Below are 107,026 nucleotides of genomic sequence, written 5' to 3'. Positions count from 1 at the left end.
AGTGGGTACTTTGTCGAGGATATGTTAAGTGATCCAATCGATCAGTGAAATGATCGACACGTTCATTTATATTGCAGGACACACCATCATTAAATCGTACAACATGTAGAGTATGCCCTGATGGAGTGATGTGCAGAATGTTTGACACGTGTTGTCCATGGATGAGTCCTTGGGAGTATTCATGTTGTCCTCTACCAAATGCTGTTTGTTGCCCTGACCTTGAAAATTGTTGTCCGGCAGGATACATTTGTTCTCTTGCTTATGGAGGGTGTATATCTGAGCACAAATTTCATTAATGTCATTGACTAAATACGATGTTTCGGCACTTATTATCGGGTGATAATTTGACTGAATACAAAGCCAATCCCTCTTTACCTTGACAATCAGTCGGGTAAATTTATAAGGCGTTGAAAATATTAAAATCTGGAAATAAAGAAGGAATACATAAAAAACATTGGCATTCTATGCATGCAAGAGTTATTTTTTTGGGGTGGGTGGATTACTTGAAACATTGCAAGTGATGTCTATATATTCTTTTACAAAAGTAAAAAAAGAGTATTAACGCAGAAAAGAACGAAAATGTCGAATTAACTCACACACAGGTATTTTGTGGTAGATTGTGTGTGTTGTTCGGGTTACTGTAAACAAAAATAAACTGTATTGGTGGCACGGATTCCTGTTAGTACAAAATACAGACTGCAGACTGCAGACCGGATACAAAATGTAGACTAGGTACAAAATGTAGACTGCAGAGTGGGTACAAAATGCAGACTGAGAATCTAAAGAGTTTTTTCGTCTGGTATGTGATAACATGTCATCTTACAACTTACCGAGCGTCACGCGATCAGCTTTCACGATTATTTTCACTAATTTGGAATATTTTTTAGTCCGTTTCTTGATCAAAATCGATCTTAATATAATTTCAAGCCTTCATATAGCCTTCTCACTTTGCGTGCGAGTTGGTTGGTGTGATGTCTGTACAGATTTTACCAACGTAATAAAAGTAGATGTATATGTAAATAAGATGTCACTATTGAATATTTAACACGCACAATATTCGACATCTTTGCACGTGGTCCGTATTATCATCTTTTTAAGCGGTATGTGTTTATTTTGTTGAGACCAAAACTGTTCCTTCGACTTTATATATTTTCGACGTTAGTAAATCACATCATATTAATTTACCTCCGTAAATCATTCATTCCAGACTGAAAAAAATCAAATAAACATGCCAACGATGGTATCTGAATTCGTCCATGGCCAAACACAAACGACTCCACAAGATCACTTTCTCCAGGCATCGAAAACATACACAAAATCGTCCATAGTTAATTTTAATCAGACATTCATCCAGAGATAGCACCGAGCAAACCAATCCAGAAAAATATAATCGACACACTCAACAAATCACGAATCTTGCAACACAGCTTGCCGTTAAAGAACTGCTCAAATCAATATGTTTGGTGCAATTCATCAACACCCCAAGCAATATTTGCTTCAAAATTTTTCCACTCACTCTCGTCGTGAAGGAAAATTAACCATGATCGTGCTACAGTGCACAGAACTCCATTTTCTCTCAAACAACTATCCACCATTTTCACAGCATGAGTAACACCTTTACTATAGGTAATCTGTTATCTTTCATCTGTGCAGTAGGATCGCATTTCTCATAAAGCGCGGTAAAATATACGTTAAAAACACAGAAAAGCCAATATTTCTCATTCTGAAAGATGATTCCATTTTACGAACTGCTCTCTTCCGAATCCCCCATTACTTCGTTGAAATTTGAACACCTCTCAAACCAAAGAACAAAAACGACGCTCTGATTGGTGTGAGATACATACCCTAATTGGGTGATCTGATTGGTGCGAGATACATTCCCGAAACGATCTAATCGGTGCGAACAACATACCACTCTCTATACGCTGACATAGATGTCATTAAAAAATAATAATAATAATAACTCAAAAACTATCGGAGTACTTCGATGTAAATGACGTTGTGGTCATGAGATTCTTAAAGAAAACACAATAAAACCGCAAACGATAGCACAAAATATCTTATTTATTTTGTTCAAAATCTAGGTTCTCTTAAAAGCTCTCAGTAGCGCAAATGTATATTTGACAACCCCAAAGCAAGCTGTCTGAAAAGCGTACAGTCACATGATTCCATAGCATTAGAAAAAATTCAATTAAAGGCCTGAATATTCGGCCTCGGTTTGAAACGGGCTCACATCTTGGCGAGCCTTAGGCTGCCTCGTGCCAGTTGCTAGCGATTTAAATTTTCACTGCGATGCTGGATCTGCAGAAATGAAACAAATGATTTTTAAGATTGACTCTTTTCTTTACGACTAACGGTTAAAATTTTTCAATTTTTACGCCTTACGGATAAATTTTCGGCCGCTTTACAGCTTACTGTTAACTTTATTGAGACCTTCTCAACTGTGCGATTACCTCAGGTTGAGTGCAGAATCTCTCACAATCCGTAGTTTGGTAAAGATTTTTCCTTAAATGCCTGTAATCAACCAGACTGGTTCAGCGGCAAATAAGTGAGTGGTTATAGAAAGATTCCTGGTCGTAGTGTCATTGCAGTTTCGGTGGAATGTTCCTTTACTAAGGCGCAGCGCGAAAATAGAATAAACTTTTGGACACAGCTTTATTTAAACAATCACAGAATAAACCGAAGTATTTCTTCTTACTGCGTATTTTACCTTCAGTCTTTTGATTGGTCAGCGGTAGCCAGCCGCGACTCCACCTTTGCGATAATCTGCTAGTGCTAGTAGCTCTCCGTCATCCTTTCGTACAACAAGTTGAACCACGCCCATGATCTGTAATGGCGTTCCTGAAAGAGAAACAGAACTAACGCTTCACTTAAATCGTAACTTTGAGCTGAACGTTCCCACTAACGGAACTGTCCGACCAACTAGTTCCATTGAATTGAAAGTGGACTTAGATTACTAAAAGTTGGGAAAAACGGTGGCATAATGGTTAGGAGGATAGACTCCGGATCCAGAGTACAGACTTTACCGCAAAATTCTTAATGAAACCATAATCACCTGTGAATAAGGTTGTATCATTTGTGATTCGCTTGTGTCCATACCGCTTTAATCCTTTGATGTACTTTTCTGGAAAATTTGGTTCAACTAAGACAATGCTTGGGAATAATTGACTGTGAAGACGTGGCTTGGATACAGCATCTTTTAAACTGTCGCCAAACCAGAAGTAGTTCATAAGTACCTAAGGAGATAAAGGATATGCGCATACAAGAAGGCGCTAAAAAGGTTTCTTTGCATGCCCCGCGATTGTTCGGGCGAGGTATGTTTCCGTATTTTCCCTCTTTAATTGTCTCCTCGAGGCACATTTTTCGCAGGCGCACGAAGATGAAGAAATGGTGCGGAAATTTTTTGTGCTCCTGTCCCTGGTCGGTCTGAGGTAAAAGTCTTAAGCTTGGCTGTTTTACTATGTCTTAACAAGATAGCAGCACCTCGCATCTTTTCTCAAATCGGGCCATACTTTGAGGTTGGCTTTTACTATAGAATAAAGGATAAGCTCAATTGCGAGGCCATTTTATTCATGCGCACGACTTCTCTGTTAGCTCACATATTAAGGAAAGGTGACTCCCCCCTTGAGTATTGTGACCTCGCCTCTAAGTGAACATCCTAGAGGAAAATACATTCTGGACGAGCATCAACAATTACTGACCTGTGATAACGCAGTTGCGATGTATTTTCCTCCAGCGGCTCCGATAACCATCCTAACATTCCCTTTCCCATCTAGAATGATGGACGGAGAAGCAAGAGACATCGGTCTTTTACGAGGTCTCAGAGAGTCCGCTTTCAAATTGAATTCGTTAACATACAAGTTTATAGCATCCCACAACTGATCATTGTAAATGATTCCGAGTTCCAAGCTGCGCAGTTTTGCTCCGAAACTGTAGAAGAACCAAATAGTGTTTCCTAAATTAGATGTTCATAGAGTTACTCAAAAAAAGTATGCTTTAGTGTTATAATGATAATGGCGAGGACGATAATAATAATGGTGGCAAGGAGAGCAAAAGAGGTGGTGATAATTATGATAATAAATCCATGATAATTATGATAATAAATCAATGATGATTATGATAAAGATGCTAAAAAAGGTGGTCACCATTACTATAATAATATAATTATTCGTACTGATGATTACGGTGTTGCTTATTACTCTCCGTTTTTCTAAAAGGAATCTAGTTATCTAATGGTAGGATTCAGTGTTCTCGGCACATTAATTTTTGTGGCTCACTTTAAAAGGCTACTCAAGACGCCATTGTGAAACTGAAAAGGTTATCCGACTGTTTCTATAATCAATTATATTCTGCTCACTATTTATTAATTGATGTCGTTATGGAAACAGCATTTCCTTCTTCATCCAGTACAGACAAGTGAGTTGTACCATCTGTCACGTCAATATGATAGTTAATAGGTCCATAATAATCATATGAGTGGGTCGTGTCATCTATTTTTTGCCGTAGTTTTTCTCCTTCTTCAGGATCCAGCATTTGGCGAACGATCTGTCAAAGAAGATGAGTACAGGATCGTAATATCGAAGACATTCCAGTTCTGGGAAGATAGTAAGCGAGTGAACTCTAAAACATCGTCCAATCACACAAGTTAATAAAAAAAAAACATAATTGCCGCTAGATTTAAGACTTGCTTAAGGGTTACCTCGTCTACTTTATCGTCGAATGCAGGATCTGTGAGATACGTTTCCCTTGCGGCTACAAAATTGAATGCTTCAATCATTCGGTGATATGTCCGGACGGGGTGTTTTTTCATGTCTTCTGGTCCAAAATTGTAACCTTTTTAAACGAGAAAATATTAAACTAGCCGCATTACTGTCGAAAATCTTCGAGAGAGCTTTTCAGCTTGGTATAACGATCAATTCTTACATATTGCATACTCTTTACATATTCTGTGGTATTGAAAATGAGAACTTGACTGACAATCTAAAGCTTCTAAAGTTGGTGATCATTATTTTCTTCGTCGTCATGACCTTTACATTTGATTCAAGGGTGACACTGTAAGGAGAAACTAGGAGCTAGTCAATTATAGGAGCTAGGGGGTTAAGAACCCCTTTTTAAGGCAGACGGAAAGAATTTAATTTCTACTCTTTGCTTTGCACCGTTTCGGGAAACAATTTGAAAATTGAGCATTTGTTTCCTTTTTAGTTCTATTCAAGGCTGAGAAGAGAGAAAGAGTAATCACATCCTTTCAAATCCGTCATTTGTGTTTGTTGTAAAAGTACGCAGTCACAGCAGTTTTATATGTTCCTATATGCAAAGGTGATCTACATAGTCTTTCAGACCATATTTTTCTATGATAGAAAAAGGAGATCTTAGCTGAATCTTATTTCGTAGCAGAGTCGAAATGGTCTGAGTTGACTCACCCTTCAAAATGTTCAGGATGTCAATTAAGGCTACTCCCCCTGCAGGAGGTGGGACGGTCAGAATTTTGTATCCCTTCACTCCGGGAAGGTCTGTCTCCAATGCTTTGAGTTCAGATGCTTCATAATTTTTAAAATCTTTTAAGGATATCTTGGAGCCAACAGATCTGAGATCTTTAACAATCTGTGAGTTTTAACAAATAGTTTGCTTTAGCTAAATGGTTAAAGATACCGGGAAGTTTCACGATGGGAAAGTAAGAAATGTTTCAATTCATTTTATCTACTGTGTTCTGTCGTCGCTGTTTTATCTTTTCTTTATCAATCAGCTGTTTTTTAGTAACCTAATTTTCATTTCATAACACTTATTACCTTATCGTTATTTTTTTCATTGATGTTATCGTTATCATTTTTCGTTATTTTGATATCGCTATCGTTCCTTAGCTTAGTCAAACCGTTGCCTCCTACATGCCGTGCTGTATACAACCATTACTACCATTGATACATATGACCATCTTCGTGATTGCGCTGTCACTATCAGTTTCGTAGTCCATAATTCAGTCGTTATAGCTGTAACATCCTTTCGCATACTTTTTGTTGTTTATTCTTATCATGAAACACGCTCTGGGTGAGAGAATGCGTCGTGCAACTATACCAAACATAGACTTACTGAACAGATGCATTCTCAAATAAGATAAACTCGTCGCAAAGCTTAAATTGTGAAAACAAAGGCTTATTTTTTGCAGTCTTCATAATCGAGAAGACCTAAATCTTGACGTTATTTTACCTGTTTCGCCATTTTTCCTCGATAGAAAACATCAGCACCGCCTTCAGCTATCTTCTTTAAAGTTTTTCCATATTTTGTTCGCTTTATAACGTCGCCTTCCTTAACAAATTGACCGTTTGGCTTGAACAACTCACTGCAAGGAAAATGGAATGATGTAAAGTTGACAGGAAATTATATCAACAAGGGCTGTACATAGGTACATTGCTCCATCAATATACAAAAAACGTCCCCATACATTATTGATAAGTATTTCAGCAACAGATTACTTAGAATAAACAAGTTAATCTTGATCATCCGGATCAGAGCAGTTCTGAGAATGCCTTTTGATGGTAGTAGTGACTAAGGTTTCGGCAACCTGAGAGGAAGTTGTTATCAGGGTCAATTCAAGTCAACTTGACTACAATGATGACTTCGCTAAGGTTGAAGAAACGGCAGTGACTTATACCGACAATAGTCTTTTTACTTCATTTAAGCTACTCAGCTTACTCACTGTCTATGACGAAATAGATAGCGACTAGCGCAGCCAATCCGATTGCAGAATTCATGAAAGAAGCCTTCTTAGATTAAGACATAATAATCAGCTTTAGGGTGTAAACGTGATTTAAAATAACAAAAAAACCTCTTTCTCTAGTTCAGAAGGAAGTGCAAGCAACTAGAAGTCGTATTTTAGTATTCAGGGATTAATAACCTATATGAAGAACCTTTTAAGTTTGGAGGGAAAGAGAATGGTACACTCTAAACTCTATTAGATGGTAACAATACGCAAAACAAAATAGAAGCAATTGATTTTATTTGGAATGTTTACTGTATAGCTCGGATTCAAGAGAGGCCACATAATCCTTCAAAAAACGTTTCTAGCATTTTTAGTAAGACAGTAAAGTTCGAACTCAGAAATAAAACGTAATTTTATGATGTTTATGAATCGTACGACCGAGTAAATATTAGACATGAAAGTTAAAATCCTTAAGTATCGTGGTTCTTATTGATTCATCACTGTCCCATACTATTTACCTATACTTACTAGAAATTTTCTTTTCGCTTTCCACAATTAAAAGACAGTGGCTCTTTTACAAACCGAGTCATATAAGATGATAGTACCCACCTTAATCCTGGATCACTTGACACGTTTGCTGCGTTCTTTTCAACAGCAGCTAAAATGGCAGGAGTCGCGGGAAAACCATTGGTAGCAATCTCAATTGCAGGTCGAAACAGATCTTTCCAGGGAAGTCGGCCATACTTTTTCCACGCCATCTCAAACCCTCGCAATTCTCCAGGTATACCGATGAATTCTCCTTCCCCAGGGTTTCTCGTTTTGATCTCTTTTAGGAAATTTAAATCACAACTGTGTCATAGTGTTATCGTGAGACATTACGAAATAAAATAAAACAAAGAAAGAAAAAAAAGGAGAAGACTCGCGTAACACCGGATCTTCCCCCCCCCCCTCCCCTTAGCATTTCAAATCTCCCAGAGGGATTCCTCATTGTGCGAGAGTTTTCAGCTCACCCCTCCCTTGTGGGGAGGACCATGCATAAGTTACTTCCATATATGGACTTGACCACGTGCGAGAATTGTGAGAGCGAGAAACGGTTTGTGAGAGAGAAGAAATCAATCGTTTACGACGGGATTAAAACGGATAAAAACACAAAACATCGTTTCGTTAAGAGTGTTTGTAAGAAAACATGTCACTTGTAACCCATTTATACTACTGGGTGGAGAGAGGCACAAAGACAGGAACGCAAGTCGCTTAGGAGCATAAAACTTGACAAACTTGACTAATCTTCGAGTTGGACCTCTCTATCCGGAGACTCTCGCAAAGGGAAAAAGCTCGCAATGTTGAAATGAATATCGAGGAAAAAATTCATGAAAGACACATGCCATGAATATCAATATGACATCATTGCGTTTTCGAATTGGTCTCACCTCTTTCTTTCCATTCAAACATTAAATGTTGCAGGTCTCTCATGGAATCGGCTTTTTCAAGGGCTGCAACCGTTTCTCTAAAATTGATCGACCTTGTCTTTCCTGAAATTTATTAGACAAGTAACTTAGTGTTCAGGTTATATTATGCTGCGGGGAAATCAAGTAAAAGGCCTGAATCTGTCATATTGGCCTAGTGTCAAACTGAGTTCTTTCAAAATCTTAGCCTTGAAATATATAGTCTTCCAGGAGAAAATTTAGCATGCTATGGCGTTTTTCTTTTTTAGCATGTTGTCAACAGAAAGAGACCCCTCGTGAAATTTTCACATGAGGAGTAATTCACAATTAAGGATCTGTTATTTCTAAATCCTCCTGGACCACTCACATTCTGAATGCTTCAGGAAAAACTACGGAGAAATTACCCTTGGAATAAGGGATAATGGCTCCATCTTTCGCTCTGACGAAGGGTCAAATTTCGAAACGTAAGCTCTAGAAAGTCTTTACGGCGCCCAACTTGTTACCCGGGGTATATTGTATGTAGCTTGGGAAGAGGGATGGGAGAGAGGCCTCACTCTCTCATTGAAAAATGTGAAGTATACCTGACATCAGCATTGACCACAGTAATGTTGCTTTAGCCAGCAGCAGCCACGAGTGCTTGCAATGAATATATTTACCCTTCATCATAAACCTTTGCCCGTTTTTTGCGCAAAAAAAAAATAACTCATACCTCAAAATCTTTCGACATTAGACAAGTCTATACCGTAATGCTCTCTTAGTTGTTTTTTAAAAACAAGTATCATGCAATTTGTATCAGCAACAAATACAATCTAACGAGCATCATCATTTCATTTCATTGCCTTTTGGATTGAAATTTTTAAACTTGTAGATGCTTATCAAACTGATTCTTCTATTTTTTTTTTCGATTTTCCAAAAGTGAAAAAGGTATAGTTTGAAAAAAAAAAGAACTTAGTAAAGTAAATAGTTTGAACCCAGGAGTATCAATAGTTCGTATAGTGTGATCGTCCAGGTGAGTGTAGTTCTGAAAAGAACTGTTGTTGGTGACTGACGTTTCGACAACCTGTGCGGAAGTCATCTTCAGAGTCAAGTAGAGAGTAGTTGTCAGTCGATGATGTTATAAAGTCTGGTCTGTTAAACGTGATTGGTCTGTTTAGCCGAGATATGATCGGCTGGAAGACTCGTGTAGAGTTTGTTAACAGTCATTGGTCGGTTTCGATCCGTCTGTTGTTAGTCGGTCTGTTTGTCGGTTTGTTCACGTCGTTAATGAGTCGTTTGTAAGGTGCCGGTAGTTGTTGACATCTGTTGAGAGGCGTCTGTTCTAAGTTGGTAAACCAGCTTTCCAAAGTCAGTCGTTGAAAATAGTTTGTACTGTAGGTTTAGCATTTAGCAGAGTCCCAGTCGATTCTGTGATTAGTTTGTCGGTGATGTTCAGAAATGTGATTGTTTACATCGCCATTTCTAGTTGCTCGTTTGTGTTCAGTTAGTCGCGTGTTAAGGTTTCTACCAGTCTCACCAATGTAGGAGGCCTGGCAGTCGGAGCATTCGATCTTATAAATCGCTCCCTGTCTGTTGTTGGGTTGGTCTTTCTCTTTAACGTTGGTCAGTAAATGTCGTGAAGTAATAATAGGCTTGTGAGCTACGCGAATGTTGTAGGGTTGTAGGATCCGCGCGATAGCCTCAGAAGTGCCTTTGATGTAGGGTATAGTAGCTGTAGTCGTGACAGATGTGGAGTCCCTGTTAGTTTCTGTAGTGTCGGTCGCCTTGTGAGCGTTTCGTATCATGAAGTCAGTGTTGTAGTTGTTTTTGTCAAAAACACGGTCAAGGTACTTGTTTTCGTCAGATAAACTGTCTGGTGTGTTGCAAACAAGTTGCGCTCGCAGTCAAAAGTGAAAAGCAATAACGCGTAATGGCGGCTGTGTCTTTGATATAATGATATGGATAGTATTATAATTGATGACAATGAAGTTAAATCTACCAAGTGTTTAAAACTTCTTGGGGTATATATAGACAATAGGCTTCAATTTGATGAACACATTGCTAACATTTGTAAGAGGAGTAGCCAGCGTGTTGGAGTCCTGATGAGGCTCAGGAATATGATACCAACAGACACCAAGCTGAAGTTGTTTAAGGCAGCCATTCTTCCGTATTTAACATACAGCCATCTTGTCTGGCATTTTTGTAGGGCGAGTGATACTAGAAAATTGGAACGTATTCAAGAAAGGGCACTTAGGGCAGTTTACTGTGATAAGGGGAGTAGTTATGATAAATTATTAGACATGGCTAACCTAAGTACACTGCAGAACAGAAGACTACAGGACATAGCCATTCTTATGTATAAGGTAAAGAACAATTTATCTCCTAATTACATATGTAGCCTTTTTCAAATTCCACAACTTAGGTACACACTGCGTAATAATGATTTTGGTATACCTAGATTTAATACTGTCACTTTTGGAAAACATTCGCTTAGATATATGGGACCCAAAATATGGGCAATTGTACCAAGAAATGTAAGAGAACTGACATCCATATCATCTTTTAAATGTAACATACGTAGAATAGACCTTGTTTCTAAATTGACTGATAGTAAATGTGAAAACTGCCTTTTATGTAAGACTTAGGTTAGATTTTAAATTGTACATATATATTGTTTTATTTTTAAATTTCTCAAATTTTTAGGTAGTATTTAGTGTCCCCAGTTAGTGGTTGTATAACTGCTATTTTAGATTTGACACATAAATAAAGGTTGTATGTATGTATGTATGTATGTGTATTAAGTATCACAACATAAGGGTAGCACAAGATTTCCGATCATCGAAGCGTGACATACTTTGTTGTGACCACTGTAATGTCATTGCAAGGTGTAACACTTGTTTAATTCGCGTGATATGTATAAATACAAATGCTACACAGCTGATGGTGCATTTAAATGAGTTGGAGACTCACCACTTTTCTTGTCATAAACGATCATGAATCCTCCACCTCCAATACCCGCTGAATGGGCGTTCACCACACCCACACACAGCGCAGTTGCAATGGCGGCGTCCACGGCATTTCCATTTTGAACTCGTAAAATGTCTGCACCGTATTCTGAGCACTTCTTGTAATCTGCTGACACAGCAGCAGTTTTGAACTCCAGGGGTTCGGAAGGTGGAGCAAGAGGTGGACTAAAAGAGAGATGTTTTTTATTATTTTTTCGTAAGTTGAGCCGAACCTGAATAATGTGTTCAAGCGAATCGCTTACTTTGATCTTATGCCTGGGTTCCGTTCAATTTTCGCGAAATTGGGGCGATCGTAGACAGAACACCTTTCAAATCATTCCGGGCTCAGTTGTTCGAAGGTTGATTAGTGCTAACCCAAGGTTAAATTTTAATCTAGATTTTCTTTATTCCTTTATTCAAATGCCTCGTCGGGATAGTTTTCCGTGTTCTTTATAGAGCATCAAATAATCACATTATAGACAAAAAGAATTCGATTGAATTTTCTTTAAAAACTGTTAGATCTGAAATTTGATTTCACACTAACCCTGGGTTATCTTAACCTAGCTTTGAACAACCCGGCCCCGATCGTCTTTGCACTGTTCGGGATAGTCGGGTAGAAAGAAAGGTGAAAGAACCAGATTTAGATCGGCTTAGTTTAGGGATAACAATTTTTTTTCTTGAGTTAACGTTTGTGATTTGTTAATTTAAAGAATGAAGGCATAGAACAGACATGAAATCCAAATTAATTTAGCCTCTTTGATTTCCAATCAAAATGGAATATAAGCAATTAAGTATCACTAGCAAAGCGTGGCACAAGATTTCCGACCATTGAAGTGTGAAATATTTTGTTGTGACCACAGTAATGTCATTGCAGAGTGTTTCTAGTTCGCACATAAGTTTCTCGGCTAACCGGAATCTTCAATCCACGATTTTCACTGGTCTGAAACAATCCGTTTCAGAAAAATTGTGCTCCTGGCTCGAGGACGTACTTGAGACCACGGGCATAGTTTTTCTATACGGACTTCCCACTGAGTAAATAATTAGTTATTTTCATTTTGAGTCACAAACAAAATCATGTGCAATCAAATTCCATGTAGCAACTTCATCAAACGAATATTATACCGTTGAAATTCAAATTCTAATCAACAGCAGTATTCACGAGTGAATTTGCTTGAATAAAGGATCAAAAGAAGAAAACATCACAACAGGTTTAGCCAGAAGAAAGATATTTGAGAGTCATTGATTGCATGCGAGGTAGACCACCCCTGAGGCTAAATATTTCTATCATAAAAAATACATAAAAGACCAGTCATTGTCCATCGCCTGAGGGGCTGGGGATTAGTGGATTTTGGGGAGATGAAATGGTTTTCAAACGATACGAAGAGGCGATCAGTCGTCGCCAACAGAGTATGAACAGGGTGGAAGGAAATACAGAAAATTGTCTCCCAATCAACTGCCAATGAGAGGCGATCATAAAAATAGTATGAAGCCTTATTAGGGGAATCACGATGACCGGTTCTTTGTCTACATGGTACAGTTGCATCCTGTGCGACGTCGAGATAATTAACTATCGAGGCAAAGCTGGCCGTTCCAAGTTTCGTGGACATGATCCACATCCTGTTTTTGTTGTTGGTCATGCAGGAAAGAGCATTTTGAAATGCTTTTATCCTCTTTAAGTACTTGAAGTACTGTCTGATTTCTTTTCAAACAGATTTTTGAAAGGCCTTCTGAGAGCAAAACGTCGAGCAAACAAGTCGATAATGAACTTGTCAACGTTTTTCGGTTTGACAAAACTCAAACATTTGACTAAAGAAATGACTTGTTTACAGAAAATAACAACGCCAAAACAAATCAAACGATGGGGATTTTAAAGGTCTCTGCAATTTCTAAAAACCAAGAAAAACGAACGCTGAATGCGGGAGAAGTTAAATCCTAGCAAAATCCGCCGGTACCGAGATATCCTGTCGATTTTCCCGCCCTCATCGAGATCAACTGTTTTCTGAATAAGCTTTGTAAACATATCATTTATCAAAATTAAACCAAAGCACGAGAATGTGTTTGTATTTTGGTCTTCTCTTACCTTCTTCTTTTCAACGGGGCTTTTTGTTGTGGGACAATCAAATGATTTATAGCTTCATGAATCTGTTTACCAATTCCGGTTACATACACAACTCCTCCCAAGGCACACAATACTGTCACAACAGCGAGAAGCCGTCGGCACACAAAATGCGATTTTCCGCCGGAAATTGTTGAGTCGGCCATGATCGTGAAAATCTAAGACTAGCCAGTGAATGAGAAACTTTACTTTTTCCACTCAAGGGAAGTGGGAATTAATATTTAAAGCATTCTTACAAGCGTTCTGTAAGCTGAGATTTCACACTAGCTCTGACTTTCCCACCTGCTACTAAACGCCCGTTTCTTTTCTTGTGCTTAAAAAGCGTAAACAAACTTACAAGTTAAAAAAATCAACTCTTTCATTCGTCCCAAAAGAAATTGACACAACTGATCAAGCAAAACGCCAGGTAGCATGGAGAGTAAACTCACGACTCGCTGTTATTTCTGCGCATGCTCGCTGGAGGCCTTATCTGTATAATCTCGGGGAACCTGAGGCAACTCTCCCCACACAAGAAAAATTGGAGCTAGTTTGGCGGACGTTTTCCCGCCTAACAGAGTAACACTGTCTGTCTACGCGAGAAAAACTCGTCCACTCAAGTCTCGCTACAAAGACGATATCGCGATTCTCGTGTAAACAGCCGGTTGAGTTTTTCAAATAAATGATTAAAGAGTTAGACAAGGGTAGCCGGGGAAGGTGGGGGCTTTTCTCGAACAACCTAAAGTAAATAGGTTCTTGCAATCAAAAGAAAAAAATTGACTCTTTTTCTAAAGGCCAGAGTAAGTGCGATCCTATAGCAATCGCAGCACTTAACGAGTTCCACAAGTCGCGCTAGGCCGTCAACATATTAAAATTTATCTCCGTTTTTCTAGACGTATATGAAGTTAAGAGCATCAAAGAAGCCTACAATCAGCGTCAAAATTAGTTGACACATCACGTTTGAAATGTTCTGTTTATGTGTAGAACAACACCTGTCTTAACCGCAGTTAACCCTTGAACTCCCAAGATCTCATTAATAATTCTCCTTACTGTCTACCAAATGATTTTCATTGTGTTAGCTTGGAGAATTTGGTATCGGATCAATTAGTAATCCCATGATTGCCATTTTTCTTTTTTCTCATCGCTTGTCTGCATGATATTGTATAGACATAATATGGAGAAATTCTGCCTTGCTCACTCATGAGAGCGGCTAAAGGATTAAAATCATTGGCAAGACCCCCTCCCCCAATTAATATTGCCTGTATGTAGCTAAAAGTTTATGGAATCACGATACAAAATTTTTTGAGGGAGAAGATACAAGAGTCTGGACGGCGAATGGAGGAAGTTTCTCTGTGAAGAGCATCTAGGATAATAGAATTCCCAAGAATTGCTGTGATGGAAAGAAGAGTGCTAACTGCTGACAAGGAAATTAATTCCTGTTGAAGACCACACACCAAATAGGGAGGTATAGTGGTTATAGAAATTATTTCATCGGTGATCTACTTGTACGGAAATTTGTCGTCGACACCACTCTGAGTTCGTTTCCTTTTTCTTGTAGGCTATTTGAGATTGCAAAAGGTGAATATTCCTTCTTAACAGCACACACCGCACTCCCTTGATAACATCCATAGAAAGACTTTTCTCACTTGGGTTTACTTATTAAAAAATATGTCAGGAAATTGTCTGTTATGTCAAGAGAGGGAATTTTTCCCCTCAAACTTGTCATGTTTCTCAGGGATGAAATAATAATTATAAAGCAAAAAATAGAGACATCTGTTATCTCTTTTTTAAAAGGGCGACAAACAATCACTATTTTCCTGGATCAAATTTCATTGATAGCGCTAATCAACTATCCGAATCACCTGTGTGATGTTGAGACTGACATGAATATCAGCCATAACCAACTGAAACAAAGGAGCCCAAGCTGGCGCTATGACTTGGCGGTGCAGGAAATGTTGAATTCCTGACAGTCCCTGAAGGTATCAAACTATTGAAATTTAAATTTTAGTCACAGATGCGAACTTATTTTAGAATATTCTAATAGATTTATAATATATAAAGTTTTGCAGTCTTCTTCACTCCGTTTTGCATGCTTAAAAAAAAAATTTAACAAAACTGTGACAGGGTTTTGCGCTTTCAAAAAAATATTTTTCTCTTATTTTGTTCCTTACCTGCTTTCTTTCTTTCGTCGGAAAATTCATAGAGATTGCCTTTAGCAACGACAAGCAAAAGTTAAGCTATTAGACTCCATGATCTAGTTTCCTTTCTAAGTCTGGTTAATGAGTTGAGGAAAATGTTTTTCAATTAGTAAGCTGCTCTATATACGGCACGTCATTGAATTCTAAGCTTGTTATTGCGATTAACTGGCGCGGTTAACAATTCGTCTTTTATCACGACGGTTACATCCTGATAATGAAGTGAAAAAAACAATTTATCTATCGCGTTCGGAAATCAATTGATAGATGCTTAGGAATTATCAAAACTCGCCGAACATTTATTTCATTCTAACTTCATCAAGAACATTTGCTCAAAAATTCATCTTAGGCGTTCGCTCCATAACCACGAAATGTCTTTTAAGTTTTTTCTCAGAGGTCATGGTTGTGTGCAGTCAGGAGCCTATCTCTTCCTGTTGTGTGTTATAGAAATTAAAACAATAGACAATATGTAGGTAAAAAAGCAATTCTAGCCTGTTGCTTTTCATTCTGGCTTTGTGGATTGACCACGTTTTTATTTTAACACTCCTGACGACAGGTCTGCGCGCTGCATTTCTGGTATTCTACTGGTATGTACAACAGGCTTCGCTCCAGCCATGCTTTTCCACCATTGGACGGTGGGGGTTTTCGCAGGTTCTCATGCGTTTCTGGGTTCCTCCAACGGAGAAGTAATTTAGGATTCAAAACACGAAAAAAAAATTCTGTTCTTCAGGAATGAGCATTTAACCCAGTTTTTCCGGGATGGTCATCTTGAGGCAAGTCATTACTGGGACAGCTGAAATAAATTCGTTACCTGTCTCTCATCTCTATTGCGCATGACTGAAAATAAAAGCAGTTTGGTCTTTTTTTAACTAGATTTTGAGAACGGGTCGGTAGAGTTCCAAGGGCCCTTCGTTTCATTGACAAACATAGGAAAAAAGGCGTAAACAGGTCATAAAAAGGCGAAGTGAAAACAAATTGCTTATTAAGCTTTTATTTTTCAATCTTATGATCACTTTTTCAGTCTCAAGATTAAGCAGAAGTGGCCCCCTTCCTATGACCAAAAACTAATTTTGCAGAAGATGATGCAAGGTTAGGGGCAAAAATAAAAAGAGCTTTGCTAGATTTTGAGGACGGGTCGATAGAGTTCCAAGGGCCCTTCGTTTCATAAACAAACATAGGAAAAAAGGCACAAACAGGTCATAAAAAGGCGAAGTCAAAACAGATTGCTAATTAAGCTTTATTTTTCAATCTTATGATCACCTTTTCAGTCTCAAGATTAAACAGAATTGGCACCCCTCCTACAACCAAAATCTAATTTTGCAAAAGATGATGCAAACAAAAAAAAGAAAAAGGATCTTAGCACATCAGTCCAAAAATCAACAAAATCCTGGATTATTGTTGTTTTATCTTTTCACAAGCAACATTCGTCTTCACAATCTTCACCACCATTTTCCAAACACTCGTCAATACAATTTTCATCTCTGTCCCCATATCCGCAGGGATCATTGGAGACGTCATCGAAGGATGGCCTGTCAATGTTTTCTTCAAGACAAAAACAAATAGTTTTGATGAGATTTTTGGACATTTTTGATCATTTCCCCCCAAGATGTGACTCAACGATGTGAGGTTACATACAACTTACAATTAGGATATCGAATGCGGTGTTCATTCCAATTTGTGACGATGAAGCAGCAGACAGTTCATTCTAGTTTCATTGTTCTCAAAATGAGTTTTCATCGGTTTTCAGATAGGTAGCCATAAATCTCATCTCATCGTAACGCTTCGTTTAATGTATAATTGATATTGAATGTGTTTTTCAAGAAGACTGAGTGCAGACCGAAGTTTGAATGCTAAAATACCAAACTTGATATTGATCTGTATTTTTCATATCCACTGTTAAGTCACAACTTATTTTCAAATCTAGTTCCGGACATTTTGACTATTTCTTTCTTTACATAAGGTATTTGGGAGTTAATCATAGGATTTAAAGTATGTTTTCAAGCTCTGTTCTTTCAGCGTTCTAAACCTTCATAGGAATTCGAAATGTGAAGATTTTTTCAAATGAACATTGTCAAGAGTGCCGAAAGTTAGCAGTGGAAGCATTTGTTAGCATTTATTTCATGTAAACAAACCTCTTATGGAGAATAAGCAGGGCCCACTACTTGCGTAAAACCGTGGTTTAAATAATCAGCACAAAATGTTTCTCGTTGATACGCAATTGTAAGTTCATTCTTGTAGACAAAGAAATATTCTAAGTTTCAAAAAAAGCCCAAGACATTTCAAACGCTGAGACTCATTCCCAAAATATTGCTTAAATCCATCTTGATTTTTAAACTTTCTTTATACTTTCCATTTCACTCATTAGTTCACTGTTTACACCATTGCTTTATCGCCAAGTATCTTTTGCATTTACTCACCTTTCCCGGTAGAACGTGATGTCACCGATACAATCATAACAGCCAAAATGAACAGGAACACAGTCTTCATAGTTGATGTGTCACTGTGAAAAAAAAATCCAATATAGCGGCACCTCCCAATTCAAAGCAGTGTAAAGGGCAACTCCTTTCCCAGCCCCCCCCCCCTCCCCACCTTCCTTCCTTATCGAAAAACTCAGCAAAGGGACATACTGTAGCCTTCATAAGCAGAAAGTTTAATCAAGATGAATATCTACCTTACCCCGATTGAGACCAGTCGCAAAACTTTTTTCAGAACAGCAAGACAACTGCAATGAAAGATGTCTTGACCTACCTCAATCGCGCGTCCTTTACCAAGGTTTAAGTACCAAAGTTGAACTTTTCAGCTCAAGAATCACCAAGATCTGTTAAAAAGGGATTTCAAAGCAAATATTAAGTTATAACATTGAGGTGAACGTCAACTCATAACTATTGCATCAACAGACATGATACACACGCACACATGGGTTACAAACAAGCTTAGCAACTTACCTCAAGTAAAGCTGTTTTCACAAGCTCTAAAGACCAATTCGTTGCAGTAAAGCTAGTTTTCTTTCTCATCTGGGCGTGAGAAACGCTGACGTACGAGTAAACTGATTGGATTACAAAGGCTTCCGGAACCTTGTGATTGGTTCAAGCTAATATACTGTGTTTTAATTGGCCCATCATACAACGAAATTACAATAGTTAAATTCAAAAAAAGAAAGTCACGGTCTGAAACAATATGAGTTTTTGAAATTATTAGCTTTCGTTTAAACAAACCACAACGTTTCAAGTGAGCTAATGGTCGAGAATTAAAGCTCTGAGTAGAAGTGGTTCTGGCAAACTACAAGCTGAAATATGTACAGGCAACGTAATAAAAAAATCTAAAATGAACAAAATTGTCATGTAAAAATTGTCGATTGTTGTCCTGGTAACAAATTACAGTTATTGTCTACTTCATTAGTCTCAAGAGGATCAGAGATCTCTAATTTTCTATTTAACTTTGAACCATAACATTCTTGATTACAATTGGGCGAGTATCAAAGCAGGCATGTCTTTCATGTGTGTTGCTGCATCCAGTTCCTTTTAAGTGTTTTTTCTCTTTGGGGTGTCTAAGTTTTCACCAAAGCCTTGGAAACTGGAAAAGCCTCACAACAGGCTTCTAGATTAGATAGACTAAACTAATTGAGCTTTTGTGTGTTCTGGCAAAACAAAATATTTTTTGTCATGAATATTTGTTCAGTAGAGGAGAAACTGTTTGTAACTAGCAATTCATACGAATGGCCGAAAAATAATGGAAAATGAGGATAATCCCTAGCTATTGTTAAAAAATAATTATCGAATACAGACGAAGCTAATTGACTTTTTGTGTGCTCACAGAACAAAACAGTGTTTATTGTGAATATCTGTTTAGCAGAGGAACGATTGTTTGTAAATAGCAATTTATATGAATGGCCAAAAGCAATGGCTAATAAAGAAAATCCCTTATTATTGTTTAAAAATGTCTTATACAGAAATCAGATCATTATAGAAAGGCACAATTAATCTTTTGTTACAAAACTCAGAGATTCTGAAATTCTAAAACGACCCAGGATAAATCCTGTAAATTGGCGGTTATGCTGGCCGGTCTTATGAACAGATCAGGCGCTTACGGAACTTTACTACCTTAAAATTTTTAATTCGGATGCAAAAGAAGAAACATACATTTTTCATGACAGAATTTGTCGGCGCAATTCTAATTTTGTCCGCTATTGCGGAAAAGCCCTTATTCATTGTGTGTGTGTGTGCTCACAAAACAAAATCATCTTATTGTGAACTGTTTGCTGAGTGGAAAAAACAATTGTTAATAAACAGCAGTTTATATGAATGGACGAAAACAAGTGGGCAAACAACTGATAGACATTTCAATATCATAATTCGATGAAAGAAAATGTAGAATTTAAACATTTTCAAAGTATAGCTAGTCTGGCTGATCCAGCCTTAGTCTCATCAAATGTCGGCACTATAAGAACCGGCGATGGTAAATTTTATTCTATACGCTCACATAAACATCGTTTGAAAGGAAAAATAACCTCGCTAAAATGAATAAGTATTATGGAAATTTTCTACTAAAAAAACAAATTTTAGTCCGTGACTGGCCTTGTGACCGGATCGTATGACAATATGGCGTTAATGCCAAGCTCTTTTTTTAGAGAGAAAACCGAATCAAAATTGTTTTATCTTCAAGAAACAAATATATCCAACAGTTCTACTTCTCTACTCCCTAAAAGTTTACCCCATACTTTAATAGTAACAGGAAAATTTGTGTCTATACCATGAATTTATTTTTTTTTTAATATTGCCTGCATGTAGCTAAAAGTTTATGGAATCACGATGCAAAATTTTTTTGGGGAGAAGATACAAGAGTCTGGACGGCGGATGAGGGAAGTTTCTCTGTGAAAATCATGGATAATAGAATTCCCAAGAATTGCTGAGATGGAAAGGAGAGTTGGGTTGGGTTGGGTTCCTCCAACGGAGAAGTAATTTAGGATAGCCGTTCAAAAAAGAAAACAAAATTTGGCTTCGCTTTTAAAATGTTCTTCAGGAATGAGCATTTAACCTAGTTTTTCCGGGGTGGTCATCTTGAGGCAAGTCATTACTTGGACAGCTGAAATAAAGTCGTTACCTGTCTCTCATCTCTATTGCGCATGACTGAAAATAAAAGCAGTTCGGTCTTTTTTTTAGCTAGATTTTGAGAACGGGTCGGTAGAGTTCCAAGGGCCTTTCGTTTCATTGACAAACATAGGAAAAAAGGCGTAAACAGGTCATAAAAAGGCGAAGTGAAAACAAATTGCTTATTAAGCTTTTATTTTTTCAATCTTATGATCACTTTTTCAGTCTCAAGATTAAGCAGAATTGGCCCCCTTCCTATGACCAAAAACTAATTTTGCAGAAGATGATGCAAGGTTAGGGGCAAAAATAAAAAGAGCTTTGCTAGATTTTGAGGACGGATCGATAGAGTTCCAAGGGCCCTTCGTTTCATAAACAAACATAGGAAAAAAGGCACAAACAGGTCATAAAAAGGCGAAGTCAAAACAGATTGCTAATTAAGCTTTATTTTTCAATCTTATGATCACCTTTTCAGTCTCAAGATTAAACAGAATTGGCACCCCTCCTACAACCAAAATCTAATTTTGCAAAAGATGATGCAAACAAAAAAAAGAAAAAGGATCTTAGCACATCAGTCCAAAAATCAACAAAATCCTGGATTATTGTTGTTTTATCTTTTCACAAGCAACATTCGTCTTCACAATCTTCACCACCATTTTCCAAACACTCGTCAATACAATTTTCATCTCTGTCCCCATATCCGCAGGGATCATTGGAGACGTCATCGAAGGATGGCCTGTCAATGTTTTCTTCAAGACAAAAACAAATAGTTTTGATGAGATTTTTGGACATTTTTGGTCATTTCCCCCCAAGATGTGACTCAACGATGTGAGGTTACATACAACTTACAATTAGGATATCGAATGCGGTGTCCATTCCAATTTGTGACGATGAAGCAGCAGACAGTTCATTCTAGTTTCATTGTTCTCAAAATGAGTTTTCATCGGTTTTCAGATAGGTAGCCATAAATCTCATCTCATCGTAACGCTTCGTTTAATGTATAATTGATATTGAATGTGTTTTTCAAGAAGACTGAGTGCAGACCGAAGTTTGAATGTTAAAATACCAAACTTGATTTTGATCTGTATTTTTCATATCCACTGTTAAGTCACAACTTATTTTCAAATCTAGTTCCGGACATTTTGACTATTTCTTTCTTTACATAAGGTATTTGGGAGTTAATCATAGGATTTTAAGTATGTTTTCAAGCTCTGTTCTTTCAGCGTTCTAAACCTTCATAGGAATTCGAAATTGCTCATTTAGCTGGATGTTCTATGTGAAGATTTTTTTCAAATGAACATTGTCAAGAGTGTCGAAAGTTAGCAGTGGAAGCATTTGTTAGCATTTATTTCATGTAAACAAACCTCTTATGGAGAATGAGCAGGGCCCACTACTTGCGTAAAACCGTGGTTTGGGTTAGATCTCGTTTAAATAATCAGCACGAAATGTTTGTCGTTGATACGCAATTGTAAGTTCATTCTTGTAAGTTTCAAAAAAAGCCCAAGACATTTCAAACGCTGAGACTCATTCCCAAAATATTGCTTAAATCCATCTTGATTTTCAAACTTTCTCTTTACTTTCCATTTCACTCATTAGTTCACTGTCTACACCATTGCTTTATCGCCAAGTATCTTTTGCATTTACTCACCTTTCCCGGTAGAACGTGATGTCACCGATACAATCATAACAGCCAAAATGAACAGGAACACAGTCTTCATAGTTGATGTGTCACTGTGAAAATCGAAAAAAAACCAATGTAGCGACATCTCCCAATTCAAGGCAGTGTAAAGAGCAACTCCCTCCCCATTCCTTCCCCCCCCCCCTCCCCACCTTCCTTACTTATCGAAAAACTCAGCAAAGGGACATACTGTAGCCTTCATAAGCAGAAAGTTTAATCAAGATGAATATCTACCTTACCCCGATTGAGACCAGTCGCAAAACTTTTTTCAGAACAGCAAGACAACTGCAATGAAAGATGTCTTGACCTACCTCAATCGCGCGTCCTTTACCAAGGTTTAAGTACCAAAGTTGAACTTTTCAGCTCAAGAATCACCAAGATCTGTTAAAAAGGGATTTTAAAGCAAATATTAAGTTATAACATTGAAGTGAACGTCAACTCATAACTATTGCATCAACAAACAAGCTTAGCAACTCACCTCAAGTAAAGCTGTTTTCACAAGCTCTAAAGACCAATTCGTTGCAGTAAAGCTAGTTTTCTTTCTTATCTGTGTGTGAGGAACGCTGACGTACGAGTAAACTGATTGGATTACAAAGACTTCCGGAACCTTGTGATTGGTTCAAGCTAATATACTACGTTTTAATTGGCCCATTATACAACGAAATTACAATAGTTAAACTCAAAGAAAGAAAGTCACCGTCTGAAACAATATGAGTTTTTGAAATTATTAGCTTTCTTTTAAACATACCACAACGTTTCAAGTGAGCTGATGGTCGAGAGTTAAAGCTCTGAGTAGAAGTGGTTCTGGCAAACTGCAAACTGAAATATGTACAGGCAACGTAATAAAAAAATCTAAAATGAACAAAATTGTCATGTAAAAATTATCTATTGTTGCCCTGGTAACAAATTACAGTTATTCTCTACTTCGTTAGTCTTAAGAGGATCAAAGATCTCTAATTTTCTATACAACTTTTAACCATAACATTCTTGATTACAATTGGGCGAGTGTATGAGCAGGCATGTCTTTCATGCATGTTGCTGCATCCAGTTCCTTTTAAGTGTTTTTTCACTCTTGGGTGTCCAAGTTTTTACCAAAGCCTTGGAAACTGAAAAAGCCTTGCAACAGGACTTCTAGATTAGATAGACTAAACTAATTGAGCTTTTGTGTGTTCTGACAAAACAAAATATTTTTTGTTATGAATATTTGTTCAGTAGAGGAGAAATTGTTTGTAACTAGCAACTCATATGAATGGCTGAAAAATAATGGAAAATGAAGCTAATCCCCAGCTGTTGTTTAAAAAAATGTATCGCATACAGATTAAACTAATTGACCTTTTGTGTGCTCATAGAACAAAATAGTTTTAATTGTGAATATTTGTTCAGTAGGGAACAATTGTTTGTGGCGAGCAATCTATACAAATGCAAATAAAGATAATCCCTAGCTGCTGTATACAAAAAATTATCGTATACAGGTTAAGGTAATTGATTTTTTGTGTGTGCTCACGGAACAAAATAGTTTTTGGGAATATTTGTTCAGTAGGGAACATTTTTTTGTACCTAGCAATTCCTACGAATAGCTGAAAAACAATGGAAAATAAAGATAATCCCTAACTGTTGTATAAAAAAAAATTTATCGTATACAGATTAAGCTAATTGACTTTTTGTGTGCTTACAGAACAAAATAGTTTTTATTGTGAATTTATGTTCAGTAGAGGAAAAAGTTTTTGTAAATAGCAATTTATATGAATGGCCTAAAAAAAAAATATATAAAATATCTTATACAGAAATCAGATTACTATAGAAAGGCACAAATTATCTTTTGTTGCAAAACTCGGGAATTCTAAAATTTTAAAACGACTTAGGATAAATCCTGTCAGTTGGAGGTGGAATCCTTTAACAATCATGCCGGCCGATCATATGAACAGATCAGGCGCTGACGCAACTTGGCGAATTTGAAAATTTTAATGCGGATGCAAAAGACGAAACAAACATTTGTCATGACGAATTTGTCCTTTGATTTTGTCGGAACAATTCTAGTTTTGTCCGCTAGTGCGGAAAGGCCCTTATTCATTGTGTGTGTGCGCTCACAAAACAAAATCATTTATTGTGGACGGCTTGCTAAGTAGAAAAACAATTGTTTCTAAAAGCAATTGGTATGAATGGACGAAAACAAGTGGGCAAATTAAACAACTGATAGACATTTTAATATCGTAATTCGATGGAAGAAAATGCAAAAATTTAAACATTTTCAAGCTATAACTAATTTGGCTGATCCAGCCTTAGTCTCATCAAATGTCGGTCCTATAAGAACCGGTGATGGTAAATTTTACTCTATACGCTCAAACAAACATCGTTTGAAAAGAGAAATAACATTGCTAAAATGAATGAGCATTATGGAAATTTTCTAATAAAAAACAAATTCAAGTCTATGACTGGCCTTGTGACTGGATCGTATGACAATATGGCGTTAATGTCAAGCTCTCTTTTTTAGAAAGAAAAACGAATCAAAATTGTCTTATTTTCAAGAAACAAATACATCCAACAGCCCTAATTCGCTACTCCCTGAAAGTGTACCCCATACTTTAATATTCACAGAAAAGTTTGTGTCTGTACCATGAATGCATACATTTTTTTTTTTCGTTTCGCTTATATACTGTTGTATTCAGGATAAGTGCCGTAGAATATTGAAATGTGATTACTATGTTTCTATTGGCTGTAATTTCATGATATGGGAATAAAGAATATCAGAAACATCTTGTGCAAAGTTTACATCGAATCTCTGATAGTAACCCCGATTTTTTAAGTTAGCTCTCTGAGGGAGTCAAAGAAACCAAAAGGGTGGCTTGGAGAGGCCAACAAGCGGATCAGTTATTACCAGACAAAGATACAAGAACTTGGACGGCAGATGAATGGAAGATACTTTGCATAAAGCAACAAGGATGAGAGAATTGTCAAGAAATGCTAAGGTCCAAACTGTCCGCGTAGTGAACGTTAGAGTAAAATGATTTCCAAAACACGCTATTGGACCTGTTCTATGGCATCTGATAAGTAGGCTGGTAACCAGGAAAAATGGAAAACATGGTTTTCTAGAGTATTATCACGCGACTTGAAATGGGTAAACATAACATAAAAGCGAAAGAGGTCTATTAATGAAATAACGCCATTTTAAAAAAACAGGAACAATGATTGACTATACCGGAATTATTTACAGAGGGAAGTCATTTCTGCTCCCTCTGTTCTGAGACAGAGACTTGAACTTAAATGTATTTGGCTTAATCTTTGATTCAAAATACAATAAGGAAACGCTCTTTAGTCACTCTTTGATTGTGAAGTTTATACAGTTAACTTAGAAAAACTCTCATTTATTAGGGCGGATAATTCCGACCAACTTGTTTTAACTGTGCGTCTAAAATTATAGAATATTCAGCTCTGATAGAGCTTTTTTAAGAAGAGTGAAACAAGTAAAGAGAAAGTTGAAGTTAAGGAGAGTAATTCGCCTGAAAGTCATAGAAGGATATTCTTTGAATTGACTTTGATACATACCAGAGACATTCTAGATATACAGCGACCATCTTCATTAAATATTTCAAATATTGACGACATTTGTAATTTGATGTTCCTTTTCTACCGTTGACAATGAGTTTTGGAAAATAGAACGACCTTCAGGAGAAATCCTTGACGGCAGGTGGTGCAGATTTTGTGTCATACACCCGCTTAACATCGTTATCAAGACAAAATACCATATTCACACATTCCAGAGCATTATGGACAATTTTTATCAAAAAAGGCAAATTCGATTCCATAACTTTATTATCATTAATATCATCACTATCTTTACTATTATTTTTATTATCATCATCATCATTTTTATTATTTCATCCTTACTTACATACTGACAGCATATCAACAAGACAGCAAGTTTTCACTAGTGCTGGGATCTCGCAACAAAGACGTTATCCTGTAGCAGACTCTCAGTAGACGAGCGAAAAAAAATGGCCAGACAGGCTGAAGTTGTCAGGGAAACAGCTCCGCGATCCCTTAACGGTCACTCAGCCATGATCTGAAGCGTGGCTACTAAGCTTTTTACTCGGCAACAAAGATGGCGTCGTTCCCATCAACTCAAGTAGTATTTTAGGATCCTGGTAAAAACCATATAAACAAGCCAGTGATAAAATTTACTCATCAGAAGATGAAGGCAGAATTTTCAAAAATACTTGTTAATTTCGCCTGAATGAAGATTGTTTGAAAGGATCGATGTGTGCAGATCTCTCAACTTCCATGGAATGGCGACTGGAGGCATTCGAAAGCAGACCGTCATTATGGAAATTTATCGAGGAATACGTTCCTGAAAGTGAGCGAATCGAGATCAAAGAAGCTTTGGGAGAAGATCTAGTGGATGAGACCTTGGATTTACACAATGAGGTCGGTTATATTTACATGTACATGTATGTATTTTGACGTTTATGTCAGATAACATCATGCATCATCAATCAGCTACTGACTTCAGTCAATAAAGTCGATAAAAATCAATAGATACGTATTGATGATCATTGTTTGATCTAAAAATTCAATATAAATCGATAATCATCCTTAAACTCGTCTTTATTTCGTTGTGTGTTATTGCTTTATATTGATCGATAATCATTATGGTGCTGTTGTGTGATAGTTAAATCCCCTTACAGTTGATGGACTACAGTGATGATGATTAAGTGTAAGCATGCTTAAAAGATGAATGTCAGTATTTCGAGTCTTCAAAGGATAACAGTCAACCAATTAAAAATGTTATCGCGAAGTGCTTTTTTTCCAGTTGTGATTGCAGGATGGAAAATTAAAAGAGGAGAGAATGCAGGAAAAAACTTTCTATTGAAGACAGGGGCCACTTATTTTTGCCACTGGTTGTTTCTCTATCAACTAAACTTTTGAGTTAAAAATTACATTGACACAAGGTCTTTTCTCTACTTTTTCTTTGGTCTGTTTTGGTAATATTACATCCTGGCTTGAAAAAGGCTTATCCTTACTGATTTACTGTTGTAAGATATCTGTAATTTGGTGCATGCAAATAAGGAAAATTTCCTTGTTTTCTTGAAACCTTTCTACATCACAGGCATCCCAAGCTCATGTCTCGATAATAGCAAGAGGTTAATTCATGAAAGGGTCATGTATTGTGTGGCACAGTGTTAGGTTGCTTGAGGTACCATTGAGAATTTGAAGGCCTCATAAGGAATAGTATGGGGAAAGAAATATGGTTGATTTATAAGGCTAAATATTCCAAAATTCAAACATTTTACCTGTAAGATTGATAAAAGTTACTCACTCCTTGTGTGTCTGTTGTGTTTTCTGGCATTCTCTGCTGTTTTAAGCTTGCTTTGCCATCACTGTTATTCCTGTTATAAGACAGGGTCAGGGCTGCACACTATGATATTAACTGTTGTCCTTGTGGAGATGGATTGCACCCAAATAATCCTTCCAAACAGCAATTTTTTCACATAAAGTTTACACTCTAAGACCATATTGAACCCTGGAAAAATGCTGAAAACAAGCATTTTCTACCAGAATTTCCAAGTTAGCCCATCAAATTCTCAATAGTTTCTTGCATAACTTAACACTGGGTAACACAACATGTGATGCTTTCATGAATTAATCTTTTGCTCTTCTCAAGACGTGAGCTTGGGAAGCCCACATCTACATCCCAATATTCTTGCAAACAATGACACATTTCACTGTTGATGTCTCTGCAAGGAAATGAGTACTTTGCTAGAGCATAAATGTGTCAATGTTTTGTAGATTTTTGATGGGAAAGAACCCTTTGGGCAAAAAGTTTTGTAGAACAGCTACATGTAGCTACACCATCAAGTTGAATTGTGCAATTTCTCATTATAACTGTCACATTTCCTCAAATCTTTGCTTCTTTAGGTACTAGAAATCACAGGAAAATGTTGCTTAAGGGAATTCCATCACTCTCTTTTGGGTTTCTTTTGTACACAATATCACCTTCTATTTTGTGATATTTTCAAGGGATAGCCATTGTACACAGGTGTCTCACAGTAGCCTTGGTGTAGCTGCACCATCTCCTCCCCAAGGCAAAATGGAAGTGAGGGAGGGGAGGGTACAGTTACACCTAGGTTAGTCTTGCAGCAACAACTCCCAGCTCCTGCACACATATAGCTACCTTCTCACAGAAGAAAAAAGTAATTAACTTACATTAATAACTACCAGTTAAATTATGAAAGAATGGTCTGTTAATATTTTAATATAGGCCTCCACCCTTCTTGAAATCTGGCAAGATTACAGGGAAGAAACAGAGAAAGAAAAGAGAGGTTCCTTTTCTTTTTTGTATTTTAGTTATTATTATTTAATTACCATGTTTTGGTTACAAACAACTGTTGTAAAAATTTTTTTGTCACATGTTATATACAAAATCAAGATAGTTATAGATATTCATTGATTCTAGGTTTAAATATTTGGCAGTTTCATAAAAATGATGATCAATAGCAAAGCACTTTCAGAACATCCTTGAAAGGTGCTAGGGGAAAGGTTCCTCTTGAATTGATTCTTATTTTTTTCAATTTAGAAGCCCAATATGCACACCTTTATCTACAATGTAATGTAACTTTATTTAAGTAACCATCAGTGTAGGGCTCTGACTAGTTATTCTATGTTTATAATATTAAGGGCATTCTTGAAGTGTACTTTTGATTACACCATAATGGTTGCCCAAACTTGTAGTAATTATCATGTTCCATTCATGTTTTAAATCTGCATTTGATAGTTCATGGTATTAGAGGCTTTTTTCCACACTGCTCAATAATGAACAATCATTTACTAGAAGCAGACCAAGAGCAACTATAATTGTTAGCAAATGTTTCCACCCATTTGTTGATGAAATGGATTATTGACATAATTATTACGTGATATCTTTTTTCAACTCTGTGATGGCTGAGTATTGAGCATGTACAAATATGTTTCAGTTAATGAGTTTGTTCCACATGATGACTGTATTCATTTGTTAAAAAAGAGATCGTCAAGATTCTCTGATTTGTATCACTGTTAAGCAACTACAGTGATTTGGCTTTCATAATTTTGAAGGGTCTTTCCGGTACAATGTCTTAAAAATGACAAATGGCAATCAACTTTTTGGAATTGGCTACCATTTAAAAATATCTAGGAGCCAATTGGCTATTTAAAAAAAAAAAAAAAATTTTATGTCCTGTATTCAAGATAGGTATGAACAAAACATTGTACTGAAATAAACTTGTTTATGGTACTTTGTTGCCAATACAACAGTCAAAATATCACTCTAATAATCCAGTACTGTATTTCAGTTTCCAGTTTGATGGGGTATTCTTAGACTAGTAACTTTAAAAGGGACACATTGTAGACCAAGCCCTTTCCCAAACATTATCTTGTCTCCCAATTAAATTGCTCTGGTCTTGCTCTTTTGATGAGTACTGCTTTCATTTTGACAGAGAAAGCCCTGCAAAGACATTTACATAGACTTCCTGAGCCTCCAATGATAAGAGAAAATCTCAAGAAAGAGATTAAAATGTTTGTGGAAATGTTGCAGCAGAAAGCAAACGAGGAAGGAAGGTACAGTGTAAACTGCAAAGTTTCATTTATTAATGACATGTTGGTTGTCACTTGCTAGAACAAAGATGTGCACGGATTGTGGCATGTATTTCCTAAAACTTTGTAAGCTATCCTGCATTATAAACGGGTTTGAAGATTTATGTGGTCTGAAATTTGTCATAAGCTAGTTGTCAACACCTTCTAGTTTTAAAATTTTTTAAAGTTTGTAAAGACATTGTAATCTTGCCAAGATTTTTTGATACTTCCTTGTTAATCATATTTATTAGAACATGACTTGTTTTCACAATGAAATTTAAAGTTAGTAGCTGACTAATGAGTAAGGGTGATAGTTATTGTGTAAAGTTGAATTTTTTTTTGTACCAACTTAAAGCTGCTAAAAATAACTACAATATTTTACAGCTGCCTAACATTGGAAAATGTTAAAAAATCCTTGAAGGGTATAAATACAGCTTGTTCATTTAGAAATTGAAACAAAAAATTAAAAAGCCAGAACAGAAATTTGACCTTCTTGCAGCAACTACAGCAACAGAAGGACCCATTTTGTTTGACATGATTTAAATCTTATGATTTTACATAACTCATTTTATTTGTCAATTTAACTCCCATGAGTGACCAAGATAGAATTTCTCCTCACAATATCAATATAATGTCAAGCAGACAAGTGATGAGAATAAAGAAAAATATAAATTAAGGGAAAATGAGTTGATCCAACACCAAATTCTCCAAACAAACATCATGAGAACTGTATGGCAGATAGTAAGGAGAATTACTAATGAGATCTTGGGAGTTAAAGGGTTAACTTAACAATTTGCTCTTTGTAGGAATACATCAAACATTTTGAGTGAGAAGGAGTCTGATATAATCGAATATGTGTTTGACAATACAGGTAAGTTCAACATGATGTTTAGCTTAAAACCAGATATTTTGCTTGAAAAAAAGTATTTCACTTGGTCTATGTAGTATAATACATGTACCTTAATTTATCACTTTCCTAATTTCAACCACACTTTTTTTAAATTTAGGCACATGCATGACTGTAATTTAATAATTTTCTGTGCATAATTTGCAATTAATATCTAAAGAAATTGTATTTTTCATCCAATTATTAGCCATTCATTATTTTTTCTCACTTCCATCATGATTGGAACAAAGGGCAATTGAATTGCACGATTATGTTCATAAAGTGGGTACATTTCTTAAGGAAATGGTGCTGCGTCAGCCACTGTAAAGAGTTTCAAAGCTGACATTTTGCGTGTTAGCCCTTTGTCAGAGCAAATGACATTACATCACCTACCCAGTTGACAAAACCAAAGTCGTCTTACAATTATGTTAGACTGATGTGGGTTCTTTGTTCTTATTAACAGCTGCTCGACCCTCCAGCTCATCAAGTCGACCATCCACTGCTCATTCATCCAGAGATGGACGACAAACCCCGATGAGGGCAACACCCAGTAGTGATGGTAGCAGGTGAAGATGTAAATTGCTGTAATGGGCTGTTTGCTTCTGTTCATGAGCTTACACTCTAAATGCAGCACACAACCATTAAAATGATTTAAAATAATGTAAATAGATCAATAAGAGTTCATGTGCCACAATGCCCAAAAAAGTGATAATTTATTTAATGATTTTTTTTCTTTGGTTTAGATGTACTTCCTCTCTTAGCGATCATCTTGAGTCCATGAATGACAAGCTGAATGCACTGGAAATTGATAGAATTACCCATCATTTAAGGTACTCACTGTCTTACTGCCAGATAGCAGTGAGTCCATTTCTTATGCATTATGTCAAATTTTCAGATATCATCTTGATTGGTACAGGAAAGCACTCATACTTGTATATTATTATTGCCACATGTGGATATAACTTTAACACATGCTATTGTTGGCTACAATTGTAGTTCTGAGTCTGTTTTCCCTCTCCGAAGGTTTTTTTCTCATGTTACTATGAAACTTAAAATGCAAAGTACAGAAAAGTGTGGGAGAAAATTTCTCATAACCACGAGGCAATGAGATGCAAAAATAGACCCATATGTGATTTATCTATAATACCTTTCTCACACATGCAACCAGTTATTAACACACTGGCCCGGTGACCTTGTAATTTTGCCCTTTGTTCTTAATCACTTTGATTACTTTGGCAGCATAATTTCCAAGCTATTTACTTTAAATGGGAAAAAGCAGTCTCTGGTTTCAGATACAACTACTTTAATTTTTTGCCTTGTTTTAATCCACCAGTATTTCTTGTGTACATTTTCAAATTGTAGGCAGTTATTAGAAGAAGAGAAAGAAGGTCTCCTTGGAGACATAGCATTTTTGCAGGTACAACTGATGTGCCCTATTGTGTAGTGATACTTAACCCTGTAACTCCCATGAGTGGTCAAGACAGAATTTCTCCTTACAATGTCAATACAATATCATGCAGACAAGTAATGAGAATAAAGAAAAATATCAATTATAGGATTAATAATTGATCCAGTACCAAATTCTTCAAACTGCCAAAATGAGAATTGTTTGGCAGACAGTAAGGAGAATTACTAATTAGATCTTGGGAGTGAAAGGGTTAAGAGAGCAGCTGGTGCTGACAGTGAAGCCAGTGCTCACTTTCTCCTGTGTTCTGAGTTTATGAATTCCATATTTTAGTTTAAGTTGGATGATTTTTACCCTGGCTTCTTGCTTACCAGTTTAATTCCTTCTGCAAAGGCCGTTAAATACTCCAAATTTCAATTAGTCAGGAATTGTGGGGATATACACTACTAACTTGCATTAATTTTTTTACATTTATAACATGCATTTTTCATTTATTGGGTGGTGAAAAGTTTTGGAAATCAAAAAAAGAGGAGAGAAAAAAGTGAAGAGGTCTATATAAATGGCAAAATAAATTTTTTCATGTTTAAAAGCAAACACTGTATATTGCTATTCTGTGTAGGTTTTAATGTTCCTAACTATATTAATTTAAAAAAAAATGCAAATTTCCTAAAATTGCACAGTTTTTCTTCTGTTTCTCTAGTTTCCTATTTTTGCATTGGGTGAATATTGGCTCTTAATTCTCTACAACTGTACAATAGAACCTTTACAGTTTACCCACCCCCCTTCCCGCCCAGGAGGAGACGACCTATTCCGACACGTTTTTCTGTTCTAATGAGCCGTGTGGCTGTTTGAGGAAAATTTTCCAAGAAAGCTGGCTTTCATACTCTTTACGGTGGCCAATTTACTATACCAACTCAGTTGATAATATTAAGTTATCTGTCTATACTCTCCCACCGACGCAGCACCACAGTTTCTCTAGAAACGAACCCTCTCCTTTCATAGAGTTTGTCGCCGTACTCTGCTTTTAAATTAACCTAGTTGGACCTTTCTGTGTGGTTTTTTTAAGGATTGCCTGATGGAGGAATCAGACTATAGAGGCCAGGTTACATCGCCGAATGAACCAGAGCCGTCGTTGAGAGGTAGAAGAAGCTGAAAAGCACTTTGAATAAATAATCACACAGATAGAGTGTCGTACAACCAAAACCCAAAATAAGTTACTATAGGCCAATCAAAACACCAAGGAAAACATCACAAGTAGCCAATGGGAACTCAAAGTAAAACCAAGCAATCGGCATTAAGCGCGGGAAAACGCGGTTGAATGGGTGACACGTGATTTCTTAAACAACCACTGAACGCAGTAATGCAAAACCAATGTCAAACTACAGCAGTCATAAAACCCTCACTTTTAACCACCGATATAGCTGGGTTAGGCGTTCTGTCCCATACGACTTGACTAATTTATTGCGTTTAAATCATGCCCAAATACAGGGTTGTATGTACTTTCACAAGTGTTATTAATTTTGTTTTAGATTTGCGTGATTTGGGAACGAAACTTGAGAAGGAACTTCTCAACAACGTTTCAGCAGTTGCAAGGTAAGTAGTACAAAATCTGATTTTTCCTTCTTCGTTTAAACACTTTATTAAAAGTGATGTGTTTCCGTATAATATAAGAGTGAGAAGAAAACCTCTATACAACCACCTTCAAAACCAACTCAGGTGGTTAAATAACTTTTTCCATCATCCTCCAGGCGTCGTTCGTCCAGCGACAGTGCACATTCTTCACAGCGGGATAACTTTTGTCTAGTACAAAATAATGTATTTCGCCTTTTCCCGATGAACAACTTTACCGTGCTGGTAAAGCACTGTAGAAGAACTTTTCTAAGAATAAATGTAATACAAATAAATGCCCCTGTAATAGTACACCATAGTGGCATCAATTAGAAGTATATTCAAGAAAGTTCCAAAGCGTTAAATCAGAATGCTACAGTATCCACATTTCATGGCAGAAATATCCAAAACTCCCTCTTAATGTCTCTCTCCGTAACAACGCTGTAACTGCGTATCTGAGAACCCCCGCTAGCTAAATTCCCTAAACGGACGACTAGAGACTAACACCCCTGAAGGGAATGTTCCAGGCCTGTGGCCACGGTCATATTTTATCCTCACACTTGTTTTATATCGTAGACAACCGCAACGAAGATTGTCTGACTCCAAGAGACAATCTTTATTAGAAGAAAAACCACAAAGAAGACGCGAATCGACTGAGGCAGAGCCTCATCCCATACCCAGACCTCCCCCTTCTTCACATGACCGACGTTACCATGGCACGGTACCCAACCGCGTACTTACAAGCAAAAGCTCTGAGATCAGCGGTGTTCCTCGCGGACAGTTTTCTCCTTCTCCACCAACATCGGCGAATCAAAAGAGACTGACGCCCTCTCCACCTACTTCGGCGAAAACTGTTCGGCCAGGTTCGGCTGCGCGGTTTCGGAAAATGGTCGTTGATTGTCGCGACAGTGGAAGATAAGATGTTGTTCAGGAACTGTGCGAATCGAGGTTTATGGCAGATTTGGCAATTTTTTTGCCTTTTTTCTGATCACGAATTATCGTCGACGAGTCGTGTGCTTTTTGTTCCAAATCCATTTGGACTTAACTTGCGTGTTAAGTTTGGAAAATTTATATTCCACGAGTGTTTGTCTAGGAAGGTGCCTCCTTCGGGTCGCGTCTTGACTGCTTCCAGACCAATGTCAAGCGTTTCTTTATAAGGAATTGAAAAGACACCCACTTAATGTTGTGCATAAAGTGGGTGCGTATTATTATGTATTAAATGTCGCACCTACAAGAAAATTAAGTGTCGCACCTACAAAAAAACCACAAAACAACAACAAACAAACAACTGAAAAAGGCACTTTCTCATGATTGGTTTGTTTTTATTTTCCATCAAAAATTAAAGAATCCGTTAGGGGTTCCCTGAAGTTCCCTGATCGCATGCAGATCAAGGTGAATAATTTCTTTTGGAAAAAAATTAGAAACTAAAAAGAAAGAATGTTATTTATTTTGCTTTTAACTTGGTAAGAAATGTACATACATTAAAAAGAGAAAGAAAAAGAAAAACTACTGGCCTTTGAATTTTTTCTTTTTTTAACTAGTGGCTAAGCGAAACACAAAAACGAGTTTTTGTGGGAACTCCGATATGCAAATGTGTCCCTCTTCTCGCACTAACTCACTCAGGTGTAGACATTGTCGTAATTATGGGGGGGTAGGTTTCCCACGAAACTGTAGTGCTGCCACATACTGACGTAAGGCCATGTGTTTTTTTCTTTTCTTTAGTTATGCACTAGTTTTGCACTATTTAGTTAGTTAATAAGTTAGTTTTGCACTATTTAGTTAGTTAATAAGTTAGTTTTGCACTATTTAGTTAGTTAATAAGTTAGTTTTGCACTATTTAGTTAGTTAATAAGTTAGTTTTGCACTATTTAGTTAGTTAATAAGTTAGTTTTGCACTATTTAGTTAGTTAATAAGCTAGTTTTGCACTATTTAGTTAGTTTATAAGTTAGTTTTGCACTATTTTGTTAGTTAATAAGCTAGTTTTGCACTATTTAGTTAGTTTACTCAGCCAGCGCCAGCAAAAAAAATTTCTTAAGTCTCGATGATTCTGCGAGGTTTTCATTTCCTAGCTGAGAATACGTCTCACTTATGCAAGAAATTTCCTTTTTTTTCACACGGTCGTTAAAAACATGAATAAAACCCCTTGGTGTGACCTCATTGTGAACAAAAGTAACTTAATTATTTCCTAGCGCAAGGTAACTGTGATATTTCAGTAAAGCAGCCTATAGGTTATAATAGCCTGGCGACTTTCTCAACTATATATAACAGCTAATTAGTGCTTTGCTCCCACCCTTCGTTCTAACGGAAGAAGTATATTTGCTGTTCTCACAATAGAAAAAAAAAACAGATTGAAATTGAAATTCTACTTATTTCTACGATTTTCTTGGAATTTAAGTTTTGGTTATAAAAACATTATGTACTATCATTTAGGATGGAAAATTAGTTGGAAATATTCTCTGCGTCTGTCCTATAACCTCCTGACCCCGCGTTTTCGGCTTTTGTCGTGTATCAAAAACGGACGCCCCGTAAACAAAACTTTGTCTACGCTGGTAAAATTGCGAGAAAGAAACAGGCCTTACTTTAAACATAACAAATCGCTCTGATGAAAGGCTAACTCTCGAAACGTCCGCCTTTAGGACTCTTTACGGTGGCCAATTTACGTTTTCAACTCAGTTGTTAACACTAAATTACCTGTTCTACTTTCCCACCGATGCAGCACCACAGCTTCTTTAGAAACTTACCCCCTTTATTCAAATGGAAGGCATAATTTCTAAGTATGGATGGGAAACGACTCAACTGACAAACCCGGCTGGAAAATTGGCTACCGTCACACATGCGAAAACGTCAAGGCGAGCCTTTTTATTTATTTCTAACGGTGGTAGATTTACCAGATTAAATCGTGTTGATCTGGATAGTCATTTTCTCTTTATTAAAAAAAGAAGTTGAGCAGAAACAAAGTCTTTGTTTATTGATCCAAAACAATTAGCGCTACAGGTATGGCCCTCGAAATGTAATAACGGGCGATAAATTAGGGCGTTTCTTGTAACATTCATTTACGGCATGTTTCAGTTATTTAACACTTCCATGGGGAGTTAGCCTTTTGCACACTATTGTGCTTATATGCTGTTCAATATTTGATGTAATCAGACACCGAAAAAGTCTCAGCTAGAAACGAAACGCGTCAGAATAAATAAACGAGAAATTGCGACAGCTAGTAGTCTTCCTTTGTGCAGCTCATTTCTCTCTGTTAAAAAATATTCATATTTAATTCATAAGATGCTAGGAGACGTGTTTTATTTTCACGTAAAACCTAGACAGCTTACAGTTTGCGTGATTTAGAACTCTCCTGGAGAAATAAAGTCTTTGTTTACTGAATCACAATAATAACAACGATATACACCTAACCAAGCCAAAGGTGACCCATTTCCTTAATTGTTTCAATTAATGTTATCTACTGGCCTGTAAAGTTACAACAAATTCAAAGTGGTGTCAGATTAGGTTGGTGAGAGGCTACATGCCAGCTTTTATTCGGTGTGGGATGCCTTTAATTTTTTACCAAACATTAGACTGAGACAATGCGACGATGAAATTCAGATGACGGGGAAAATGTATTTATCCAATGATTCAACATCACGTGAAACACACTGAAGTAAACGAACTACTCGAGCTTACTCGTAAAAGCATTACATCTTTTGCAGTGCCGACGTACTCTCAATAAATTTCGTCAGAGAATCAACACCTTATCTTGAAGCATTGTCTTCCATTACGTAAAGATGATTTATCCAAGCCAATTTGTTTTCATAACCTCCGAAAAGTAGACATAAGGACAAAGTGGCAAGATTATCAACATTATCTTTTGACAAGAAGGTATTAAGGAACATGAGTAAAGCACGAGCCACAGGCAAATGATTCTTGCAATATTCGGGTGGAAAAAGTTTTCGTGCGCCTCGCTTCAGGGGCTAGTTTCGCTTGGTGTGTACCAACAATTTTCTAGAATTTTAAATGTTGACAAATTCGATTTTATTTTCATGCACAGTATAGTGGCAATAAGCGAGAAACAGGAGTGTCAACAAGGTGTCACTTATGAAAAAAGTTTTGTTTTCTAGGAACAAATCGATAGCTATATAGAATGAGTAAAGATCAAATTCATTCAAGAGCAAAATTGTTTTCATTCTGAAGTCCGAGAAAATATAGTCACGTTGAAATTTCCATTAAGAATAACTAAGTAAATAAACAGACAAACAATTATTTGGAACATTTCCCCCGAAATATTACTTGATTTCAATTACTTACACTTACAAATGTTTTTTTTTTTAATATTTATTTTTTTCCTCGATTTCAACAGATTAGAGTCTTATGAATAATTACGAGTAAGATGAGAGGATGGAGAAGGGCATAATATAGCAAGCTAATTAGATGCCCTTTACCCTAAATTACATTTTTTCATACAGTAAAAAGAAGCGATACAATCAGATATAAGATACAAATATAAGATACAAATATAAGAGAGGGAATAGGAATCACACCTTAAACAACAAATATTTAAATAAAACATGGTCAGAGGAAGACATTAATTAGTACTAGGACAGGTAATGTGAGAAAAGTGCTCTTTTAAAAAGTTTTTTAATGGGCTTCTCCCGTAGAGATATAGGAATATCATTCCAATTGTAGCACCCTATAACTGTTGGAAAGAATTTCCTTATATTTATTCTGAAGGGGATAGGATTCAGGTGATGCAAAGATGTACTTCTAGTGGCATAATCATGGATCTCAGATACAAAAGAAAGGGCAAAATTAGAAGATTTTTTGTCTGCAATATGATCGTAGAATAGTTGAGACGTACTCAATTTAATTATGTCAGGAAGTCTAATTAGGCCAAGGCCTACATAATGGGGAGTAACATGGTCACGAATTGGTACATTGTTGATGGTTCTTGTGGCTTTGTTTTGTAGCTTTACCAACTGAGACAATGGAGCTTCGTAATTATTACCCCTCAATATGCAGCCGTATGCACAAGTGCATAGTATACACTTACGAGAGATTGAACTGTTACATGTCGTTTTAGTTTTGTGATTATGTTTAGACTTTTGCTAATTTTACTGCTAATATAATCAATATGATCATGCCATGGCCGAAAGGAATCGATAACTAATCCTAATTATTTAACAGTGTGAGACTGTTCAAGGTATTGATCGGCTAATTTAAGGGGGGGGGGGGGTATAAATTGTAATTATTTCTCTGTCGTGGTTGGAAAACCAGGTATTTTGTCTCACTTAAATTCAGGGTTATCTTATTTGAGCATAGCCATTCATAGACTGGTGGTAGTTCGGAATTTATTCTCTGGATCAATACATCTAAATCACTACTAACTGCTGTTAAAGATGTGTCATCTGCAAAAAGTCTTACAGTAAAGTAATTAGTAGCTCTGACCATATCGTTTATATAAACTATAAAGAGGAATGGCCCTAATATTGACCCTTGTAGTACTCCTGAATTCAGTGAGAAGAAATTAGACTCGACACCATTAACGAACACCTTTTGTTTCCGTTTGCTTAAGTAAGACTTGAACTACAGGTTTTCAGTGGCACGAATACCATATAGGTCAAGTTTGGAAAGTAAAATGGAATGGTTAACTGTCAAAGACTTTGCTTAAGTCTAGAAACATAGATACAGCATAGCTACCTTCGTCAATAGCTTTAGTTATATCATCTACTAAGTCAACCAAGCAGTCAGTTGTAGTTTTTCCGGCTCTAACGCCTAACTGGTTCGATGCAAGAATATTTTCCGTGTTGAAATATCAATTGATTAAGAATGCATCTTTCAAAAATTTTACTCAAGGCTGAAAGGACTGATATGGGGCGATAGTTGTTACATAAGGAGCGAGAGCCCTGTTAAAAACTGGGATAACTTTGGCAACTTTTAAACTTTCTGGAAATATGCCTTGCTTAAGTGATAAATTAATGACATAAATCAATGGACTATCACTATAGGTGAGGCAGAAGATAATGGCAAAGGATGAACTTTATCAAGATTAAACGATTTCTTAATATCAATATTCTCTAATAATAAGAAGACCTCCACTCCATTCACTCTAATAAACCGAAACGATTCTTTTTTCCTGTGCATGTAAGAAGAGGAACGGTGATTTGATTTGGGCAGTTTGGCTGCAAGGTTGGCCGGAACACCGCAGAAGTACTTGTTGATCGCATTTGATATTGAGAATGGCTGTTCAAAGTTTTCGTCGTTTACTTGCAATTTTTCAGTGTTGGAAGATGGCCTCTTTTTGTTTATAATCACATTAATGTTATCTCACATTTTCTTTTTAGAGTCTTTAAGTATACTACCATATACTTATATTACCGTGCGCGATATATTTTATTGATGGCCACTATTTTGTTACGATAAAGTTTGTGTTTATCACGATAATAGGAGTTACGGGTTGTCAGACATTTTTTATACAGCTGACTACGAATTTTAATTGATTTTCTTAAACATCCAGTCACCCAGGGTTTATTTGACTTGTTTTTAATTTTGATTATTTTCAAAGGTGCATACCCATTGTTAATTCTGTTAAAAATGTGAAGGAATCTCGACAAACTTCATTTGCATCGCTACTATTATATAAGGGCAGCCAATTCGCGTTTCTTAACGTATTTTGAAAAGAAATCTTGTCAAATTTTTTAAAATCTCTAACTTTAATTGTGTCAGGAATGGGGCTACACTTTGGATTGTACACAAGGTTAAAGACAGGCAAGTTATCAGCAATTTCTACCGCAATACTTTTACTTGTACTTGAAGTCACAAAATTCGAATGGATATGATCTAAGCAACTAATTTTTGTCTTACAAATTTCTTACATAACATAATACTTCATAGGCTTCTTTCACTTCGAGTAACAAAACTATCATCACATGAAACCGACAATGCACTATCCATTAACAAATTCGTTTTAATTCTGTGTTGCTTGAAAATGTGCTAATCATTTCAAGCAACAGTTTTGTTAATTTTAATCCTTCAGTTAATTTATTTTCCAGTGAGAGAAAGGGATTGAAAATGATTGACTGCTACTTTCCTAATACGTTTAAATTGTTTTCAGAATAGAGGTATCCTTTATGATATCCCTACAGACGATAACAGATCCTATGACTGTGAACAAATGTAGGAATTACTACAATGACATTGTAGTGTCATTGTATGTAACCCAATAAACTAACTCTTCTATTCGTTCAAATACCACAAAAAGACGAGTTATTTTCCTTTTTTCCCCGTTGAATTAATCGTTCTCAGACTAAAATATCAGAGGATGCAAATGGCATATTATTAAAAACATTCTTTGCAAATTTTGTGTAAGCCCATGGGAGCGTAAAATATTACAACGCTAAAATTTCACGTCATCCTTAGTCCCACTCTATTTACGAGCAACGGCAGTCGAACGTCGTCGCTCAACATTTACGGGTAAAATTGAAGTTTTACCCCCTGACATAATATATTTAACAGTCAAGCATTTCATTGTTGGATTTTATGAGACCCCAAAGAAGCTAATAAGTGCATGTGCTATTGGGGAAAAAATTCAGCTTTGTGGCCAGCTTCCAAGCCGGTTAAAAAAGACTGAAGTACTGCTAAGCATACCTATTTATTTCTAATATTGAGTTACTACTGAATATCTGTGGGAAAAAATTTTTTCTTACATAAGGAAAAACATCACTAAGCTAAGTTCACTCAAAGTTAGTCGATTTCCACTGAGCCTTCGGCCTGTGCTTGGTGCACAGAAAAGAAAACCATGGTACATATCATACATCAAAGTTAATGGGATCGAACGTTTTCCAATGTTTCTTCCAACGCCTTAAGTGCGATTTCTTCCATTTGTCCTAACCATTTCGATAGTAAGTAGTATGTTGCACCGAACGACAAGGAACTGCCTATAGCTGTGCCAATAAACGGAATGTAGCGTGAGAATTCCTTGACGACACTCTCTGTAGCGTAGGCTGTAAGAAGCCCGCCAATTTGCATGGTACTACCAAGCACTGTACTCAATGCCTTTATTTGAGTTTGGGTGTTGGAAACTAGCAAGGAAAATCTGTTTGAACCTTCTTGTGAGAGACCAAGCTGGCTTATGTAAAAGTTTATTTCACTTTGTATCATCGCGATATCGGCCGAAATGGATACCCCGGGAATTGGAACAGTTGCAGCGAAAGCAGATGCGGTAGCAACAAACTTGATGCGCTCTTTAAGAACTTTAACCTTCTCCTTCAGGGTATTTTTTGACAAAATTAAGGCATTATCAATGGTCAGAATGAGACTCTCACGTTGTCGTTGCGGTAATATGGCTAAAATTGCTTGGGTCAGCTCATCAAATTGATACTTGGTAGGAAAGTGGTTGCTTATCAAGAAAATTTCTTTCTCATCGTTGAGCAGGCCTCCTTCAATCAAATTTTGCGAAATGTTCTTTCGTATCTTATTCAGGGTGGCATCTTTATCAAATAAATGTTTTCTGCTTCTCTTCGCATTTTCAACATCTTGATCAATTCTTGCCCGAATGAAGAAAAACTTCTTACCAGTTGATCGAATCCTCTCTGCAAGTTTCAAGTCGTCAGCGGTGAGTCGATCTTTGGCAAAGATCAGATAGGTATCGTACTCATCCAATGGCACATTTTTGCAGTATTCCTCCAGATCTCCTTTGTAGAATGGATTCGTTATCCCTGGTAAGTCCCAAAACTTAATTTTGGGGTTGCTGGGATGATCGTAGCATTTCGGCTCTTTAGTGCACTCAGTGACATCGACTTCTGCTGCATCAGTATCAAAGTCTTCCAGTCTATCAAATAACGAAGGAATTAAAATTAAAATGTTGTTAAATGTTTCCTTGGTTTCCAGGGCCTACAGAGCTTGATCAGGCTCCGCAGTTTGTGTTTTATTCCTGATCAAGTCTTGGTCTACAAGAAGGCTTTTTTCTCACTTAGTTTAATATCATAATAATCAAAACATCGATAAAAACGACATATTTATTTCGACAGCGAAGTTATCATCAAATGTTATGTACGTATTGACTGAATGGGAGGGACAGAAGGTCAAAATCCTCGGTTATTCAAAAGGTTCTTCATTATGAACATTAAAATAAAATGACTGAGTCGCAATAAAATGAACAGCTATGGCAGCGGTAGGATAGGTCGAGGCACTCTGATTGTTGCATTAAAGTGCTTACGGGACCTGTTAAAATATGTAATATACAACAAGATCCTTAAATTTGACAAAAGTGACTTATTCTTTAATGTTATGTGCTCAGCGCGTCCTCAGTCGTAGTGCATTGATGTACTTACCCTCGTATGCGGTTAATAAAGGTAGATTTTCCAGCTCCTGAAACACCACATACTGCAAATTGTATTACGACGTTCTTCCAAGCGTCAAGTTTGCTCGTAACGTATTCGGCAACTCTGGAAACTCCATTTTGCTCCACGTAATCCCGAAGCTCTTCAGCGCGGAGCATCCCCCAGCTTTTAAAATCATCCATGTTTAAAACAAAGCGATATTATTTTTTGTTCACAGATCTCAACAGGAGGAACAAGTCGATGTGCCACTGATAACGTCTTTGGTTGCTGTCCAAAGGTTCAAAGTCTGTGAGGGAGATCAATTTCATTTCATTGGAATTCCACACGATCGAGTTTCGTTTGGCTCGAAGACAACAAAAACACTTTGTAAATATTTGTAACATGACTCATTTCCCCAGCGCCTGAAAAGATTTGGTAACAGTTAAATACATTCAAAGATTAACATTCGTATATAAAAGGCGCTTTATGCATCCATTCATAACAAAGCCAGTGAAGCAGGCGTAATTTCGGCGACGAGTGCCCACATTTATGTTATTGAAAGTTTTAGCTGCCATCTTCGATTTTTATAGCAGCGAAAAGCTGGGGAGAGAGAGAGAGACATTTTTACCAAGAGGAGTCAAAAAGAAGGAGAGGGGAGGGGGTGGGGCGATGAATATCACAGCTTCAGTTAACAGAAAGACAGCGACTAAAAGAAACGAGACCGAGGTCAAACTTGATGTTGTCGTTTCATTATCAGGCAACAACTCAGACCCCTTAGATACTAAAGATTGCGCAAGAGAATCAAACCCTTATCTTGAAGCATTGTTTTGCATTACGTAAAGGTGATTTACCAAAGCCAATTTGTTTCAATAACCCTAAGAAATGTTGGCCTACGGACAAAGTGGCAAGACTATTAACATTATCTTTTGACGAGAAGGTAATATATGTTTAATGTGACGGGTAAGACAAAGTCAATACTCTTTTTGATCTGAACAGTTTTAGAGAAATAAACCCCCCCCTCCTCCAAGTATTATGTAGAGTTATTTAAGCATGCGAGATGTTTAAAGAACAAGAGTAAAGCACGAGCCTCAGGCAAACGGATCTTGCACTTTTCGGGTGGAACAACTTTTCGTGCTCCTCGCTCTAAGGGCTAGCTAAGCTTGGGGCGCTTACATCAATTTTCTTTACCTTTTTTCTTCTCTGAATTTTTGATTCGTGCGGTGGATTTCGCCGGAAAGAAGGGTCGTGGTCTATTCTCCATTACCACTCTTTGCGAATTTTAAATGCTGAAAAAGTCGTTTTCATTTTTAACTCGTGAATTGCGCATGCGCAACACGAGTTATAGCGGGCATGGTCTGCAAACTTTATGAAAATGAGGCATGCACGCCACCTACTTCTAAACTACTGTCCATGTTTTTTAAAGCTCCTTGCATTCGTAAGACCTTAAAACAGTCTTACTTTGTGGACAGAAATTTTTGAAAGCTTAGCTATTCACAGATTTTCTGTGTAAAATTGCACGCAGTCGGTCCACTGAAATTTTTGTTAAGTGCGTCTAATGACTGCAATATTAACAGTGCGTGTAATGAAAACAAAACGTTTACCGTACTGAACTGCACCGCGATACAGTTTAGTCTGTAATTCTTGCTTCTGGCCGTTAAACGTTCCCGATGGAACCGACTAGTTTTCTTAAACAGCAATTCCTTTTTTTTTTCGTTCTAGTTTCAACAAGCGGCGCCAGCGACTGGCAGGTGTGCGAGGATTCACACTGAAATGACAGAACAATTTTTTCATAAAATTGTAAATTACAATCCCTGAACTTGAAAACAGTCCGAAGATTCATTACAAATATCACTTACTCCCAAGCGTTCGGAGTTTACAGGTGTTCAAAAGTTTTTTCTGTTATGGCGTGAGATTGGGGACAAAAACGATCATTATATTTCGTGTGTGTATTTTTTCTGTGTGAAGCGACAGAGGGTTCCGGAAACTGACGAAATCACAGGTAAACACGAAAATTAAATAACACCTAAACAAATAATTTTGCTTCCGATTTTCAGTTAATTTTTAAAGAACAATTTCCTTCTAAGTTTCAAGACAATTTGAAGATTTCAAATAAAAAATTACGTACACAAACGCGAAAGTTGTACTCCACAATAATTGATAAATAGGCCTGAAATTAAATTCGATCTTGCTTTTGATTATACGTTGCATAGCACGTGACCAAAATCTACCCAAGCGGAAATCCAAAATGACGGTGGCAGTCTGGGCTTAGTGATATCACTCAAAACTTGTTTCCGTTTGTCTCATTTGATAAAGAGAGAGTCATTAATTTTTTCATTAATGCAGTATTGCCTTAATTTCCAATATTTACAATTATAGACGGTAAATTTCACTTTTCACTCACATTTACTACCAGCTTTTTTTTTTGAACCAGAAACAAAAATGATATATGTTTAAAACACATGACATCATCCACCCTTGTCAAATGTAATAGCATTGTAATGCCTTCTTATCCCAACGTTACTTTGTTTCTTTGCTACATTAGCGAACACTGAACTACTGCTCGTACTCTAAATATGACAATCAACCACAAAATTCCCTAAACCAGATAACATCAAACATAATCCAAAAATAATTTGTCAAAATCACGAGTTTGCTCACAGAGCACTTTGATCATAACAGTACAGTGGAAAAAGGTGAAAAAGGAATATCAATAAGGTGTCAGTTAAAAAAAAATGTTTCGTTTTCTAGGAACAAATTGATAGCCATACAGAATGAGTAAAAAATCAAATTCATTCAAGAGCAAATTTGTTTCATTCAGAAGTCCAAAAAAAAATAATCACGTTGAAATTTTCATCAAGAATAACTAAGTAAGTGAACAGACAAACAAATATTTGGAACATTTCACCCAAAATATTACTTGATTTCAATTTCTTACAGCCACAAATTTTTTACATAACATAATACTTCATAGGCTTCCACCATTGCTGGTAGTAAAACTAACATCACACGAGACCGACAATGCACTATCCATGAACAACTTCCTTCTACTTCTGCGTTGCTTGAAAATTCTCAATGTACACACCTACGTTGTCTTGTCATCAGGTTTTAACCGTCTCATTCTTTACATTTATAATTTTTTTCTCCTAATTTTGATGTGCATTAACTTTTTAATTATTCGTGTGATGTGCTAATCATTTCAAGCAACTTTTGGTTTAATTTTAATCCTTCGGTCAATTTATTTCCCAGTGAGAGAAAAGGAGTGAAAATGATTGACACTATTTACTACTTTTATTTTGTATAGGGAATAGAAGTATCCTCTATGATATTCCTACAGACGATAACAGATCCTATGACTGTAAGTCAGTGTAAGAACTACTACAGTGACATAACCATGTCATTTAATATAACCGGTTAAAGGAGAACTGAAGCCAAAAATTGAGTTAATTTCTTTCGATAGCCAAAGTGACGGAATTCTCGATTTCAGGCGTTATTTGTGCTAAATGTGTCTTACCTTGGAGAAATATTTAATTAAAGTTTGTATTTTCGCGCTGTTTCGGCTTTCAAACCGTGGGCACCAATTTTAAATCAGCGGTCTTCCAAATGAGCCTGTGACGTATGTTATGGGGATCACTTTAGAACGTGTTATCGTTCGGCTAAACTTCAGTACAAATTGCTTCTTCGTCGACCCTTCGTCATGAGCGGAATAGAACCATTTCAGTTCGAATCAGTATATCAGCCTGGAGACGAACCACCTCAGGAAGAGAGTGTAGAACAGGAGGTGGAAGCCCACGAAGAAGACAATACTTCGAGGATGGGAAACACCGAATGGTGTTTGTGCGGCGCTTGTGCGCTTATGCCGGTGGAAAATGAATGTTACTGCTGCCAAGAACTAGAGGAGCTTAATCAAAAGTTCGACAATTCAGGTTTGTACTTATTATGTGATTATTCTCACGAGTATTTTGTTTGAAGCGGCCGCTTCTTTGCTAAGAGTGACAAAAGGTGGACAATTGCAAACTCGATCTTTTTTCTTCCTTGGGTATTGATAGGTGTTAGATGTATAACAGAACATCCGAAATTTGGCATTGTATGCTTGGACGCGGATGTTTTGAGCACGGCATTGGTTGCAATCCACAATGCGCGGCTCAATCCAATTCCCGACCCTATCGTCAACAGGTAAACTGCCTTTTACTTTCTTATTTTGTACGCGTAATTAAGTCAATCGCTTTTGTGACTTTATATCCTCTTGTTCTTTAGAACTTGGCGTTTGGCAGCCTACAGACAATTTACTTGGTGGGCACATGGGGTATTAGGAAAAACCGGCGGAGAATCGTGCCAGCATGCGTCGTCACGGCCATACGTAAAACATTTCCTGAAGAGAGTGGTAATTACGTGGGGTTTCGAGAAGCAGATCTGGAACTTTGAACTTTATCCGTAATGTCCTTTAATAATGATTAGTAACATATCCTTTGCGTGTATAACATCAGAGGCTCTTCTTTCCTTATGTTACGGTTTCTTTCTAAAATTTGCGTGAAATATACAATTATCGAGGATATGTACTAACACATTTCTGCATAGTGATTCAGTCAAAAGCCATGCAGAGCCAAACGAATGTCATCCCTACTGCAGTTATTAAATTATCCACATTGCCAGGGATAGCTGCGTGGCCTGAATGAAATAAACCTCAAACCTAACTTTGATTGCTTTTTTCTACGATGATTGCTTTTATTTTCATTTGATTGTGTTATTGACAAAGTTGTTGTATTTAATTATTCGAAAATCTCGAAGTATGATTAGCAATGACATCTGCTTTAGGAGGCCGGGTTTTCTGGCAATGTTTTCAGGAATGTGTGGTGCTGTGACTGTTGCACTCCTCTCTTGAGGTTTTAAGCATTTTCTCTCTACAATGGCATTAAGTATAGGCTTGAGATGATAATTGATTGTCTTCTCAGATATGGGCTTTGCCACCCATTCTTTTGTATTTTTTGGAAACACTACCTTGTATTGCAGCTCCCCTTGGTTGGCACCCCTGGATACAGTGGCTTGTTGTCTACCAGTGTTGGCATTATGGTCTAGGGCTGCCAACTGAGTTCAAGCAACCATGCCATTATAAGAGAAGTGTTGCCGTTTGGGTGCATATTTGGTCTGCACACTATGGTAGACCTCTAAATTGCCAGTATGACGACTTAGTGTTAGTTGCTGAATGTCCTTCAACAGATTTTTATCGAATACAACCTCCTTCAATGCGTTATGAGCAGAGGAGCCAGGCCTAAGCCACCTTTTAGTTCTTGCGATAGCTGGAGGGATTGGTTGGTGGGCACATTCCTCATACAGGTCAGCTGAATCCCAGGAGTGGATATTGGCAGTGTGATAGACAATATATATCCACTTCTCTCTAAACATCTCCTTGTCTCCCACACATGTTTCGGCACACCACCAAAGGTGGTTTGAGATGGATCTGATCCAGAGAGAGAGATCAGCACATTCTTTCTTCTTTGCTTTTTCAGTTAACTTTTTAGTTATACTCTTGGAAAGGTGCCACACATCAAATTGATGATCAACTTCAGGGAAATTTCTTTTCATGTCAGCCCTAATGCCCACATGACGGTCAGTTGCAACAACCATAATTTTCCCCCCTTTTACATAGATGTTTTCCATACAGCATTTAAAACCCTCTCTTTCCATAGCATTGCTATTATTTACTTCACTGACCTGAACAACCTTGAAGTCAACAATCTTATCAGTTTTCTGATCAATCATGGTATATGTCCCATATTTTGCATTATGGCCAGGACTGTCACAACGCCCATCCCTTGAAAGCCACAGATCTCGCCCCCCCCTAGCTCAGAAAAAGTGGAATTTTGTTCTTTAAGCCAGAACTCATTGATTACAGGTAATAAGTACTTGTTTTGAATATTATAAAATGTTTTCTCACTGAAAATTTTCAAATTTAAGATATCTGCCAAAGATGCTACTTTTGTAAAGGTAGAGCTACTGAGAAAAATAGATGATGACAGCAACAAATTTCCAGCTGCCATCCCCTCAAGCATTGGCTGGCTTTGCCAGGAGTACTTATGATTATTCATACATTCTAGGGTGACAAATAGTTGGCTTCCTTGTGTGGATTGGTTCCTCTTAATCACAACTGCACCACACTCAGGACAGTACTTAAACAATTTAAATAGCTCTTGTTTAAATACAATGTATTTGGTATCATCCTGTGGCTTTTCCCATTTTGTTTCCCCTTGGTGTTCGTTATCTGATCCTGACAAGTTCGAATCATCTGGTTACACAATGATTCAATGGGATTTTCTTGGAAAATATAACACCTGACCCTGCCCTCCTCTGGTTGAAAGCCTGCACTGGTTTCACATAGAAGTAAAGAAGGTTAAAAGAATTCATTATTTAAAGAATAATATCCACAACTTATATATAGTCTATTTGTACTAATTTTGTTCACCTGCTAGTTAACAAGGGCAGGTATAATGTCCTAGAATTAAAGAATAATCACTTTATTCTGAAACAATTTAATTTTGTTTACCTACTGGTCAAAAACTTTCAGGAGAGACGAAGTACAAAGATTACTCAGAAAAAAAAAAAAACATGAAACTAGAAGGAATTCCATGGCAGGATATTGTTTTGCTTAAGAAGAAGAAATACTTTTCTGTGAAAATTTAATGTTTCTCAATGGAACCTATTCGGGTGATATCCCTTAAGATATAAATTGTTATTGCCCTCAAACTGCATTCACCTTTCAATTTTTTTTTATCAATCATGCATAAATGATGAGCAGCTTCAAGTGTTTGCAACAACCCAAGCTTTGCAACAACCCAACCCAGTTACAAGAGAGTAATTCGCGATTCACTTACTTCTTTTCTGACTTTCTCTTCTGAACGTTTCTCCGATGAAAGTCGAGGTCTTTTTGATGGTCTCCGATGCGAAAAAACCGTGGGTATTGCACCTGGTTTTAGCGTAGATCTGGGTTTCAAACCAAGAATTTCTGCTTTCAAGTCTCGTTCGTAGCAGTCAGGTGTAAAATGTTCTGAGCACAGCCTGGAGTTTTTCGAAACGACCAGATCCACTCGTGAGATCTTTGCCAGCCACCGTGATCGTAGAGCTTCGTCCCTCGGAAAGCAATGGTAGGATATACCAGTTGTGTACCTCGAGTCGTTGTTACAATCGAACGCCGTGCAGTATACCATTTTTTAGCTCGAAAGTAATCGAAGTAAATATAGCAACGAGGGCTACTCAACCGCTAAGAACAGATAGAAGAATAACCTCAAACAACTCGGGCTTCCGTATTTGTACATCCTTTCTTGCGTAAGCCAAGAATTTAACCCATTATAGAGAACTTATAAACCAAAGTTCAACACGAATTTCAAAATTTTATTTCCTTTTGGACTTCTTGTGACATTGTTAACAGCGTGCGTTATCGTACATGCCATTGCAAAATCCAGACTACAAACGCGTTGCAAACTAATGTTAAAAAAGGTAAATAACAAAATATGGGAAACAGAATGGAAGATGAAATATCTTAAGTTACCAGTATGTAAGAAAAATTAAAGTGGAGACCCTATTCCGAAAACATCGAGGTCAATCCAAGTATAAAAGATGCGCCGCACATGATCTGGACACGTAACTACGTTTCAGAAACACAGGGTTACGAAAGCCAAAATATTTTTCTCTTATACAATCCCTGGATAGAAGACCAATTTTCTAATATGAGAGGCGCTTGAATCATTTTTTTGCTTCACCTTGCACAATCTTTACTCCTGGAAAACCACAAATTCTTTCCCGCGAGCAAGCCGCAGTCCTGAATTCAACTTGCCTGTTTCTTGCCGTGTTTACTTTCATCCCCATAACCTACGTCACACGCTACAAAAAGAACCGCTGACATTCGTGTTCTGAGCCGACGTACCACAGTCAAATATCGAGCCAATTATCACTAAAAACCCTTCGTTTTCTGGATGAAAACTGTCGTTCGAGGGAAAAAAAATGACGGAAATTTGTTCCATCATACATAAATGTACGATACACGGCGAAAAAAATTACATGAATTTGGACTTCAGTTCTCCTTTAAACTAACTCCTCTGTTCGTTCAAATACCACAATAAAACAAGCCATTTCTCTTTTTTTCCCGTTGATTTAATCCTTCTTAGACTAAAATATTAGAGGATGCAAATGGAATAATATTCCGAAATATGATTTGCAAATTTTGTGTAAGCCCCTAGGAGCGTAAAATATTATAATGCTAAAATTTCACGCCATCCTTAGTTCCACTCTGGTTACGAGCAACGGCGTTCAACATGCACAGGTAAAATTGAAGTTTTACCCTCTGGCATTATTATATTTTGCAGTTTAGCATTTCATCGTTGGATTTTATGAGACCCTAAAGAAGCTAATGAGAGCATGCGCTATTGGGGAAAAATTCAGCTTTGTGGCCTGCTTCCTGGCCAGTAGAAAAAGACTGAAGTACCTCTGAGCATACCTATTTGATTCTAATACTGAGTTACTACTGAACAACTGTCAGAAAAGTGGTTTTTTTTACATAAGAAAAAACAAAACCAAAGTAAATTCACTTAAAGTTAGTCGATTTCCACTGAGCCTTCGGCTTGTGATTGGTGCACAGAAAAGAAAACCATGGTCCATATCATACATCAAAGTTAATGGGATTGAAGGTCATACAATGTTTCTTCCAACGCTTTAAGTGCGATTTCTTCCATTTGTCCTAACCATTTCGATAGAAAGTAGTATGTTGCACCGTACGACAAGGAACTGGCTATAGCTGTGCCAATAAACGGAATATAGCGAGAGAATTCCTCGACGACACTCTCAGTAGCGTAGGCTGCAAGAAGCCCGCCAATTTGCATGGTACTGCCCAGCGCTGTACTCAATGCCTTTATTTGAGTTTGGGTTTTTAAACCCAGCGATGAAAATCTATGTGACCCTTCTTCTGGGAGACCAAGCTGGCTTATGTAAAAGTCGATTTCTCTTTTTATCAACGCGATATCAGTCCCAATAGATACCCCGGGAATTGGAACAGTGGCAGCGAAAGCAGACGCGGTAGCAACATACTTGATGCGCTTTCTAAGAACTTCAACCTTCTCCTTTAGGGTATCCTTTGACAAAATTAAGGCATTATCAAAGGTCAGAATGAGACTCTCACGTTGTCGTTGCGGCAAAATAGCTAAAATTGCTCTGCTCAGCTCACCAAATTGATACTCGGCAGTATGGTAGTTGCTTATTAAAAAAAATTCTTTTTCATCTTTAAGCAGGCCTCTTTCAATCAAATTTTGCGAAATGTTCTTTCGTATCTTATTCAGTGTGGCATCTTTATCAAATAAATGCTTTCTGCTTCTCCTCGCATTTTCAACATCTTGATCAATTCTTGCCCGAATGAAGAAAAACTTCTTACCAGTTGATCGAATCCTCTCTGCAAGTTTCAAGTCGTCAGCGGTGAGTCGATCTTTGGCAAAGATCAGATAGGTATCGTACTCATCCAAAGGCACATTTTTGCAGTATTCCTCCAGATCACCATCGTAGATAGGATTTGATATCCCTGGTAAGTCCCAAAACTTAATATTGGGGTTGCTGGGATGATCGTAGCATTTCAGCTCTTCAGTGCACTCAGTAACATCGACTTCTGCTGCATCAGTATCAAAGTCTTCCACTCTATCATAAACAGCGAAGGAACTACAGTTGAAATACTGTTAGACATTTCCCTGGTTCCCAAGGCCTACAGCTTGGTCAGGCACCGCAGTTTGTGTTTTACTCCTGATCAAGTCCTGGCCTACAAGAAGGCTTTTTTCTCCTAGTTTTAATATCATAATAATAAAACATCGATAAAAACGACATATTCATTTCGACAGGAAATTTATCATCAAATGTTATGTACGTATTGACTGAGTGGGAGGGAGAGATGGTCAAAATCTTTAGTTATTCAGAAGGTTCTTCATTATGAACATTAAAATAAAATAACTGAATCGCAATAAAATGAACAGCTATGGCAGAAGCAGGATAGGTCGAGGCACTCTGATTGTTGCATAAAAGTACTTACGGGACCTGTACAAATATATACTATAGAACAAGCTCTTTTATATCTAATAAAAGTGACTTGTTTTTTACTGTTGTGCTCAGCACGTCCTCAGTCATAATGCATCGGTGTACTTACCCTCGTATGCGGTTAATAAAGGTAGATTTTCCAGCTCCTGAAACACCACATACTGCAAATTGTATTACGACGTTTTTCCAATCGTCGAGTCTGCTCGATACGTATTCGGCAACTCTGGAAACTCCATTTTGCTCCACGTAATCCTGAAGCTCTTTAGCGCTGATCGTCTCCCAGCCACAATGCTCAGCCATATTTAAAACAAAGCGATATTATTTTTTGTTCACAGATATCGACAGGAGGAACAAGTCGATGTGCTACTGATAACGTATTTGGTTGCTGTCCAAAGGTTCAAAGTCTGTGAGGGAGATCAAATTCATTTCATGTGAATTCCACAAGATCGAGTATCATTTGACTCAATGTCAACAAAAATGCTTTAAAATGTTTGTCACATGACTCATTTCCTCAGCGCCCGAAGATATTTGGTTACAATGAGATATATTCAAAGATTAACATTCATATGCGAAAGGCGCTTTATATGTCCATTCACACAGCAAAGCCTGTGAAGCAGGCGTATTTTGGCGGCGAGTGCTCACATTTATGTTAGTGAAAATTTTAGCTGCCATCTTCGATTTTTATAGCAGCGAAAAGCTGGAGAGAGAGAGAGAGATTTTTACCAAGAGAAGTCAAAAAGAAGGAGAGGGGAGGGGTGGGGCAATGAATATCACAGCTTTGAGAAACAGAAAGACAGCGACTAAAAGAAACGAGACCCAGGCCAACCTTGATATTGTGGTTTCATCATCAGGCAACAACTCAGACGCAAGGGGGTAGGGCGGTCAATGGAAAAGTTTTTCTTCGTCCCCTTCCACACCGTCAACTCTATCTCCAAATTAAACATGGCCGGTTGAATGAAAGATTTATATCCCAGCGAGATAGTGACTAACGAAAAAATGGGCCAAGTTGTTGGCTGTCGACCTTGATGATGTGGTTATGTCGTCAACAAACGCCTTAGATACTCCAGATTGTGCAAGAGAATTAACCCCTGATCTTCCAGCATTGTTTTGCATTACGCAAGGGTGATTTATAAAAGATAATTTGTTTAATTACCCTAAGAAATGTCGGCATAAGTGAAAAGTGGAAGGAGTATTGGCATTATCTTTTGACGAAAAGGTAATGTGTGCCGGGTGAGACCTAGTTAGTGACTGATTTTTCCACAGCAGAACTAATTTCAAGACCATATCGATTAGTGTGAAATTGACAGCGATAATATGTTGAACTGAGGTCTCAACCAAACTAGGAAAACAAATTGCAGTTTAAGGTTTCAATGGCACATACCCAGAGTGGTTTGTCTTCACTTTTTGTTTTGCAAGAAGCTAGAAACAGGAAATATACAAGTTCTCAGGTATACAAAACTCTTGTTTCTCGGAATAAATCGATACCCATAGTGATAACAATCATATTCATTCGATGGCAAATTTATTTCATTCAGAGATGCAAGAAAATTCGATAATGTTAAATTTCCACCAATAACGAGGTAAAAAAAGAGACAATTATTTTGCTCCAGGAATTTTATCAACAAATTTCTTACATAAAATAAAGATTCATTGGTCTTCTTTCACTTCAAGCATCAAAACGAACATAAAGTGAAACAATGTACTGCCTATGAAAACCGTTTCTCTTAATTCAGCTTTGTCAGAAAAATATCAATATGAATTCTTCTGTTCTCTTACAATCGTCTTTTAAACGCCTCATTCCCTGCATTCAACTTACTTTAATTTGTTGCTAATTCTAACGGACAGTAATTTTTCGGATATTTGTGAGACGTAGCAATCATTTATAGTCCTTTTGTTGACTTTTTATCCTCCAGTCAATTGCTTTCCCTGGTGAAGGAAAAAGATTGATAATGTTAGACTGTCGAGTCTGTAGACTTTCTTAATTCGTTTAATCTAATAACAACCGATCGATATCAAAGCGAGGAAACAATATCTTATGGTTGGAAAAATAACAAGGATCGAAATGCACAGCGTGCCAAAACACACCAACGACAACAAACTAAGCTGCTATAAATAGCGACACGTAAACTTTCGACCTCGGCGCTTGACGAAGGCCAGTAGTATAGCTGTCCAACGTTTTAATCAAAACACGATTGATTAGCCTCACTTTTACATTGTGAGACAAACGATTAAACGTTCCTTTATGTATAAAACCACGATGAACAACATTTTGCTTTACCGTTTCCGGATTAATAGTATCGAAATCGCTACTAATGTAATCTTACATTCCCGACGATGTTAGGTTGTAAGATTGGGAGCATATGATGCTCATTGAACAAGTTCAGTAACGATTTCTGTTGTGAGAAAAAATTGTAACCGTGTCATTAAAAACAACTTGATAAACATACAATTCTGTTATTTGAAATACAACATCAACACCCAAAATTACCTTTTTCCGCTCAGTCGTTATTATAATAACCCTCCTCAGACATTCCGCCAACACGTTGGTTTATCACCACATAATTTCACAATGCATCAACAGCCAATTCCGTCTGTACTTAGCTTTTTGCTCGGGCCCTGTTTTCAAGAATTTTCAATGAAATCAAATATTGTAAGTCAGGTTGATGAAAACAAGAGAAAGTAAAGGGACATTATTTTCTCTTGATGAAAGTTGATTGGGTTTGGTTTTCAATGGTGTTATTCTCAGCACCTCAATAGCAAGTTTTTCTATATCTTCCAGTGTTTGCAGAAAGTAATATGTTGCTCCGAAAGAAAAAGGTGCTTGCGACAGCTGCACCAATAAACGGGATGAGGTGTGTTCTTTTCTGACAGTGCCCAGTGGAGCATGGGCTGCACTGAAGCGCGCCGATTCGCGCTGCACAGCCAAAAATTGTGCTTAATGCCTTCACTTTGTTTTGGGTGTTGATACTCAGTAATGAAAAGTTATCTAACCTTTCTTCTGGAAGACGAAGTGGCTCTTCTTCTAAAAGTAAATTTCTCTTCGTAACAGCACGATATCAGCGGCGATGGTTCCCCCGGCAACTTAGACACATGTAGCAAGAGCTGATGCACTAACACTGAACAGAAATAACGCAAAGTTTATTTCAGCATTCAATCTCTGAGTGAAGGCCAGAGCTGAGTGAAGGCCAGAGCATGAACTTCTCGTTGACGCTTCGGCAAAACAGCTGTAATTGTTTGGGAGATTATTCCAAAGTCATACTTCGAATGGTAGTGGCTGCTTATCAAAAATATTTCCTTCTCATCACCGAGGAGGCTTCCTCCAATTAAGTTTTTGCACAGTTCTTTCGTATTTTCTCCAGAATGGCATCTTCATTAAATAAATGCTGTCTGCTTCTCCTCGCATTCTCAACATCTTGATCAATTCTTGCACGAATGAAGGAAAACTTCTTGCCATTTGATCGAATCATCTTTGCAAGTTTTAAGTCGTCAGCGGTGAATCGATCTTTGGCAAAGATTATTGAGGTAGGTATGGAACGTATCCAGCTACACATTTCAAGTTTGAAGTACTTCTCCAGATCACCCTTAAACACCGCTGCTCTGTTATCCCTGGTAAGTTCCAAAACTTGACTTTGGGGTTGCTGGGATGCACGTAACATTTCGGTTCTTAAGTGCTCTCTTCGTCATCGACCTCTGCGGTATCTTCACGAATGTTATCAAGTCTAGCACAAACATCGAAGGAACAAACGTTAAAATACATGTATTTGCAAATTACAAGTCTACAAAATTTTATATTTGGCCTTAGCAACTTCAGTTAGGAATAAAAACACCACTGTTTGGGTGCCCGTTGCTATTTATTAATTATGTTACATGCACTTGTATTTGACCTCATCTAAACTGAAAGCAGTGTTATCTTTTTAGGGAACTACAATAATAAAATATCGGACAGGCTGGTGTTATTGCGCAAAACTATTTTTTTTTACTATTATACTCAGTGCGCCCTTGGTCTGCGTGGGTTTAATGATGTATTTACCTTCGTATGCTGTTAAGAAAACTAGACTTTCCAGCTCCGGACACACCACATACGGCAAAGTGTATGTGTTGCGCTGTTTTCCCAGTGGTCAAGTCTGCTTGCTACGTATTCATAACTTTGGCAACTCCATTCTGCTACATGAAATGTGCATGCTCTTCAGCAGTGATCATCTCCCGCCCAGTGCTACTAGATCCAAATGTTTAAAACAGATCGATATTACTTCGTGATCACAAATGTCTACAGAAGAAACAAGGTGATGTGCTACTGATACCGCATTTGAGTGCAGTTCAAAGGTTCAAAGATTGTGAAAAAAAAATCAGATCCTTTTCACGTGAATTACACACGATCGAGTTTCGTCTGGGTCATTGACAACAAACACGCTTGAAAATCTTTGAAACAGAATAAATTATTCTTAGGTGGCGCCGATAAGGTTAGCTTACACCTTAGGAGTGTACCTTTACGGCCAAAATGGTATTAGGTTATTCTAAAACCTCTCTTTGGTCTCCAGTAATCTTTATTACTTTTTTAGTTTTTGGTTCTCAGCCATTTTACGCTTTTGAATTTTGGTCTCTGATTTTCAGTTCTTTTAATGCGGCGTGACCTTTTCAAAATGTGTTTACAAAGCAGGATCACTTTTGTTTTTCGCTTGGAGTTTCATGGTTCTTCCTAAATGTTACAACTTTCCGCTTTCTAGTAGGCCACATGCTTTTTCCTGGCGCCCGTAGGTCGATCGCGTTTGGAACTGTCGTTTAATGTCAGGCTCATTTGAAATAATTAGTCGCCAATGTCTATCAAAATTGAACAAGACTCATGGAGGTGGATAGTGGAAGCTGTGAAAGCATCTGTTAAACAATCATTAACCCTTTAAGTCCCATTAATGAACAAGACAGAATTTCTCCTCACACTATCAGTACAATATCAAGCAGACAAGTAATGAGAAAAAAGAAAAATAGCAATTAGGGGATGGATGTTTGATCCAATTCCAAACTCTCCAAACTAACATTACATAAAATTGTATGACAGACAGTAATAAGAATTTCTAATTAAATCTTGGGAGTTAAAGGGTTAATTGCAAAATTGAATAACAATCAATGGTTCGTGTTCTCCAACTGAGCAACAAATAAATTGTAAAAAATGTCAGTGGATACACATTTATCAATATATAAATGAGTGAATTAAATAATTATTCAAAATAAATTGATAGATATACCGGTATATATATATATATTGAAAGTGGGAATAAAAACAAAAATCACTCATCAATCCATCTAAGAACAGGTAAACAGCCAACCTGAAATAATGATTTGAGAGGTGATGAAGAGAAATGTAAGAGGTAATGAAGAAGAAAGGAAAAGCTAAAACAGCTACTCCTCTGGGTGCATGGCAAATGCATTACAGAGAGAAGTTAGTTGTCATTCACATTTGGGAGTTCAGTTTAGGAATATGCGTGGAAACAGCCATTTAACAACTGCATTGCTTGGTGGAGGCTGGGTGCCTGAGATATCCAAGAGCTTCCCCCATTGGCAGCCAGCTCCTAGATGGAGACTGCTCCCATATCTGGCAAATCCTGGCAACCCAGTCATGAAACCCCATGCAGAAAAGGGAAACAGGCACCTGTCACACTGAATAAAAAGTAGAAAGAGGGAGGGAAGGGGTGGGGAAAATTGCCTGTACAATGAGCTGCCACTCCAAACAATGATTAAAGTTCATGCTCAAAGCACAAGCAAGAACGCCTCAAATGCAGAGTACATGGAATTCCAACACACGTATATGCAAAAAACCCTTGACTACTATGGAATGCTGATGTTGTTAACTCTGCTTAATTGTATTTGATTGCATATAAGGTTCATAATAAGTGCAAATAGTATTTTGTAGGGTTGAAATTGGCATTAAAAACAAATTGAAACAGATTTGTCCTGAAAACTTTCATTTAATGGTACTGTATTATACAATCATTACAGTTAATCCCTTAAAGTAAGCTTTTAAAATTTAGCATAATTTGAGCACTTTTTCCACTTCAAAGGAAACCTATCACTTATTATATATAGCATACGTGCCCAGAAATTTCACTCCCATGACCTAATGAGAAAACTGGGAGGGCAATATGATTAATTTTTTGTCAGGGACTCCATCGCTTATTTTGTGGGTGTCACATAAACTTAAAGTCTTCCCTTTTCCTCCCTTTAAAGAACCAGGTTACACTAAATAATCTTCTAATTCTCTCATCAGAAGCCCACTTGCTTCTGTCAATTTTAACAAAAACTGTACATCCAATTCTAATTTGGAAGTTCCCTTTTGAGGGCCTGAAACATCTCAGCATATGGTTCTGATGTTATCACAAAAAGTTAAATTGTTCACAAACCTCAATCATTCTGTACAAAATGATAATTGCAATACTTTATACACTAAAAAAAAAAATGAGAAGTGTACAACTGGTGTCTCTTCAAAAGCCCCAGTCATCTTCACCAGAGAAAACAATAAAATAAATCAGAATTGTTACAAAGATGAAGACGTTTCCAGATGACACCAATGCCATAGCTCCCCATTTTATCTAGACATGGAAGAGAAACTCTAATAAGCAAAAAAACCAGAACTTTGAATTGAAAGGGTCCTGCAGAACCCTGATCAGTGTAACTTTGTTTAGTTTTTGGGAAAAATAAAGGTATTTCTAAAACCCTCAACTCTCTGCAAAAGGTAAATTAATTGGGTATTGGGACACTATAGTGGATCTAAAAAGAAATGGGGTGGGAGGGGAGGGGGGGCCAAGGCTAAACTTAGCAAGGGGGGTTGTGATGAACTAAAATCCCATCCAGGGGGAGTAGAAATACTCCATGTCTCTCCTGCTTTGGCAAGGGGAATAGGCTACCCAAAAGTAATAGCACATTATTTTGAAACTTCATAAGGGCTTAGACAACACAGTAAACCAAAGGTGAGTGAGCTTTAGGGATCTGACTGTTGGTAAAGCAGTCTGGAAGAATCAAACTTAAGGTTGTGAATTTCAGTATTTTCAATTACTTTGGCAATGACTTGAATCAAACCAAGAAAGACCATTGAAAATCAAATTAAATGAAGAAATCAGTTGCTGAATCTACTAACTGCAGACATTACCCAGCCTAAGAGCAATACAGCTGTTCAACTGTAATTAGAATACAGTATTATAAAATTCTACTCACAATTTCAGTATGTGCAAGAACTATTGGAAGACCTGAAGAGATATCAAAAGAAAATTTTCATAAGCCTTTTTACTTGAATAACTAAATGGAACTGAATACATGTAGATGTTTTTTATTTTCAAGTCTAAAGTATGTCCCACTTAGTGAGGTTTTTACAAATTACTTACAATTATAGCAACAAAATGAACTCACCAAACCCTGAGACAACAATTCCAGCAGTGAAAAACATTGCAATTTCTTTAACAACACTGAAATAATATAAAAAGACAGTTGATATGCAGTAGGAATTTTCTCAAACAACTACAACCATTCTCTGACTCTTTTCTGTGAGGGTCCCCTACAAGAGCCAAGAACAGATTGATAGGAGGACATGCCCAAATGAGCTGATCTATGCAAATAAGAGGTTGTCTTGGTACTTCAATGACTGTGAATGTGTGAAGATCATATATGTGAACTGCGGATAAAGAAGTGAATATGAAAGCAATCTTCACAGCAATGAACACTATTTACGCAGTAGTGAAAAATAAGGCCTGAAAAAATTCAGGCCTGTACAGGATTTGAACCCATACCATCTGCAATACCCATGCAGTGCTCTAAAAACTGAGCTGACAAGCCAACTGGAAGCTGGTCATGACGTAATGCTGGTTTGCACAAAACCTGTGAAACACTTCCTACAGTAAGTAGCATTGAACTTTATTACTACAAAGATTGCCTCATATTCATTTCTTAATCTGCAGTTCATATATGATTTTCACATATTTACAGTCATTGATTCATCATTTCACAGGTTTTCTTATGAATTAACATGATGACTAGCTCCTGATTGCTTGTTAGCTCTGTTGGTAGAGCACTGCACCTGTGTCACAAAGGTCATGGGTTCAAATCCCACAAAGGCCTGAATTTTTTCAGGCTTTATTTTCACTATTACTTAAGTAGTGTTCATTATTGTGAAGAAGGATTTCATATTCAAGTCTTGGTACTGTTGTGGGTCTAGTTACACGGTTTCTGCAGATAACCAGGTTTTTTGTTACTGATCACCCTTAATTCATTTCTATCCTCAAATGCACCCAACCCTCTTGAGCTTGACAGTGTTCTGCTTCTCAAGGCACAAGAAATTAACCCCTTCTTCTTGTAAAACACCTTTTCATCAATCTGATGGTTCAGTAGTTGGTTTATGCAAGTTTTCTGGGGCATTAGTTCCCAAAAGTACTTATGTAGTGTTGTTGTTTGTGTCTGTTCTTGTACTATTTTGACTTGCACTATTTTGACTGTGCAAGTTGCATGTGTTTTATTTGGTTACGCTTGTCTTGACCCATTGTTGTGAGTAGAAACTTAAGCCATCTTTCCTATCACAGAGCTTGAATGATATGACAAAATTTAACTGTGAAATATTGAAATAATTTCCAAACACAGTAAGAACCTGCTTTTAAAGACCTAAAATTTGAGAACCTGTCAGGCTAAAATTTCCCAGTTAAGCATCCTTCACATAAGAACCATTGTAGGGTACAATCTCAACACAGCTTGGTTCTCATTTTTTTTAGAAAATAGCATTTTTTTAAATACAAAACAGTAAATCATATGCGATACAAAAACTGTAACAAAAACTACCCAGAATACTGGCTGAGTTAAAAGACCATAACATTGTACTGATAATAGCTCCGTAGCCACACAACGTACCTAACTGTGTGAATAACTTAACCAAGCAAGGCACTATAGGGCTGGCATACAGCACTGTATTACACCCACATCCAAGAATACACTTGTTGTTTGTTTTTTGTTTTTTGTTTTTTTTTGTAAACAAGAATTAAGAACCTGATTAAGAACAGAAGTAGCCTAATTTCAAAGTAAACATTATTCATATCAAGAAATCATGGAGGCTAATTTGAAAAAATACTAACAAAGGTTCCTATCTGTGGGTTTCATATCGCAAGACAAACAAATTCAATCTGAGTATTGAATACTATCTCCAATTAACTGCAAAAAAGATGACAAATTTAATTGGCTGTAAAATGCAGTCATCCATTCTGCTGCTGAAATGATGTCTCCTTATTTATCTATTCATTTAAAATGTATCTATTTTTTGGTTCATAAGCAGTCGTGTTTCTTTCGCCATATGTTTATTTGCTCTCATAGTGTAGTTACTTACCTGGCAGCATTGGACGAAAAATCTTCACAAAATCTTTTGGCAATGACAGTTGGTATTGGGGCTAGGGCATAAAAAAACACTGCAAGGAGAACAGCAGTAATCTCATTATGAATAAAATAAAATTAACTGTCCCATCTTTAATTAAAAAGAAATTTCAGTTAGGGTGGTTAGGGTGCTGTAATTGTGATCTGGTAGTCCTGGGTTTAAGTCCTTGGTCTGCCTCCTGCCAGTTGGGATTTTCAAGCACTTCCTGTTAATTTGAATATTTGTTTCCCTATTTTAAAGTTCACATGGCAACCAGGTGAACAATCAGACATAGTTTGATGCTATTCTGGTTTAAAATTTAATGAATGTAACCAGGAAGTTACAATTCATAGACCCAATATTTTGACACTACTGTCTAGTACCTTCATCAAGGGTGATCTAAATGCTGTAACAAGAGGTCCTTTTATACACTCACTAATAAGCTGCCCTTTTCTCTGACGAGGTGTAAATAGGTGTCTGGAAGTAAGCCACCATCATCATGATTAAAAGGAGCATGGGTGAAGTTGATATGCCTGGCTTCCAAACAAAGGCATTGGTGGTAATGTCAATTAGTGGTGATAATTTTAGAATCATCCCACCCAATTGTATGTTTGGGTGGGCATGTGTGCTCCAACAAAGCTGAATTTTCTTTTTTGCAAAGAAGACCACTTTTTGATGCTCTTTCAAATGTGTACCAAACTGATGCTTGGTCTGTCCAATATACTTATGATCACAGTCATTGCGCGGAATAGAATAAATAGCATTGGTTCATTGTTCTTATGTGACAGGATCCTTAGGTTTGGCAAATCTTTAAATCAGAGTAGCATCAAACCATGTCTAATTATTTTCCTCTCTTTCATTTTTGCAAAATGCTATCAGTTGACTGCTCTTGGGTAATAGGGTAGAATTGATGTGCAGCTGTTCAGATACTAGTACTGTTCTGATATTGTGTGTCCCTTCACCCTAGTTTAACTACAGTGCTCTACTTTATAATTTCAAGAGTTTACTTACATACAAACAAAGGCCACCATACCCTGCAATGATGAAGGACAAACAAATAGTAGTTAACGATATCTAGCAATCCTTACAAGGAGAGGAAGACAATTTGTAAGGAGGATGCGTAATTCAAACACTTTGACCCAAGTCAATGAAAAGGGTTCGATTAAATAGCAAAACTGTATATTTTTAATTTACAAGTAATGTTCTAGAAACTTTCAACACCTCTTTACTCACCCGTATTCTTCCAAAGCACACCCAAGAACGACGAGTAGTACACCAATTGCCGCGGAAAAAGAAAGAGCGATGATCCTACCATGTAAGAGAAAAGATTTCGGTTCTGAATTTCACTGAGATTTTGAAATCAAAAGGAAACAACGACAAATTACGGCTCTTAATTTCAATGAATGTTTTAAATCAACAGGAAATACAACAAAGATTATAAATCTGCCACGATCGAAAGCAGCTCAATCTCAACAAAATGTCATACTTACGCTAAATTGTCATTCATGTGGAAGAGGAAGACATGAAACGAAAGAAAGGAAATTTAAGATATTTACAGATGAAGCAGGGTCTTTCTAACATGCCCATAAACATCACAAATAATAAAAGAAATCACAGAAATATCTCACAACATATTACCTGCGATGCCGCCCGCCATGTTTTTAGTTACCAGTTTTCATGTATTTCCGAAAATAGCTCACTGCTTAAATTCTTCTCCTCGTTCGTAGTCTCTATTTATAGAATTTTTCCTCAGAATTTTCTTTAATTGCAACCGTCGTTGTTCCACTGGTTTGTTTTTCTGAATATAACCTATTTTCCCCGAGTAAATTCCTCAGTATCCCACAAACATTCGGTTTTGCAAATATTTGATCAAACAAGAGCGGACGAAAGAAGGCTGGTAACTAATGTGGTCAGTTAACAAAAATGGCGGACAACATAAATGTTTGTGTACAAAATGCTCAATGTTGTTCAAGCAGTTAAAACTCTCCTAGCTGAATGCAAGGATAGTTCACGAAAAAAAAAATATGCTCCATAGATTTCACATATTATGTTACTGAAACTCGACGTCCTTTCTTCGACTACGATCAAAAGAAAGAAACCGTGGCCGACTTTGTCTTGGCTTGGCAAGGTGAGTTTGGAATGGAAAATAATCCAGACGCTGTTCTACTGTGCTGTACTCCTGTTGGAATTTTCCATACCATAGAAAACTTTAAGAGAAAAATTAAACCTTCTTAATGATTGGTTTAAATCTAAAACCATGCCTTTCATAAATATATATTTTTTACCGGCCAGGGCAGAATTCAGTATTACGAAATTGATATTGATCGAATCACATTGTAAACTTAAGAGAAGACAATAACAAAAGTAGCCATTAACATTGCTCTTTTGTGTCTGGATATATAACTGCAACTAGTCTGATAATTTTTTTGCTGTCTGTTGCAGGATGTTGGAGATCTGTACCTGTTTGACTCACGCCGCCTCAGTCAACTGTATTTGCCTTCAGGAAAAACAAGGAAAAAAATTCCTGCAATACAAAATTATCTGGATGATGTGCAAGGCTTCGGAATCTCAGCTAATGGTAAGAAATTTAAATAGATCATCCCAGACAGTCAAGAAGAACAAAGTTATGATGGGGATCAGGTGTAAACTAGATGTAATTTTTCAGATTCCTCTTGCCCCAGACCGCAACAAAAGTCAGGGTCTTACAGAACAGAGGAGAATGTGCTGCCTTTGCTTTGACATCTGAAAATGGTTAGATTTTCAATTCTTCTTGGATAAGTTCAGTAAGTTTAATTAATTGGCCCTGTCTCCTTCATGTATCTTCACTGTGCTGGTTACCAGGGGACTCTAAAGAACCCATGCAAGTTTTTGCAAAGAGTAGAGAACAAAGCTCCCAGTGTTGTAGTGTGGCCTTCATTCTAAAATTAGGGGCACTTGCAAAAAAATTATTTCATAAAAAGATTATGCACGTAAAGTGCTCAATGTACTCTTAGCTAAAGTCCCATAAAAAGTGTTGTGAATTAACTTAGAATACCCTCCTAGGAGGAGAGTCAATAAAAACTATTGCACTACACGTATTGTGATACAACTACTGTTCAAAGTTTATAAAAAAGATGGGCGCTTTGACCAACATTATATTTCGTGTTGTCTTGATTTGTTGTTTTGCAGGTTTTTTCGTGGCTGGAGCATTAAATTCAGGAAAAGTCTTTATCTGGAACAAAAAATCAGGAACAGTCAAGTTGACAGCTGTGTTGGACAAGATAAGAAATGTGCAGCCTGGAACAAGTGAGTGGAGAGAAATACCCACTTATTTGTCTTTTCACTTTCTATCAAAATATGTCTTCCTGAAGTGTTATATCTGTCAATTATCAACCTGATCAAGATCATCTTAATCTTTGTTAACCCTCTTCTGCCACTCCCTTTAGATTTGCTTTTAGACTGTAGACTGTATACAAATGCACACAACAATAATATGCCTATTCTTGAACAGACAACCTAAATATTTTTGATGATGACAAAATCTACTCAAATAATTTCCCTTCTTCAACCCTTTCACTTTCTGTAGTTCTCTTTAGAAATTCTTCTTACTGTATGTCTACAATTCTATGATGTTACTTTGGAGAATTTTGTCATGGATCAGTTACACACAATAATTCCCTGACTGATATTTTTCTTAATACTCATTACTTGTCTGCTTGATATTTAATTGAATGATATTGTAAAGAGAAATTTTGTCTTGGTCACTCAGGGAAGTTACAGGGTAATTGATATATTGTAAAGAAATTTTAATGCAGATGTTTTTTAAGTCTCGAAGATTGAGGGAATTTTATGGGTAACAAAGAGATTAGTTCTTTATTAAGAGAATTGGCATATATTATTGGATTCATGTCTTTTTTTCTTTGTGTATTTCTTGTGTGGTTATCTCAAAAAGTCATTGTAATTAATAAGTACTCTCTAATTTTCTCCCTGGCAATGTTTGACCAGAGATCTTGATTGCAATGTTCATAACCATTGTTCAAAATCTTGTGCATTATTATCACTCATTGTTGTGTTTCAGGACAAACCAGCCCTCGGCTGTACATTTCAGACTGTGGCAAAAAAGTTGTTGTTCTGTCTGGATTTCGTCACATTTTTCTTTGGGAAACACAGAACAACAATGATCTTGTGAACAGTACTGGTGGTAGGTACATGAATTAATATGAATGTTCATTTAATGTTACCATACATGAGTTTGATTTTATCTTAATTATCCTTACATGCAACCAGCAGTTGGAGACATCTTGCGAGGCACATGGCATCAGATTCAGTGTGGAGGTTATGTTCTTCCTCATGAAAAGGACAAAGAAACAGCAATTGATGGAGTCTTCTTTGTTGATCCAGTAAGTATCAGTCACATTTAAGACTGTTAAGGAAATCTTACTGGAATTATGTTTGATATATTGGTAGATAACTCAATGGCAGAAAACCACACAGATCTGAAAATGTGAAAGGCTGTTTATATATAATATGTATGGTAGAAATATTCTACAGTACTCAAGTACTAGATGTTTGCATGCAACATTATTTTCATGATAAGCTTTAATTCAACTTTTAATTGGTTTAACAGTGGAAACCACTGATGGAGTGAACACAGAACATAAATTTTCAAACTTCCCTCATGTTTTTTGGTAAACCTGTATGCTATATATTGCAGAGGGGTTTAACATAAGGCCAAAGGAAAAAATCAGTCTTCTTGAGTTCAGTAAAGATTTTAAATCAAAGACCTTCCAATTAAACCATCTGTATTACATTTAAGCCTACATGTACAGGCTATGCTGATGCATAATACATGTTCATATCATTAAAAGCCAACACTCTAACTTGATGATCTCTCGTCCTTATTGTCCTAAGTGATTTTTACCCTGTGTTGGGAAGGATGCATAAGATTTTAGTATTAAAAAACTTTTTTTAATGTGTTAAAGTACTAGCCTCTCAGCCAAACATGAAAGGAATTTGGAGAATTCCAGAAGGTTATGCAAATCCAAGATGCAAATGAGAGTTTGCATAATTTTGAAGATTTCTCCCAGCTTAATATCATAAGGTTATTTCTCTTAATGATATTAAATGCTTTATAAAAACTTTCTATTGAAACTATACAAACATTAAAAAAATCTCCATCATGTTGAACCATCATGTACTCTCACTGGAACACACTTCAGTTTGCATAACCATGTTTACCTTCTCTTACATGGACACACCTGAGGTAAGTGCATGCAGTTTAATTGTTTTTCTTTGATTCTGTTTTAGGTTTGTGGTACATCCTTTTCATTATCCTGGGTTTTCAACTTGGGTGACAGAATCCATGTCACAACACTTCACCTGCTATGGCAAGGAAAAGGCTACACCTTTCAGGAGGGAGTCTCCAACCCTCAGATTGAAGAAGGTATGTCGTTGATCAGAGATTATCCAAATTTCTCTTATTAGCTGTAAGTGAGTAAGAGCATCAGTTCTCTTTCTGGGTACGGTGCTATTTTTTAAAAAGTAAATGTGGTCCAATTATACACAAAGATATTTAGATTCCTGAAGGGGGAGAAGTTATGCATGGGTTAAGTATATTTTCTTAGAATGTAACACAGCCACCTGAGCACAGTTATATAAAGAGTGGATGATGCTATTCAACAGATAAATTGCTCTCTGGTGAATAAGTCACCGTCCTCACAGGTGGACTTTAATCAATGAATTTGCCAAAAAAAGGGCCACAAAATTCAGGCTTTGGGGGGATTGGAACCTGTGCCTCCCTGATCAAGGTTGTCATGAGAAGTCTGTAGGTTGTCAGACCAGTTGCACTGGCTGCTTTGTGAATTATGATCAAAGATGCAAATAAATCATTTTGGAAGTGATTCTAACATCATTAATCAATGTCTGGCTTAAATGAGTTACTCAAATATGTCTCAGGATGCAGGAAATGCAGGGGAACATGCCCATAGGCCCCCTAGAAGGGCTTGTTGCTTTGCCATGCAAGCACAATTAAATTTAGCACCTACTCTATTCAGATGATACAACTCTATTAAATTTTCTGAGGACAACCCAGCCTGACACTAGTTAGGCTCTATTACCAACTGAGTTATGAAGCCTTGTATTGGGAGGGAGAGAAATTCATCAGGGTTCTTTATTCTTTCCACAATTCACCTGAGAGGATCTTTTTATTACTCATTATTATTGGCACACCAAATTATTTTTTATTTCATTTATTTCTTAAAATTTAGTAGGTGATAATAACTCTTGCAGGTCAAGATCCCCCCTTCTCTGCCACATGGCAAACCTTCAAACACTCCTTGTGCAATCTGACACCTGCTGAAAGAGTCATAAAGAGCAGAAAGGCCTACATAGCCAGAATATCTCCAGATGGCCAAGTCATGGTGTTGGCCATGAATCAGAAGTTTGCTGCACACAACAGAGTCATGTTTTACTCATTGTCACAGACTGCCGTGGCTGTGATTGCTGACTTGAAGGACTGTGGAGCCAAAAAGAATGTTAATGGCCATTCACCTGTTGGGAAGTAAGTTTTGAAATTGGATTTCAATTTGTATTAGGAAAAAAGTATTGCCTATCAAACAAATACCACAATTAGACTATGTTTAAAGTAGGTTTCACATAAATATGGGTAGTGAGCATGTGTTATGGTTGCATTGTGTGATTTTAGGGTGAGAGATCTCTGTAGGGGCTTAAACTACCACAAACTAACCTTTACAGCAGCCCAACCTGACAAAACATTTCTTTCATTTTTTTAATTTCCATAGTTTAATGTTACCTTGAATGAATCTTTTGAGTGGAGGGTAATTTAATATTGTTAACTTAGTTGATAATTAACAAATAGATTCCAAGTTGCCGTGCATCTGTTCAGTAATAGATCACAGAGGACGTCAAAATGTGGTAAGAACAAAAAAGTAGCACACGAGGCGCAGCCGAGTGTCTCACTGATGTTCTTACCACATTTTGACATCCTCTGTGATCTATTACTGAACAGACGCATGGCAACTTGGAATCTATTTGTTTTATATGATAAAGAATTAAAAAAAAGTTTTAATGATGATGTCATCTATACATCTGTCCTCCAATAGATCATAAGTGAGAACTAATCAGAATGCGTGCATAACTGAGCTTAATATATAACATAAATTGGCCAATTTACGTTATCAACTCAGTTGATAATACTAAATTACCCTGTTTTACTCTCCCACTGACAGTCAGCACTACAGTTTCTTCTATAAGAAACTTACCCCTTTTATTGAGTGGAGGGTATAATTGAATGGTCAGCAATGGAAAATAACCCTACATTTCAATTTTCAGATCTTGGTGGATTGCAGACATGGCTTGGACCAGAGATAGCCTTCTGGTGCTCTGTATCACGCGCCGTGGCTCTGTAGCTGTTTTAAGTAAGCTTGGAGAACCTCTAGAGATTTGTACAGAAGGTTGTTCTTTGCATACAGGTCCTTCTCTGTTTCTTCCTCTCCACCCCAAGATAACATTTCAGTAAGTGCACCTCTGTGTTTGTCTATTTGGAGTAGTTATTAAGTCTTCTTAAATTCATCATCCTTTTTTCCTCCTAAATTGGCATTGATACCAATCCAAAAGAGGAAACAAGTTAAGTGCCTTCATGCACGGAAAACAAGGGCTTAACGTCATTCGCTTAATTTTAGAATTTGATTGATCGAGAGACTGGCCTGATTGTGTGGGCCACTCCTAGAGCAAGCGGATGAAAAGTCATTGCAATTTGGAATTATTTCGACAGTCACTTGAAAATTATCTGATTTCTGTATTAGTTAGTTGTACAACCATAAAACTACATTTATGCAGCTCACCTCCCAGAGACAAATTTTTCCTTATGCAGGAAGTCCGCAAATGGTTTTCATTCAGACTCCTCAGAGTCCTGTACTTCAGAAAAGGATCCTCTCTCCCAGAGGTTCTCTGTGTCTGTCCATCCTCACCTGCCTGTTGTTTTGAGCTCCGATGGTTACCTGGTAACAGTGATGCAGCTGCCGTCTCTCGCCAGTTACCATGGCATTATGACAAGCTTCATGAGAGACATCACAAGGTGTGTACAAGTGCAAATTACGTAAGGATCTTCGCATAATAACAGCGATGAAATAAATTGCAGGAAAGAGCCTGAAAATATTCAGACTTTGACGGGGTTTAAACCTGTTCTCATTTTATTTTCTTCAGTGTTTTTCATCTTATTAGTATTATTATTATTCGATAACTAAGTTTAAAATTAAATTTTATAAAGGGCGTAAGTATAAAGGGTAAGTTTGTAAAGAAACTGCGGTGCTGCGTCGTTGGGAGAGTATAACTGGGTAATTTAGTATTATCAACTGAGTTTAAAGCGCAGATTGGCCACCGAAAAGAGTTTCAAAGCTGACGTCTCGAGTGCTAGCCCTTCGTCAGAGCGAATGGCTGAAGTCTTTCACGTCTTTCGCTTTGACGAAGGGCTAACGCACGGAACGCCAGCTTTGAAACTCTGCCGTGGCCAATTTACGTTATCAACTCAGTTAATAATACTAAATTACCCTGAGGTTAAAATTTGCCAACTTTCTTCATCTCTCTCACGTCTCAGACTAGTTCCAGACCTTGATGTAGAGCTTCAACCGGGCACTTTGTCCCGCGTGTCATCTGTGAGTAGAATCAGCATTCTGCAATCAGAAGTGAACGCAACCCGTGGAATGGCTTCTACAGAGCTTTTATCAGATGCTCCAAGTGAAAATAATTCGTCTGGGTCATCTTCTGTTGTCCCAGGTCAGTACCTGACTGCGAGTGTAAATTGGAGGGCGTGTTTTGAATATTGTGATCAATACCCTTTCCATGAAGACATGTAAAGAGAGACTTATGACTTATTCATAGCAGCAAAACCTTTTTAGATAAACAAGGTTGACTTGTTTAAAAACCAGAACACTGAGAAACTGAATTTTCAGATTTGAATATCACTAACTAGCGTTTTTATTGAGTTGAATTTGAAGCCGAAAAACATTAGTTTCACAAACTTCTGTGAGCCCTTTACACCCAAACATCAGTATGCAAACCCCATCTACTTTTTTCTCTACATTTCCTAAGGTACTGACAAGATTTTTTTTAATAATTAAGAGCTTCTTTAGCCAGTAATCTTTTCCCTCCTTCTCGTGACCTTAATGTTTGATTCAGGGGCGATTTTGTAGAAGTTCGATGCTAGCCACTATTAAGAGTCAACAAGTGAATAAAAAATTTTAAACTGTTTTTAACTAAACAACAGAAGAAGAACAAAACCATTGCATTGAGGAATTACTTTCGGCACACATTGAAAATTGCTCTGTATGTTTGTTTTGGTTGTTAAGGTTATGGCCTTGCAACTGGAGATCAAGGTATGAGTTTCTTTGGACTCCATGACCCAGAACTCGACAGCTCCCTTCCAGAATACACACCTGGAAGCCTAGACGCTATCTCTCGTGCCCAGAGCCTCTCCATCATTGCTCTTGCTCTGGGGTCCGCTTGTGGGATGAATTGGAAACAAGACGTTGGTCCTGCAATGGACCTCACAGTCAACGTTGTGATAAAATTCTTTCAATTTCTTCTTCGAAATTCGGACCGCATTCCACAATCGCTTCGTTCGGCTAGGGCGCTTTCATCTTCTCCTGGTGATTTATCAAAACGGCGAAGTCCCAGCCCAGTTTTAGACTCCCAGCTTTCAAAGGCGTTGCTGTATTTTCGGACAGCGTTGGAAGTTTTCCAGTGGGATGCCACACACAGAAACGTATTCTCGTGGGCCTTCCATCTCACTCATGGCATCGTGAAAGAAATTCTACTCTTAAGAGACTCGAGCGTTGTTTACAGAGTTAGCAATTCCATGAGAGTGTTGAGGTTAGCCGAGCGTTTGCTTAATCTATCGTACTCGTCAAGCAGTGAAAAAGTATCGGATTTCAATCGATCTGCTCAGGAAAGTCAGGTTAATCTCGGAGCTGATTTGAAGAGGATACAGGATGATGTCAATAAAGCAGCTGAATCACAAGGAACTGCTGCTTTGACGGGAAATGATGGCAGCATTTCAAATTTAGACGCGCATCAGCGAACTGTGTGTCAGACGCATCTCACTGGGTCGTGGCTTTTGCTGTATAAATTCACCTCCGACGTGTGCAAGAAGATGCAGAAGCGCCGGACTTCGTTGTTCTCGGCGCAAGAAGGAGAAACCAGAGGAAGCATTGAAACACAAATGGTCGAGCTGCTATGTAAGATTCAGGAAAAACTTCAACTGTTGGATGTCAGAATCCCAAGTGATTATACCACAAAGCCAGAGAATGTCGAAGGTCAGAGTTTAGTTGTTTTTATTGTTGTTTGTTTGTGTTTTTGTTGGTTATATATACATATGAAATCTTTATTCTCTCCGGCTCTATAGCTGCGATTTTTCTATTAAGCGAACACATCCGGGAATCTCACACGCGGCAGGCTAACCTAACGGGCTAAGCCTAATCTTCCAGCTGGTCCATAGATATAATTATATCCTTAAAAAAAAGGAAAGCATAGAAAAAAAAAAAACATAACAATATGGCGGCTCTACCGTTGTTACTTCCGGTGCTCTCCAGTAAGGCAACTCAACATTTTCTTGTAAGAAAGGAGGCGAAGCCACATTTGTCGTCGAAATAAGCCTGAGTGAGTGAGCAAATGAATAAGTAAGTGATGGTAACAATAGAATTCTGATCTTGATCCAGTTTTAACCCTATGTTTTCCGCTGCCTCTTGCTGTTCTCATATTTTTTCCTATTGTCTAATTAGTTTGACATTCGCGCCCGATACACATTTGAGTTCTCTCCTGAAGTGATTTCAGGCTTATAGCCACCAGTGCATGATGTTTTTAGTTCTTATTACAGAAGATACAAGAAGACGATAAATATCTCACAATCATTTCAGGATTGCGATTAAAAACAATTTTTCATGCAGAAATATCTTAATAGATCTGATCGGCGTATCATGACACCTAAAGGAAATTTTTTTCTTTGAGGAAACAGCATATTTTCGTTTGAATCAGCCACTTTTGCCCGAAAGAGACACTAACTTTGCGATGCGAGCAAGCTGCGAAATAAGACACGTTGAGTTATTCAAAGGAATAATGCAATGGAGGAACGGTGGAATGGTGGAATATCCTAAGACAGGGATAGGCGGAATATCCTAAAACGCGGAATGCCTTGTTATATGTAACAAAAGTCTCACAAAAAATGGAATCGCAATAAAATAAGAAAATTGTTTATAATTAACAGGCGAAATTAAAAGAAGCTTACTAGTTAATCATTGTCGAATTCCATAGAATAGGGGAACTATGGCTTTCGAGCTAGCCCCTTTATATTGTTATTATATTACTGATTATTTGTTACCATTTATTAATCACTTGTTGAATGTCAGTTAGTTAATATGTTCTTGCTTCGAACGTCGTGAACAGGATCATTATAAACTTGGGGTGGGGAGGGGGGTGTTATCATTGTAGACAGTTCTATTATTTTTGAAGGTTTTACGTACAATCTGTACCCCAAAATTCGAATACTTAATTTCCTCTGAGATGAACAGTTAATAGGTAAAATATTCCGTAATCTTTCCTCTGTTTCTTTCTCAAAGGAGTGACCTTTTGCTTCGTATTTTTCAGATGTCAGCGCTTATTTAGATGGCAGCTTTCAAAACATATCGCAAGAGGGGCTTCAGGATTCTTTGTTTTCAAGGCGGCGGTCAAGCGTACAGGGAGGGACAAGCCAAGAGTATAATCCCGAAAAGTCCCGTAAGTATGAGTCACCCTATAGAGAAAGCACTGAAAGTCTTAATTCCCCCGCACGGCTGTATACCACAGGAAGCCCAAGTGGCAATGTGACTGAACAGGACTCCAAGACTCTTTTGTCGATTCTCTATATTCAGCTTCAGCAGTACGATCTTAGGTCTGCTCTTGATCTTGCCTACTCATTACTCGAACCGTCGCTTTCGTGCGATGAATTTCAAAACAGTGCACACTTTTCTCTGCTTCCCAGCGCGCCAAGCTCGTTTCAAAGGAGTAGCCATCATCCAAATTCAAATCAACTCATGGAGGTTCTACTTCAAAACTATCCTGTTGCACGAGTCGCGGATAAGAGAGGTATCAAAGTGGTGCAAACGCTTGCAAGGTTCATGTCGGCTTATTTTTCAAATCTTTCTCTCTATGTTTATCCTCCCTACCAACCGACTGAGCTTCCACCATTCCATGAACTTTCTTTCGATAAAAACACGAATGAAGATTCTGAAGACCGTTCTCAAGTAACGGAACGTATTGGGCTTGATAGGGCCAAAGTAGCGCAAGCTGTGCGAGACCAGGGTGTTTATGAGCTTTGGAGTGCCAACAGCACCGTAGAACTGTTGCTTGTATCAGGGCTTATATTGGAAGCAGCCTGGTTAGCTAAGAATTTGGGTGACTGGAAAAACGCGTTGTTGTTGTCTTTCGCAAACCAAGTCGTGACTTCTAGATTATCCGAAAGTGAGACACATCAACAAAGTCAACGTATGTTCCCTCAACCACCGAAAGAGATCACTACTCACGCCATTGCATTTTCAAGACTGAGTCCTTCGTTCAAGCAAACTATTTCAGCCGCTGAAGAGCGAGCAGATAGCTTGGCCGAAGAAAAGCCAGCTCTTCATTCTTCGAAGGGTCAAAGGTCAATTAAGCACGTTGTGGTGGATGTCGGAACAGAGGCGGATGACAAACTTGTGAAAGAAGTTTCTCGGGTTTTTGAGGCGGGACTGGTGGCGAATCTCGACTTAGTGCCGTTAATTTTCACTGGTTTGGTGAGCCAGTTGAAGAATATGACGTCAATGTTTGAGTGGATTGTACCTGAGGAATTCTATCTGCCCTTTCCACCATCTTTCTGTCCACAACCGATGAATGCCAAGAAGGTAATAGATGAAAATGTGTGATTTTGAATCATTTCCGCTCAATTTTGTTGGATTTCATCGAATGGGAGGGAGATTTTTATCGGTGAGACAGATACCACTACAGAATTCATGAAGTGAAATGCGCAATTCTTAAGCTTTGCATAGGTCGAAATTACTAGAAGCGAGGTTACCACAGATTGGAAAAAATGATCTGCGATTTGTTTCTTTTGATTATTTTTTCCTTGTTCACCTTCTCAGTGTTCTCCTTTTCAGGCAGTAACCGGTAACATTTACCGCCTGTAGTACCTCTTATTACCGTTTAAATTGCTTGGAATTCTTGAAAATTCAACATGTAAAAGGATTGCTCTACCGGTTTGAAAATTTATTTTACCTGTTATGCTTAAAATAAGGGAGAACACTGCCTTCTAGGCAGGCCTACCATGGTTCTCTTGTAGTTAATAAAGTTTCGTTGTTTTAACTGTTACTATATTTCTGTCAGGAAACTTTGTCACCTCTAGCAGAAAAAGAAGAGAGGCTCCGCTCTGAAGTGGCCAACATTGTACAGAAGATCTTTCTTCTGCTCAAAGCTTCTAACTGTTTGGTTCCATGCGTGAGGTGGTACACAGAACAGCTTGTCAGCACGTCAGAGAACTGGTACAATGTGATAAGAACTGATGCAGACTTTCCAGTGCCTTCTTCATTGGCTGGATATGCTGATCGTGGATTTAGTTTCCGTGACATTGAAGCAGACAAATCCAGTCATGTGTCTCCGAAGAAAAAAGGTGAAAAAAGTTCATAATGTATTGAAGAGATCCGCAAAAGGCTATCAGGGTTATATTAGACAGTCTTCCCCACCCAAGTAAAGGGAATCTACTCTACAGTCCCCGGTGGTTTAAAAACGGATAAATTTTTATCGTATGGATAAATTTATCTGTGAATAAAATGGCTTTTCACAGAAAGAGTCTCCGGCGAATGAGGTTTTTCTTAAGTTACTAACAGTTTGTCTGGGTTTTGGAGGATTTTCTTAAAAATAAAAAAATTAAAAAAAACCAACAACAACAATATGTTCTCTTTTAGGGAAAAGAAAGCCTGAGGCAGCCTCCAGTGAAAAACAAAGGATAACTTATCATAGACCGCCATCTTCGATTGGAGGTGCGCTGTGCAGTTTTCGTGATTTCTGTGCGATTATGTGGCTATTACACGCACGGGATAAGATGAGCAAATCATCCAGGAAATTCAGAGAGCTAAGGAGCCAGTCTACAGGTAGTGAGGAGGTGAGCATGTTCATGCCGGCTAATCAGTTGAAGTGGAGACTTATGTGTTCGTTATCTGAAGGAAACTGCGACAAATGAACTCCAGCTTAACGCAAACCTTATACCAGCTGCACGAGGCGATTAGGAAAAACGGGTGCGAAACGCGATGGTAACTCGGGGGCAAGAGAGGAGTTTGTTTTTTCACTCCCTCTCCTGCGCACACTTGACATTTTTCAGCAGAGAGATGTGTGGGCACATAGCAGAACGTCTCCTATTTTCATGTGCAAAGTTTCCGTCGGAGAGTTCGTTTGTTAACAGAGTGTAGTTTTTATCTATCTTTAAAGTACTCGACATATTTGACCTTGTTTGATTTTTTGTTTGAAATTTATACTACTTTTTACTATCAATGTCTTTCTTAAGGAGGCCACAACAATCCATTCAATTTGTTGGGAGACCCTGCTGTGGACCACGAGATTAGCTCCCTTCAGCTCTTTACTTGGAGCCACAGACAAGATCATCGACACTTTGCTGACCTTGTTGTCGGAGCTGCCTCCTAGTACAGCAACAGCAGAACTTACAGCTCAGTTCTTCAACAACCCAGACGTGGTCCAGACAGCGAGTGGAAGAGCAAAACTGAAGCGTCTCATGGCCCAGTTTAGAGGAGTCACTGTGGGAGAAGACAACGACACAGACCGCCAAGACGAACCCCTGTCAGTTTTTTATCGTAAGAAGTGCATGGATTGGGAAGAAGAAATGGATGAAAGAGAAAAACTTTTCGGCAAGGTTTGCGATCAGTTTTTCGACATTAAGGAGGCTTCCGGGAACAAATCAGCCGATGATGAAGTAGAAGCCATAATGCATGATGGTGGAGGTTTGGCAGTTGGAACGGCCTTGTTTGAGACGCAGCCATCTTATTTTCAGTTTCTGGATACTTTTTTCATGATAACTGTGTCCAAAACTGTGATGACTTATCATAGTAAGGCAACATATCCCGTGCCACTGCTGTCCTCCTACAACAAACAGCTTTTAGTTTCAGACACTAAGTCACTTTCGATGCTGCAACAGAAGACACACAATGATACCCCAGCCAGACCCATCAAGGGCCCCTCTAGTCTTTTCAGAAGCCAAAGCTTTACAGATGTGCGTTCCTCCAGACCCAAACCAGTGACCACAGCCTCAACTATGGGGTCTGAAACGGAGATAAAACGCAGCAGTAGCTTAAATGATGTAGCTAGCTTGGGCTTCCTCCCTGGGATTCGGACCCTCGGGAGTCAGCTACTTGAGCTTCTTCCTAGTCTGACCTGGCTCAGTCGCTGGACCATGGAAGGTTCATCTTTACCTTCGAGTAACTTCAATCGCAGCGCTCCTGGTGGCACCGAGTCGCTTCCAGTGATGCGGGTTAATGTCTCGCTTCCACTTCTGGTGAATAGTTTATGGTGTTTGCAAAATGTTTATTGGCCATGGATGTTGGATACAGAGGTCATAGTTGATATCAAGGTCAAAAGACCAAAGATTTCTCCGCAGAAACAACCAATACGTGACGTTAGAGAGCGCTCGCCTGTTTCAACAGACGCAGCCACGCCACCAAGACCCTTACGGAAAGTTCTAAGTGACTCCAATCTCCAAAGATCTGAAAACAATTCAGCGAAACGAAATAGTATTGCTGGTGAAGGAAGAGGGTTACAAGGCGATTACGGTTATCAGTCAACGCCGGATATGCTAAAACGATCTCAAAGTGATTTGAAGACTTCTACGCGGAGAGAAAAAACAGTGTCAAGTAGGGAATTCCCAGCACAAGCCCAGAAAGAAGGGATAGAACTCTCAAGGCCACCTCGAAAGGATTTTCAACGCATTAGAAACCTTGATCGCATTCCCAAATCGAACAGTGAACCAAACATCCCGAATATTATTATACATAGTCCCACAACGGACGAAGAAAAGGATTTGAGTGGCGCGTATAAAAAGCGACACTCGCTGCGAGTCAACGGGAAAAGTGACTTCCCTGGTAGCCCGACGACTTATCACTCTGATCCAGGTATGAATAGTAAATAATCCCATTTTAACTACCACGTGGTATCATTTAGCGGAGCAGCGGTGGCTCAACGGTTAACGCACTAGACTCCGGGTCAAAAGGCCTGGGCTCGAGATGTGGCCGTGTCATTGTGGGTAAAACACCTTGCTCTTAAAAATGCCACTCTCTCCACCTAAGATTATAAATGGGTAGAGGCAAACTGTCGGTGAAAGCTGACGATCCTATCTAGGGAGAGTATGGGGGGAGGGAGGGGGGGCAGTAGTGATACTCTTAGTCGCTTCATGTTACGGAAATAGGGATACGCTCCGGCTTAAGGCGCCACTTTACTCAAGTGGAGACGTTACTAATTCAAATTGCTTTCTAGAGTTAACTTCTTCTGTCAAACAAGTCGTAACTTCTACTCCTGCTAAGTCTAAACGTTCACGGAAAAGTAAAAGAAAGGAACACAAACAGGAAAAAATGACGAATGAAAGCGATCAGCCTGGAAACAAAAGACGAGAGGAAGATTTGGTTGGTTGGAAAATACCAGAGCGCGATGGTACAGCATTCTATTTACCGTTTAAAGTGCATTTTTTTTTATTTAGCAAAAAGTCTTAAAGGTGATCTCCTGCAATCCGTGTCAGTCTTCTTCTTCCTTTGACATTCTTGTTCCTTCTTGGATTATTATCGCGTTTTAAATCTTTTTCTGTATTACCAAACTTCTATTTCCTTAACGATCTTAGCGAGTTTCTCTCTTAACTCACGGACGTTTGCATGTGTGTTATAACAAGGAATTTTGTCATGACTAAACAGTTATGCTCTCTGAGTGACCTTAAGCAGTCAGAAGTAATTCTGTTAACAGTCTCAGCTTGGTTGTGCACTCTTCGGTGCGTGTCTTGTGTAGTTTCTCTGAATTTTTAAAGGTTCATTTTTTCGATTCGGTTTATGATTACTGTATGTTCCTACCTTGATTCTTCGAACAGACATAGCACAAATACACCGACCATCTTTAGCAGCTGAAGAAAAATCAATCCCCACCCATCCCATGATTAGAACAGCTCCGTCACGTCAAGGAAAAAGAAAAAAGAAATCTTCACGAGAGCAGAAAGAGCCGCAAGCTATCGATGGCGTGGTCACAAAGGAATTTGATGGCGTGGTCACTCAGGAATTGGATGGCGTGGTCACTAAGGAAGTGCAGCCAAGAATCACAGTAGATTCAAATGAGAAGAGTCAGTCCTCGGCAATGACGGTACCAGTGTCTCAAAGTCAAATGGAACTGGTTCTTGTTGTGAGGTGAGATGACTGGTTACTCGATAGCGTAACGTGGTCGACTAATAAAATTTTGGCCACCTTCTCAACCAGTCAGATGCGAACCTAAACCAGTATCTGACCAATATTGATTCTACTTCAAATTTTTTGTAGGCCTGGCGTTGCTAGTGATGCTGGTGACACTGTGCAGGCTGGTATGCCTGTTCTTCGTATACCAACAATGCTGGGGAACGTTCAAAGCTCAGAATTAAACATACCAACCCCCTCTGGCAACAATGGACAAACAACCCGTGTGGAAACGGCGTCGCAAACGGATCATAAGGGAATGACGTCATCGGGCTCTCAAATGCCAGTGCATTCTGGGATTTCAGCTGGGCAAGGTCACATGCATCGCGAATCTGATCAAAGTATTGACAATCGTGTTGATGTGCAGATTGTGGCAAAAACCGCCTCGGTTCAAACTGAATCAGGAGTGGAACCAAAACCGGAAAATCCCTTGCCTTTATTCCCTTTGTTACAACAGCAGCAAGCCTCTATACTGCAGAATCAACTTTACTACCCTACAGGCAATCCGCAACCACCAACATCACAGTATCAAGATCAAATTAGAGCTTCTTTACCTTTGCTTCGTTTTCCATTTTCTGACGCATCTTGCAAACTTGACCTGAGCAAGATGAGGCTTCTTGAAATTCCAAAGCGAGGTACGGACCACTCTTTGTTGCAGTTACCCGAATCAAAACCGTCAACAACTGAATCTGGTATCCCAGATTTGAGCAAAATCAAACTCTTGGAATTTCAACCCAAGAAAGAACTTTGGAAGAGTACCGCTGAACTAAAAGGACATGGCACTGCACCCAACAACTGGGCCTTACTACGTATGCCTGAAAATCAAGCATCTTCAAATGGAGTTGACCTAAGAAAATTGAAACTTTTGGAAAATCCGCCTACACTTCGTGAAGCATGGCCGCTTTTAGAAGCTCCAAGGAAAGCAGAAACACCGAAGCTTATTCCTTTAGAGAAAATATTGGCATTTGAGAAGGATCTGAGGGAGAAACTTGCACCATTCAGCAAACGCACGCGTCACTGGCAAGAAAAGGAGAACATCAAACCCAATGAGGAAAATAGACTGAGGCAACCTCAGAAGATTATTGAACAAGAAAACAGGAGAAATACAGTTTCAAGGTTAGGCTTCCCTTTTAATCGCAATATCTTAAAGAGTTGATTTTTCTCACTGGTGACCTTGCATACCTATGTTGATCATCCCTCAGAGTTTGGTGTTTAATCAACATAATTACTTTTTTTGGCTCTTGATGATTTCCTTTATTCCTTGGATCGAATGTTTGAATGTTTTTTGCTCTTCACATAATGAGCATTAAAAGGGCTGTGATCGTTTTCAAAATTGTTCACGTAACGTTAGCGAGGTTCTCCTTCACTTGTGTTGCCCCCCTCCTCCCCCCCCCCCCATCCCCTTCTACTGATGGGTCGTCTCCTAGTAGGAAATGTTGCAAGTAAAGATCAGGAGGGAAGAAGGGAGGAGGGGGGTGGGGTGGGTAGGGTAAGTTAAGATTGTAGTTTTCGAGCGACTCAAATTATGCGGTAGTTTGTTTCGCTATTACCTCCCCCAGGCAACTAACAATTAAAAGCTAAGCAGGGAACATGCATATTTAACGAGAGTTACGTGCATGCGTATTTTTTCGATAACTAAGTCGCAAATGCGAGTGAACTCTTACTTCAACTTATTCGACAAGTAGGGAGTGGATAAGGGTAACGATCAACTTTTTCAATATTTTTTCCGGTTTAGTTGCAACCGGAGAATTAGAGTTCGTCTTTCGTTTTCCTTTTTAGACAAAGAAGAAGGCAGGCTTTGGAAAAGCAGACTAGACCACGTTCTTCATCTCCCGTTTTTAAAGGCAGGCCAGGAGGAAAACTTTCTCGCAACAAATCCATCCAGGGAAAGGTTATAACAGTGCAACCCGTTAAAAGAGCAAGAAGAGTCGATAAAGAACCTCCTAAGAGGCAAAAACCGGCGAAAGAACCAGCTTCTAAGAAACCAAAATCAGCTAAAGAGCAATCAGTGCAGAAACCCATTCCGAGGAAGGATTCTAAAAAACAGGTTAGCTTGAGTGAGAGCGAGTTGGAATTATCCGAGATTTCTGATCAGGCTTGGGATGTTTCCGAAGAAGAAAAGTATTTCCGGGTTGAGAAAAGTCCAGAACCTTTTTCTTTCCGGGAGCACGGGGACCAAGGAAACAGGAGCGTAAAAAAGGGTAAAGAAAGAGGGGAGAAGGAATCCAAGCCTGAAGAATTCGGGGAGGAGATACCAGGCCCCCCGTCTATGCGGCATATGAAAGAAAGAATTGGAAGGAAGCTTCACGAAGTTGATCAGCAAATGTCTGCTTATCGCAGTGGAAGTCCTAGTTGGAAGTCTCTTTTTGAAACTGCACGGCAGGAGACTGGTGATGAACGACAAGGAACGAAGGCCTACGAACGTCGACAACCGCAGAGAACCATTGGAATTCAAGTTGACGAAGTGAGGAGATCTCCCCAGGATGATCCCATGGGTTTTCTTCATCCGGGCATGCTCGATCGTGGTGCAACTAATATTTTGAAAGTTAGTTCCAGCTCGCAAACAGAGCAAGCTTCCGCGCAGCTGTTACCAAGGAGAGACCTGGTAACGTCCGGTATTCAAACGGATAAAGGGGGTGTCGATTCGGATCACGTGACATCCCATGCACCAAACTTGCCGCCAGACATCTTTTTGAACCTTCAAATGCCCAAACCTTATCAAGAAAACCAAGTGGGTGTTGACGTGATAGATAGGTCTCGAGATCTCCACCCAGTTGATGATGACGAAACAGTCTTTGACAAACCTTTCTCTAAACGAGGAATCGATAAGGGAAGGGAGCCTGGTGATGTTGCCCCTGCTGTTTCAAAGCTTACTGGGGTGTCCAGGGGGAGGCAGTTCCTTAGTGTAGCTGATATAGATCATGATCAGTGGTTAGAAGTTCAGAGTACCCCTATGACGTCTGCAAACGAAATAGACTCGGAAAAAGAAGGAAAGGGAGAGGAAATTGTTGATCAGCAGGTTGAGCTTCCATCGGAAAAAGGTAAGGTGCAAATGATTTGTAGTTTTTTATTTACACACACTTTTCAAAAACTAGCTTCGTATGCAGTCCGTTGGTGCGAGTGTTTCGACGTAGAAGAATAAGTCAAGCGCGAAAACACCTGATAATTGTGAACAAGTGAGATCCTTTTACAATCGTTAAGTGTTAGAAGAGCTATAAAATCTTTTGACTGCGCTGAATGCCCTCCTACACAGTGTTCAATCTCGAATTTAGTCAAAGTGGGTCATATGTCCCGCATTAAGAACACGACCATAAATACCAAGCTTTTTGTGGACAGCTATGTCAGTGCTTTTGTCAATGAATAGGCTCTCAAATGGAGCAATTTATTGTCAATTCCATTTCTTGTTACTGTACAATGGAATCCAGCATGCTATCCGCCGTCACATTACTTTTGTAAGTTGCATTTTTTTCCATGACTGAGGTAACCTACGTACTGGCACTATAACTGTGCAAGGAAAGACAAGACTTTCATACTTGTGCATTGGAAACTACTCCTCTGCTGTCCAGTTTACTGGTTTCAATTCAACCAGCACTGCCTCTTCTTTTCCATCGAGAAGTTCTCTCACTGCACGCTGGAATTCACCTTGCATCGGCTCTTAAGGCGTCAGCATGAACGTGGTGAGCCCAGAGGCAGACAACCCTGTGGGTTTGAGGCCACGTGACGTCAGTTATTTGATACGCTAGTTGTACTCTTACATTGTTTGTAATTTGCAACGGTCGATCTCGGCAAGACGAAAGTGATCCCAAGAAATGTTTCATAAATACCGCAAAAGGTAATATTTCATCCCCAAAATCAGTCAGATGAATAAAGTTCACTTACCTTCGTGTTTCTGCGTTGTCTAGAGTAATTTTGCGGGGTTTTGGGACGATTCATTTCCCACTTTGCACTGATGCCCCTCCAAAGGCAAAGGAAAAACACAAAGCGTGCAAAAAACATTAGTTCAATCAGGACGGAGGTGTCAGTAGTGGCTTCGTTCTGATTGGCTAATATTTTTTTCTGGTTGCGGAACGGAAGTAGTAAATAGTTATGTGGAGGGCTGGTTTGTATCGCCTTTCGACTGACACACCATGCGCTGGCGTGGGGAGGGCCGAGTGAAATCTGAGCTCGGTTAGTGATTAAATTGAAATGTAATGCGGTTAATCGAAGGCGTATGATCGACCACTTCGGTCCACATCATGTGTCGACGGCGGAGCGATGAGCGAAGGTCAGAAATCGAACAGGCTTTTGAGGTGGTTAGAGGCGGGAATTGCACTGATTTTTGGCTTATCTCTTACATGTTTGTCGAATTTTAACGTGCCCGAAGCTGGGAGGTGAGTGACATTTGGAAGCGGAAGAAATTCGATGAAGTTCTGGAGGTTTTCGGCCCAGACGGTCCTGGAAGTTGCACGCATAGTGTTTTTCCTTTGCCTTTGGAAGGGCATCGATGCAAAGTGAGGAATTTATCGCCTCAAAACCCCGCAAAATCACTCGAGACAACACAGAAAAACGAATTTAATTGAACTTTATTTATCGGACTGTCATTAAGCGAATTTTGGGGATGAAGTCACGATTTGCGGTATTTATGAAACATTTCTTGGGATCACTTTCGTCTTGCCGAGATCGACCGTTGCAAATTGCAAACAATGTAAGAGTACAACTAGCGTATTAAATAACTGACGTCACGCGGCCTCAAACTCACAGGGTTGTCTACCTGTGGTGAGCCACGTGCCGTTCAAGCGTAGAAGATCGAAAGTTATTTGTTCCCTTGGTAAATGCGTTGTTCTTTCTGTGCCTCACGCAAATTGAGCATGGCATGCCTTTTTCTTCGTCATACTATAGTCAAGGGTATACATTTTTCCACGCAAGACGGAATTTTCTCACAGTACTCGTTGAGTTTGAGACCGTTGGCTCTTGAAGTTCTGGAGGTTGACTTGATGTCGAACTGACCCCTTCAGCTTCACTGTCCTCATCCAGCCTACCTTCTGATTTCCAGGTTCAACTGCCATTTTCTTTTGCTTAAAAAACACACTAACCTTTTTTTGTCGTTTTATAGTGAAACGTAGGCACAAGAACAAAGTCAACAAATAAAGCATAAATCGATCGGTAAAGCAATGTAAGCAAAATGTCGAAGTAGGCTCCAGTCTCTCTTGGAATTGCATGGAACGCCTGACACAAAATTTTCTGATAGGCACGTACTCTTAAAAGTCAGTCATTTTGCACGCTCATTTCAGGCTAATAAGCACACATATTTGTTTTGATTTACTTTTATGATTGCATGCTGCTTTTAGAATTACTTATATATATATATATATATATATATATATATATATATATATATATATATATATATATACATGAGATAACTTGTTTTTTCGGTTTTTGTCTGTTTGTTTGTTTGTTTTTGCGTCAGTATGACTCCACAATCTTTTCATTTTTCGTCAGAATAGAATATTTAGGCATCAATGACGCAAAAAGGCGGCCTAGATTAAACACTGCCTACATAGCCACGGTATTTTCGCGGCTTCTTGTTGGGTTGTCATTAGATTTTTAATTAAGATTTTGACTTTCCCTGTTTGTTCCTTATGATGCGAAATTTGCAGGTAAAAAGAAAATGTTTCAGGCTTGGTTAGGAGGTCTAAGGCTTAAGTTTGCTATTAACCTTTTCATTCCCATGAGTGACCAAGGCAGAATTTCTCCTTTAAATTTCAGTACGATTAAGTAGACAAGTGATGAGAATCAATAGATATACCAGTTAAGGAAATATTAGTCGATCAAATACCATATTCTCCGAACCAGCATTTAATGAATTGTATGACAGATAGTGAGGAGACTCACTAATGAGATCTTGGGAGTGTAAAGGTTAAATCCTTGCATCTGAACCTCTCACCCCATGTATATTCCATCCATTCGTTGTGCGATTCACATTAAAAGGAAGCTGAGCTTTGGCGTAAGAGATGGAACAAAAGACTGATTCCAGTATGTCCGCGGGTGAACAATCTCGACAACACATAAATTTTCTAAGGTAATTTTCTGTCGTAATGTTTACAGAACATTGAAAAAGCGAGAAAAATTTTATGGAAAAAAATGATAGGTCATGGGGTTTGTTTAGGAAGAAATTTCTTTCTCTTCGATGGATTTCTGGCAACATGCCTCCGTGTTACGCGATTGAGTGCGCACGGTAAATTAAGGGTTTGCGCGCGCCACTATGCGTGGAACAGAATGTGCATTGTGATACTAATAAATGTTCTTAATTAACTTCCTTTGAGTCGTTTTCCTCTTTTGTCAAGTATCATCAGAAAATCAAAGCTACCAATCGGAAGAAGAGGAGTATAAAGATAAACAAGAGAACGTGAAGTATACAGAGGGACCTGATAAGCTTACAGTAGAAATAATGGACTCTACGGACGATCCTGTGCAAAGGTCAGTCGTATGGAAATACTGCGCAATATACTACGGCTTAGCTGTTCGCTGTTACTGGATAAATCTCCATGGGTGGATAGGGCAGTAGGCGTAGTTAACGCGTACCCACGGGATATCAATTTATCCGTTGGATAACGTCATCCGCCCTTGGAACAACTGAACCCCAGGATTTAATCGACAGACTTTAAATTTAGGACAACATCGTGTGGCATGATACGATACAACATAAGGAAGTACTACTCAGAAGCTTTCGTTTGTATGGTCACCTAAGAGGGTGTTATCCGCAGGAAAAAAAGTTAGAACAATCTTCAACAAAACAAGATGATTTGGTTTAATCAACTGAGTTGATAATGTAAATTGGCCACCGTAAAGAGTTTCAAAGCTGATGTTTTGAGCGTTACCATTTGTCAAAGCGATTGTTGAAGTGCGCTCTAACGAAGGGCTAACGCTCGAATCGTCAGCTTTGAAACTCTTTACGGTTGCCAATTTACACTATCAACTCGGTTGATTAAACGAAACTATCTTGTTATACTCCTTCACCGACGTATTACCACATTTTCTTAAGAAACTTACCCCTTTTCTTCAACGAAACAGTTGCAAATGAAGGTACTGTTAGATACAATGAACGGCAAAAGTAGTTGGCACGTCATGGCAAACAAAGAAACAAAAAATGACCGACTCTTTTTTTTTTTTAGTTTTTAACTTTTACCCTACTTGAAGCATGTTGAACACTCATTTTCGCATGGCGAGCTGAGGGTCAAACGCCTATTCAACTTGGCGACAATATTTTTGTTATCATAGAGGCCACGGATATGTAGTTACGTGCGATCTAGAGCTTGTAGACTATTGAAGCGAGGTCAGGGGTTCACTAATGGGAACTTCCTGCTTGTACCTGTCTTTTGGAATTTTCATCCCCGTTTCGAACTTTTGATACGACTGTAACGAGTGGCAAAAGTAGTAGACAAGCCTCCATCTCAACATAACAAACAAATTTTATTATTCATCTCTGATAAGTTACTTGAAAGTTCGGGAAAATATTGTACATTTTGTTAACACGAGGCAACATCGAAGTGGGGGAGGGTAAAAAAAAAAGAATTCAAAAAGTGTAAGCACTTGCCAAACTTTTGCCACTCATTGAAACTTCCATTTGAATTACTTAACAGTGTCTTATTCCCTGACTGGATAGTTAGAGTCACCTTGTACAGCATAATAAGCTATCGACTACCAAGGTATTGCCTGGAAGCAATTTTGCATAGTTAAGATTAATTTTTTCTTCTTAATTTCAGATTCTACCTGTCACCATTTCCAGCAGCCTCTCGGTCAAGTGCGAGAGCAGTGTCTACACAAGTCCTTAACGAGAGAATGAAGGAAATGAGTGAGAGGATTGAAGCAATGGATCAAATCACACAGAACATGGATAGAGAGTTCAAAAGCTCGCGCGTAGTAAGATTTGCCATTGTTTTAAGAACTCTGAGTGGGAAACGGGTTGGTCTGTTGATACTTGCCAGATCATTCATCAAAATGTTTTGTGTCTAATTTTTTTTTCAAGTTATGTCAGGGATATTCATTTTCGTAACAGAGGCCTTAAAAATGACTTTACCCATCCCCAACCAGCTTATCGTTGTTTTCTGTACCGTTATATGACTAGGATATATCCAAGAGTGATGCGTTGTCGAGTTTTTAGAGTTGAATTACCAAGAGCGAACTCTGTTGAAATGGGGGAAGTACTCGCTCGGCTTCTTTTAAAAGTAGGAGACTTCTCCTAAGGATGCGAACTGAACTTGAGGCGAGACAGCTTCCTTCCGAGAGTATCCTCGACTAGAGTTCCCCGCATTGAGTGCCTTCCTAGTTGACGAATAATTCTAATTTTTTATGTATCTTTAGTTAAATAGGCAGGCAAAGTTCGGATTTTCAAAATAACGGGAGGACTGAAACGTCAAAAAATTTTTGTCATTGTTGTTGTTGTTTGTTTGTTTGTTTGTTTTTAAGGTAAATCTCGAGGTTTTAGTTTATGCTGTTAATCGTATTTTACTTTACCTTCCACGACTTTACCTCGGATGCCAAACCTTTATATAAGACTAAGTTTTCGTTCGTTTGCTTGTTTTAGCTTCTCTCTGCTATTCAAAGTATTGATGTAGTACTTAATCCATCTTCAAGAGCATCTTCTGCTGAAGTGATGTCTTCAAGAGGATCCGTTGGTTCGCGTAGGGAAAAGCCTCGGAGATGGGGCGACACTGCTCCTTGGAGAAGGAAAATAAATGCTGCGGTTGGTAAACCACCAACTACAATGGCGTCACATTCTGAAGGTACACTATCATGGGCCTTGCCTACGAACAGAAAAATTGGATTTATTTATTACTGATTGATCACTCGTTTAATTGATTTCCTCGAGATTGAGCCATGTTTGGAAAGTCTTTTCTGACATTGTATGAAAAAAAAATGTATAAGTTTTTTGTCGTAAATATTTCTTTTTCCTAGCGAATTTTCTTAGAACGTCTTCGGTTCATTACAAGGCTGCCGTCTTATATGGTTATTATTGACGTTTATATGCTTGTTTGTGTATCGATAAGGTGTGGAAGACAGCATAGATGTCCATGCAGACCCTGTAGATAAGACCGAGGATGTAGCTTCCGAAGCTGATATTAAGGATGAAAAAGAAGACATTGAGGAAAAACTTAGCCGTGGAGGTGATGAACAGGATGACCAGGAAGGCTTACGTCAGGAGGAACAAGGCGAAGATTTGATAGTTGCTTCTGGTGAAAGTGAAGAAATCGCTTCAAATCGAGAAGTGGATGATGAATCCAAACTTGAGCAGAATTTTCAACCTAAGGAAGGAGCATCTGTCGAAAAGAGTGGAGTACCTTCATCCATGCCACGTGATGAAACGAGGTAAATGTAGCGAAAGTTTACTTAACTCTAGGTACGAGTCAGTTATACTTTTTTTACTCCAATGAACTGATTAGCGGTTTTCCTTTCTTTCTACGATGCACCTTCTTGTAGATTGAGATACAGTAGAACCCCGCTAACTCTTAACTCCCAAGGCAAACAAACAAATGATTCGAGTCAGCGGGGGTTCGAGTCAGCTGATAGTAAATCACCAAAAAACGGAATCAAGAGAAATCGGATGTCGTTCGGGGGCGGGGGGTTGGTTCGAGTCAGTGGGGGTTCTACTGTATGTCCATATGGACTCGTGAAAAAAAGTATCTGTTTTTATTTGATACTCTTAGGAAGGAAAAAGCCCGACCGTTGTCTCAGCTGGAGTCATTGACATTATCACAAGATAAACTGAAAGAGGTATTCCAAGTTAAAGATGCGACACGAAGTCGGTAGGTTCAGTGATCAAATTCATGAGATTTTTTGCAGGATGTGCGTAACGGATTATGTTTCTTTAAAAATTTCGCCTGTATTCATCATTGGTAATCATCGTCGTCTGTAAAATCTTTAACTATCCTTGGAAATATATTAAGGAAATCAAGCCAGATTATAACTATTTGTTCTTATTGTAATTATTATTATTATTATTATTATTATTGTTATTATTATTATTATTTTTTTATTATTGTTATTTCTAATGTTATGAATGTTACCTCTTGTAGCAGGGACCCCAGCCCCGATGCCAGGCAACACCTGAAAGAATGGATGAACCAAAAACGTTCAGAGAGAAAAGCGGAGTGGAGAGGTCGGCAGGAAGAGCTGAGAGCGCAGGAATACCAACCATTTTTGTCTCCTACTCAGGTACCTATAAACGACTTGTTATTGTGTTGAGAACGCGGCGAACGAAAGCAATTGAGGATCTTTCTGGAGGTGACCTTCCCCGGCTACATCTTTTTACATATTTTTACTGTCACACTGCAAATATGCAGTGCTTGAGTATCCTGGTCACGGGATCGAAAGGTCTTTTTGTTTTGTGGTCTCATACGAGACTTTTTACCCTAACAGTGCATATACTCTCCCAGGGTTACAAATGGGTACCGACAAACTGTTAAGGTCGCCTGACGAAATGCAGGGGATGGGGGCCTTTCTCGGGATACTTGACCCGAGAAAGAAGTCGTCGGCAGGATGAGCGTGGGCTAATTTCCTGAACAGCAGCTGGTTATCGAGCATTACAAGCCGAAACCGGATACGTTCCGGTAGCCAACTTAATCAGTCTTGAATGCAGACTGCAACTTTTTTCTGTGGTGTATGCGAGTCTCTCTCGCAGCCGTTCCTTGAGATGTCACGCAACGCTTCCTTAGAGAACGCGCTAAAGAACGGCTGCGAGAAAGACTGGGCTTAAATGTCTGTGCAAGTATTAAACCCTGTAGTATTTGAACCATATTTACATATTTCTCGTTCCCAGGGCTCTACAGGTTTTAAAAAGATTAAGTTGATGGACAAGGAGAGAAGCGCGAAACGCAGGTAAGAAATCGATTCATTGTCTTTTATTCTTCTTGGCTCTTTGTCTCGCATTAACCTTGATAGTGGCACAAGTGGAATTTCACAACTGTCAAGTTTTGAATGAAGTTAGTTTGTTACGATTGTAAGGCAGGTTTTCTAAAAGCGATTTGTTACACATCCTTTGGATTTCCTCTTCAATAGAAGTGTACATTAGGACTCAAGTTGTGTGGTTTTCAGGCCTTTTTTTTTTCTTTTTTTCAACTGATTGCTGGTGGGTCGGTGGGGAGTTAAATATATAGAAGATGAAAAATTTTCATGAAATACTTAAAAAAAAAAGGGTCAAAATTGGTCACTAATCTTTGGCTATAATCTTCGACAGAAATCCCTGGAACCCTTTCCCAAGACGTCTAACAGTAATCGCATCTGAACTGTTGCCTTCACCCTATTTAGACTATACTGCATTTTTGTTTTTTTGGTTTTGTGTTAAAAAATTGGAGTAGCATCCCAAATATATCAATCTGGGAATTTTGAACGAACCAGCCCAGAAGTTTTCGCCCTCACCCATATTTTAAAATTAATTCACAGGAAAAACGAAGACCAGTATAAAAAACAAAGGATCGAATCGGCGTCCAATCTTCTCTCTGAGATGCTAGCCGAGCCAGTTCCCAAGCCGACGGATCGTAAACCAAACCTTCGATACGCAGGCAGCGTGAACACGCGCTACGCAACTTCACTTGCGGAGAAAAAGAAGCGGACAAGTGATCGATACAAAAATTTACCGAAAGCAAAGTCTAGAGGTAAACGGGTGCGACAAGATTTCGTGGAGAAACCAGTGAACAAGAAAGAAAATCGTATGCAGGAAAAACAATCTCTCGTTGATTCGCCGCATCCTGAAGAGTTCTCGAGGAAAGCTCAGGTTTCAGTTAGATCTCAAAATACTTCTCGTCGTGATTTTTTACAGACAAGCAGCCCATCTGTTTCAGTTCAGGAAAACCTTTCGGATCTGCTAGAAGGAAGTATTGACGTTAAAAGTGGTAGATTGGTCAAAGAAAATCTACCTGCTGAGGACGATTTTTGGCGCTCGAATTCTCCGACTGGCGCCGAATTTGTGACGATACAAACGTATCGGAGTTTCGCAAAGAATCAACCAAAGAGGGTTAAAGCTAGAGAGGCATCTAGGCGCAAGCTTCCCCTTGAGGGGATAGGTGGGTATGGCTTTTCGCATCAGCCTCGAGGCACAGATCACTTGGGAAGAACTTTCTCCAGGACACGCCAGACTGACCATCTCCTCCCTGGGGTTAGAACGTTAGCCGAGATAGATCGTCTAATAGAAGACATTCCAGATGATGGCTCCACCATGGATCACGAGAGGCTTGAGGGAATCGAAAGCTTGCTAGAAGGTGATGATGAACTGAGGGAGTTGTTGTCCGATGTTAACTGGCGCGCTGATGCTAAGGTACAGTAAAATATGTGAATTATTTGAATATAGGAGTAACGGTTGATCGTGTGGTTTTGAATGTCCGCGTGAGAGTTGTCCCGGAAAGTTCTTTTGTCAATAATAACAACTGACCTAGAGATGGATCCAGGAGTTTTTTAAAGTGGAGTGGGGGAAGGACGACGAAACTTTAATTAAGAAAACACTTATTCTTTTTTCGGTAAATTACTTCTTGATCAACCCACGCGCAATAGTGTCAGCGGTCAGAGTCGATTTTGAGGATTACTTTGTTTAGGTTGTCGAAACATCAGTCACTGTCGATGACCTCAGTTCTTCTTGGGATACGCTCATCTAGACGATCAAACTACACAATCAAATGATTTTGAAGGGATCTTTTTTTTCGGAATAAATAACTTGATAGTATGAGGTCCATAAGAAGAATGGAAAGAAAATTCGTTTCTCTTTTTTTCAGCCTCAGAGGAGTGATTTCGCAAGACCGACCCGAGGGTATTCCGGCATCGAAAAAGGTAAATATGCAATATTTTCTCAGGCGACATAGCGCACACCAGGTTGTGGCTGACACCGCCTGAGCTTGTCCTATCCCCCATTGCATGTGACGATCAGGAGTTTTGCTACTACTATCCTCTTGTTGGATGGGATTTTTTCCATCATTGTTGACACTCCCTCTCCCCTCCCTACTTCCAGCATGAATTAGGTTTTCCTGAAAATTCACTGACACCCATTTACATCCGTGGGTGGAGAACAGCACTGTGAGAGTTTCTGCGGGTCAAGAAATCACCACTCGAACGGGCACTGACATCCAGGGTCGAGCGCTCTAACTAAGAAGTCACCTCGCCTTCCAAATTTTGTTGGACTAGCCCGTGCAGAAGCCACTCGTTACTCGTCAGTCCTTAAAGACTGAGAATTTAGACTTCCGTACCAGATGGTGAATGAAAAAATTAACGTAGAGTCATTCCAACTTTGTTTTCCTCTTCTTCTTTGAAAGAAGATTCCCTGACTGTGCATTTATTTTCGTGGCTACACACATCTATCTCGCGGTTTGGTAGCTTATTCCTCGTATTTCCTTTGATTCATCTCTCCTTTCTAGATAACTGGCGAAGTAGTGAATATCAGATCGACACACCTCGGAATACTGAGCCTGCGGTTCCCACCGGCGGAAGAACATTGTCAGAATTTGATGATGACGTCAGCCCGTGGAATACTAGAGAGAGCATGCGCACGTCCGAGGATGTTGCACAGCTCTTGGTAAGTTGTGAGATAGTTGTTAAACGTCTTCAATTCTTAGAAATTGGAGGAGTTAGTAACTTGTCTACTTGGCCCACAAGATAAGCTGGGGATGGCTTCTGCTCATTTTGATCGTCACAATATCAGTCACTGTCTCTTTTAATCGATCATTTTAAAGAAAACCATCACCCGAACGATCAGAAATATGATCGGCCATTAACGACAATGCTATTCCTTTCCTTATTCCGTGGAAATATGTTGAAGTTGGTTTATTTAAAGTAGGCGATTTTATATGAAAATTATAGGCCTGTTCAAGAGAACCATTTAAAATTTGGTCTCGTCCTCAGAAGATCGGTCCTTTCCAAGCGCGTGAAAACAGGATGACTGAGTTTCGTCTCAGCCAATCGCTGAGCTTAGTGGAAACAAATTGAGTCAAAGCTTGAGTTGAATTTTAAGCAGTTCTTATTTGTCTAATTGGTATTGTTATTCCAGGCCGAAGTGGACGAGGCCGTGGGAAATATGTCGGAGAGTAGTGGCAGTCTCAGAAGTCACATTGATTGGGAAGAAGTGGACAAAATCATGGAGGAAACGTAAAACTTGAGAGAAATGTACCTTTGCAGAATGTAAGGAAAATTCGTAAGATAATAGCCACAAATATTTTGCTAGAACATACCAAAAAAACCAAATAGATGTGGAAAATAAGTGTTGTCTTTGCTTTCTGTAACACAAAAGTCGTAAGCAAGGAATGAGTACTGAATGCGCATATTTATGGTATGACTATTTAATTATGGAAAGCCATGAGATGATTGTAGGTGGCAATCTCTTGGAAAGGCGCAATGTTTACATTTTCCGTTCGCCCGGCCAAACAAATCGCTACAGACAAGAACTAATGCACGTGATAACCCCAAATCCAAGGACATTTTATTTCAAAAGTGGAAAGACAAGACTTGATCATGATCAAGTAATTTAGTATTCAGTATTAAAAGCCAAACCAGCAATAAATAATTATTTGCTGAGACCATTCCATTAAAAAAATTATATGATTAAAGAAGTCAAGAACAACTATGTTGTTAAGTTTCAAAACAGCAAAATTTTAACTATGCTGACATTTCCATCGCACAAATGATTTTAAAAATATCAAGTTCGCAGTAGTTCATTGCAATAATGCGTCACCAAAGTTTTCAACTGGTCCGCAAATTGTTGAAAACTATCAAGTCTGAACTAGGTTTACTTAGAAATATCTCTTGTGAATTCATTCCAGAATGTCATAGCAAATATTATCGCTGCTGAATCTCAGCTGCAGGAATGAGTCCATCCATACTGGGTCATGTGTGGCAGTTTGCTTCAAACGTTTTGCATTAGAATGCAGTAGTCTTTTCAATAGAACTTGACCCTACAAAAGAGGAAATATCGTTTCATAGGTTATACTAAGTGCAGGGGCGGAGGAGACTGGGGGATAAAGCTAAGCAATACTATGACCTTTGTTGAAAGGCAGCAAGATATGCTTTAATTCGCGTAGCTTCAGAGGCTTATCCCGATTTTTGTAAATGAATGATTTCTTAGAGTATTGCTACGCTTTCATTATGGCATGACAGTTTAATTAGGGTCTTTACCCGGAGATATGCTTAGATTTCCTTGACATTTTTCCGGCTTGGTAACCATCCTGATGGGCAGGCACTAAGAGAGTTACGTTACTTGCCCAGTAGCATAACACTCGGCCAGGTTCGAACACAAGACTTTTGACACGAAGGGTTAAATGCTAACGAGAAAAAAAAAACAGCTATTCTCCCTTCAGCTATTCAAATTCAGAGTTGAAACCACGGCACACTTAATTTGTTTCAGTTTGTTACCTCTTTTGTGACCTGCACCATGGGACTTTCCTTTCTGCCCGCCATCACTTGTTGTAAAAGCTCTTTGTATTTTAAAGTAGTAGCTGTAGTAGCAGTTCCGTTGCCCTCTAAGGGAAAGGGTATCTCTCTATGGTCACAGAAGAGAACTTTCGCCAGTGGGACCTGTTGGTGACAGTAAATGTTTTGCACGACAATGGTGAAGTTTGGCGGACAATCTTCTCCTGCATCACGTGGCTCGTGAATTGTGAAACAATTATTTTCCTACAGATTGAGACCAAAGCAAAGACTTGAAATCACGTTTGATAGGTGTACAAGAGGAAATAATGGGGGCATTATTTTCTCTGGTAGTGTATTGTCGGCCTTCACACGCACATATCCGACTATTGTCCAATAAGTCATTAGTTTAGGTCAGGGTATTATGGACAACATGGCTTTTCCTATTTGCATTCACAGAGCTTCGGGAGGAGTGATTGCTGGTTAACAGTGGTATTCAAAAACCACGAAAATTAGGAAAATGTTCTTATTTAATTTATGAGCAATAGGAAAAAAAAAAGTAATTTGTGATATATACGAATTTTGGGAGAATAAATGTGTTGTGTGTACTCATGCAAAAACCTGGGTAAGTTCAGGTTTTAGATCCCTGGTTCCCTAGACCAGACTTCGAGCGATTAACTCAGTTGCACACTTTTGAGCTATCATTGTTACTGGATCTTTACTAAGCATTAATTGTAATAGATTCCACGGAGCTTTCATCTCAGCAGAAAGCTTAACAAAACTGTCCTGTTTATTTCAGTTTTGAAACCCTCCAGTTATATGCGCAGGGCAGTTTTGTAACATTAATGAGAACTTCTCAACATAACAAAAAGGTTAAAAAAAACGTTTATGTAAGAAAATGGGCAAGAAAACGGGGAAGCGAAAGGGAATTCGTATTATTCATTACCTGGGGAGATTCAACAAACGACCTGACCACACATTGCAAAGCATTTTGCAAATTTTCAAAGGGTTTTCTGTCTTGTGGAGCCGCTCTGTCCTCATCCATAGGATAAAAATCCATTAAGATACTGCAACAAAAAAGAAAAAAAAAAGATGTAAACGGCTGAATATGACCGGCAAAAAACTTCCTTTTCGTTCCTCACCTTTAAACGGACATTCTGGCCTCTAAGCAAAAATATTTGTTCACTATGATATTTTAAAATCATAGTTTGTTTGGAGATGATAAGAGGTCCCCTAAAATCCTTGCGATGAAACAAATCATTGCAGAAAGAGAGGCCTGCAACATTCACGCAGCAAGGATGTTTAGATATTTAGGACGAAATTTGATGGAGAAGATGATTTGAAAAGAGGTCTTTGATAGGTAGGGCGTCTGTAGTGGGCATTCAAGTTACTCCAACAAAGGTTTTTGTTATCTCTTTTGAATAGTTTTCCTTCCTGACGTAAATTTGAAAGAAATATATCGTTAACAAGACTGTGGGTAATAGAACTGAAAGAGTAATTGCAGCTGTTAAGTATACGGATACATATATAGTTGCTAGCCATACTTGAGATCTTCTCTTGAAGTCCATATTGGAAGATTTGAAAAGTCCAGGTACGGAATTCGCTTGATACAAACTGGTCCATACACACCCAGGTCACTCTTAGGAAAATGGCATCTAAGCCTCTTTTTATCCTTTAATAGCTGAACTTTAGATGTCCTCCCGTCCACGGGTGCAGCAAAATGAAGTCGTAGGGGTTTCCTTAAAGTTAAGGAAAATATGATCGTTTAAGTCTTACCGTAGGGGGCGGGGGATTTTTGGGAGATCACATAGTTCTCAGTGGGAACTGAGGGGGGAATCAGTTATCGCCAACAGAATATAAAGAGGGGGAGGGGGGACTCTAGAAAATTGACTGCCATTAGTCCATGTTACAGTTGTGTGCTTGGTTACCAAGCCTTTGAACAAGAATGAGGCTAAGGGTGACCTTGTTATGATACAAACCTTGCTGCTTTTAAAATGCAAATTACTTTGTTATCATGCTAACTAGATACTGGTTTCAATCGCAACAAGGTCACCTTCAGCCTCACTCCAAATCAAAGACTTGGCAACTAAGTACACAACTGTAAAATGGCCTATTAACTACACATGAAGGGTCCAAAGAATATTACGGAGCCTTATGGGAGTCATGCAAGTTTTATTGTGGCACCACCAAAATCCCTCCACCCACAACTAAAAAAAGGGGTTTCAATAAAAGCCAGCCACCGGCGTTCTTTCTGCCGTCTGTTTAGCGTACGCTATCGTGTTTGTGTTTTGTCATATCGGGTGCAGCGGTCTATTACACCATCGGTCGCCACTTTTCAAAAACATTATTGGAACCCTTGGCTAAACTCTGGCAATGCCCTTTCAGTGTTCCTGACGGACCGACTGACTTTGTACTTGACTGACTAAATGACTGGCTGACTGACTGACTGACTGACCAACTGAACAGAAATGTTGTCCACAACAGGAAACCTTTATCAGATAGCTTTTCGATTTGGGAAGATTGCATTTACCCTTGACAGTCAGTAGAGATTTCCACTGCAGTGGGCAAGTCCGTCGGGTAATATTCTACTTTAGGACCTGTTATGTCCGCTGTTCTGAGAATCAGAATGTCTGCATTGTAGCACATGGCATGTTCTTCCAAAGCCAATAGCTGTGTTTAAAAAGTATAGCGATATCAAAAAGAAAGATTATCACCACAATTAGCTATAGAAGAAATCAAAGGGTAGAGGAGTATGGAATTACAAGATGTTATGGTTACGGCGAACTTCTGGCACAGCCGGCTAACATGTTAGGCATATTTTCGAAAACTCCACCTATCAGTGCCCATAAGCCCACATCGATAACTAACAAATATTCACCGAAGTGGTGATAAATACTCTCCACTTTCACTGACACTGAGGAAAAACCTTTTGAGCCCGCGATGGTCATACGATTTTCAGCGTTTCAATACTACAATGTGAAGAAAATTTCCGGATGTATACAGGAATCGACCAACCAGCCGACCGACCAACCGAAATTTCTCCCCAATAACTGCTAGAAATTGTTCATGTCATGAAATTCGCTCGTTGAAAACATAGTAAATAGATCAGTAAAAGAAATAAATAAAAAGTAGATCTTCCCACCTCAAGCTGGTCTGTTTTTAAAACCTCTCGCGACACCAATGTCACATCAGGTAACCCCAGGCCGAATTGTGTAATGTCATCCACTCGCTCCACGGTTGTCGATAGGAGCTCGTTTTCACTGTCGTCTTCGGTTGCGTGACCATCATTATGAATAATGACAACATCAGAGTTTTTTGTCTCTGGTGAAACTTCATCTTCTAACTGATCAAACGGAGAATCGATATCTGATGGGACGAGACTCGAAGGCGCTTTCTTTTGCCTCTCTTCAGCCACTAAGCAGTCTGTACTCTTGTGCACGTGGTCAGGGTTTTGAATGATAATATCTTGACTGGAGAGGATCTCAAGACGGTAGCAGCTGTCATACTTTTGGAGTCCGTTGCCCACGTGACCACTGACGCAGCTAATTCTGACACAGGACAAGTTCTTTTTCGACCTACGGGATTTGCGCATACGTCTTTTTGCTTGACTTAACTCTACCATTTCGTGATCCGTTTTGCTTGTCATCATGACTGTTTCATTCCTGAAACAGCAAGAAGTTTTCGTGGAGCTTCTTGTTTCAGGTTTCAATTTTACAGCTTGTGAAGTGCAGTTGACAGAAGAACTTATCAAAATAAGAACCGTTTCTTCATGAAGAGCTTTCCAATCCGCTTCAAGCATTAACAAGCTTACAGTTCCCTGGTCAACATCGTAGCGCACATTGTTGTAAAACAAATGCACAGGGCGGTGAAATGTCCTCTGCTCCAACTAGTCCAGAAAAAGAAAATTTTATTAAAATACTAAGTTGTTATTCGAATCAAAACGCATTTCCTTCTCACCTGTGAAAGAGGCCACACTTGAAGAAACCTCGCATCGGTTGGATCCTCAAACAAGACAGCTTGCATGACTGGGGTGTTGCGTGACAGAGAACTGATTGGAAACGTGACACGAACTTCTGCTTTGAGAACCGTGCCTGCGAAAAACCTAAAGCTAAGACCTTGATCCTTTTCAACATATCAAGGAATATAAAGTATAACATTTGAAAACAGTTTTACCTGGGCATACTCCAGCCAAACACTTGAGAACATTCCACGAAAGGCAGCAAAGCTTACTGAAAGTTCGCTTTTTAAAAAGTCTTACGGATGGTAAGCATTCTTCGATAAAGCAAAGAACCTGTTCGGCTGTAACATAGGGAAAAAATAAAAACAGAATAAACGCAGCTGCAAAGGCGAAAAAAAGACAGATAATCTGAGTCGGGAATAGATTTGAAGGTATGACTAACTGCGCACCAATTGAGGGCCTCAGTACTGAATTGCAGACAATAAGTTGCAAAGTTGGTTCTGATCATATGTAAAATTGATGCGGCATACTGCTCGGATCAGAGATATGCAAATAGTTGTCTGTGTGATAATCGATGAGAAAAAGAGGCCAACTCAAGCTCGTAAGTAAGGCAAATAAATTTGTTTTTCATGAATACAGAGCCGCCAACAACTTCAAGTGATTTTCAATCGAAAAAAGGTATAAAGAAGATGTAAGCTGAATAAACCATTTGTTAACAGCCTATCTTAGTTTGAAATATATCGGGGCAAAGGTGTAAACATTTCTCTCAAAGAATGGCTCCTGATTGGAAAACTCTCTTGTTTTGTCCTTTTATAAGTAATCCCAACTTACCTTTCTCCTCGAAAGTTACTGCAAGTAGCAAAAACGCCATGAAAAATGTCATAGGGGAGGAGAGGGTCACGCCACTTAGTTGCAGACAACGTTCATTAGCAGAAGGGAGTCTAAAGCATCTGGCTGCCACTGACTTAAGTGCAGAGAGAACATCTGGGGAACGAACTGAGGAGAAATAACATTGTCTCAGCATCTTTGATTGTATCAAAGTGCATGAGAAGTTAGACCTCTTCATCGACTTTTGGTTGGAATAAGAGAAGGTGAATTAGTGGAGCCCCTGCAACGCTGAAGTAATATTTTAGAGAAAGGAGGAAGTTTGGGTTGAGTGGAATGTATTTCTTTGCATTTTGCAGTAGTCTTTAGATGATTCGGAGTCATCTGAACTAATAATGGAGACGGTTATTCTCGAGAGACCAGCTGAAAGGGATTCCCCTTTAAATTATACCTTAAAGGACTTACGTAGAGTGATCGGCGAACTTTCGCGTTCGGTTTTTACCCAAACCATTCGATCTTCTATTCTTCGACTTTCATTCAGAGTCATTATGTCACTGAAAATAACAAACGATTATTGATAACATGGCTAAGTTAACAATGACCTCTCTAAAAGGCCGAATTTACCGGTCGGTGAAAGTTTCCATCTAACTAAGGTACTTACTGTCCATGGAGAAGGGACTGTGTGCCCTAATGACTTAAGCTGGTGCCAGTTAACAAAATTAAAAGATAGATGGGAAGAAGAAGAAGAAGAAAAAACAAACAAATAGACATATAGAAAACAACTGTGCGCAGGGTGGGGGTCGCGGTGGTCTTATGGTTAGCGTGCTGTACTCCGATCGAGAAGTCTGGGTTCGAGACCTACACGGATCATTGTGTTGCGTTCTTAAGCAAGCTCTTTTCTCACATGGTGTTTCTCTCCAACCAAGAGAGGATACCGGCGGAAGATCAGGGAAGCCCGATGGTGGACAGGCATTCCACCCAGTGGAGAATATTAATACTCCTAGCCACTTCATGTAATGGAAACCAGGATAAACGCCAGCTGGGTGGGCTACTTGCCTCAAGTACAGATTTAACAAAGTACAAGTGAGGAAACATAAAGGCGGACTGGCATAGTGAGCAGGAAAGTGGTAAAGCCAGATTAGGTTATAACATACCTCCTTCCGAGATCTAAGTCCTCCGCAAGTTTGAGCCCGAGAACAGTGGGAAACAAACTCTGTCGTACTCCAAGGCTCGACTCTAAGTATTCCTGAAGACTGGATAGACCGGAAGCTCTCCATAGCATGGTGGATGTAAACAACTGGGACTGATCTGGCCTTCATTTCAAAAAATCTCTCGGTCAGAGAACAAAATTTGAATTTAAATAGGATTAAAAAAAGACTTTGGACCGAAAACATACGCACATTTATCAGATCGAGTTCAGGAACAACTTACTCTTTCAATCTGTCTGTGCAACATACTAGAATGTTCAATAATCCAACATGGTCACTGAGGTTACTTGTGTCGATTATATCGAAGACGGCATCCTTTGGAAGACCATTGCGACACAGGTCCAGGGCGTCTCCCTCCCAAAATGTCACCTAAAAATAACGAGTGTGCAAAGTTCTTTTTTCCTTTCATTTTTATTATACTCTTAACAGAAGAAAACGGAAAGGTGAAACGTCGAAACACAAAGGGCCATTTTTACAGAATGGATTACTTACCATTCTATACTTGAAACAAAATTTAGAATTTCATCATTGATTATCGCTAAGTGCACCAGGCGATGTCGCCTTTTGAGGCGACCGTGTGCAAGGACGTGATGTCAACAAGTCACTTACAACCTCGCTAAGGAATAAACTTCGGTTGTTATTCGTGTTGCCGGGAAGAGAGTAAGTATTTCATTTGTCCTTAGAGTGATAAGGTCATTCATAACCAATCAGATTGATGAGGGTGCAAAGTTCAATAGGGAATTATCAGGAGGTTACAAAATGGATTGTCTGACCGGGACCATAAGTAAACGGAACTAAAACAAACCAAGAGTTCTGCATACATAATGTAAGGAAAGCATTGGTACATGGCAATAACCTTGATATCATTTCATTAATGTGCACCTGTATTGGAAGATGTTTCGTTTTACTTCTAACGAAGCCTTGGAAATGTTTCACCAACTCCTTGAGTTTTTCCTTACAAACTTTTGTTATGCATTTCTTAATTTCGAGCTTATGCCTGTGATGAAAAAAATAAACAAACAACCAAAAAAAAAGATATAGATATATATGTATTTAGACATGATACATTGATTAAAATAATTGAATCAATTTTAAAAGACGCTGTTTATTGTATTGTAGATGAAAGTTATTCATCCATTAATACATCTATTTAACACCTACAACTTAAAACTCGTTTGTACGCTTCGCGTAGCCACGAATTTTAAAACGTAACGAGAGAGTTGTTCGTCTTTTCACGTGTGTAGAGCAAAGAAAAATCTTAGTGCCCTACGAAGTATCGAACCCCTGCCCTTCAGATTTCGTGCTCCGATGCTCTATCGACGAGTTACTGAGTACTCAACAGTGAGCTTGAGGATCAGTTTGTTTATATGTGACAAGCGTCTTACGAACTCAGTGCTAGGATCAGCAATGCGTACGCGTAAATCGGAAAATGAAATAAAAAGTAAACTCCGGCTCAGTTGTCGAGTAAAGAGATCGAGTTCGAACATTGTCATCCCTCTCAAAATTTACCAAAGGAACCACTTACCTATCAATTGGAATAAAACCGGAAAACGGACAGCTCCCATAATGCACTTTCCATTTGTGCTCAAATGGGCGAATAAGAGTTGGGTTTACTTTAGGACTGTTTTGAACTTCCGGTGTAACACCGCTCAAAAAATATGAATAGATTTCTTTATAAACAAAGCCACGCTCATGAAGGCATTTGCGACCAAGCTTGTGTTCATCTGTCGGCGTAAATAGCTGTTTAACTGTTGTGTTTGTCAATGAGGTTACTGCTGTTATAAAATTAAAGTGGTCCTGTTGAGCATTCTGGGTTTCCTGTTGTGCCAAATTTAGCCCTGTCACCATCAATCTTCGCCGTTGAAGCGATACATTATCAATATCCAGTTCTAAGTGAAGCCAGTCTTTCCAAATTCGTAGACACTTTGTAAACAAGGTGACAGACCCAAACTGCGACTTAACGTCATCTTCTTTAGGTGATGAAAGTGTCTGCAGAATCGTTTGCAATCGCTTTAATTCGTTGCTAGAAAGTGAAAGGTTATACCATAAATTCCACAAAAAATCCACATCGAAGTCACAATTTGGGTCGATCGATCGCACAGTCTCTAGGATGATAACATCTCGAGCGATTATTGACGGATCATGATCATTCAAGTTAAAGTGAAGCGAAGCTGGGATTTGTGATTGTAGTCGTTGGTAAAGCTCTGAAACTGTGAACAGGAGGTTTCGAATGTCTCCTGTACCAAGCAATAAAAAATCAAGACTTTCATCACTCTTGGACGTTCTGAAGTACTCTGCTAAATTTATCCCTGGCGTGTTTCCAAAAGCGTAAGTGTAATGACCGGTTGGAAACAAAACTTGCGCCTTAGGATTTGACAGACTCAGCTTCAGAACTCCATGTTTGTCGTACTGCAATTGCATCATAGAAGAAGAAGATCAATTCTTCACGAATAGGTTGATAGCCATTGCGATTTCCATGAGCTGCCTGTTTAAACAAGTTAAAGTCATTTGCATTCATTGTCAACTTTAAACACACATCAGACTTGTCAGTCTGTCAAATACGCCAAAACAGACTTATCACGGCAGAGCAATATTCCGTTCTAAGTCATGTGTCCTCGGCGATTAAAACTCAGAGACAATATAAAACCACTTTAAACTCTTATGCTAGCTTTTAAACTGGTAAATCAAAATCAATTCAAGAGGAAAATAATTATTGTCCTAAAATAATGCCTAAGGAACATCAATTTATTTTGCAACACTGTTCAGCCGGGGCAAGAATACTTCCAAGCCATATGAACGAAATCACATCAATGTTATCATTTCATAAACTCAATATATTTGGTTCATCTGGCGTAATTGCAACTCTGAATCGGCGGTCGAAATTGAAAATTCTGTCCTATAAGATTCAAAACAAATTCTATCACCGAAACGATATTATCGGCCGCTGAAACCCTAACGGAAGAAATGGCAAACATTACAGCTCTACGTCAAAATGATCAGTCAAACGCGAAGGAAAATTTACATGAACTCGAGGGCTTTTTGTCAAGATTATCTTCGTGTCAGTTGAGAACAAAGATTCTCCAACCCTTTTAAAGTAGAATTTAGGATAATTTGAGCAGCAAATAGAAGTTTTTAAGTCCAGACTTAAGTTCAAAGAGGTAAAACACTTATCAAAACAAACTATGGGATATTGCCATGAATATCACGCTTATATGTTTCAACGAAGGCCAAGTCAGTTAATTTTTCATTGTTCAGAAGATCAGTTTAAACAAATTTAGCAAAACGTTGTCGCTTTGTTCAGTTTCAAGAAATAATAGAAAAACGTTACAAAGTAAGGATTACCTAAAATGCTGCTATTACCCTATGCTTCCGCCAGCATCCACTTCCGATGTCAAATGAGCGACGAGGCTTTTTTAACAAAAAAATATTTGCATACATTTGCATTTAAAAAACAAACTAACTCCCACGTCTACTTAACGATAAAGCTTCAATTCCAAACTAACATCAAGAATTTATTTTAATCTAACTATCTTTATGAAAAATTACAGATTTTAGGCGGAATATTGAAAGCATTACGGCAGAAATTTTTCAGGGTGACATAAATCTATCGATTCAAAATCCGCGGATAAATCTTTTTGTTCCTAACAGGTTGTTTGCACTTAAACAGCGATTCTATCGCAATAAAATTAGCATATGCCTCTTATAGAAGTTATGGCGTCAAACATTAATAATAATTTCTCGAAACTATTTAAAGAGCTTTTAAACGATTTTTTAAAATCAGTTTATACTTATCATACATCGCGTTTCTTTTTTTCCTGACCGTTTCTAAGGCAACAGTTATTAAAGTAGTCTCTCGCGCTCTTCACCACCGAAATGGTTACTTAGCAACTGCATTACTTTTCATTTCTATGGCGCTTTTACTCTGAGTAAGTTTTAATTTCCTCGGCACTTGCCAAAGGCTGAAAAGTTGAGCGACAGATACATTTCAATGAAAACTGCTCAATTAATACTGAAATAGAGAAGCCTTGACTGTGCTCTGTTCTGTTGTAAAGCACATTTTAAACGGTGTATTCATTATCTCATATATGATTGGATTTACAACACTGCTGGAGAACATCAAATACATTGTTACCCTAGGCACCTCATGTGGAATATACCCTCCAGCAGTGATTATAAAAGCGCTTGTGGTTGGGGGACCACACGTAACTAAAAAGAAACAAACCATCATGAAACAACTCTTCGAGACGTGGTTGTCAGTACAATGGAACCTTGGTGCGCCACACCATCTCGCATACGTACATACATACGCACGCGTACATTGGCGTTGACTTTACTAATACATGCTTTCTTTCACCTTTTGATAAATTTTCCAATAGTAGTGAAGTGCCGCACAAGTCATAACTTTGAGGATCCCTGTAATCAATATGACGAAATAAGTGTCCTTCCCAGTAGTTGACATTACAAACAAAGGCGTTTGAGTCGAAGTTCTTTTTTCCCCATCCGTACAATAGATTTTTTTCGTGGAACTGAGCCATTACCTAGGAAAGCTCCCCAGTTGTTCGCCCTTACACCGCTTAGTAAACCCTTACAAGTACAATACCAGGAGTAATAGCTATCATGGACTTTCTCCATATTGTTCCCGTAAGGAATCTTTGATAAACATTATACGAAGTCGACGCTTCCAGAGAATGCTCAAACATCGCACAATACCCTCGACTTTTTAGTTCACTGAATCCGGAACACTCTTCCCATCAAATTTTACTGGCTTTTCGTTAACGGAAACCGTAATCGTCTATCAAATTCAGCGAAGGGAATGATCGCTAAGATTTCCGTTTGAAGGTCGACTTTAGCACGGATTTAATGTATTCGAAACTAAAGCCATTTGTGATTTATTTCAACTTCGTATTGCCACATAATCATCTATTAGTTGTTCGCGACTCTGTCGAGCAGATTTGAAAATTAAAAAAACAGCGAAAGGAACAAGAGAACTTTTGTATTTACTGTAAAATAAATCTGTATTATTCTTCTGCGCAAACAGCTTAAAGCCGGCAAACGAAAAAACCTCGATGTTTACCGTTTGCTGTTCGCCTGAGCCACCTTCGTCCCTATATTGTTCTCTCAGGATAGTGGTTACATCGATATCTCCTTTGTTGCCTCCGATTTAGGTAAATCGCTTTAAATAAACGACTCACGGCATCATTTCCTCTCTGTCAGTAGACTAGTTGTCTGTTTGAGGTGACAAAGGTTTAAAGAGTTTTTACTGAAAATTTATTAATTTAAATGACCAGTGGTAATTAAACCTTGTTGATTATTCCATTAAGCGATCAGGGTATGTTCCTTCGCTTTGGCTGATTGTTTTGATAACTTTGGTTCTAGTTAGACGACACTCCACTGCAAAGTGCCTATACTCATCTATTTTTGCCAATGGATATATTTTCCCTTTATCAAATAAACAGTTGATAACAAGACGAAGAAAACTCTATTTTAATCGTTCAAACTCACTTAAATTGATTCATTGTTTTCTGAGCGACATTGTTTCGAAGGTTAATATAACTCCATCGTTGTCAACATAATTTTGTTTAAGGCCATCTTTTTTTTAAAGAATATCGGTTAAAATTTGTCAACTTCTCCGCCAATCGACGAAATTTCAAACGCTTTACGTCTATCGGTTAACCCTATTGAGACTCTAAATTTTCTATACCGTCCAGATCAAAATAAATCACCTTTATTGTGACTCAAATATCCAAAATGTTCTGAGTCGTTTTCATTCTATCATGCCTATTATTGCTT

At 38.4% G+C, this 107,026-nt stretch overlaps 10 protein-coding genes and 1 long non-coding RNA gene across 14 annotated transcripts; 4 read left to right on the top strand and 7 right to left on the bottom strand.

Moving 5' to 3' along the window:
- Positions 1 to 2,089: 2,089 nt before the first annotated feature.
- LOC131777806 (glutathione hydrolase 1 proenzyme) lies at positions 2,090 to 13,399 on the bottom strand. Its single transcript, XM_059094146.2, has 12 exons — positions 13,198 to 13,399; positions 11,083 to 11,303; positions 8,122 to 8,223; positions 7,304 to 7,520; positions 6,202 to 6,334; positions 5,421 to 5,601; positions 4,700 to 4,833; positions 4,358 to 4,545; positions 3,702 to 3,930; positions 3,056 to 3,236; positions 2,711 to 2,841; positions 2,090 to 2,301 (listed from the first exon to the last, which is right to left on the bottom strand). Exons 1-11 carry the CDS (start codon positions 13,377 to 13,379, stop codon positions 2,729 to 2,731), a joined length of 1,881 nt encoding a protein of 626 aa, XP_058950129.1. The 5' UTR covers positions 13,380 to 13,399; the 3' UTR covers positions 2,090 to 2,301; positions 2,711 to 2,728.
- LOC136277334 (uncharacterized) lies at positions 10,071 to 10,863 on the top strand. The gene has a single exon (XM_066159350.1). It carries the CDS (start codon positions 10,071 to 10,073, stop codon positions 10,755 to 10,757), a length of 687 nt encoding a protein of 228 aa, XP_066015447.1. The 3' UTR covers positions 10,758 to 10,863.
- Positions 13,400 to 26,262: 12,863 nt separating the features above from the next.
- On the top strand, positions 26,263 to 35,503 carry LOC131777823 (coiled-coil domain-containing protein 24-like). Its single transcript, XM_059094173.2, has 10 exons — positions 26,263 to 26,588; positions 28,423 to 28,483; positions 29,633 to 29,753; positions 30,575 to 30,639; positions 31,118 to 31,220; positions 31,398 to 31,484; positions 32,017 to 32,071; positions 33,126 to 33,198; positions 33,589 to 33,652; positions 34,244 to 35,503. Exons 1-10 carry the CDS (start codon positions 26,421 to 26,423, stop codon positions 34,584 to 34,586), a joined length of 1,140 nt encoding a protein of 379 aa, XP_058950156.2. The 5' UTR covers positions 26,263 to 26,420; the 3' UTR covers positions 34,587 to 35,503.
- Positions 35,504 to 40,177: 4,674 nt separating this feature from the next.
- On the bottom strand, positions 40,178 to 52,516 carry LOC131777814 (interferon-inducible GTPase 5-like). Its single transcript, XM_059094155.2, has 3 exons — positions 52,383 to 52,516; positions 42,983 to 43,277; positions 40,178 to 42,480 (listed from the first exon to the last, which is right to left on the bottom strand). Exons 2-3 carry the CDS (start codon positions 43,171 to 43,173, stop codon positions 41,472 to 41,474), a joined length of 1,200 nt encoding a protein of 399 aa, XP_058950138.2. The 5' UTR covers positions 43,174 to 43,277; positions 52,383 to 52,516; the 3' UTR covers positions 40,178 to 41,471.
- On the top strand, positions 46,443 to 50,212 carry LOC131787057 (uncharacterized). 2 transcript variants are annotated; one of them, XM_066158763.1, is made up of 3 exons: positions 46,443 to 46,893; positions 47,017 to 47,143; positions 49,063 to 50,212. In XM_066158763.1, exons 1-3 carry the CDS (start codon positions 46,665 to 46,667, stop codon positions 49,298 to 49,300), a joined length of 594 nt encoding a protein of 197 aa, XP_066014860.1. In that variant the 5' UTR covers positions 46,443 to 46,664; the 3' UTR covers positions 49,301 to 50,212. The 2 variants fall into 2 exon arrangements, with proteins under 2 accessions (XP_066014860.1, XP_066014861.1); XM_066158764.1 differs by lacking the exon at positions 49,063 to 50,212 and adding an exon at positions 47,225 to 47,692.
- Positions 47,829 to 49,005, bottom strand: LOC131774191 (uncharacterized). Its single transcript, XM_066159349.1, has 2 exons — positions 48,903 to 49,005; positions 47,829 to 48,810 (listed from the first exon to the last, which is right to left on the bottom strand). The coding sequence occupies exons 1-2, from the start codon at positions 49,003 to 49,005 to the stop codon at positions 48,059 to 48,061; spliced, it is 855 nt and encodes a 284-aa protein (XP_066015446.1). The 3' UTR covers positions 47,829 to 48,058.
- On the bottom strand, positions 50,333 to 54,051 carry LOC131777815 (interferon-inducible GTPase 5). The gene is made up of 3 exons (XM_059094156.2): positions 53,856 to 54,051; positions 53,139 to 53,433; positions 50,333 to 52,639 (listed from the first exon to the last, which is right to left on the bottom strand). Exons 2-3 carry the CDS (start codon positions 53,327 to 53,329, stop codon positions 51,631 to 51,633), a joined length of 1,200 nt encoding a protein of 399 aa, XP_058950139.1. The 5' UTR covers positions 53,330 to 53,433; positions 53,856 to 54,051; the 3' UTR covers positions 50,333 to 51,630.
- A 294-nt stretch (positions 54,052 to 54,345) lies between these two features.
- On the bottom strand, positions 54,346 to 57,375 carry LOC131777820 (uncharacterized). Of its 2 annotated transcripts, XR_010715841.1 has the most exons (4): positions 57,060 to 57,375; positions 56,021 to 56,748; positions 55,518 to 55,645; positions 54,346 to 54,955 (listed from the first exon to the last, which is right to left on the bottom strand). It is a non-coding gene; the product is annotated as an uncharacterized lncRNA (long non-coding RNA). The 2 variants fall into 2 exon arrangements; XR_009339648.2 differs by lacking the exon at positions 55,518 to 55,645 and having other exon boundaries at positions 54,347 to 54,955; positions 57,060 to 57,373.
- Positions 57,376 to 58,969: 1,594 nt separating this feature from the next.
- Positions 58,970 to 63,924, bottom strand: LOC131777821 (leptin receptor gene-related protein). The gene is made up of 7 exons (XM_059094171.2): positions 63,893 to 63,924; positions 63,636 to 63,710; positions 63,414 to 63,436; positions 62,379 to 62,457; positions 60,425 to 60,480; positions 60,233 to 60,264; positions 58,970 to 59,610 (listed from the first exon to the last, which is right to left on the bottom strand). The coding sequence occupies exons 1-7, from the start codon at positions 63,907 to 63,909 to the stop codon at positions 59,503 to 59,505; spliced, it is 390 nt and encodes a 129-aa protein (XP_058950154.1). The 5' UTR covers positions 63,910 to 63,924; the 3' UTR covers positions 58,970 to 59,502.
- A 403-nt stretch (positions 63,925 to 64,327) lies between these two features.
- On the top strand, positions 64,328 to 94,343 carry LOC131777811 (uncharacterized). 2 transcript variants are annotated; one of them, XM_059094153.2, is made up of 30 exons: positions 64,328 to 64,530; positions 64,845 to 64,980; positions 65,571 to 65,687; positions 66,460 to 66,582; positions 66,672 to 66,781; positions 67,689 to 67,824; positions 68,670 to 68,940; positions 69,732 to 69,914; positions 70,273 to 70,476; positions 70,996 to 71,174; positions 71,747 to 72,712; positions 74,040 to 75,307; positions 75,786 to 76,068; positions 76,364 to 76,560; positions 76,960 to 78,574; positions 78,936 to 79,109; positions 79,534 to 79,843; positions 79,973 to 81,001; positions 81,665 to 82,926; positions 86,212 to 86,344; positions 87,631 to 87,787; positions 88,452 to 88,650; positions 88,915 to 89,233; positions 89,572 to 89,670; positions 89,941 to 90,079; positions 90,684 to 90,742; positions 91,307 to 92,177; positions 92,629 to 92,683; positions 93,265 to 93,422; positions 93,894 to 94,343. In XM_059094153.2, exons 1-30 carry the CDS (start codon positions 64,450 to 64,452, stop codon positions 93,993 to 93,995), a joined length of 10,935 nt encoding a protein of 3,644 aa, XP_058950136.2. In that variant the 5' UTR covers positions 64,328 to 64,449; the 3' UTR covers positions 93,996 to 94,343. The 2 variants fall into 2 exon arrangements, with proteins under 2 accessions (XP_058950136.2, XP_058950135.2); XM_059094152.2 differs by having other exon boundaries at positions 66,669 to 66,781.
- A 310-nt stretch (positions 94,344 to 94,653) lies between these two features.
- On the bottom strand, positions 94,654 to 104,644 carry LOC131777812 (uncharacterized). Its single transcript, XM_059094154.2, has 15 exons — positions 104,579 to 104,644; positions 102,762 to 103,721; positions 102,119 to 102,233; positions 101,460 to 101,605; positions 101,183 to 101,341; positions 100,494 to 100,582; positions 100,035 to 100,199; positions 99,419 to 99,544; positions 99,203 to 99,336; positions 98,388 to 99,131; positions 97,776 to 97,915; positions 96,790 to 96,984; positions 96,192 to 96,312; positions 95,252 to 95,512; positions 94,654 to 94,794 (listed from the first exon to the last, which is right to left on the bottom strand). The coding sequence occupies exons 2-15, from the start codon at positions 103,658 to 103,660 to the stop codon at positions 94,654 to 94,656; spliced, it is 3,435 nt and encodes a 1,144-aa protein (XP_058950137.2). The 5' UTR covers positions 103,661 to 103,721; positions 104,579 to 104,644.
- Between the last annotated feature and the right edge of the window lie 2,382 nt (positions 104,645 to 107,026).

Source organism: Pocillopora verrucosa, chromosome 12 (assembly GCF_036669915.1).
Source record: "Pocillopora verrucosa isolate sample1 chromosome 12, ASM3666991v2, whole genome shotgun sequence".
In the NCBI taxonomy this organism is placed as follows: domain Eukaryota; kingdom Metazoa; phylum Cnidaria; class Anthozoa; order Scleractinia; family Pocilloporidae; genus Pocillopora; species Pocillopora verrucosa.
Note: the sequence above shows the minus strand (reverse complement) of the source record. Positions and strands in the feature narration are given on the sequence as shown.

Coding starts and splice junctions, on each gene's coding strand:
- LOC136277334 (XM_066159350.1), top strand. CDS start 10,071: ATGGATAGTATTATAATTGATGACAATGAAGTTAAATCTACCAAGTGT.
- LOC131777806 (XM_059094146.2), bottom strand. CDS start 13,379: ATGGCCGACTCAACAATTTCCGGCGGAAAATCGCATTTTGTGTGCCGA. Junction 8,224..11,082: donor CGTTTATGACAAGAAAAGTG/GTGAGTCTCCAA, acceptor AATAAATTTCAG/GAAAGACAAGGTCGATCAAT. Junction 4,546..4,699: donor TCGACGATAAAGTAGACGAG/GTAACCCTTAAG, acceptor CTTCTTTGACAG/ATCGTTCGCCAAATGCTGGA.
- LOC131777823 (XM_059094173.2), top strand. CDS start 26,421: ATGTGTGCAGATCTCTCAACTTCCATGGAATGGCGACTGGAGGCATTC. Junction 29,754..30,574: donor AAAGCAAACGAGGAAGGAAG/GTACAGTGTAAA, acceptor TGCTCTTTGTAG/GAATACATCAAACATTTTGA. Junction 31,485..32,016: donor AGAATTACCCATCATTTAAG/GTACTCACTGTC, acceptor TTCAAATTGTAG/GCAGTTATTAGAAGAAGAGA.
- LOC131777814 (XM_059094155.2), bottom strand. CDS start 43,173: ATGGATGATTTTAAAAGCTGGGGGATGCTCCGCGCTGAAGAGCTTCGG. Junction 42,481..42,982: donor TTTATTAACCGCATACGAGG/GTAAGTACATCA, acceptor GTTATTTGATAG/ACTGGAAGACTTTGATACTG.
- LOC131787057 (XM_066158763.1), top strand. CDS start 46,665: ATGAGCGGAATAGAACCATTTCAGTTCGAATCAGTATATCAGCCTGGA. Junction 46,894..47,016: donor TCAAAAGTTCGACAATTCAG/GTTTGTACTTAT, acceptor GGGTATTGATAG/GTGTTAGATGTATAACAGAA. Junction 47,144..49,062: donor CCCGACCCTATCGTCAACAG/GTAAACTGCCTT, acceptor CATACATTCTAG/GGTGACAAATAGTTGGCTTC.
- LOC131774191 (XM_066159349.1), bottom strand. CDS start 49,005: ATGGCAGCTGGAAATTTGTTGCTGTCATCATCTATTTTTCTCAGTAGC. Junction 48,811..48,902: donor CTTAAATTTGAAAATTTTCA/GTGAGAAAACAT, acceptor ACTTTTTCTGAG/CTAGGGGGGGGCGAGATCTG.
- LOC131777815 (XM_059094156.2), bottom strand. CDS start 53,329: ATGGCTGAGCATTGTGGCTGGGAGACGATCAGCGCTAAAGAGCTTCAG. Junction 52,640..53,138: donor TTTATTAACCGCATACGAGG/GTAAGTACACCG, acceptor TGTTTATGATAG/AGTGGAAGACTTTGATACTG.
- LOC131777821 (XM_059094171.2), bottom strand. Junction 60,481..62,378: donor TTTTCGTCCAATGCTGCCAG/GTAAGTAACTAC, acceptor ATATTATTTCAG/TGTTGTTAAAGAAATTGCAA. Junction 60,265..60,424: donor AATTGTTGTCTCAGGGTTTG/GTGAGTTCATTT, acceptor ATATCTCTTCAG/GTCTTCCAATAGTTCTTGCA.
- LOC131777811 (XM_059094152.2), top strand. CDS start 64,450: ATGTTACTGAAACTCGACGTCCTTTCTTCGACTACGATCAAAAGAAAG. Junction 64,531..64,844: donor CTTTGTCTTGGCTTGGCAAG/GTGAGTTTGGAA, acceptor TGTCTGTTGCAG/GATGTTGGAGATCTGTACCT. Junction 92,684..93,264: donor GTATTCCGGCATCGAAAAAG/GTAAATATGCAA, acceptor TCTCCTTTCTAG/ATAACTGGCGAAGTAGTGAA.
- LOC131777812 (XM_059094154.2), bottom strand. CDS start 103,660: ATGATGCAATTGCAGTACGACAAACATGGAGTTCTGAAGCTGAGTCTG. Junction 100,583..101,182: donor GACTTAGATCTCGGAAGGAG/GTATGTTATAAC, acceptor TGTTATTTTCAG/TGACATAATGACTCTGAATG. Junction 100,200..100,493: donor AAGTTCGCCGATCACTCTAC/GTAAGTCCTTTA, acceptor ATTTCTCCTCAG/TTCGTTCCCCAGATGTTCTC.